Source organism: Streptopelia decaocto (genome assembly GCF_964273445.1).
Source record: "Streptopelia decaocto genome assembly, chromosome: 3".
Classification (NCBI taxonomy): Eukaryota; Metazoa; Chordata; class Aves; order Columbiformes; family Columbidae; genus Streptopelia; species Streptopelia decaocto.
The window spans coordinates 63415165-63559343 of record NC_138656.1 but is presented as its reverse complement, the minus strand read 5'-3'; the positions used below and the strand labels follow the sequence as shown (position 1 = coordinate 63559343).

Below are 144179 nucleotides of genomic sequence, written 5' to 3'. Positions count from 1 at the left end.
TCAAGAGGCAACCGAGCCACGCAGGGGAAGACCTGACTGTGCCCTAGAGAAGGTAGCAATGAGAGACGTGGGTTTAGCAGGGGGGTTGCTGAGAGGGACAGAGACATCAGCTTACAGGTGATAGGAACAACCTTCCTAGGGACCAGAGAGGACTGTATAGAGTTTGCTCCAATCAGAAATACACCGAGCTGGCTGAAATTAAAGCAGAAAGCTTCAGTCCTGCAGAGGGCAAGGACAGAGTGGCTTATAAACCTTTTATTTCTCTTATCTCTTCCCTAACCAGTCTGGAGTTTTCTCTAAACAAAATATTAATGATCATGGTTTGTTTTCTAATAGCACCTGGCTTGTTAAAATTTGAAGCCTTTTTGGTCTTTTAGGGACACTCACAGCACAGGGAGGTGCAAGCAGTTCCAGTGCAAGGTACTGGCCAGCTCCTCCCAGATCTGCTAAAAATTCCACTCTTTCAAGTGAATTACACCAGCAATATATACTGAATACTGTCTTCACAACACTCAGCAGGTATTTTCACTTAAGTACCTCAGTAAGGCAAAGCTGGTTACCCTCTCAGCCTCCTGTTTCTCTGGGTGGATGCTGTGGGTGTCTACGGACACTTCATGGGATGGTACCCCAGCAGCAGGTCCTCATTACAACAATGGTGTACAGCCTTGCAGAGGTCCAGGCCCACTTGTGCTTAGTGTGCACCAAAGTGGGGTCCAGTCCTGCTGCACAGTTACTGATTTGGCCCACAGACCAAGTCTCTGTCAACTGGCTGTATTTTAGTATGAGACCTGCTATAGTTTTACACCATATTAGAAAAAAAATAATAATAATAATAAAGCACCCGTATCTCTTAAAGATCTCCAAAATTCGCAGCTTCTGAAGAGCTACTATAACAATTACTTCAAGTCCAAAGTCAGTAAAACGTTTCTTCATTTGCTGATTTGTTTGTTTGTTTCTTTCTTTCTTTCTAAAACTGTTGCTGTAAGGGCAATGAACATGATTGTTTTCTGTAGGGTTTTTTGTTTCTTCAAGGAAGAAATAGCAAAACAGATCAAAAGTATTTCAGAAACGATAACAAAATGTATTTCGGAAAACACATTCACATTTTAAGGCACCACTTTGCAGAGAAAATGTTCCCCTGAGATTTCCAAATCAGAGGCTATATAAGTTTGATAACAACAAGCAATCAAAGTGCAAGCCACAGGTATGATTAACATTTTCTGTGTCATTTCTGAGACAGCTTTGAAGACTGGCTATTCTTTTATTTGGATTCCTCAAAATAGCTTCAGGCAGTTGTAAATGTAAATTGAACTCTGACTTCCAAGAAAACTAGTTGAAATCAGTAACTTAAAATATTACTGTTGCTTCAAGCAAGAGTGGATTGCAAGGAAATGTTGTGCCATATATGCTGTGTTCATTCTCTACATCTATTGTCTTCTGACGATTTTTAAAGATTATATTAACCAGAAATACACCCCTGGAAAGCATTTATCTTTTAATAAACACTGTGATGTCTGAGCAATGTTCATTTTCCCTTTTTTTTCCCTCCTAAGTATCCAGATGCTTTTGTATATAAGAGTCCTAGAAATAATTTAATTTCAAAAGTGCCTTTTTGTGCTCTGACTGCCAGATACCACAGGGAAAACTAGATTACAAACAGACTAAACAGCTGTGTGTACTTAATCCAAGAGCAGCTTTTTTTAGCTCTGAGATTTATGCTAATTTAATAATTTATTTTTAAAACTTGTTTAGAAGGTTGGCATCTTAGGTTCGTCAAGTAGCTGTGGTTGCACTATGTTATCTTGAAAATAAGTCTTGAAAAGAAGAAAAGCAGTTTGAGACACAGAGTTGTACCGTAACTGTGCCTGACATTGTTCCACCAAGAGGAGCAGTGACCATAAAGGAGCTGAACCAGCCTGATGTGGGCAGCCCCCTTAGACTCTTTAATGGCAACAGGAGCTTCTCTGCCCCTGCACATGTTTGTACCTTCACCCAAATTTGGGGGCCACTGCTAGGGAATGTACATTCAAACAGTTTATTCAGTCCTTCTTGTTGAGCCAGCACACAAGACACGTGGTTCACAATGGTTTTTGTAATAGAGAGCCCTGCCAGAGAGGCCATCTGTGGAAATGTCTTCTTCTAGATATCAATACTATCATCTCCTGATCCAAGAACAGGTTTTGCATTACTTCGTGACTGCATTTGATCAGATACGTATGCATGGTAAATTTCCAACTCACCTCAGCACAGAGACATCAATGTGCTAATGCTGCTCCGAGACTTAATTTAAAGTATAAGAACAACTATTAAAGCTTTCTGAATTGCTCTAGACATTATGACTTATTTATCCAGAAGTACTAAAAGAAAATTTGCAATGTGATCATTGCAAGGAAACTATAACACTATTTAATCCTTTTAGTATTCCTTATACTCCTTAACATTGACAAATCACTTAAACCCTGAAGCCATCATAGCCAACAGCGTGCCTGGAAGATATTACATGAACTCTTTTACGAGGCAAAACTTGGCAAGTCAGAGCACAAACATGCTGAAAACACACAACAGCTTTTTAAAGACAGGGCCCTACATTCTCTTTTGGAAAAAGTTATAGTTATTCTCATCAGTTCAAGTGTCCATTGCTATTTTTGGCACTCACTAGTGACAGCAGCAGAATAAATTCCCCTTCCTCAATTTTCAGAGCCCAGCATGAGACTCATCTCTTCACTAAGACAATATCCTAATGGATTTGTAAGGTCACTCAAACTCCTCTCAGGGTCTGATCCTTCTGCGAAAGAGCTTCTGAAAGAGAGCAGAGAGTTATTGCTCACATATTGCCACACACATACATTGCACCGTGCAGGATGTCTGGTTCATAAAGACACCACAGGGACCGAAGAGATGAGCTGCCCCCTTTTTTGTGGCAGTAAATGTGTCAAGTTCTCCTGTCCTCACGCACACAGCACAACTACCTGTTGTACAGAAATGTATCTTGAAAGCTGAGAGATGCTGGAGTAACTGAAACGAAACACAAGGGTAAATAAAGAGCAACTTTTCCTCCAGGCAAATAAGATGCCAAGAGGAGGAGAGCACCAAGGACAGGGACACAAGAGAATCTCCAGGAGCACAGCTGCCACTGAAATGCCAAGGGATAGGTTCATTTGTACGATATGGTGTGGGACATGTTGACTTTGCTCTCAGCTTTGGGTTTGGGTGTGGGAATGGCCAAGGAAAACACCTTCTCAGGGATCTCCCTGTGAGAAGAGCAGGTATGAAATGAGGGCAGGGTGAGAGAGAAGCTTTGCCAGTAGAGCCATAGGTTTGGAGCCAGTCAAGTGTGAGAGGTAGAGGACTCTCTTTTCACCCAGCTCCCAGGCACTGCCTTCTCCAGCTGAAAATATTTCCCCCAACAACTCTAAAGGGCTGAGCTCCAAGGTCCTATGCCACGTTTCCCCTGCATGCTGTCGTACTAAGATGTAGACTGGGTGGGCAGTGGCACAAAGAGGGTACGTAAAGCAAGGAAGGTCTTAGATGATAACAGGTAAAGTGGAATTAGCACATAGGGAATCACATTTCCTGTGCAACAAAACCACCTCACTTCAGCTCTGTATCTCAGTACATTTAGCAGGCTAAAAACCTTCAGCACCATTTTGAGTTTTGATTGGTATCTGAAACACATTCAAAGGATAACACAAATATATTTCATTACCATGGTTCCAATATGGAATTCTGTGCTTCATTCCTAGCTGATAAATTGTTCAAGAAACTTGCTCTACAGTAGTATTTCAATGGTTCATTAAGCTGGAATTGTCTTTCACGTAATTATCCTCCCTTCTTGTCAGCCTGCACTTCTAATACCGATGCAAATCCCCCAAAATTAAATAGAAGCTGGAGCAACATTTAATGAGAATTTTTTTCTGCAGATATGAATGTAATAAACTACTCACTAGCAATAAATATGGTTTCAAGGGCTTTATCGTACAGTTTTGACAAGGCATGTGATTTCAAAGACTAACTTTCCAAGTAGTTCAGCTGACAACTATTTGATCAGAGGAGGGAGGAAGGAGATTCCCTCTTGGATAGGGAGACACATAGCTGTGGGCAGAGCTCCTCCTAGGAAGCTGGCACTCTAATTGCAGACTTTTTAGGGTAGCAGATCTCTGCAGGCCTGCGATTTATCTAGGGCTGATGAGCTTCAGCTTTCACTGCAGTCATGACAGAATCAAAGGGATTATTCACTGATTCAAGAAGCATCTGTCTAATAGCAACTTATTAACGAAAATAAATCTCTTTTATAAGGCAAACTCTAGTCCTTGACTACTTAATCATCTGTGAATAACCTTGCTTGCTCTTCAGGACATACACCAGAAGAATGAGATATGCTACCGGTGTAAATGGCTAATGCATGCTTGAGGCAAAGAGTATTTATTAAGCATAGAAAATACTATTTTTTTCTTTACATGTTAAAAATTGAGAGGTGATAGAGGTGAGAAGGGTTCTGTAGCAGTTACACTACCGCTAAAGAGGGTTGTATTTCCCTTTAAACACTCATAAATAATTATACAGTGTCAGAGGCAGGAATTTATGGTTTTATTCATTTACATGTACTTGTATTTCAGTAAGCCATGGGGCCTGGACCATAGACCAAGAGCATTTAATACCCCACAAATCTGTACACAGAAGTATGTATGTGAAGAAAAGATAAGATATTTCAGAAACAATGAAAGGAGATTTTAGCATTCAAAGGACAGAAAAGCTAAGGAAGTTGTAGAAAACATAATAAGGATGAAGGTATAAGTCACTTTTCAAACAAGTCTTGATATTAGTATTAGGACAAATGCCCAACATTGATAGTAAAGACAAAGTGACCATGAGAGCACATCCCAATTCTAGATCCTCAAAGGTTTTGTGGAGGAAGGTTCTTGTTTCTGCACATATAAAACCCATATCTGACCCAGGCACCTTCCCTAAGATAGGCCTGCAGACAACAAAACCTCAGAGTCTCATCCCTGCCCAGGAAACCACACAGCCTTCTAGTAGCCATCACAAAATACGAGGCAAAACCGAGGAGTGGTTGAAGAGGAAGAGATCTGTAAAAATTGGACCAAACATGGATGAAGGCAGGAAAATTTCAGGGCTAATGCTACCCAAAATCACAGAGGGGTATCCAGTTCTTCTTGAAGTTTGGCTGTGAAAGAAGGGATGCAATGCTGTCACGCTGTATCCCTTAGGGAAGTCCTGCCCGGAACAGCTCAGCTGAAAAGGACCAACAGGAGTGGAAAATGAATGGCTAACACTGGGCAGCAGCCTTTCACAGCAGCTGCTGCTCTCAAACATACCAACTCATCTGTACAGCTTTCTCATAATTGGCTTTTTGCCCTTTATCTTGTCCCTCTGGAAAAGCAGTCTGCCTTGGAATTACTTTCCAGAACTTGCTATGGCATTTCTGACACCTAACAGAAGGGTAAGGGTGGTTTGAGATAAGGTAGGAAAGCTGACCTGAAGCTGCCAAGGAGCTGGGAGCTTTTGCTTTGTCCTGGAATAGCACAAAACAGGTTCAGCAAATAATGGTCTCCAGAGGCTGCATCCTGCAGCAGGATCTGCTTGCTAGCTCATGCTGGCCTGAAACTTCATTGTGGTGAAATAACTTCTCCCTCAAACCATCAGGACATCTTGAACAACAGCAGTCATCACTTCTTCGCAAGCTAAGGAGGGCAACAGCTCACCAAAGAGGTTCTGTGCTAGGGGAAATGCTCAAGATTTTGGCTGGGATGTCATCGCCTTTGGGAAAATGGCTTGGATGGAAGGGTCACACAGCCCGTGGTTTGACTGTAGTTAAAGACCGGAAAGGTTTCAAGAGGCAAAGCAGAGTCCCAGTTTTTCTGTGCAGTGTCCTTTTTCTCTGCCACTGCTTTGTGGGTACACGTAGGGGAGAACCTGAGCACACACATCATACAACAGAGAAACCAAAGCTCACTTAAAGGATTTGCCTGGCCAGGGCAAATTTGCTGGTGCACCAGCCTCTGTAGCATAAAAAATATTTTCCAGATGAACTTGAACTGGCATAAGATCTTCCTCTAATATATGCATTCCTTTTCTGTGTGTGATGTGAAGATGTATCCTTTGAAGCCCCAACAGTTCTTGCAGTTATCCGAACTGTTTCATGTCAAAGCTCAAGAAATATTTAAAAGCTTCCAGCTGCTCTAACTTCTGAAGAAGAAAGCCTAATTAAATCTCATCGGGGCTCTCACTCATTCTTCTTATGTTGCCAAAACTCCAGTCCTTGGAGGCCAAGGGTGAGAATGGGGAGAGTTAGTAGCACAGAAACTCAGAGATGCCTAACATTTTAGTCTTTTCAAAAATTTCAAAAATACTATAATCATCAAAAGTATTACAACATAGAATAGATTTTCTACAGAGGTTACACAAATTTCTCCTCCCTTTTCATAAAGTCTCTGATGTTGTTCTCTGACAGTGAATTAATAAATCTAAGTTAACAACAAATTTTTGTCACCATTTAGAAATCTGCAGTCACTATTTAATCACACAGAAGTACCCAAGACCCCCAGCAACAGCTTTTCCTTCAGTATGTGATGACTATGATAAATCTTTCATGCCATTTGACAAATAATCTCAACACCTTTTTTTCACTGAGGCACATTGGCCAATTCATTGCCTTAGATAAGTAAAATGGTAATTTTCCTTAAAATGTCAGTGAATTTTATAGGTACAGGGAAATTGCACATACAAATTTGCAACAAGAGGTTGAAGCTACGACTGGGATCAAACCAGCTTATATTAAAGTTGGACCACAGTAGATGTCAGCACCCAACAATAATTCTATATATCCATGCATAATACACACACACACGGAACTGGGAAGTTGTCAAAACTAAAAAGATAATCTGGATCTGCTCAAATTATTGATTTATGTTCTTCTCAGAATTGTTCTTTAATAATTCTAGATTTACTCCATCTGAATAAATGGGACTATTTTGGATTCCCATGTACTTAATCAGGAGCCAAAAGGTGAAATTATTTTATCTGTATTGACTTTCCAGGGATGAGAAGTTCTTAAACTCTGTCTTATTACAGGAAATAGCATTTTTGGTTAACAGGAGCAGTATAACAAACGATTTTGGGGGGAGTGAACGTAGTGATGAAACAGAAGCAGACAACTAACACTAAATTAAAAGCACTGAGGATTAAATTCTTGGCATGGCCTGAATTGTGGATTACTTGCAGCTCTAGTAAGAAAGTAGCAGCAAGGGCCCTTGTGAATGTAATCACTAAATCTTAGTTTGATAATCAAATATTCTGCATAAACTTTCTTAAAAGTAAAAATATTTTTAAAAACACAAAAACTTTTGTATCTGTAAAAATACTGCTTCAAAGTCTGACAGTTTCATGAGTTAAACTATTAAGGTGCATTTATATACTATATGCAGTACAAGAGAATAATTTTATGACATGCTTGGACAGAGTAAAACAATTATTAAAGTGGAAAGAATGCCTGAACTGGTTCACAGTAATAAAAGATGCCAGGAGCCTTGAAACCACCTTAGAAGCCCAGCTAATTCCCCCCAAAGTCTGTTTGGTTCAGAAATTAGGTTGGTCTGCTGTATGGTCTAATTTACTAGTAAACAACATTTTATGTCAAATGTTTTCAATATTTTTTCCACAACGTTAAAAAAATTATGTAGATGTCCTTAGGCTCGGCTATGGTGCAATTTGCATCGAGGTATTGTATGCATAGGCTTGGCACATGAACATACATTCAAAAAACAATTTGTGTATATTGCTTTTGTCTTCAAACTCTCAAGCACAACATATTTGTCTCAAGTGAAATTCTAAGATCAGAAAGTACCTTTGCTCTGTTTTTACCAAGGAAGAGTCAGAATTGCAGTGATTAAAGACTGTCATAATGGGCACACAGGGTTCAATTAAAATTCCATGTACATCTTCATCCTTGCACATTGGATTTCATAACTTTTATATTCTATGTACAAGTTGTGCATTCATGTGGGGCAGCCAGATGTTATCCCCAATTTCAGGAAATGAGCTGAATTGCAGACCTGCAACCTAACTTCCAAATGGTCATCTGTGGGCAGGTTACCATATGCAGAACCCTTTCTGCTACTTGAACTAATGGAGAGTCTGATGAGACTAGAGGTGTAGCCTCTCAGAGGGATGGATACTAAGTCAGGTCATGGCTCAAATAGCTGCAGACTGGGAACCTCAGGTTTCAGGCCAGCTGTGGAAGAGGACAGCTCAAGTGGGAAGAGATTCTTCCACTTGTTCTTCTGAAGTCCATCTCTTGCCAGCTGACCCTCTCCAGACTTCTTGAAAACTTTTATTCTCTCCATGTGCTATTCCATCTGAGACTAACATCTACAGCCCAAACCATTCCAGTTTTGTGAGGTTTAAGCAAGTGAAAACAGGGTCTGTGTAACGGGAAGTTCTCAGTGACATTAACATTGAACAGTAGCACCAGTCTCTTACAACTTAACATGGAGAAAGATTGCAAATACTTACACTGGACCTCTAAGCACATCCAATATAAGATAAGTCTTTCCAGAAGCCAGAGCCAAATAAGTCTGAACTAAGTATCTGTGCTGCTAACAAAAGTGCTGTGTCTTTTCTACTGCCAAACACAACATCACTTATTAAACATTACACAAGATTTACTATATCTATTGTCATAAACATACAATTTTAAATGTTTTTATAACAAATTCACAAACAAGCATTTCAGTCACTTCAGTGATTATGGGGAATGGAGTTCTTTGCCAGCAGTTTCTTGGTCACAGAGTCCACATAAAATATCTTATTTCTGATTGTTTTAATTCTAGTACACATTAAAGTAATTGAATTTGGGATTTTTCCAATGCCAGAGGGAGTGAAAAAGATGAACCAGAATGACTGTCACCAAATCCAGCCAGATCAATCATATTGGGATTTGCAAGTTAATTTATTCTCTTTGTGTTATCTTTCATTTTCATCCCCCTTAGTGCTTGCTTCCAACTGGAATTTAAAGTAGAGAAAATTATTTTTTAAAAGTTCTTGTAAGACATCCATTTTGCAGGCTCAGAGGAGTCAGAGAGTTTGAGTTAGGCTAAGATAAGCACTCAGAAGAATTAATGCTTATCGGAACCAAACTTTCTGAGGCTTTTCATATTATAAACAAGCATCTTAACTGCAATCAGAGATGTAAGAGAGTGGGGCTGGTCTTGGGACTAAGTGCTTCAGCCATCATGCTTCTATTTCTGACTCTAACAAAGTCTATCCAGCTGACCTTTGGCCAGTTATTTAGCTTCCCTCCAGTAGCTCACTGTGTGTGAAACTGAGATAGCAATTCTTCCTTTTCCTTAGAATATTGGTCTCTGCTCTCTGTTCCTAATGCAGCCAGAATAGGAACAGCAGTTAACAGCTTAATATGGAGAATTCCTTGATTCTGTTGGACTCCAAGACATTGCTTGAACATTAAAAATATAATTAGTTAGTAATGCTCGATATTACAAACCCATTCCATCCCTTGGGAATTTCCTTCTTTTCCTTCCCAAGTTTGTTTACAAAATACTTTTAATTGACAAAACTTATGTAATTAAGCCATTCAGTAGAGACTTTAGAAAGATGTATTTAGTTAGAAAGCTTTGGTGGAAATAAATAATTGACAATTTTAAGCACTGATGTTTTGAAAAGGAAACACCAAATATGCTAAGGAAAATGGTACTAGATTGTATAGTATATTTTCCATTAACCTGATCATTTCATAAATGCAAGCTCATATGTAAATAAAAGTGGTGGATGCCAAAAATTTAGAGAAGTCCAGTGACTAGCCTGAATGCCTGACTGCTGAGAACATCAATTAGAAGACATCTGTACTGAACTTCCTTCACTCAATGATTTACTACCAAGGTTTACTGAAACTATTTTGTTCTAAAGATTTCAAGTGCTTTGGAAACCAATGCAAAGGAACTATCAGTTTAAGCTAAATTGATCTTAACAGCAAGTTTTCACACTGCCTCTTGATTTGACAGATGTTACAATACTCATTAGAGGAGGGATTGATATTAAGTCCTTTAAGACTGATGTCGCAATGATGGGTGTAGTTGCTGTTTCAATCCATGTATTCAGGATTTGGTGTAGGATTACCATGAAGTAAAGTCATGAATTTCAGCTCCTAACACCTGTTTTATACTGTATCCAGGTCAATAATCTGAGACAGAATATGTATCCATTCAAAAATGCATAGCTAGAAAAATTAAGTCAATGCAGATCTTCAGAGACATGTTCATTTTGAAGCCAAGACCTTAAAAACCCCAAAATAATCAGAAAAAAAGCCCTGCCCCCCCCCAATCTAAACCAAACCAACAACAAACACAAAACAAAAAAAACCTCCACCACAATAAAAAAAACCCCAGCTCATTACCAGATACTTGCACCAAGTTGAATTTCTGTATTAACTGTGGTGCATTTTCCACTCAGAGTTAATGAAGTAGGCTGATGTCACCGGAATAAAGAAAAAAAGCATGTTGCCAGAGACCTATCATTTATTGCCAGCTTTTTTACGTGGCAATGGAAAGCTCTGTTGGTAGTTGAAAGCAATATGCACATCATGTGGGAGCTGACAAAATTACCCAAATAAAAACAAGAAAACAATAATTTAAATAGAAGTTCTATTTAACATCAAGTTTCCTCTCATTTTCAAGTTTTCATTCCCAAAGGATTTTAAAGAGAGGTTTTGTTTTAACAGACTAGGCAGCTTCAATGAGCAGCAGAGAGTGAGTGCTATGTTATGTCCTACCACACAGCATCGTAGTTGGCAAATTTTCACAGGACAAGTGCAATTAGGAATTAACCCTTCTTACTCCCAAGGGGGCACAAACCCCATCTGGTCACCAGACTTCATCCAGAGTACTTTGTACCTTCTGGGAAAAACTGAGAGTGTAACACAGAAAGCTAGAGTAAACTTTGCCATTTGTTTTGCAGAACAATTTAGAAATTGCACATAATTTAGATTTTTCAAGAAATTTTCTTCATGAACCTCTTTGAATTGAGGGTAAAGTCTAAAATATGCTACTATAAAATCTCAACTTGTGTATGACTTAACAGTAAAATGTAAACCTAACACTGCGAGCTCATCTTGGCCTTAATGGTCTCTGCAGTGACAGTGGTTTAATCCATGCAAAATTATTGTGACAGGTGAAGTCTGCACTTTATGTCATGGAAACCTAACAAGGCAGTTGTGAGTGTGTGTGCAGGACTGGAGTGTGAGGTTTCCATCTCCATGCAGCTGCTTGTGCGACATCCTCCTTTCTGGCTCACACAGGCGTAACTGTGCCCTCTCCCCTGTCTGCTCTCACCCATCCAGAGCATACTTCCAAAAAATGCTTTTCCAGATCATTGATTTGTTGTCTCATCTTGCAATCCACCCATGCTGCTTCTTCCTACAGAGCATCCAGACTCAGGTACTACTTTTCTCTTCCAGGTGTCCCATATTCTGTCCCAACTCATTGACCTGTTTTTCTGAACCATACCAAGAGACTGATAGGCTCATGGTGCCTGTTTGAACCACATACACACAGAATTTCAAGTTACTACACTTTTATGTATGGAAAGTGAACCAGAAGGTAGTGCCTTATAAATTACCTCAGTAACTGCATTCAGATTCTTAAAAATTTCTCTGCTGTGACAACCACCAAAAGCCATGGTTACTGTGAAAATCTGTTGGTTATTACTTTGACCACTGTGGTCTTCTGTTCCCTTGTCTGTACCTGTTGGTCGTCTTGCTGTGTACGTGGGTTATACAGTCTCTGAGGCAGGCTTTTCTATTTAGCTCTATTTAAAGCTTCCAGAACAATGTATTTATACTCCATGATGGGCAGTAGATTAGTATAACACCACAAAATGTTTTCAACTAACATTTCATGCTGTGTTATAGCTGTTGGTGTAAAAAAGCAGCATGACCCACCTATGAAGATTTCGAACAGTAAAGCTTTGCTATATTTTGGTAATACTTCTCTTCGTCATACTATACAGCAAAACTAAACCAGTTCATTTTCCACAGCAGGTATTTCAAGAAGAAATGAAAACAAAAATTGAGAAGGGAATCACTTCATGCACAGAAAACAACCCAATAAAGAAAATTAAATGATAAAAAAATGACTACATTACTGCTCACAGTTTTACTAGATGTTGGATATCATGGTCATGATTCGGCTCACAACTGTCTCATACTTGGTTTTTAGTAGCAGGTGACCATCTGTCTATATGAAAGTACCTAATTGTTCGGGGTGTTTTTAATTTACGAGGAAAGGTGGGTTTCCACTCCGAGATTCAAATTCACTGAGCTTTGCAAGCTGCACCATGTAGTTTCATTATTACACTTTCAGGTTCCATTTTTTATCCCTAGTATATTAGAAAAAAAAAAAAAAGCCTTCCAACTTTCTGATGATGGATTTAACTGAATAAAGGGGGGCATGAGGGATAGCTGGGAGCCTAAAAACTAGAGCACACTCTATGCTTTCGTGAATACTTACATTTAATTAAAGAGCACCATATGCCATCAAAAGTATTGTTGGCTGGGTAACGTCCCTTTTAACAGATGTGATTACAGACAAAGGGTAAATATTATGCAGGAAGACATAATAGTAGCACAGCCCATTGGGAAAGGAGAAACCTAGTAATATGAAAGCTAGTCTAAGCAGCAGTGTGCTATTTGGCAAGCATATAGGCTTGCTCTGGAAAATACCTGCATTTCAGCCTTGCATAGAAAAGCTCATGGGCTACCCAAGCTTTGTCCTTTAGACTTATATTGAAAATACACATTGTTGCCCTTTAAAGCACACAAACACACTGTGGGTTTTGTATTTAATGTCGGAATGAGATTGGGCAGAAATACAATTGATTCGTAGCGTAAAACAATCTGTATCAGATCCTTCCAGTCCACTGACTCACTCTTCCAACACAAAGCCCTGCCCAGTTGGCTCCTGTGCACACCAGCAATGAGAAAGTCCCTGCCAGGAGCCAGCTCCTCCACCAGGAACAGGCAGAAGAAGTTGCACCAGGCAGACAACACCTCCTTGAAAGCAGGCTGCTAGCAGCATACAAGAGGGCACTGGGGCTTTTCCATCCTCCACGGGGTGTACTATAAAACTCTGTACCTCACCACCAAGCAAGCCATTCCTCCAGCTCCTATTAATTCCTTCTTTCCACGGTGCCAGACTGGGAATGGACCACAGCCAAACTATTTAATTGTGAAACAAGAGGATGAGAACATAGCAGAAGGAAAGTGAAACAAAATTATTAAATAATTTTTTTTTTTAGAAAAAGTAGTGAATGGAAAAAAATGAGAATGAAAGCATATTGGGAAATTATTTAGAAGCTGCATGAACTTTCACATAACATCTTGCCAAGTGAACTGGACAGTGAGTACTGTTGTGTGTAAGTGCTAATGGAAAACAGTAAAGGCATGAAAAGATTCTTTAATTTCTTGCTTATTTGTTTTTATTGCTTGAATATCACTGGCACAGGCTCCCCAGGGAGGTGTCACACCCCCAAGCCTGACAGTGTTCAAGAAGAGATTGGACAATGCCCTCAGACACATGGTGTGAACTGTGGGGTTGTCCTGTACAGGGACAGGAGCTGGACTCCATGATCCTTGTGGCTCCCTTCCAATTCAGGACATTCTATGATCCAGGCTCATTTGTATTACTTACACAGCTTAATATCAAAAACAAAATAGGTTTATAGCCACCTCAGTTACTGTAAAATAAAATAACTGTTAAGTGAATCAATATAGGCTAAAATAGGCTTGAGCTGCAGGATTCAGAGATTGTCATCTGCAAATGCCAGTATATAATATTGCTGAGCAAATTATTTCCTGCTGTCATGGAAACATGCTTTCAGCTGCTTGTGGCTGCAGTCAGGGTCCTCACCAATTAAGGCAATAGAAAATCCCCCATTAATGTCACTGGGGTAGCTAACATATTCAGAAAATGGTTGTAGTTCAATCAGTATACATATTTGAGTAGAAATTTGTCTGAAAGGGGGTGTCAAAACCACATATGTCCAAAGATACAAATGGAAAAATGCTACTAACATTTTACCAAGAAAACTGATGCTCCACCGTTTTGACTGATGCCATTGCACAGTTTCCAACCCTGAAGGCAGGTCCTTCCTCAGCAACACTGTATTTGTCAGGAACAAGCTGTAAGAAATCTTTTCATCTCTTTCTCTGAAAACATGACTAGTCTCATGTAGAGGAAGAAACTACTGATGCAGCACGTCTTGATGTTACTAAGCCTTTGATACAGTCCCATTTCTGTTCTCAGAAAAGAGCTTGAAAGAAAGCCTATAAGGTAAATACACATCAACATGTCAGCCTATCTGCTTCAAATGAGAAGGTCATTCAAGTAAGGTCACAGTCTGTCCCAAGACCAAGTTATTTCATATTTTTATCAGTGACCTGGGTGATGGGTTAGCATATAGGTCATGCAAAATGAGAAGATTAGCATTTAAAATTAATTTGAAAAATGGGAGGAATAGTCTGAATATGATAAAACTCAAAGGCCTATACAAGAAGCAAAACTCAAAGGCACACAAACAAAATGCAGAACAGCCAAGAGATGTTCCAGTATTGGGGGGCTTTTGTTGCTCAAAAACTGCAAGGGAAAGGAAGAGATACTGTTGAAAAAAAAAAAACAATTGGGCTCAATTCTCTGAATTCTCCCCCAGACAACAATTCTCCAATTGTTCCTCTCCATGTGAACCTTTCAGTGGGAGGTTCTTCTTCAAGGTTTGTGGAGAAACATACCAATCCCCACAAGACTCGTCCCAGGAATTTATACAAGTCTGGCTTTGTGTAAGGCTCCCACCAATTCCTTAGGCTGTCTCTTATTTGACCTTTTATTGAAGATGATGTCTTTCTTCCACTTTGCATGGGATGATCCCAGTTACAAAGACATATCCTCTTTCTGAAGCCTTCAAGATCGATCCCCTTTTCTGAAGACAGAGCCACCCTCTTTTGTTGCCTCATGATTTCCCAGACAGTTTAAGTCCCTCTAGCAATTCCTTAGTATTCAGGTCACTTCCCTCTTGCAGGGTTCCTCTTGATCCCCCTTGTGGGATCAACCTAAATGTTCTCCTTCTTAGCCAGTTTTCTACTACCAGTCTTGTTTTGAAGGCCACCAACTTGCCAGATGTGGTAGGCACACCTAAATGAATAGTTCTGGCCAGGCTGAGGCCTATATGAGCAAAAAACATTGTAAGACAGATAAAATTATTATACTCTTGAGAGTACTTGAGGCCTCCAGTTAGAGTTTGAGCAGCTTATTCTCAGAAAGGCAAAGAAAGGCTGGGCATAATTCACAGAAGAATAGTCACCATTATAAAGTTGTCCAAAATGAGGTATATAAATAGTTTTTAAAAAATAAAACTTTTTTTTTTCTACAACTGGAATGAAAGGACACATAAAGTAGATTGCAAAGTTATGGAGTGTGTCAAAAAAGGATGGCTACCAACTGTTGTTGAAAGATAGATAGAACAATAATTCACTTAATCTGCAGAACAGACAGGCTAGATAGTAGGGAAGTCTCAGCATACCACTCATGACATGGTACCTCAGGGAGGCAATACCTCAGGAGGTTACTGGAATGTTGGTCTCAGAGGGTTTTAATGATAGGTTATTTTGACATGTTCAAGAAAACCAGGTGCTCCTGACCCTGTCTTAGAGGAGGTGTACTGGTTAGATAGCTTCCTGAAAACTTTTCCAGTGCCGTTTCTTTGATTTCTTAATATAACTCTCAAATACTGGCAACAGTACTTAGCGTGAGAATTACAGCTGTCCGGGGATTATACCTAAATGGTCATCAAAGCACAGTGACAGTGAGTGGCAAAGGCCAAAAGGCCTGGGGTGGGGAGCTAAAGGAAAAAATGTTTTTAGGCAGAGAAAAATAATAATTCACCAAGTAAAAAGAGCACAACTCCAAATGGTTACCAGAGAAACTGAGTGTCTGTTTCAGCCTCCTTCAGGAGTTACCTGCATAAAATGGTTGATGCAATAGGGGAAGGAACCCTTCCTCTTCATTTCAGCACAAACAATGAATTTATAAATAGAAAAGGGCATTTCATATTCACCAAGATGACAAGCCAGCAACAAGGTAACAGTATCACCTTTTAAGAGTGTTTGAATGAGCCTAACTTTTCTGAGTAGGATTTTCCTATAAGGTACATTTCTAGCCTGAAAGCTTAATAGACTGTGAACTTTTTTTAAAGGTACAGCAAATTACTTCAGTTAAGTCTATTTTTAGCCTGATAATGCTAACTTGGTTTCATTAAACACTGTCAACAGTGACAGAGGACTCGGTATTGAGGCAAATTTCCTTAAACTATGCTGAATACTGCTAATATCTAAAATAGAGTAGTCCATCCGCATTATTTTAAACAGTACTTCTCCCAATAATGTCAAATTATGTCTAGAGCAGCAAGGTGAGCATTTAAGATTTGCTTTCACAATTAACTCCTTGTAATTTTGGCTACTGGTGTTCAAACTTGATTTTCCTACTTCCAGCAAGCAGAGAGTTAGCCATTCTTTTGTCCCCTCTGCTCTTCAGCTGGTAGTGAACACATCCAGTGCACACTGTTGTTTAGAGAACTGAATTAAGGAAAGGAGTGTCTATTTATTTCCAAGAATCATGACTGTTTAGTTATCAAACAATAGGAGGACATTTCAGTGCTTTTCCAACATTTCAACAGCCAACACTGCCGTTAACAGAATTTCTCTCAGGCCTGAGCAACTGAATCTTCTTCTACTCCATCTCTCTGGATTGTCTTCTGCTTTTGTTTCTTCCTCGACAGGCCCATCAAACCACAGCCACTGCCTTCACTTGTGTTCAAAGCTCAGAGGAAGCCCCTGTTATCTTCTATGCCAACCCACCTTTTCCACATCAATTTGTGACAGGGGAGGTGTTTCTTAGTTCTTCGGGTATGATCAAATACACTGAGTTACTATCCCTCTTTGGTTAAATGAGATTCATCTCTGCCTCCAACCAGCTCCAGGGAAATCTGCCAGCTGCAGGTGTCCTCTGCATCCTCCACCAAGGGAACCTCAGGAAATGCTTAGAAGATACAGAATCTGCTTTCTTACTATGAATTTGTTAAGAGAAGGTAAAATCTTCATTTTGTGGCTGTAAAATAGGAATTGCTAATCCCATCATTCCCAGGAGGCACTGAAGTCCCCAGCACATCTAATAGAGTGAATCTCTTGGGGCTTTGCACAGTGCTTTGGGACCCTTTAGATAGAAAGCCCTATTACAACTTCAAATGTTGGTATTTGTTAAATGCACAAATAAGCACTACAAAAAGATAGGAGAACACATCTCTGTAATGTCACCGATTGTGACCCATTATCTGAGTATACCCAAGTGCACTGTGCTTCTGCGATCCACTGATTGAAGAAGAGTGCTAGATAATAAATGCTGCTGGAAGCCATTGAAAAATCAGCAGGTTGCTGTCACACAACTAACTATAAGTGAAATCTGATAATGCTACCAAGATAAAACCACCAGGAATGGAAGAAACAGTGTGTGGGAGAGAGATCTGTATAGGTGATAGGGGAAGAAAATGTATCAGAAAACTTAATTTCTCTCTAGCCTTTCAATCTATCAGAAAAGACACATGCTGCAATAATAATTATAGATGATTGTAGCTCTACAGTTGCCATGTTGTTTCTGTTGTTGTAAACAATAAAACTGCCCAGACACTCAGAACTGATGAATCATAATCTTCAGATCCATGCATGCATGCATACAAACACAAGAATATATCACCAGTTAGACTGGGCTGCTCTCTGATTATGACCCAGGCATATGCTCACCAGGAAAGAGATTAGCCACCACAAACAGACAGGGCAGGTAAAAATCTGCCTGGGGGCACATACCCACCAAGTAGCCAGAGTGCTACTCTGCTTTCATACCCTCTTCAGTTCATATGAACTAAAGTTTCATTGATAGCAGACTGTCAGAGTCCTCAGTGCACTTAGTACATTAAACATATCCACAGCTCTTCCTGTCCATCCTTTTTGTTTGATCTTCTTGACATTTGTGACTTCTATTCCTCTGAGGAGTCAAAATACTTAAGGTACTTTTTGAATAAAGATCAGACATCACCATGAGGGTAGCCCCTGGTCAAGCCACAGCTGGGAAGCTAAAAGAATTATTTTTGTGAGTATCCACTCTGTAAGAAACTGTGGAAATTCCAATGCAAACTCCTTAATGGAGAATAAGAGGGCAGCTGTTATCTGAAATTTTAAGTGGCTGTGGGTTGGACTAGAGGATCTCCAGAGGTCCCTTCCAAGCCCAACCATTCTGTGATTCTTCTATGAAGAAGTTAATGAACAAACTGCAAAAATAAACACTAACATATCCCCTCCATTCCCTAAGAGGTTCTAAGAAAAATAAACGATTAAATATCTCACATACCAGCAGTGTTGGGTAACTTTTTAAAACTGCCTTGGTATCTCAGGGCTTGATGGCACAAAAAAGACACCGAGTTTAAGAGAAACCTTGGGAAGTCCTAGGTAAAAGAACTGGTAGAGTTGATGCCTGTATTAGGCAAAAAAGTAGAAAAACTAACAAAGTAATAAAAGGATAGGACTACTCAATCCCTGGATAAATAGAACCTGATTTGGAAGAGCCAGCATGGTTTCTGCAAAGGGACATATTCTCTTACAAACATCTGAAGTGGCCAAACAAAGATCATAAGAACAGTTTTCCCAGTTTCTGCTTGACCTCCAAGTCAGTGGCTCTAAGCATCTGGCTTAGCAACAGTAGGAAGCCATGAAAGGAATGAAGGAAGACCAAAATAGGGGTGAACTGCAGATTTTTAGTTAAAACATTATTTAATAGAAAATGTCAATTTGCCAAAGCCAATAGCAATTCAAGAGGTTTTTATTATACGGTCTGAAGCCCTATAGGTTGAGTTTCTGGTCAACTCAGACTGCCTCAGCATTTTATCACAAATGAATCTTCACATCACTATTAGGCCATTGCTTAGTTCTAGTTTAAAATTAACATTAAAATGAGAGGGAAAAAGAGCATTTATGAGCTTTTATGAGCATTTATGAGATTCAATGAGCTAAGAAAACTATGTCCTCATCATCCCCTCGTCCTGAGTCATTGAGCATTTTCTTGTGATTTAAAGCAAAGGAGATCTCATTTCCCCTCACTCTTACCCTTTGGGATCAACTAATTAATGTCTTGAAGCACCTGTACAAATCAGATAAATAGTCTTGCCTCCACTACAGATACATTTGCTATTATATCAATCAGGACATAGAGGGCCTATCAGCATTTTCCATATAAATTGGGCTTGCAATCTGAAAAGGTAGCAAATTGGGGCAAGAGATCCTCAAAGCAGCTGCACCTTTTCCAGACAGGAAACATTTGTCTCTATTATTTCCCTTTCTTTCTATTTTATCAGCTTGCAGATCCTTTATCCTACTGCCACAGGTCTATGTGGTTTAACACTCATGCTAGAGAAACTGCTGCCTGTTGCACAGTCGTATGATGAGGATGGAACGTATTTACCTTATCACTCTAACGAGTAAAAGACCTTACAGTGCATTCCCCATTCAGGAAAAAATCTAGATATTGCTTTCTTAAAACACTACATGAAGCTCCTCGAGGCAAAACATTCACAGTAACTATTTTAAATCATCGAGCAATGCAGGGTTAAAAAACTCTTTCCTTGGTCTTACATAGTTGCATGTGTAAATTAGCATTTGTTGATGCCAGTGTCAGGGTTAAGCATAAGGTTTTCTGGATATGTTACAGTATAAGGAAAAACATGAAGGGCTGTCTGCCTTTCTCCTTTCTGGGGAGAGAAAAAAAATCATTTCATGTCAGCAGATGGCTACAACTCATTACTGTGTAAATGTACAGCATGGAAAGTGGAATGACAAATTAATTAGCATTTCTCAGGAATGCATAACAGAAAATGATATGTGCTCATGCCATTTTATTTCATGTCACATTAACTGAGTACTGCATAACTGACTAAATGCATTAAACTAACCATAACTCTTGCAAGTAGTAGCAGACAACTGAAAATTTCTCTCACACAGAGATGTTATTTCCTTTCAGTGTGACAAAGGAGGTAGCTGTGCACACACACGCACCTCTCCGGCATTACTTACTAACTTACTGTTCATTTCACTGTAAGTTATTTTCACCCAAGGCTATACATTAGGCCTTAGCCTAATAAGTTTCTGATGAAACCACTCCTATTTAACCAGCAGCTCCTCTGCCTGGTGTTGGCTGCACAGAGGAGCCCTCTTTCTCCAGGGAGCAGTAAGGGGGTCATGATTTGCCTTGCTATGAGGGAATCTCACAGGGAAGTGTCTGCCACATCATAGTGAATAACTTTAAATTATGTAGGTTACTAGCGAAAGCAACGTGGCCCCTTTTCATGTGGATCGGAGTCTTTTACAGCTCTATCAACTCTATGAAAACCTGGGGTTTTTTCAAGTGTGTCCAATAAGGACCTTGAAACTGAGATACTGCAAAATCCTTAAATATCCTGAAAAGCAACTAAGGCATCATGGCTCAAGTCATTTTTATGGGACACAAGCAAGCACAAAGAGGTAACATGTCTTAAAAAGCACTTTGATTTGGAAGACACCACTTTCTTTAATTTCCATAGCTATGTCTCAAACCTAATACAGCCACATACCTGTGCACATTTAGCCACCGATCATAATGTGGCTTTTGCAGTCGTGTCAGCCAGCACAGCTTACGCACAGAGGTAAGACAAACCTGTGGTGCCAGGCAGCCTTCCTCACCATCCCTGCTGTGGCTGCCCCACTCAGATGTCACCACACCAGCTCAGCCCCAGGCTGGGTTAACTCAGGTTGGGATGAGGCTTCCCAGGGGGGGGTGCTGGCATCATATCAGACCTTCATGGCCAGGGCATATCCAGTTCAGCCTCTTGAGCTAGCAGGGCACAGCTGTACATCTTGCCCCTGTAGTCTGCGCTCCATCCTCAATTACTGCAGCAAAGCGCGAAGAAAAAAGCTGTGTTGCACTACAGCTACACGGTGACTCAAAACTGTCTGAGGTACAGTAGGGTAGCAATATAAGAGTAGCAGCGATGTTGCAAAGTAATGTCAAGAAGTATTAGCTAACCAAGAGGCAGTAAATGGCATCATACATTTGAAATTGGGCCAGCTAAAAAAAAAATCAGGTTAGTTTTTACTATTGCTCTGATCACTCTGTGGACCTTTACGCAGCAGTCTGAGGATCAGTTACAAATTGAGGCACCAGATGAACATCGAGTCTGCCCCAGTTTCTCAAAGCACATCTTGTTGCTTTGTTTGCTGCTAGGTGAAAAATGACCTGTCAGCAAGCAAACACTAATACAGCAAACTCCCATCACAGCTGGGACCGTATGTCACAGGTAAGACAGAAAGCCAGCACTGTGCTACCACCACACAACTATTCCCAGTGCAACCTTGCTATGCTTTTCTGGGATATCAGAGCAGCATCATTTTTCACCACTCACTTATCTACACTGTCTAAATGCTACATTGATTTGCACTTTACTAATCAAGGAGACAAGCACACCAGGAGGCAGCTGTGAGCCGTCCAAGAGATGAGATGGAAAGAGATCAGGTTTGTTTTGCAGTGTTGATTTAAAAAGATAAAGACACCTTTCCATTTCATACACTGCTGCTTGAAGTCTCATGCAGAGAGCGTTCATCAGATGGTTTCTAGAGACCTATGCTCTTCTAACAGACCTATGCTCTTCTTCGTGTAGGGGAGGACCCTAGAGGACTGGGTTATGCCAGGTAAAGGTGAAACAACCCATGCACTGGGACCAGTGGAGAGCAGCTGTTTACAGAGCAGTCACTGGAAACTGGTCTTATTAGACACAGGTGAAGAGTGGGCAACTCTAACAAGAAACTATGCACACACACTGGAATGGGTAATAGAAATCAGCCTCTTTCCAAATTTTTTAGCAAAATTGCTTAATGGAAAAGAACATTTATTAATTTAATAAAACATCCAACATAATTTCATAATAAATTTCTGTTTAACAGAAATCCAAATAAGAACTCTTAAAGAAACATTTACTGGTTCTCCATAAGGTCGTATGTCCAGTCAAGGGCAAGCATAACTTTGACTAGAACTCCCTGTTGGTTAAATGGGAAATGGCTAGAAATATTCATCCCCCACAAGTAGCTGAGCCTTGTTCTCTATGAGCTTGTACCCTTTTCTGCTGGACCCCTTGCCACTGTAACAGCTTCACCCTTGGACACACATCCCTTGTGGTGCCCTTATGGGGCGAGTGGCTACGTGTGCTGGGGTGGTGTGGCTGGCGGGCACCAGGGCCAAGGTTGGTGACCGAACATGTGGGACCTGAACTCTGCTCTCCTGTCCCTCCATTTGGGCTCTGACTGCAGTTCTGCTAAGTTCACAGTACTGGTAAGTATCTTGCTTTGAGTTTTCTCTTAACTGTGCTTGAAGTTGGCTAAGAGTTTTTAGGGAGGTTGAACACTGTAATTCCATGAACTCGTTTTATTGGGAAAGGGGAAAAAAAAATAGAATTGTAAGCAGCACATCTAAAGCCATGAATACAGAATATGGACACTATCAGTTCCTTTCACCATAGAAAAAGCTGTGGTTAAAGGACGAGGAACAATTGGATTTTTTGGTCATTCTTTTAAAATCATACTGGAAGCAAGAGATCTCTTCATAGCAGCCCATACGTAGATGGTTTAAATAATATTGTATAAGAAGTGTTACTGCTCAATAAATATTTTTGTTTGTACTCAGAAAGAAGGCTCATCCACTGGTACCACCAACAGATGCTTCTGCACAGGTATATTATTACTCACCTGTACAGGTGATTAACAACAAAACAAAAATTTAAATAACTTTTACTGGACAGAAACACTTTGAAAATGAAGCAGTATTGAAGAGGGCTAGAAGCTGGCCAACCAGCATTTTATTTCACTGATGCTAATTTTTCTTAAATCTTAAGCATAATATCCACGGGACTAGAAACCCATTGTATTCACAACAAAGCTCAACTAGTCAGGCCTAGTTATAGGTAAGAAAAATAAATGCAAGGTGATAAGAATGCAAAGATTGTTCAAACAGATAGAGAATTGGAATACAAATAAGCTATTTACCATGGTTTATGCAAAATAGCTGTTACTTTGTTAATGAGATTACGAGTTTGTTTGATAAAGCAACCACAGCTTCAATACACTTAGATGTCCTAAGGCACCTGAATTAGTAACACACAATGTGCTCATTAAAAAGTAATCACTTTTCTATATCAATAAAGCACACGAGTAATGCATTAGGAATTGCTGCAGGGATCTTAAAAGTCATATCCACAGGGGAGTCGCTGCCTGCAGTGCTGCTGGTGAGGGAAAGGACATTCGGCAGCAGAACCTCTTCTATCTGCAGCCCCACTTCGGGGAAGGGGCTCCATCCTGAAGGGCTGCTCATCACCACCTCTGTACGACTTACAGGCTGTGCCTCGACCCCCGGTGGATGCCCACACAATAAATTCAATCAGAAAACAGATCTGGGTTAAAAATAGTCTAGCTAATACTTTTCCCTCAAAGCCCAGAAACAGCTTATGCAGCTTTTCAGAAGGATCAATAATTTTAACCTATTTACCACATGAAGACACAAATACTTATACTAGAAAAGCAACAAAGTAGAAAACAGACAAAGTAGGAGTGAGAATAAAAAAAAAAAAAAACCACACAAAGGAGAAATTTATATAAAGTCACTACTTGTAAAATGTGCAGATGATCAAAGGCTTGATTCTAAGTAATAAGCAGAAAACAGCAGTTAGGCTGTAAGACCTGGATCATTTGTGAGAAGCTGGGTTTATTACAAGAAAAAGCACTGCAGCATTTCCAAAGCAACGTTCTACATCTGGGAACAAGATTAACAGGTCATCCCTAAAGACAGTCCTAGGAATCCACAGTCCTGAAGATGACTGAGACCCAGAGCAGGTACAAAACACAGCAAGCGCCTCTGAACGCAATCACAGATTACAAGCCCGTAATTACTAAGTAAACAGCAGAACAGCAAGCAGGGGAAAAAAGACACATTACCTCTAGGAATTTCACAGGTGACACTTATGAGATTCAGCCTCTAGTATGCCCACATTCCAAAATCTTTAAAAACTGGAGAACAAGGAGAAATCCTGCAAGGTTGTTTCAAGGATGGGCCAAAAAATTTCTTACTATAAGGAATTTATAAGACCAGAGTGTGTAGTTTAACAAAAAAGAGACTGAGAAATGGCATTGCAAGGCATAAGTATTTTGATTGGGAAAAAAATACCAAGTGCCCACTGAGGAAAGGGCAAGCAGAACAAGTGGCTAGAAGAAGTGTGGCAAGTCCTAAACCAGACACAAGGTGAGTGCTTTACATCATGAAAAGCTGTAGAAAGGGACAATTCTCCATCTCTTCATGTTTTCAAAACAAGGCTAGATGCTTTTTGGGAAAACAAGCCTTAAAAAAAAAAAATATATCATAGAATGGTTGGGGTTGGAAGGGACCTAAAAAGTCATCTAGTTCCCCCTGCCATGGGACACCTTCCACTAGACCAGGTTGCTCAGAGCCCCGTCCAATCTGGCCTTGAACACTTCCAGGGATGGGGCACCCACAGCTCCTCTGGGCAGCCTGTTCCAGTGCCTCACCACCCTCATAGTGAAGAATTTCTTCCTTATAGCTAATCCAAATATACCCTCTTTCAGATTAAAGCCATCAACCCATGTCCTATTGTGATATGCCTTCGTAAAAAGACCCTCTCCAGCTTTCTTGTAGCCCCCTTTAGGTACTGGAAGGTGGCAATAAGGTCTCCCCGGAGCCTTCTCCAGGCTGAACAACCCCAAATCTCTCAGCCTGTCTTCATAGGAGAAGTGCTCCAGCCAATTAAATCAATCCAATCAATTTATTGGATTCTGCAAAGGACATGGAAGGAAATTAAATTGCCTGTAATAAAGATATCGAACTACCTGATCTAATGACCTTTATTGAATTTACATTGAACAGGAAAATAAAGGATTTTGGTGTTCCAGCAAGAAGGTCCAGGAGAAAGATGAGATCTAAATGCTCATTTATCATTTACATTTAATAAAATTATTACACTTTTCAGGAAGCCTTTTAGTTTGATCGCTCAGGAAAACAAAGCACTTTTTCCATTCAAAATGCGTCTTCTGAACAGTGGACCCAGATTACCAACACCCCTCCTGTGCTAGGGGATGCCTGTGGGAATATCCATCCCTGTGGGGACAAGTTTTGACCTTGGCTCAGTGAGAAACATGAGTCTGCTCCTGACCTGCTGGTCTGTGCTGGAAGGCTCTGTCCTTACTGAGCCCAGACTTAACCACCTCCTGCTTTCCAGCATAATTACAGAAATATTGTTTTGTTTGTTTGTTTGTTTTATTTTAAGTTCAGTCTTACAGCAACCTTTTCAGTGTTTTCCCTGAGAAAACTCACCTCTGCCAGTTCTGCTGCCAGGCACACTGGTGATTCACCTGTACAGAATGTGTACATCTGGGTTACTGCCCCAAAGGCTCTCAAACACCTGCAATAACGGAGGTGTTTTTTTGTTTACTGTAGTTTAGTCTTCACAGGCGCATCTTACTTCTTCCCCTCACCTCCAATAAGTCTTCTTTTTATATTCCTTAGTAAAGCCATCTAGAAATTTTAAGAGAAAGTTTTCCTTTGGAAACTCTGACTGAATCAAAATATTCAACAAGAATGTGTTGCTTAACACACACACAAAAAATCAGAAGCAATTCTTTCCAACAAAGTAGGCGTGATATTCACCATTTCTAATGTTAGTTGGCAGGTTTTGGAAATAGAAGTAATTTGAATTTTGAATGAACTCATTTGTGTTCATATTTTATGTAAATAATCAAAATGATATAGCTGAAATAAGAGCTTTAGTGGCTTTAAAATTAATGTTCCTTAAATTCTATTTCACAGGAAATTAAGTTTCTGATTCAAGCCAACAGGGAGATTTTGAAACAGCCTGATTTCCCATGAGCCAGCAAGGGAGCTTTTGGCAGGTCCAACCTGTGCCACAGGGCTGGCAGCACTGGGGGGTGCTGAGGAATTGGTTTCTTCTTTCTGAATCATGAGAAGTCAGTGACATTTTTGCGAAGCTTGTGAATCCATCTATTTTCCCAAATACACCCGAGCTTCATGGATCATCCGGGAAACAATATGTTCCTGCATTACTAATCCATGCTTTGCCCAAATTTCCCGTTTTTCTTTTGGCTGTGGTGGAAGCAATTGCTCAGCAGAGACAGGCAGGGCATTGCCACTGCAGACTGGAGCTTGCCAGGGGACAGAAACCCGGCTTCCCTTAGTTTTACTCACACCCACCGCCATCCCAGACAACCCAGGTAGAGTATGAACTGCCCTCAGTGCGAATATATGTTTAACCTTGTTTCCACCTGCATTCTTCCTGCTTCAATATGGAAACCTGCTTCACATGCCTGCCGCACTGAACAGCCATCAGCCAAGTTTTGTTCCTCGTGTACCTGCCTGTGCTCAGAGCTGACACCTGCCATTTCACAAGGAGATTGTACAAATGTGGAGGTTGAAGAGTTTTCTTATTCTTCCTGGCCAGAAGTGAACCACGTTCAATCTGTCTGCCTGACGTCCATCAGCTGTCTGGCCGCACGACAGCCAGGTGTGACAAGCAAGGCAGCGACACACTTCATCCTCTCCCCTGACTCGCACTTGACAGCAAGAACTAATATCTCAAGTGCGCAAGGAAAACCAATTAAAAAATCCAAGTGACTGTTTTGCCCTTGTATGCAGGTATTTAGTTCCCATTAACATCACTGTGAGGCATGCACACGTCTCAAAGAGAAATACTCCCCTGGCTCATTTTGTAATGTCACAGTGCTTGGAATCTGGTCACAGACTTTACTCTTGCAGATCGAGTATCCAATTGTTTGAGATTTTTTTTTAAGAACACCAGTTGTGAAGGAATTATTAAAAACCTTTAGAAGACGGTGCATCAAAACATTGCACCTGTTCTGCAGACTGGAACACTGACATTCATGATAGCATAAAAAAAAAAAATAATCTGAACTAACTTTTTATGTGCAAAAAAAGAAGTTTAAGGAATTTATTGATCACAGCTGACAGGTATCTATGCAAGGAAAGAATTATCTGGCAACAGATGGGCCTATAATAATATTAATAACCTCACCACCTGGGTTTTAATCCATGCTTTCAATCAGTAGATCATAAAGCACTTTGTGAATGAGGTCAAATATCTAGTGGGATAAGGCAGAATGAGATGTAATGGCAAGAAGCTGAAGCCAAATGAATACAAGCAAGAAATAAGGTACACTCCATTTGTTCTTTTATCAATCACAACAGCAGATGATTAACAAAACGAGGAATTTGCCTGCAAACATGATTTTCTCCATCACTTCTTGTCACAAAGGGAGGATCTCATGCCAAATATGTTACAGTTCAAACAAAATTACAAACTTAAAATAATTAGATGAGGTTGTTTACCTTTCAAACACAGAAGGTAAAGAAAACAAGTTGAAGATAGAAATACCTCTTTCCCCTGAAAATCTACAAATCCACCACATGTCCCATTAGCTCCAGCCTACCCACCTACCCAATTAGTCAAACAAATCCTGAAGTATGTACTTTCTGGATGCCCAGAGAGAACTGCAGTCAAAATACTAGTTTTCACTCATGGTCCCATTTTAGGTCTGGCAGATATTTAACAAATAAAATCCTTACTATCTTGCAAACGCACATAGAATGAGTCAGATTTTTTTCGTCCAAGTCATAATGAGCTACTGAATCCACAAAACCACAATGCTTAATGTTACCCGATGCCTTCATTAGGCATCAGATTTGATAAGCCAAAGACTTAACGTTCAGGTAGACTAACCTGACCTCCAGCAACCTGAAGCATGTCTTTGCTAGAATAAAAGCACACAGGCAGGTCAAACAGCAAGATTCTGCATTGGCCCCAAGTGAAGTTAATGCAACCTGCATGCAGTAACACTCCCAAGATGTCAAGTCTACTCACCAGATGTTTTTAGAAACCTGAAGGTGTAGGGAAGGGCTATATAATGCCTAATCTTACTTTTAAACCATCCAATCAATGTATCCTAGACACAGTTGTGCCACAGGCTGGTGACCAGATCGGAAAACACACCAGACAGAATATACTCGCTTGAACGTTTTAAAGGTTCTTCAATTCTTCAGCACATCTGGCCAACAAAATCACATATTTTCAACCTCACTAAAAAAATAAACCTTCCTAAATTTCACTGTTGTGCTGCTGCTCTTTGGGAAAAAATGCCATTGGTACAGCATCCACTGCTTGCCTCAATGGTCTGATCTGAAAAGTCTTCAGAGCAGAGACCACACGTATGCTTGTGTGCTCAACTTGATTGTATAACAGGGTCTTCACCCTGCGTGAACATTTTACATCTATTGTGAAATTAGTAATATAACTAGAAAGAAGGTGCTTATTATTCAGAATGCCCTGTACAACATTAGCAGATGACAGAACCCATGTTGCTCAAAAGGCAGCAGCCTTACATATTGAGCCCTGCCCAGCCAAACATATCCAAAGGTTTCGAAGCCCTACATTCCGCTTTTAAACTTCGTGGTTGAATAACTTTGCAAGTGAACTCCAGTCCTACTAGGAATCACAGGCCTACACAAACAAAACAAAGTCCAAAAAGAGATAACAGCCTGAGCAAAGGGCAGGATGTGAATGCAGGGGAAAAAAAGCAAGAAACCAGGATAAATAAGGTCCACACTTAGAGATCTGAAGGATCTTGTTCAGCACAGTCAGGAAAATGAGCATGCATTACCATTTTTTGGTGTTTATGAATGAGTTGCCTGGATTTGTTCTCTTTGCTTGGATCTTTATGCCTGTGACTTTACTCCTGCTGCTACTAATTGCCTACTTCAGGATCAAACTGTCGGAAGGTGAGTGAGGACTCGGGGGAAACAAGTGGGTAGGCAGACAAAACTTCTCGTTCAACAGTCTACCATCAGGCTTGGACCATTAACTAAACTGAAGAGAACAATGATCATAAACAATTTGCTAAAGCTGTACTGCATTTTAGACCATTTTCTATTTGAAAAATGTTACAAGAATTTGTTTAGAATTTGGATTGAACTCCGTAGTTTTACATGCCACACTACAGAAGAGGAAGCCAAAATGGACAAAGAGAGTAGGTTGGCTAATATGCAAGTCATTTTCCTCTGTCCTTTCACCTTGCAAGTCTTCACTGAAACAAGTTACAGCAGTTACACCCTATAACTCGTTGATGATTGAGTATGTGTCTGTGTTCTTTCAAAGATACGTATTTGCTTTTACTTTGTACCTAAAAGCACATTTGTCATGTTACCTTTTCAATTTAAAAATCAGTATTTATTTCAAAAATCTGTCTTCAGAGTAAAACCAAAACGAGAACAGCCCCACCCAAATAAATGCAGAATCAGTGCAATGTACCTGAGTACTGCAACATGAAGCTGCTGACAGAGCCTGATGGGTCCTAGAGAGAAGACACTGGGCTACAACCATAGCAGACAGAGTTTCTCATAGAAGTGAAACCCCTGTATGTCAGACCATCCAGTTTTATAGGGATCATTTCGTACCTTGCAGGTCTGGGTCCCAGCCGCAGGCTGAATATGAGGTGCAGCAGATGTGCTGCTCCTGTCTCAGTCCTCCAGCTGCCAAGCCCAGCCTGGCGCACGTTCAGATCAGAGTCCTCAATTTTTCTTTCCTTCAGCCCTTCCAATATATGCTTTTGTAGACGCTGGACTAAGCTTGTTCCTCAAATCAGCTGCCTTTTGAACCTTTTCTCCATAGGGACTGTTGGGGGAGCTAAAACAATATCCTATATTTCCTCCGTAAACTTCAGACGCTTCTTGGTACAGCTTAGTGTGAACCCCCTGCCTGGGACAACAGGTCACAATGCACATGCTACAGGTTTTGGCTCTAGCAGACCACCCATGGTCTCAAAAGCAGAGTCTTGGGCAGGGCAGGCAGGACAATTGCAACTACAGGCCTTATCAGCAGATAAGCAGAGACATTAACCCAGAGCTGGCCCAAGGTGCATCAGCCCAACAGGAGAAGCCAAGATTTAACCACCAGTGCAAGGCGGTGGAAGAACCCTTACCTAGATGCTGGTTCATCTGTAATTTGTACATTCATCGAGCTTGCTCTGCCCTGCAGCCTTCTGAAATCTTGAACAACAGGTAATTTAACACAATTCTAAAAGTAAAAAAGGTCACACATACTCAGAAATGTAGAATGAATTCACCTCTACTTTGTATAACATCTCCAGACATTTAGACCCAAGGCTTTGAATGAGGGGAAGGGTGTTTGTTTGCATACAAACGTACACCACAAGATGCCTTTAGGCTGCTAAAACTCAAACATTTCCTGTTCAAGATGTGCTTTTCAGATGCTGAATTAATCAACTAGGGAAGCCTGTTCCACATGCCAAACCCTTCGGTTATAAATTAACCTTAGATCAAATTGCTGACAGTTTCTCACACACTAGAAAACAACCACCAAAAAATTGTGTGGTGCCAGAACATTACACAATTCAATATCTATGAGGGAATAGGAAGGTTAAGTATTGAGTTCTTTCTTAAAAAAAGGTTGAAATGAAAGTTAACAGAATTATTGCTTTGGAGTTTGGATAAAAGTGAGGATTCTCCCTTCGAGCAATAGTCATCTCTGTGTCCATCTGTGGTAGTTAGACATTATTATTATGAAATAATACTGAAATACTACTGACTCATTCTTACGTGGTGATGCTCTGGCTTTCCTATTCCAGCTTCCCTTAAGCCAAAAGAGCCCATCTGAAAAACCCTACAGATGTTCACATTCATGCTGCATGAACAACTGCTGAACCCAAGTGGCCTGACCTATTTCCCTGTACCCATATCTTTCTTTGTTGCACTTTCTGCAGGTCTGAAAATAATATGCAGAACCAGACATTAAACTCTGCTTCTCTTAAAGCACAGAATTTTTAACTTTGGATTTGTAGTGAGCTTAAGTAATGATTTCCTAAATTTTCTGAGATTAGCAATCAAGGCTTTAAGAGAGAGGGAAATGAAGTAGTTGGCAGACCAATTTGCCAAAAGAATATTGCTTCTGTACCTGTGCCTTTCATAACTGAGAAGGATGCTTGAAAGGAATCACCTGGCTGTTCAGTGCCCCAGGGAAAGAGATTCTCAATTTGCAGCTCACAGGTGTTCTGGCTGGGATTCTCAAGACCATGTGAGACGAATTCCTGTCTGCTTAATATTTTGGGCATTGCAGTTCCAGCTCTACCTCCAAGCACTTCTTTTGCTTGATCTGAGACTGCCAGAGTCCAAACTATCACTTAGGGCTCCAGTCAACTCACACAAATCACTAGGAGCAGCTCTCTGCACAGGCAAGAGGGGCCAGCTTCAGCTTGTGACCATCAGGTGAGCAAAACAACTAACCATAGATAAGTCTGAGAACAGACTCATTTAAATGTGCACGCTTCCTCTCTGACAAAACCTCAGAAATTCAGCAGGCTTTAGGTGCCAGTGACAATTTCTTTGGATCGCTTTAAAACAAACAAACAAATTTGCATTACTAAAAGCAAATCTGCCTTGTTTCATTGTCAAATAAGCATTACATTTTTTCTCTGTGCAGCAAGAGAGAGGCTCCATGTAAATATACTAAACTCCACCTTAGTATCATCCCTTCAGATTCCTTAAAAATAAAACTAAACCCATCAAACAAAACAGCATACCTTTCTCGTTAACAACTAGCAATGACAAGGGAAGCAAATATCCTGTGACAAAGTGTTTTATACTAACGGAGCTTTTTTATTTTCTTTTGCCCTTTTTTTTTTTTCCTTCTCTCTTCTCCCATCACACTCCAAATATTGTCCAGGCCTCTGACAACACTATCCTGTTCTGAAGATGACAGGCTACAGTGGCAGAGAGAGTTTTTCTGTTCTGTTAGTACCACAGGTGGCATTGGGATCAGGACAATCTGAGACTCTCATGGCGCTGCCACAGTAAAGGAGAAGGCAAACTGCCACTACAAGCTAACTGCTCTTCTTGCTGTTGTTTAAGGATTTTATTCTGATTGAAAGCTGGTGGAGGCAAATGAGAATAGAGTATTTCTGTTGCTGTCAATAGTTTGTGTCAGTGCTTCACTGGGCACAGGCCCAGTCCTTTTCTCACACTCAGAAGACTTTCTTCCAGGAGCATGGGCAAACTGGTACTTATGTGCCACCTCCTTTTATTTATAAAAATTCACCATGGGAAATGAGTGCATTCTTATGCAATTTTGTGGGTTTTGTTTTATTTTTCAGTTGATGAGGAACTGGCCATGGCAGAAGACACCGAAGAGGTCATCCTGAATTACTATAGCCAGTGGCAGAAACCCAGGAGATCTGGGAAGAAAGAGAACAAATGCAAGAACTCAAGACATTCAAGGGAGTCTCACATCTCAGGAAACAAACTTAAACTTGTATTAAGTGCTCAGCTCTGCAGGTTTAAAAATAACTAGCTGTAGATAAATACCACAGAGGAAAACAAAATGGAGAGAAGAATCAGTGCTGTGTCATACAAAGGAAACAGCTGCTGCCATTCAAAAAGGTCTTGTAATAGTTTTGCTTTCTCACATGAGGCCAAGTAAGAAGTACTTCATGCGACATACTGGACACCAGAGACCACCTGCAATGTCCTGTATCAGTTCCCTTACATGACACAGAATTTGGGGGGGGAGGGAAAACACCTCGCTCACTAGCCCTTCCTTAGCCCACTGAGAAGAAAGCCCTGTAACAAGCTCCTGAGAGAGCTGAGCTGGCATATACAGGGAAGGCAGCCTCATTAAATTGAAGATACATAAATAGAAAGTTCATATCAAGCACCAGTATCTAGGAAAATGAGAAAGGTGATGAAGAAGAACTGACTTTTTTTATTAGTTTGTACACTTTGGGAAAGATGGTACGTTTTGTGAAGTATGGTTTCCATAGAATCTGGAAGCAAAACATAACAGCGCTAGGAAACAAAAGGATTTCTGTCTGCGGACTCACCGTGTCGAATTTTGAAACCATAAAACCACTAGATCAGTACTCTGTAAAGCAATTATTATTCTAGTTTAAGGACAAACAGATGGTTTTTCAAATTAAAAAAAATGTAAGCATGAAATCTTTGTGTGTGTCATGTTACACACAAAAAACCCTGTTTTTTTCCCCCTATTATTTAATGCATCTCAGATCAGCTGTGGCAGATGGCCCACAAAAACGCAACTCACACTGTTTGAAAGCACTATTGCCTTTTGGCTTCTGTGTTTCTGATGCTCAAGTTTAAACCCAAGCTGATGAAGAATGACAAGTCACTATCATTAGTGTCCCTGATATCTACTGTCCCTATCTGCTAGCAACTGCTGTCTGCAATTACCTTTCATTACAGCTGTTTGTCATTACCCACCCTGCAAGAACGGAGTGGATAATGCCTTGTCTGAGATTATGTGTGGCTTTGCACAATTTCAGTTCTCATAAACTTTTAATAACTCCTTTGATTCATTTTATGAGAACACTAATGAGGCCATGACCACAGGTTTAAGAATCCCTGTAATTTATCAAAGTCTAGGAGAAGATAACAGGAGTCAAACATCAAGTACCTTTAATATATAACAGTCCTCTAACATACTTTAATATCATCCTATTTTTAAAAACATATAATTCATCACACTGGTTTGCATCTGTATAGACATAGACAGGGGGATCCTCAGTAAGTCTGCAGGTGACACCAAGCTGAGTGGTGCAGTTGACATGCCTGAGGGATGGGATGCCATCCAGAGGGACCTGGACAAGCTTGAGAAGTGGGCCCATGCAAACCTCATGGGGTTCAACAAGGCCAAGTGCAAGGTCCCGCACCTGAGTCAGGGCAACCCCCAGTATCAATACAGGCTGGGGCATGAAGGGATTGAGAGCAGCCCTGTGGGGAAGGACTTTGGGGTACTGGTGGATGAAATATTGGACATGACCTTGCAATGTGTGCCCTCAGCCCAGAGAGCCAACTGTATCCTGGGCTGCATCACATGACTAGCAGGTCAAGGGAGGTGATTCTGGCCCTCTGTTCTGCTCTGGTGAGACCCCACCTGGAGTACTGTGTCTAGCTCCAGGGCCTCCAACATAAGAAGGACCTGTTGGGGAAAGTCCAGAGAGGGCCCCAAAAATGATCAGAAGGCTGGAACAGCTCTCCTATGAGAAAAGGCTGAGAGAGTTGGGGTTGTTCAGCCCGGAGAAGGCTTCACAGACACCTTATTGCGGCCTTTCAGTGCTTAAAAGGGGTCTATAAGAAAGAGGGGGATAAACTTTTTAGCAGTGCCTGTTCTGACAGAACAATAGGTAATGGTTTTAAACTAAAGGAGGAGAGATTCAGGCTAGACATGAGCAAGACATTTTTATAATGAGGGTGGTAAAATTCTGTCACAGGTTGCTCAGAGAGGTGGTAGATACCCCATCTCTGGAGACATTCAAGGCCAGGCTGGATGGGGCTCTGAGCAACCTGATCCAGTTGAAGATGTCCCTGTTCATTGTGGGCAGGTTGGACTTGAGGACCTTTCTAGTCCCTTCCAAACCATTCCATGATGCTATGACTCTGTGCAAGTAACATAGGACACATTGCACTGAACAGACGAAGAGCCAATTATTTATTATATGGAAAGAGTCAGCTGTACATTTGTATAGAAAGAGTAAATATGTTCCACCTGTGATCATGCCAAAGTACTTTCCAAGTATCTTGCAAACAAAAGGAAAAAGATATTTTTCTTCTGATTTTGCTCTTTGCATAAACTTGTTCTTCCCAGTAAGAGCAAAGTGTACACTCCTTTTGTCCTTAAACCTCACACCACAAGTATCATTTGACTAGAAACAAACATGATGCATTTCAGAAAGCAAAAGGAAAGTAGTACTTCAAAGGCAGCTTTCAAATGGGAAATTATGATAGGTCCTTATCACCCAGCTCTTGAGAAGACCTTACATTCATGGTTACTCGGGACACTGGGGAGCCCCAGCTCCCTTACTCCCTCTCATACCTGGACTTTCACATTGCCTGGCATTGCCTTGCCAAAGTAGCATGCAGTTTCTTTGTACTTTGTGCATCCAGAGGGAGTCTCAAAAGTTCTTAGTATTGGCCTACTCCTACCTCAAGTGAACTCCACTCTGACACTAAACAAACAAAATAATACTGTTGTCATCAAAAGATCCATCATGATACCAGGAAAGGAGTGATGATGGAAAAGAATGTGATGCTTTGTTTCATTTTTAATGCTTCTAAGCTTAGATTTATGTCATTATGTAAAGTATTTAAAGTTCACCAAAAAAGTAACAAGACACATATTACGCAGTGTCAGAAGTGTATTTATGAATACTTATGTGACACCGATGAAGAAACTAGAAGTAATAGATAAAGATTGTTAAGAAAAAGGGTCTTAAGTCATACGGAGATAAAAAGGTTTATTCTCCTGATTACACAAATAATGTGGGTTTTTTGAGTGCCAGTGTTCCCATAGGATGTAATGTTGAAGATCAAACACACCACAAATAGAAAAGATCTAAAAGTTGGAGTAAAGTATAAGGTGGTGTCTAAGGAGAGAGATCTGAAAGTTTGATTCTAATGATCCCACTCTGCTTACAGCTGTGTCACCTAGAAAAAAACATGATCTGTAATCGATGAGTTTATCTGTAATCAATAAACCTACTGGCCTCCTGCCATGACCCTGCTCTGTCCCGCTCCAGAGGTGTGATTTCATCATTTGGTATTTAAGTGTCCAAGAATTTCCTCAGAAGCAGCTGGTAGAGATCCTTGCAACACACAGGACATACTGCCGAGTGATACAATATCCTGAAGTACAGAACACTTCCTCTTTCCCTACATAATCCTTAAATAACAATTTTTTGATTTCTAAGAGGACCAGCAGCTTTGAAGTAAAAAGAGACTATTTTTCAGCCACACCAGTGGAACTATTGTTTACCTGAGTAAACTTCTGTGACATTAGTATCTTTCAATAAAACCCTTAAATACCCTCTAGAATAAATATTTTTCTCTTATTAACTACAGTCTACACAATCCTTTGCAGGGAAGTTGAGACAGCTGCTGCAAATAATTGACTTTTTACATGTAAGAAAGATGCTGCCAATAGAAAAGCAGTGATTGTGGATACTGATCAGAGGTTACAGGAATTGTAACACACCCTCCCCCCCAATTCCAAACACCACTTCCCCCACCACATGTAAAGACACAGAACTGAAGTTTAGCAAGCCTTAACACAACATGACATTTTGTTGATTTCACAAACTAAGAATAGAGAGATTTAAAGGGCTGAAAAATGAGATAATTTTTAAACAGCACTTCACTGTAAAATGGTGGTATGGCTATTGAAGAGAATGCTATATAGATACTAGATAAAAATTATAACAGATAAACACTGGATGCCTTTGACACAACTGCTTATTGAGCTGTAACTGCTAACATGTACGAGTATCTGATATTCGAGACTCTAACATCATCTTCACTTCCCAACACAGAATTTAAAGTCTCAAACATTTAAGTTGGAAAGGCACAGAGAAAGGTGATAATAATAAAGAATTGTGGAAGAGCTTTTGGCTGGGGGATGACTGAAGAGAAGGAATGCCTGTTAGGGGTCTCTTGTATCTGCAGTGGTGCTACCACAAGAAGCTGGCAGAAGCAGGTTCAAAAGAAATTAAAGGAGGTGTTGAAAATGCCTGCCAGGGGAATTTTTTAGAAAGCAATTAGCAAATGTATAGAACAAGGATCCACTGAGGCAGATAAATATGAAAGACTGACAGACCAGTAAGTCTTTGAAAATTGCTGAAAGCTGGAAGAATGTTTGGGAAAGTACTGCTTTCTAGTACAGCACTTACTCTTACACACATCCCAAGCAGCCATCAGTAGCCTCAGCCAGAGACAGGATTCAGGCAGTGTCAGTCATTTAGCCTGGCCCAGTCCAGCCACTTGCATACACTTACCTCCAAACACTCTTGTAAGATTTCCTTCATGCAGTACATTAACACTACAGGCATTAGCAGCATTACTAACACTTCTAACTTGTAACTTGTATTAATATTACTAATCCAAGTATCTTTTTCAAGTGCAGTACAAAAAAAAAAACCCCAAACAACTGAGCAGCCTGAAAATCAAAACAGTTTCACACTGTCAGGCCAATAGCGTGGAACATCAGCTGCTCCCAGTAGCCCACTTCCACAGCTGGCTAGAAAATGAGACGCTCCCACTGCACCCTGGCCAAAGGTACAGTTAGTTGTTGTTGGGATCACTATCAAATCTCACAAACTCTGACTTCTGTTACAGTATTTCTTTTATTCCATCTATTGATCTATTCTGTGGCCAAACTGAAAGTTTCTATTCAGCTCAAGTTGTCAAACAGGAGAATACTTCAAGAAACACCTTGTATTGTAGTTCCTTATCGCTTTGGGCAATCCTTTTTTTATTTTCTTTTAAAAACAGTCTGTCACAATAGCTGTTTGCTTGTCCTCTATGAAACCTTCATCTAGGAAACAAACTGTAAAACAATTCCAACATTATGAACCCTTAGATGATCATGATTACAAAAAAAAGCTCTGTAAAATATTTTTGTGCAGGATCTACAACTCACTTTTCCCCATACTTAAGCAGAATCAGGTACTGAAATACCTTCTTATTAAATAGGCCCATAATTGCATTTGAAATTACCTATGTATTACAAAACCAGCTCGTGAAGTGCCTCAAGAACAATTTCTTTTGTTGCATGTTACAGTTTTTGCTACAGATGTACTAAAAAAGTAACAATGAAGACTCAGACTTGCACAATATTCTAGAATCACACTCAGGGCTGAAGTTTTTCTGCATGTTTAATTAGTACATGTTTAATTAACAGAGGGGATAGCACAAGCTATGCTGACCTGACCTGAAAGCACTATTAACTTTTCCTTGACAACATGTTCTGATCACTATTTGAAGAAATACAGCTATTGAGGAAAGTAATATTGTTTTCAAGAATATTACATTTGTTGCGCTAAGGATTAAATACAATTGCAATAGAAAACAATATTGATCTAGTGTCTAACAGATCAGAAAGATCCAAGTCAATAAGGAATTGAGTAATATGCTTTCCACCCACCAAACAAGTTCTGCAACTAATAAGTTCTACAACTAATAATACACATCAAAAAAACCTCAATGATTTTATAAAACTTTTTCTTATACACTTTGGTAAGAAAAATCCATTAAGACATTCCCTTAAATGCATACATCTCCATTTTGACCTCCACTTACATATGCCAAACCTGCCAGTTCCTTGACAACCTCCCTCCCCCTGCACAGAGCTGTGGTAGTGTCCTTATGTTATGAGGCCAGGTGGGTTTCTCTTCCCTTTCAGAAAGGCAGAATGCCTCTGTTTTTGAAGAAAAGCAGGTCAGAATTTTATCTGCTATTTTTCAGAGTAAGGTGGGATGTAACTGAAAAAACCTATATGCATATATGAATCAACATCTTGGTTACTGTTACGTTATCCAAAGTGGATGAAGCCAACACTAACAGTTAAGCAAGCATGCAGACAGATGGCAGCAATCTAAACTGAGAATAGCACCAAAAATATATTGCTCAGAAGTGAAAAGAATGTACTGAGAAATGTTACAGATTGTTTTGTTACTTGAAGATCATAGTGCATCCCAACTCAATGAACTCTGTAGAACCACTTGCAGGCTGAGTGGCATTTTATCTTGTGCTGTGCTGTCCAAATCTCATCTTTTTTTTGGCATCTGAAGATCTCTCCTCTGAACAACACAAACCAGTATGCTTATCAGAAGAGGTCTAAAAAACACTGATACTTTAGTAACAGTATTAGGATCCAGGCAATTCTGCCACTGTTCTGGAAAAATGGGGACTACTTGTACTAATCCCTACTTTTCAAAGTTCCATGGCCTCTAGAATCGCAGGTCTCATAACTGACTTGCTCACTTTAAATATCTTCCAAGTTCATGTCTGAGTGTCAAAAGTCATACAGAGAATAAACAACTTTATTTTATAGCAGAATTACAGAAAGCAAAATATCACTTAATACAACTTCAAGCTGCTATAGATCTAATTTGGCATTTTAACTATACACAGAGTCAACAGCAAAAAAACCCAAAACAAAACAACAAAAAACCCCAAACAACCCCCCTGCAAGAACAAAATAAAAATAAAATTCAAAATAATTAACAGGTTTTCTCAATGGCAGTCTCAAATAATGGTACTGTCTTGCTACTTTATGAACAAAGTCCATTGTACGCTTTTACTCACTATGCTAAAAACCTGCGTTAACCATTAGATGAAGCATCTTAAACGTATACCCTCTCAAGAAATGTCAGTTCTAACATGGAGACAGTGAGGTTTAATAGAAAGCACGCATTCTACACATGTATTCAAATAATGGAAGTGTTGAAGTTTGGACACAGTAAGAAAAAAAGCACTAAGGTTTTAAGCTGCCTAGATCACCTCTTGTTGGAAGAAGGGAAAGATACTTTGTTCTTCCTTCTTTCCTTATCTGGAATGCTGCAGACAGCAAAACGTCTGCAAAAAATTGTGTTGGCACCAAAGTGCAAAAAGAACACAGTGCTCAGTCAGAACAAATGTGTCTGCAACTCCTTCTCCTCTATAGATGCCACACCATCTCTGCTCCACAGAGAGGAGAACCTTAGAGCAGAAAGAGTTACAGAGATAGCAGTATAAAATTTATTCAAAGAAATATAGTTTTTCAAATTTTAGGAAATGCTGTATTTTTATAAAAATCTTTGTTATGTGATACATATATTTACCTGAATAATCTGGAAAAAAAAAATCTGTAAATTACTCCAGTAAGATATTTCACTTGAAATATTTGGAAAAACTATATCTAAATTAGTTAAGATCCCCCTTCCTGCACAATTACTACCTGCTCCAGTGAACAATGCTTTCCAGACTTTTTGGTTCACTGTCATATAATTAAGAATCAGCTTCAAAAATGCAAGTATGTGTGCGAAAGAAGATCATACCCTCTAAAACTTCATTTTAAAAAAATTTAAGACTGTTAAGAAGTGGTTATAAAAAATAAACAAGAAAGATTGTAAGGGAATATAGACCAAAGGTGTTAAAATGGAGTTTGGTATTGGCATTTAAGTCTTGAACATATGGTCATCATCGCTAGGCTCGGTGAATTCGGTAGAGTAGTGATGACTTGGAATGATTACAGTTCTTCATGATCACGGTATCATTTTTACTTCTGGAAGAAAAAGGTGAAGATTTTATGAGCATTCATAACGGATACTGTGTGAACATCACAAAGTCAAAATGCCATTTTTCCTATATAGGTTATTTTGGGGGAAGGCTATTTCATTTAAAAATGTTGCATTAATTATAGCATCCCTTCAATCATGAGGCAAACAGTAATGAATTTTCTATCAATGTTTTTCTTGCCTTTGTGTATTTCTTCCCCTTCCCAAAATTCTCATGGTATTTTAAAAGTCACCTCTTGCACATTTACTGAAAATTTTAATCCACGATCTAGTGCATAAATAAAAAACAAAGATACCTGTTCAATTAACAATCCCTTAGAATCAGAGTGTAATCTCTCTCACTTTTATTAGAGTAAGCAAGTCTACACAAATAACACTGCTGAAGTCACCAGGGCAGAGTTTTCATCGCCTTAGAAACACCTCAGCAAGATTTGTGGCACGATTCCGTTGCCTAAACACAAGTGTCCAGAGCTGTTCCTGCCGTCCCACCTGCCCCTCAGTTTCGGCTACAGGAGGGCACAGGTCTCTTGATGGTCCAAGCTGCAAACATATTCAAGGCACTTCAGATGGCCCGTGTTTAGACAACTAAATTTTTTCCTTAATGTTTAACTGAAAGGCATCATCAGTCAAACAAACAAGTCACCAGGCCTCACATACAAGAGCAACACGGTGAAATGTCTTCATATTAGTCCTCTCTTACTTTCACAAACATTTCAGACCAAGAGCTGTACAGCAAATACCATTCCACAATGTATGTCTTTCTCAAAAAAAAAGCAAAAAGCTCCCACCCTTAGCAGATGGAAGGAATTATTTGATTTTTTTTTTTTAATACATTTTTTACCAAGTGGTTAAATATTTGATAAAGGAACAGAACCATCTTCGTAGTTAGTCACTAATGTAGAAATGTGGTTCAAACCTGCCAAAATTGTTTCTTTCTCCCATGACACAGTCCCTTCTAGAGAGATGTTGTAATTACTTATACAGGATAGATTATGTTGAACACTCATCTGAACGATACTTTTCTGGATTAAGGTAGCATGAAGAAACCAGCACATTCTGTACAAATGTAAAAGAAGAGGCAGTATCCCTGCTCCCAAGACCTTTAAATTCACACTGATTAATAATAAATGGAATATGTGGATGGCAACACATATTATAATAGTAACTCCTTGCAAATCAAAATGATCTGTTCTGTGGTCTCAGTGTATCTTCCTACCTTAGATCCTGCTATGTAAATGCTGAAAATACAAGAAGGATGCTTTAAGCATGCATGTTTAATGTTGCTGTGTACCAAGGGACCAGTGAAATTACTTAAACCGCAGGCATTCTCCTTGCTACAAACCAACAGCTCTCTCAAAAGTGATGTGGATTTTTCTGAGCCCTTCTGAAGCGTTTATGCGATGTGAGGACTCATTCACACATCCCTATCTCACAGTTCAGTGCAGTTCCATGTCCTCTGCTGTGCTTTCAAAATAAAGCTGGAGCACTCATGCTGTACCCATCTTCAGCGTCACTAAGCAACAAAGCTACAAAGCAAATCCAATTGAACACTGAAACAAAGTTGCAGCAAAAAACCACAGAGATTTGCTCAGAGTTCCTAAGTTTTGGTGACTTTTCTCAAGCCCTCCCTCACAAGTAACATTTGTTTGTTTTCACAGTTTATAACATTCTACAATGTTATAGCAATTTAAAAAGTATTAATGTTACAACATTAATATCCAGGTGAGTGTTGACCTAGCACTTCCAAACTCAATCCATGTAGCTTTCCTGGTTTGTCATGTTATGAGCAAAAACTATCCATTCTTTTTTCAAACACACAATAACCTGACCAAAACTGAAGAAACTTGCAGGGGGCAGCTCCAACTTAGCTCCACTCTGATGTAAAACCTCCAGGTTCTCAGCAAGCTCAGACAAAAACTGGCCAAAAGGTCATTTATGAACTCAGCTAATAAAAAAAAAAAAACCAAAACCCAATATTGTAGCTCTAGCACAAACTGTATGAGGTCAGGAGAAGCAACTGGAACCACCTGGATGGATAAGGGGGATAAATTTTGTATCTTCAGGTAGAGGGCAGACATCCTACTCTTCTCCTCACAGACTTCTCCACAGCATCCAACACCATTGCTCTATACAGTGCTGCAGGTGGCAGGAGTTCAGGATAAACTCCCAGAAGAGCTGATGTTTGAAGTGATGGGAACCAACAATTCTCCCAACAGATACCTCATAATAGAAAAAACCTCACAATGTGCAGCCTTGAACTGATCACATACACATCAACAGCTGGCAACATATACTAGCTCTCTCTTTCCTCACTGATATAGGCGCTTCCACTGCCACCCAGATGCTAGACACTTGCAGGTAGACGAAATAAGCTAAGGCTCTAGCCTCTGTCTTTCAGCTGAAAATATGCATCTGTGATCAGTGACTAGTTCAGGAAGACTCAGATTCCTTGACGATTGTCATCTTTCATAAAGCAGCATCAAGCAGCGGCACTTCATATCCTCTCAAACTGACGCCTGAATCTTTTCTCCTCTGGATCACAGAAGCGATACTTAACAGTGAAATCTTCAGCTCTTAGGACACTTGGGCACAGTAATAAAACATCTTCTCAACATGAAAAAATATCAGCATTATGTGAAATACATCATCCTTATGTGACAACATCCTCCTTATGTGAATGCATACTCCTACAGTAGCTTACATCAATTCTCTTATCAAGTCAGCATCTCATTTTTTATATAGTCCTGGCACTTCACGAATAGTGCTCATGGTATGTAGAAGTCTCCTGAAGCTAGAGTTTCTGACAGGTAATTTCCTTGGTAAAACTCCATTCGATACTACGGAAAAGCACGCCTGTGCAGGACCTAGAGCTCTCTTTTCCACAGGCCACAACACCATTGTATAAATTACTGAGCCAGGAAATAAGAATCATGACAACCCTCCTATCTTAAAAAAAAATACAGAATGTATTTTTTTTACCTTGCCTCCCTCTACATTAACATTAGTCAAAATGGACATTAAAAGCTTCCAGTTGTTGAAACCCCTGCTCTTCCAGCTAAATACAGACTCATCAGCAGAAACGAAGATGTCTCCCAACAAAGGTGTAAAACACTGCTTTTAAAAATTTATTTATTTTTAAATCTCTCCCATTGTTATTTAACCATTCCCAAATGAAACCTTTTCCTCGAATCTACAGTTAACAAAACCATCGAGTTTGAAAAATCTGAAGCTTCAGTTTCATGACATCAACCAAAGGAAATGCGAAGCTTTATGCACTTGAATGGTTACCGAGCTGTAAGACACTGGCCTACAACCAGTGCAACAGCACATTTATTCTACATTTATCCTGATCTTTCTATTGAAAATGTGCAATTTTTGTTTGCCCCCCCCCTTTTTTTTTACCATCCAAAAATGAGGGCTAATAAACTGACATTCCTTTAAATATGTTTCTCAACTGCTACGAGGCTTTAAAACTTGAGTTTGCAATGCATTTAACTCCTTGCCTGGGAAAATAATAACAAGTTAAATGTTCCAGTGTTCTTAGGATTAAGAATTAGCTGACTAAATTAAAATATCCAAGTGTGCCCTTTCACTATGGACAACTGCACACAGTGTTCTGACTAAACAAGCAAGTTGTAAGGCAAGGACTGTAATTGTACACATAAACAGAAAAATGTCCTTCATGTTTTGCAGAAATAGCCCAAACTTGCTTCAATATAAACTAAAACAACTTGACCAAACATCATAGGAAATGCCATGAGAATACTGTGACAAAACTGGGAGACATATATAGGAAAATTTGCAATGAAAAGTAATGTCAGATTTGACTTAAAAATTCTTAGACTAACAGTCTACTATCAGCACCTCTTTCAACTCACCATTTTGTGACAGCATATATCAAAGATGTCCCATATTTTTCAAGCCTTTTTTTACAGAACTCAACAGGAAACGGATGCTACATTTCTCTATGTTAATTATATACATCGGCTTACCTGAAGTATTTGCTCAAGGGCTTTTATGACTTTATTCCTCATCTTCCTCAGCAAGTTCAGTTTCTTTGTGCACCACCACTTTTGTGACAGACATGTCAGGGTGCTGTTCTTTGGCTTCTTTGATTGCCTGTGCCAGGGCCTGCAAATGTATTCAAAATAAGTAATTTAACAACAGCAAAAGGACATTCACGTGGGACCAGAGAATGGGAGACTAGCATCGGAAATTTTGGTTATAATTTTTCAAAACTCTAAATTCCTGAACTTAAGAGGGCTCAGGGGTGGGAAAACAAACAAACAAACACACACCTCAAAAAAAAAAAAAAAAAACCTACAAACCCCAAACAAAACAAAAAACCCAAAACCCAAACCAACTGAAACACAAATCCAATCAACCCTCAAACAATAAAACTCAACCAAAAATAACACTAAGCCCCACTATGCTAAAAGTTTACTGCAAATTCTGAGCAGTAACAAATAACCATAAGTCATCCTGTAACTTTTCTAGCTCATTCCAGGAGACAAAAATATTCTTATACCACAGAAGTTTTTGAACTTCTGCAACAGGTCTAGCAAGTAAAGACTTCACAAGAATGTAGACAGTAAAGAAACATAAGAGTTCCCTTTAGTTTCCTGAACAAAATGGACAGATCCTTTTGAATGTGTACTAACATGGTACTGGAACTCTGGAAGATAATCGTCAGAAATTTCTCAGCACAAGAATCTCCTTTTTCTCCTTTTACTAGTTTAAGAGAACTTTCTCTAGTTCAACTCAGGAACATATAGATATTACTCCGTTTCTTGTAATCCCTCCTCCACATTTTAGGAAATTTTATCTTCTTGAGAAATATACCAATATATAAAACTGCCAGTTGGACTAGAAGATCATTTTATAGGTCCCTACCAACCGAAATTATTCTAGGCTATTCTACGCAAGGCTTTACAGTCAGCCACATAAGAGCACCCTCTGAGGCAGAAAAGGAGAAAGAGCACCTGGGACCTTCTATTCCTTCCTCTGATCTGAATCTCATTTCAGTGGAGCTGTGTCCTGGTTTTGTTAAAAACAAGACCAGTTTCTCTTTTAGTGAATTTTCAGCTAAGTTCTTTGCAAGTGCCTTCTAAGGAACTGCACTTCTCTGAATTTTTGCCTGCATGTTTTTTCAACCACGTGCTCGAAACTGATAAGAGCGACCAATGGAATGCTGAGGAAGCTCATGTTAGATTTATTGCTTTGACAGCTAAGGATTCTGATAACATCCCATAATTGAGGGGGATGTGTTTGCAAGGAGGGACGGACAGAACAGGTGACTAAAACTGAGTATTCCATCCCATAATCGTCATATCCCCTATATAAAAGGGTGCTCACGAGGGTCTTGTCCCTCTTCGACCATGGCCAGCACTTAGAGAGGACTCTGTCTGCCTGCAATCTATATGCCCCAGGCCCTGCATTCCTGAAATCCAGTTTCTGGTTTGCTGTGAAGTGTTGCCCATGACTTTGGGGTGCCAGCCCTGCAGCTGCTGCAGCCACATCAGCTCCCAGCTCCGCCGCTGGAGTGACGCCAACTCCACATCGGGCATTCAGGATTTGGTTTTGTGTATTTCGTATCATTTTCTCTCTTTATTAGTAGCATTAGTAAAGCCTTTAAAACTCTTCCAGTTTGCAAGACTCTTTCTAACTTGAAGTCCATCTTCCTTATCTTCTATCACCTTTTATGGTGGGAGGGGATTAACAGAGGGCATCTGCCATGGTTTATTGCCACCTTGCTTTAAACCTTGACAAGCTGTACTACTGCTGGAACCCAATGCAAGAAAGAAGAAACTGGAAGGCATTCTGAGGCAACAGTAAGCTCACTGCTCACCTTAGTATTAACCACAACTGAAAAAAAAACCCAACCAAACCAAAACACAAAACCAAACCAAACAAATCTGAAACAACAAACACACCAAAAAAATCCAAAACAAAACTAAAAACCAACCAAAACAAAAAACCCAAATATACTAGAAGAAGCAAGAAAAATATAAACTTTTTTTCGCATTATCTTCATTTATAAAAGTGACATTTTCCTGAGCCACAGGTGGTAAATGGGAGAAGAAATAACTAACTCTGAAGAAAGATTGGAAACAACAACAGTAGCCACCTTAACTATTATGTGATAATGAATTTGAAGTCCTATTAAGGAAATACATACAGAAGAACACACAGTGTGCATTGGAACACACTGATGTTTGCTGATGTATTAATCCTAACAACTTTTTTTTAGTTTGTCCTTTACAATACACCAAGTGTAATCTCTGTAGTACAAATGAGGATTTAAAAGTAGCTGTTGAGATTTAAGAATCAGCGTTCATAACCAAACCTTAAACAACAAAAAAAACTTAAGTCTCTAACTGTTTAATTACAACAGCTAATACAACCATTTGTATTCTGAGACTCAAAATATCTTTTTTTCCTACTGAAAACTGTTCTAGTGATGTAGAGAGCTAAAAGACTAAAGAAAAAACAGCTAGCATGTAGTTTGTGCACCTAAAAAGCTCCATATCCACTGAAGAAAAAGTGGTAGATATTTCTTAAATCCGTTAAAGGCTGCTTACTGCTGCTTTAAAATTCAGCAATTTAAATTGTATTTTGTACTTCCTTTTTTATATTTGCATTTTTTACTTCATTACCCACTTATCTGAAAAACAAAGAAGAGCTTAGAGAACCATTTTACTAAAGCATTGTCTGGTACGCTAAACATATTGTGTGACCTTTCCAGACATCTGAAGTGCACTGAACATGTGTCAGGGTAAACAAGAGCGATGCTTGATGCTGAACAGCCATCTCAATTTAATTACGAGCTCAAGAAGAGATTCAACTTGTCACGAGCCACTTTCTGAAGGCAGATCAAAATGTGAAATTAAATTTCCCAAAAGCACTTCACATTAAATCCTGTTACGTTGATTTGTATAGCTTTCATAAAGTTAGAACTGGATTCACTTGCAACTTTATGTACAAGGTAGGCTTTTCCATTTGTACTATCCAGTAACTGTTGATCGACTTTGTTACTGTATTTTCTTAGGTGAAAAACAATAAAAATTGTGTAATCAACACTTGAAAGAAAAGATAATTACACTTTCTCAATTATTTTTTCTGTCTACTGCATAAATTCAGCCTTCTTAATTGGGCAGGTAGAAGTGATTTTAACCTTAATTTCTAGGACATCTTAAAATACTGCTTTGGTACTGATAGAGATGAAAGCTACTTACATAAGATACCAGCAGGTCATCAATTACTTTTATTATACAGAATTCTATAAATACAAGTCAAAACCTATTTTTTAAATTTGAGCAGTTTATGCTTTAATGTATTTCAAATCTTTCAATGAAAATGACTGCTGCATTCAGATGTTGCTGACACAATGCGGTAGAGACTCCCATCTATTCGGGCGAATGCATCAAAATAAGATTACTTTAGTAATGCCTTTCCTCTAAAATGGCAAAACCAGCACTAAACAAATCTGGTCTCTTCCAAAAAAAGCAATCCCTTTAAAAATAGTAAGAAATCCATTCACATGATCTATGACACAAAGTTACAAGTGCTGTTTTTCTTTCAGTTATATTCTAAAGGCTCCTTATTCATAAAACACAATCACTTAACAACTTTGTCACAATTAACAGTCTCAAGGTCTATGTCCTCTTATTCAATTTCTCTATCTTTCTCTGATTTCAGGTTTCTGAAATATTGTCTAGATCGCACTGGACTACAAAAAGCACATGGTGAATGTTAACAGCTTACATACCTCATCGTGGTCAATATCTGCATCTCCAGTAATGACAATACGCTTCTCAATTCTTGTTTCTGACACCCCACCTTTTACCATCTACAGGCAGCACAAAACAAGAAGAAAACATCCTTGTGATTATTCCATATTGCTACGAAGCACTCCTTTCTGTCACACTGAAGCGAATACATTTTTGTGATTGAGTTGCAATTAATAGTAAATATTCACGGTACTAAATCATCCTGTCCTTTTTCAGCTATGCAGTTAGTCACACTCTAGCAACTGCTAAGCCTGTTAAAAAACAACTAGAGAATTCCTCCTCTTACCGGAGCCCAAGTTTGAACACATCTAGATATGCAGACAAGCTGGAATTCCAGCTTCTTCCACCATATAAATCTGGCACCAAGAAAATTCCAGGAGTCTTTTCTTTGATTTCAACCCATCTATCATGGGCCTCTTCGCAGACTCTGAAGAATCCCAAGCCATTAAATACAAAGATAATCTGGTTTTTGCATTTTTTTTTTTTCATGGACCTTAGTGAGATATTTTTGACATATTTCACATTGCTGATGGAAACAACTTTGTGCTTTGTTTCTTAATTTCTTACTCTAATGATGAAACACCAAGTTTCCCTTTCCTTTTCAAGCACGGAATGCAGAGCACATAATTCAGCACAAAAAGATGATTGAAAAGTATTCTAGTGGTAGGGTCTGTTTATAAACATGTTCTAAACCTAGAAGCATAAGGATCATCAACACTAAGACTGAGAAAACACTGTTGCAGTTCATCCTTAGATGCCATTGGCAGAGCTACTGCAGACCACAGACAAATCATTTACCTCAATAAAGATATCAGTGAGTCATGACAGGGCTGAAACCGTAAAAATTTAGGTATACACTTATTTGTCAAACAGAACTAAGACCTATATGAAGTACTAAAAAAGCTAATCATATATTTCACCCTTTCCCTGCACTGCTCCCAGATATTACTGCTTATTCATTAGGGTTTCCCTGTTCATCATCTGATTACAGAAAGATTAACTCTCACACATGCCTGGAATGAACCCAATCCATTTTAAGTCAGCTTGCTTAAATAAATTGTATGAGAAAATTCATGTAGGACTTCATTTTGAGGGTTCTTTTCAAATTTTTATTTAGTTCGGAGAGACATTATTATTTTTTACCTTTGTGATGTGTGTAGTTGTGGTAGTAGAAATTGACTCTGATGTAATTGTCTGTGCACTCAGCAGCACACCAGCATTGCCACCAGCACTGCTATCAAGCTGTAAGGAAAAAAGAATGGTATTTTTGTATTTTGGTCTTTAAAAGCTTTGTTTTCACAGGAAAAAGGGATGATTTTCTTACCAAATACATTGTCTAGTTCAGTTAGAACTGTTATCTAAACAGAAGCCATCCGAGTTTACCCAGTCATGTAAGACTGTTGTTATGGTTCATTCTTGGGGAAAATTTATGATCAAAGCCACTTGTTCCTTTCAGGAGCAATGAGACATTTGAATCAAGTTTTCAAAACTAAAAATGAGTTGTACATTTGCAGACAGCAACTAAGTTCTTACATTAAAAACAACCAAACACCACTTAGACTTCAGGAGTAACACGGCTTTGTCTACACACATTTCACTTAATTAATAGGCAAAGTGTAAGTTTAGCTGCTTAGAAAAAAGGACAGGTTTTTGAAAAGCATTTTTTGGACATTATCAATTTTGATATACAAGTAACTGGAATAGAAAATAGCTTGCAAACAATACAGTAACCCAGCTGCCATACCTGTGGCGATTCATAGGTGATAGTTTTAGTTTCTGTTTGAACAATTGGAACTTCTTTAGTGGAGATTTCAGTTCTCTGTGTGGCATCTGAAATGGTTATCATCTCTGTTTTCACTACTGGAGGCTGTGGTGCAAGAAATAACCAATCAATTCAGAAGACAGAAGCTGGTTTGTAAAGTAGACCAAGAAAACATACCCATAAACTCAAGAAAATCTTAACAGTAAGATAAGTATTTGACTGTCTTCCCAATCAGAAAGGATGCAATAAATAAGCAAAGTGAAATGAAGTCTAACACACCAGCCCTCTAGTATCTGCATAACATGGTAGGAAAATTTACTCTCCACTATTAATAACCTTGCCAAAGTTCTGTGTTTCAGCCAACACTACGTATCAGAGAAGGCAACTGCTAAAACAAAGCTTCAAGACTCATATTGAAAATGTGTAAGAGAGCATGTAGGAAAAAAAAAAAAATCTTAACTTGCATAAAGAAGATGATGGCTAACTCAGATGGAGGAACTTCATATGAGAAATAATCTGGGAAAATACTGAGCAAATACTGCTCAGTCAAACTGCACATGAGGACTAGAAATTCCAAGGAAATTATGTAAAAGTTTAACTTTTTAGTTTGTACTAATTTGGAATAGAAAAACAACTTTGATAACTGGATTTTAAGCAATCTGCATTTAAGGTAATGATCGTGGTAATCAACAGCTTCTTTTGACAAGAAGCTAATAAGACATTTCAACTGTTTAGCGTTTGCTAGTGGTGTTTTCTGCAATATCACAAAGAAAGCAATTAAACAGGGGTCCATAAGCCAGTGAACTTATGACTTCCCTTATTGGAGCAGATTTTCAGTATATTTACGAACTTTAAAAAAAAGTATAGTAAAGCCTTTTGATCTTTTTCTAGCTGCATCAGTTGCTATCTCCTGTTGATTTTGGATGCACATGGGGGAAAATCCCAGAGAAGAAAAAAAAAGCTTTCTTTTCGTCACACACACTCACACACTTGCACAAACAGCAGCCCTTCTACTCTTCCTCCAAACCAGGCACGTTTTTAAGAAGTGTGGGTGCCTGCAACTTGTAAAAATCTTATAAACTAATTCTTTCACATCATGAATCTGAATAGATGCGTATGCAAAAGAACAAAAAAACTCCAAGGTAAGCTGTTTGAATTTAAGTGCAAAGAAAAGAAACTATCACCATTAAAAGAACAAGCAGGTAGACAACTAGAAAAAAAACCCACCTAATAGTTTAAAAGCTCAGCAGAAGATCATGCCAGCTTTACAAAGAGATGCATCCCTGTGCTTCACTCTTCCCCTTTCTGCTTCTTTATAAAGTTTGCCCAGTAATGAACCTTTCAACCCTCTTTGGCTTAAAATAACTGATTGTGACTGGAACTCATGTGTGCTTCCCTAAGTATCTACTGCACAAGATTTCCTAGTAAGATGATGGTGTCAGTCTCATCGCTTCACAATGCTGTGGTCTCACCTACACGATTTCCAGCCATACTTATTCTAGTCTATAGATTCATAACTTTTTTTTTTTTTTTTTAAAGGGAAAAAAAAGGCAAGAAAAGCAGTGAGTAATGAGGGGAAAAAAATGAACAAAAATTTGTGATGGGTGTTTTCTAATTTCAACTGCCAATAGTTTTCCAATCACAATTACACATCATGGACGTGTCAAAAACAACTGACAAATAGACAAGACAAGACTTAAAACATTGGAAATGTAAATAATAAATATAGGTTATGTATATGCATATAAAATAAGGGAGAGATAAAAGGGAGACGGCAGTCTTCGGAAGGTTTGCCTTACTGGTGATTCTCACTCAGTTCTAGCAAAAAGTCAGAAACCATAACTGAATTCACTGCTCATCAATGGTTTCACCTTCCAAATGATCTGTATCCTGTTGGATGCCTGAAGAGCTGGAGGAATAGGAGAAGAAGAAAGGCAGGTATATTTTCCACCCCAAGAAATATCTCTGCTTAATCTAGTTGTCAAACTGTTCTACCATTTACCTCGGAACAACAAATTATTTGTGGTGCAACATCAATGTCAACATGAGACACATCTCCATTGAGTCTGAGCTGTTCTTCCTCTTTCTCTTCACCTAAATCTTGCTTAATCTCCTCTGACAAATTCTTCTCGTCTGTAGCTATGGTAACTGCATTTTCCTGGACCAAATCTTCAGCTTTAACTTGTGTGTGCTCAACTGGTACATTTAGTTTACTGCCTTCTGGTGTGGCTTCCACATGCTGTATTTTTTCTTCATGTTCTTTCTTTTTCATGTCTTCCTCTTCTTCCTGTTCTTCCCTGATGACTTCCTCAGTTGCCCTATGATGTGGCTGGTATTCTCCCACCTCTTCATCCTCACTCTCACTACTACTGCTGCTGCTGCTACTATCTGAAGGCAATGATGAAGAGTCTTTTTTTGACAGATGCTCCTCCACCTTACATGTTTCCCCAGCACCAGTGGCAACTTGCATTTTCCCTTTGTTGGTTTCGTCTACGACTAGTGTTTCTTCTATCCCAACCTCTGCCTGCTTCTTCTCCTCCACTATGTCCAGAGTCTCATGTGAACTCTGCACAAAAAACATGGATGAGGAAAAATAAAAGTAGAGTATATGAATAAATTAAAATAATGGAAGCCAATTAGCTGATGGCTGGTTCATGTCATGTAGAAGACAAAAGATGGTTGTGATGGTTAACTGAAAAACGAAGGAAAGAAAGAATGAAGATGGATTGGAAGAGTTACAGCTGAATTTAACTATGGAAAAAATCAGTAGAACCTTATCAGCATCGCTGACTCCAGTACAAGGCACTTCTGCTCTGGAAGCATGTCTCTGTGAAACAAAAAGCAATCAGAGGACAAAAATCAATGCATAACCCTTTTCAACAGCGTAACACCCTCCAAGCAAGCTTTAAGAATATACATGATACTAGACAGACACTGTGTATTCACTGCCAGACTCACAAAGAACTATGCTCCCTTCCTTCCACTTCATTGAAATCATTCAAAACTACATTAAAAATATGGACATTATTAGTTGGAATAAGATTTTAATTATGAAAGGCTGAAAATAAAAGCATGAATGCACTGACCAGTGATGTTACTGAGGCAGTTACTTCTCTCAGTTAAATCAGAAATTACAATAATGTTAAGGGAAAGTTAAACACACACACACACACACACACACACACACACACAAAACAACCCAAAACCTACTTAGCATTCTACTATGAGATTACTAGCATAAAAATAATTTTAAAAAAACTTTATTGCAAGATTTTCTTGGCTGTTCATCCTTGGTCTGTCACTTTATGAAACTTAATAGGTAACAAGATGGGGGACACTGTTTAGGGTGGTATGTTGTCAGAACAGCAATACATGGTTACCAAGATGATCCCATTAGGATTCTTTTTGGAGCCAAAATGATGAGATTAAAGCGGTTATATTAGTATTTGTTCCATAACAAAATGATCTGGGATGGATATGACAGAAAGCCCATCGCAAATTATGTATTAGGTAGTTTTTTTGTTCTAATGTATTTTTAGTGAATGGTTTGCAGCAAAATTAGAGTTCAAGCTAAAACAGTACACAAAAAAAAAAAAAAAAACCCAACAAAAAAACCCAACAAAACAACCAAGCAAAACAACCAAAACACATCATCTGTGACTTAATCCTAGCTATTACTGCTGTTTACCAAGCAAAGCGCCTACGCAGAGTAAGCCGGCATTCCCAGTGAAGCTTAAACAAGCACTAATTAGTATTTCCTGAGTGCTGCCAACAGAGAACTAAGCCGTGTGGCGGGATGTCCCCGGCTCCGGCACTCGGGCAGCGGCGTATTTAAGGCCGCGGGGTACGTGCCGGACCCCAGCGCGGTGCCGCGCGGCGGGCGGGTGGGGGATGGGGCAGCACCTGGGGCGGCGGCGCGGCCGCGCTCTGTTCCCCCGCAGCGCCCTCTGCTGGCCGCGAGCTGGCGGCGGCGGCGAAAGGCCCTCTGGTGCCAGCGCCAAAGCCCTCCTTACTAAATAAAATGGACGTTATCTCCTCTTCTAGGCTCTAGACGAGTTAGAAAAGGGAGAGGAAAGAATTAAACAGCGGCGGACGAGGCGGCAGAGACCTACAAAGGAAAGGTTTGACAAGAGAGACAGCTAACGCAGAAAGGGGTTCGGCTGGGAGGAGGCTGCAGGCACACGGCGGGGGTGGGCACAGGCTCCCCCCGCAGGGTGAAACGAGGACAGAGGGGACGCAAACCTGCTGTGACAACACACAGTCGTACTCAGCTCTTCACCATGCACACCTTCGCTCCTTATTTTGCACGAGAAAAATTAAAAACTTTAACATTTCCATGGATTTTTGCAAATAGAACAGCTTACTTAGACAGTAATTCCTTAATTACTATTGGGAGTTTTCCCCTTTAAAAATCCATTTTTAACACCCTCTAATTCCGAATTTGCTCAGAGCTTCAGGGCAGGCAGATGCATTTGCTTTGAACAATATATACCCACAATACTAAAAATAGTTTGTTATTCTTTATATATGTATTTTATATTATTTATTATATATGTTTTTCAAATGCTTAAGAGCTTAGTAAATTCATATTTATTAAAAAGCCTTTTTTTCAAAAAGGCTTTCCCAGTCTGTAGAAAAAAAAACAAACTTGTTTTGTTCAAACATTCATAAAAGCATGTGCTGCTTTAAAGCATAAATTACATTCATAGTCTGGTCTATTTTCTGTAGTTCTATAAATCTGTATGGTAAAGCAAACACTTAAAATTCACGTGGGTAGAGGCCTCTGAAAAGGCTATAATTCTTTGTTTCAGTTTTCCTTCCACAAGCTCTTGTATTAAGTAAGAAATAAAAACAGTTAAGCAGCCAATAATGTAACATGTACCTAACATGGACACAACACACGTTTTGACAACATTCAATAAGATGCATTTCTGCCTCAGGAGGGCACTACAGAGGATCGCAGCAGAAGCACACGCCAGAGGAAAGCCAAGGTCCATGCAGACAACTGCAGTCCATGCGAACTCACCGAGTGAGCAGTGATGTAGAATCTGAACTGATATAAGTTACACCATGCTACTGAGCATATACTACAACACGCATGCCATGCAGAAGAACAGAGAAAGAAAAGATAAAGAATCCCTATATTTTTTCCCTACAATAAAATTTAGAGTACATCTCAAAGGTGGCTAAGAAAAACTAATATGAATGGAAGTTATTAAATGTGCCCTCATGCAACATTCAGTATGCATCATGGCAACGTGTTCCTCACTCCCACTTCTTTCCCTAGTTCACCATGCCCAATAAATGTTCATCTATTAATAGATTACATCAAAAGACAAATGTGTTCATGATACCCCTTCTACCATACTCTAGTACCACATGTGTTCTAACCAGTCAAAGCAGTAAATAGAAAAAAAAACAGGGTAAAAAAAATAAAATCTATGTGGTCAGACTGTGTGCATCTCTTCCCACATATGTTGTATATAATTAAAGACAGGCATATACCACCCATCTTTTTGCATGTTAGCACCTTCAAATTTTTAGGTCTTGCAATCTTTTAAAATGAAAACCCCAATTTGTTTGATAATGTAACTCCTGTTCGCTGAGGTGGCATTTAGTGAAAATGATTACATATATAGACAGAATTGGCACTTTTCATCAAATCTCTGTAGTTACCATAATGTATCAGCCTGGGAAGATGTTTAAATTCCTGGCAAATCCCTTCTGGTACATAGTCATGTAGAGTAATATGAAATACTGTTTGCAAGCGGGGGGGGGGGGAATGGATTAGAAAAATAATACTGCAGGTGTTGATAGCATAACAACATTTCACATGTTGACTTGTGACATACATATCAACGTGTCACAATTTCTGTTAGTATTAAGTCACAGATGCTGTGTGTTTGTGGGAGTACAGTGATATAGAAGTACAGAAGTATAGTGGCACAAACGAGATGTACCCAAAATAACATTTCTCATACACAGAAAATTACTTATTTGAAAATATTTTAACTGGAGCAAAAGAAGGAGGAAAAGAAAGAGTATTAGGAGTGGTATCCCTGCTTTATTTTTGTCTATTGCCCAACTAACCTGGAAGATAGGCAAGCACATACAGTCCAGAAATAGGACTGAGCAATGTATTAATCTACTAATACCAGCAAGTTTATAAACTGTGGTTAATGGAACACTTGAACTTCTCTACATCCCTCAACAAATAAATTGGGATGGAAATATACTGTTTCATAAACCTCATATTAATATATGTTAATGAAATAAGACTGACAGCTTTACATTAACCTACTTTTGTCCCAGTTACTAGGTGGTAGGAAATAGTCCAAAAGTGATGTAAAAAAACAACATCATGATTGCTACCCATGATCACAATTACACTGCCAGTAGTCCCACAGGTTATATAGTGTTTTTCACTGCATAGGTGTTAAACCAGCTTATGGGGGGGAAAACTTCCCTCTTTTCCTGGATGAAAAGAGAGGTACAGAAGCATGGAGGTTACTCAGAACCAGGCTGTCAGTGAAATGAAGCTGCTTCTACAGCATTATGGACTTCAATAATGATTACATGGTGAAAAAGTAAAGCAAAAGTTTTGTGTGAAGTGTCAAATAACTGCAGACAATTATTTCCATATAGAATGGAAATACATGTTTTGCTGTAATCCTAATCCCATAAAACATAGTAATTTTCCCCCAAAAATCGGGTTTTCTTTTCAAACAGTAGCCATTCAGAACTTCACAGCTAGTTTGGTGTTTAAGCAGAATGTTGTTGGCATTCATGTATGTGTAGATACATACATATACACACACAGAGATCCTGGGTTTACAACTCAAACTTCGCCTTCCAGTACTGGCTTCTCCATCAGGACAAGAAAAAGAAGAAGAAAGAAGCGCCCAAGCTAGCCCACAGCAGATACAGCAAAAAGGCAGTAGGTTTCAGGGCAGCCACCTTATCGGTTTCCTCTGGTTTTGCTCCAGCAATCCATGATATTGCAGTCCATTGCTTCTCCTTCCCAGTCAGAGGTTTCACTTGGAAAATGTGGTCTCCTTTTTTCTATTTGGTTTTCATTTTATAAAACCATATAAATCAACAAGCAATGAGACAGACACACACTACACATTAACATAAACCCAAACCATCTGAAAGTGACACAACATACTTGATGAGGGGAAAAAAAATACAGAGATAAAAGAACTTGGAGTATCCTCAAATTCAATACAAATAAATCAACACAGAAAACACACACAACCACATAAAAATTAAATTACACTTTTACATAAATGTCTATTTTAACCAAAAATACCTTTATAGCTATTAAATGAACCAATGTGTCATGGATATTTGAAAATTTGATCAGCATTTGTACGTATGCATACACCACTATGCGTAGAAATATTCAGGTACTACTCAGAAATTTGAGGAATAATATCCTGTCAGTAACCGTAAATTAACAAAATAGTCAGTAAAGAAGTGATCCATACAGTCAGTGACTGTATACTCTGTATGCACATATAGTTCAGATTGCTAAGTATCTTATTGAAATAAAGTCTTATCAAAAACCATTAGGCAGCATCAAGCAAACTTAATTGAAAGTTCACCTCTCTGGGGACTGAAGAGAATACTGAAGAGTTTAATGGGATAGGACAATACATTCAGGAGGGAAGGGTAGGAACACTGGTGGAAGAAAAGGATAATAACAGAAGAAAAACTGATTGCTTTCAAAGACTGACTTCCTCTTCTACTCTAAGAAAGATACAGCATTAACTCTTCATAAAACTAAAAGTTTCACAAGAGCAAGATAAATGTAATTGGGTAGTTTACTTGCCACAGACATCCAGAATATTTATACAAAACTGTTTTACAAATTGCTCTTTTAAAGTTCAGTTCAGGAAGGAGGTATCGAGAAACAGTAGGTCAATTCATTTTGCAGACTTTTAGAGATTAATCTGAGTAAATTTTAACAACCATATTAAATATGTCCTGAAGAAGTCACCGCTGTAAATTAACTGATCATGTAAGGTCCTTCTAAAACAACACACAGGCTGTGTGTGTCTATGTACCAGCTGTCTATGAAGAGTTACAGAGATGGAAACTGAGGGAAAAGTTCTACTCTTGCCAAAAATTTAACTCCAATCTGCATAAGTCAGAGTGAAATTTAAGCTGCCAACGCACAGGAAAATACTGCCATCACCTCCTTTTTGTTTGTTTTTTTTTTTACTGATTCCTCATTCAGTTGCTCTTGTAGAATAAAATTCCAAACATTAAAGTCAGATCCAATGGTAAGTGGTAAAAAGTTAATGTATATTTAGTATAAACAAATATTACATTAGCCAAATAAAGTGTTAATTTAAAGGACAAACTGCATTTACTACATCACATACAGGGCTGTATGGAAATGCATGCGGAGAAGTGTCTGCAGTGACATACCCCTTGTGTCTGTAGGGACAGAGGTGTGATACGCCGCTTTTCCCACTCATTTGGGCGTGGTTCAGGTGTGGATTCCATGAAATTGCGCTTGAGCTCACTAATGCTAGCCTGGTGTTTCAGTAAGTCGTCCTGGGTCTTATCCAGGTCCTAGCAACCCGCAACGTAAAACAAAGTAGGACAAAACACGACAACAAAAGCAAACTTAACTATAAAAAAAAAAAAAAAGAAAAAAGAAAAAAGAAACCAAACCAAGGAAAGTGCCTTATGTCTGAAAAGCTATTCTTCTTTGGAGTGCCTTCAAATAAAAAAGTTTAAGGCTATAAGGGAACTAAGATTTTTTTTGCTTTTGTTTTTGTAATGAAAGGCCCCTCATAGACTGTTCTTTCCATATTTTAAGGCAAAGGAAAAATAATGCTGTGCATTATTATTTAACAGGAGGTTATTTTCATCCATAAACCTACTAGCCCTATGAAACAATAATAATTTCCAGTAGCTGTTTGATTTCATCTAAAATTTGTAAGCACAGGATCAAGCATTTTGGGATATTATAGCTGCCTTAAGTGGTTAATTGTGCAAGAAACAATAGTCTAACCCAAGAAGCATTATAAAAAGGCATCTTTCTCAATATTACAAGCTCCATGAAAAATACTGCTTCTGTGAAGACAATACTACAGGGCCAAATGCGCAAACAACTAATGCTTAACTTTGGAAAACTACTCATTGTGGCTGTCATGTAGGCTTAAACTCACTGGAAGAATCAGATTTAAAGACTTAAAGCCTGGTATCTGCCAATTCCATATTTAAGAATCTGACAGCTGACACAGCAGCCAAGTAGGGATAGTTCTTGTGCACACCAATACCAAAGTTCTCCCTAAATTGCACCAACACAGGCAAGTGCCAAAGGGGACACCACAATGTGAATATGGAATTAGATTTTGTGATGACCCATGGAAGCAAAGATGCAGCATCTTGGATCAAATAACTACAAGTCGGTCTTTCACTTTATACCAGATGCAGGAGCAGATATAACTATCAGGAGCTATGCAGAAACATAACTGTTCTGGTCAGTAGGCTAAAATCTATCTGCTTGGCTCTCTTGGAAATTCATTATCCTTTAAATACAATGCTGGGCTTTGATGGGAAGAACAGATTTCACTCTGCTTTCATAATCTGTCCTCCTCCCAGCACGCCAGCTCTTGAGAGAAACTATGTTGGTTACACAAACTCTAATACAAGAATATTTTTCAGTATTCTGTGGTGAAATTCAAGTTTAAGCCTCAGATCCATTTTTAGGAAAGAATTAAAAGACTGAAGATTGAATAGTATCAATGTAGACATAATTATTAATGATGTTTTATAGAAATAATGTAATCAAAGGCAATAATTTAGGTAAAGCATCTGTGTTTTCTACAAAGATTTTTGAAATTTTACTTTAACATTTTTGTTAGGATTTTTACCGTGACTGTTCACAATGCAAAAACATTACATCTTTAGTCACAAAAAACCCAAACCCAATACAAACTCACTAGTTTCTCATTTCTTTTCACTTGCACATACAGCACTAGTAACAGTTCGGTGCTGCACATCTATTTCCTAATTCTGCAAATATTCACACATGCACATTGAACACTAAGAACCTCTCCATCCCCCTCTGGCAACTCAGTAGGTCCATATTGTCACAGGACCAAAGCTTCACTTTTAATCTAGGACTAACTAACGAGACATTAAATATGTCCCCCTAAGGTATGTATTTATTGAGTGAAGTAAAACCTTATGCCGAAGGCATTCTATTACCCAACTGAAGCTTGTTAACAATCATGTCATAATTTTAAAACCTGTCTTGGCTTGACACAAGGCACGTTTCTTGGACTTGATCAAAGCACAGTTACGCAATGCACACTTTCAATGCTTTAGTAAGTTACATACAAGCAAAGTTTCAATAGTGATCAAAAGCTGCTAAAAGCCAAAAAAATTGTATTAGTTGGGTTACTGCGATCCATACATCTCCTTATTACTGAACAAGACCAATGATTTTTAAAGGACAGTTTTTGTGACAAAGGGAATTATTTATAGCCCCATCTGGATGTATAAAATAAATAAAAAATGGCAGCAGGACTTCCTAAAATTTCTTCAGTTACTAGTTAATATTATTAACCATAAATTAAATTACACTGATTGCAACTAAAACCATCTTGGATAAAGTAACCCAGATTAACAGACTATATAGGAATTCTTATAATAAAAATCCCTACTTCTGTGACAAAGCACTAGGTATTAACATACTGTTCAAAGCTCTTTATAGATGCTCATCTTCAATGAAAAACAACCCTTAGGAAGCAAGAATTACTTCCATGTAAGAACTGAAAAAGTAAGGCAAAGATTTCAGAAGCATATCTAAACATTCCCTTTAAGAACATAGTGCCACATTTCTCAAGGTTCCTAAAAATCGTTAAGTGTCAGAACCAGAATTAATTTATCCATCCTTCTATCACTGCTTGTGTCTTACTAACTACATTATTTCAGATAATGAATTTGATAAAGGATGATCAAAAACTGGTGAAAACTAGAAACCTGCCCAACAGAAGATGCACACATTGAGGTGCAATATAGAAATCCCACCTAGGATTATGAATTGGCCTCATGTATTTACTTTATCTAAACAGGGCTATTATTCCCAGTTGCCACCTTGAAAACATGTATCAAAAAATACACAAAATGTACATTTAACATTCAAGCTGAGGGGTTTTTTTTTGGTTTATTGGATTTTTTTGTTGTTGGTTGGAAATTTTTTTGTGTTTTTTAAAATTTAAACTCAGAATCTAGAACAATAACATGCAGAACTTCCAAGCTGTTTCTCCCCCATGCACTTCATGCACTGTGACCATAACAGCCTGCAAGTGACCTCCCATCCCATGCAGCCTGGCAGCCCGTGAGAAGGGAAAGTGTTTCTTATATTATATACAAACCTCCAACATTAAATTGCTATGTCTGACATAAATATTTTCCCCGTCTACTCTCAAGGAATTGCTCTGTGAAATTAAGCCACACAGAGAGAAGGGAAAAAAAAAAAAAGAACATAAAATGTACCACCAATTAAATAAAAAAAGACCCTTAGAATCAGACAGTAAAATAAAGGAAATAAAATGGCAAGGTGAAAAGGCACTATTTCAGACTAAATCCACAAAAGTTTAGGGTGCTAACAAGGCAAGCCACTACAGCCAGATTTAATTGTAAAGAAACAACCATGCACCTTCTGCTGTGCTTCCTCCTCTTCAGAGTCCACCTATGTGAGCACGTGGCAAATTATCAAGAAAAGGAACCGTTAACATATGCTTACAGACTAAAACAGAGGCTTAAGCTCTTTGTAAATGCTGCAAAGCGTGCTATATTTACAGACCTTTACTGTTTCGGCCCCAGATGTTGTTGAAATCATTAAGCGACTTTTGTCTTCCTTCACCTACATTGTTGTAGAATGGCTGAAGGAATATTTGGTGTAAGTGGCATGAAAAATGGAAGTTTTTCACTGTGTCCCTTTATTGCTGGACTTTCCAATGTTTTCCCAGATGGAAATTTAAGAATGAGTAACGAAAAAGCAATGATACATATGATTTCTGTGTTAAGCACCTTAAACTCTGCCACAAGTTGATGGGAAAATGGAATCTAGTGTGTGAGTTCTTTTGGGAAGAGAGTCTCAGTTTCAAGGCAAACACCTGAATACTGTATTTACAGACTGTCTTAATTATTTTAAGAATGTTGCTGTCCCAGACTGAGTTATTTGCACCCCACCCCCTTTTTAGGTGAATATAGTCTTCCTCCAACTGCAATGCACTCTGTTGGAAATGGTAGCTAATCTTCATTTCTTACCTACTAGTATTCTGAATTTCTTAAATAACGGCAATCAAACCACTTGCCAGTCTTTCCACAGGCATAAATACCAACTGCTAATCTTAGGAAAAGATGCATTATAGAAGTCAACACTGTGTGAGTACATAAATTTGAAGAGGGTTTTACTTATTGCACATACTGTTGTTTTTTCAATTCTATGTGAATGCACACATAATGTGTTACATATCGCATTTTTATTCATTTCTCGCTTATCTGGGGTTCTATTTTCTGCAACTTTGTTAGAAATGATGGGTTGAATCAGGTTACAGAAAAATTGAGAAAGTCTTTGAAGTCATTTTTTAATTATTTTAAACTTCTGTATAGCAATTTTAACAGTATATTTCAAAGAAGGTTCAGAATCCAGTGATACAAGTTTGATACAACCTGCAATCCCAGCTAATGAACAAAAATCCCAGCTAATGAACAAAATCAATCTCCACCTTAACTGCTGCTAGAGATTAATCACAGCACTTGAAAATAAACCCAAAAAACACACAGCACACAGTGCCTTGGACAGACTCAACTTTGCACACACCCTTGTAGAGCAGAAACATCTGAAATCTGGAACAACAAAAATCGCTGGTTTTAAAGCATCCAGAGTTTTCTGAAATCAGCTTTTAGGAATTTTACTTTTCGGATCTCAACAGAACTTTGGAGTGGTGCATTCCAGTCAATGCACACAGGAGATGTGCATTTTAACACAAACCCATGCTGCAAGTCACACAACTTGCAAATAGTATACAGTAATAATATATCTGTTATTACACAGCACTTTCAGTATTCAGACTTCTGTGCTTACAAACATTTTGAAGTAGAAAGCGACTCTACCTGCAGCTCTCTATCTGTGATTCTGTAATGAAATTGTGCATGCTGTAGGAATTCAAGCAGAAAAACCATCAGCTATTTACTGACTAAAAATCCCACAATGGCAATTTTTCAGAAATGACAAAAGTTAGAAAGATTCAGCTATACATGTGTGTGTATTTATAAATATACAGGCACGTATGTAGACATATTCCTATACTAGCAAGTGCGCAAAACTGAGCAAGCCTCTGGGAGAACAGGCACAAAAGCTATGTGCAAGTGTCAACATTTAAGCAACAAAATTACAGACCTCCTCTTCCTCTGCTTTGTCATTCAGGCCATTGTCATTAGAGGCACTAAAGGAAGTCACCTTAGGCTCCAGGTAGCAGAGGGACAGAGCAAGAGGAAGGGAAAACATGAGTGAAAAAGGAATAGACTGGAAAGCAGATAGAAGCAGGACAAAGATAAGAAGGAAAGAGGGGATGAAGGAAGGAGAGGTAATGGGAATATAGTGCTGAAGGCCAGGCGGGAGGAAAGAGCTACAAACATCAGGAAGGCTAGGAAATGTAATATAACCATCCTCATCAAGCAGCGAACGGAAACTAAAAGAAAAGCCTCTGATAAAGCTGAATGAGACACACAGCTCGGTGCTTTTGTAGTCATTTTTATGGATATTTCCCTCCACGGCAGGGGAGCCTCGACTAGGTAGGGGTCTCATAGATTCAAAGATATTATTTGGTAAAACTACTTCAGTTTTATTATGGTTTAGTGTTTCGTTCATGGAACTGCACTCTGAGATGTCTGGGATGGTAAGAAGGGGCTCCCCAAAGGTATCTTCCTCTGAAATATCTGAAAGCATGTCCATCTCGGGGACAGGTGACAGGTCTGTGAGATGGGATGATACAAAATGGATGGGTAGTGATGATGGGTGTACGTGAGTGAGCTGAAGAAAAAAACTCTGTGCACAGTGGAAAATGAAAACAGACAAGTTTGAAGGCACAAGAAGAGGGGAAAAAAATAGAAATTAGTTAGTTAAATTTTTTACTTAGAAGCAGGGATAGCTCTACTAATGCAATAGAAATGGCAAATAAAAATAGAAATCCCTTTGTGTTTTACAAGCAGCCAACTTGTTTACTTTTGTGGATTACGAAAGGAACCCATTACGAATGTTTTGTTCTGAGGCTGTAAAGAACTGTGCACTTTTGAACTGTAACAGTCACAACAGATGGAAGCGGACAGACATTCAAAGCTTTTGCAGAAAGGTCAAGGGACAGTGCAGTACACGAAAGACAAGCTGGCACTTTGATTCTTGGGTTTATAACCATTTCCTCTAGGACTTAAAGAGAGCCAAAAAGAAAAAGTAGTATCTGCACTAGAGGGGAAAGCAAGCTGTTACAGAATTGGCCTGTGTAACAAAACCTTACTGAACAGCTTCCTGGAACAACTTCTATTTTTTTTTTTTTTTTTTTCCTTTTGGTTAAAATATTGACAGATACTGCCACTTTGAAAACAAGGGAGTATCACCATTTTACCAAGCCCACAGTCAAAACATAGTAATGTATTTTACCATTTTTCTCCCATAAAGAAACACTCTGTGTGCCTTTTTCCTAGGCGAATTCAAAATTATTTCAACTTGCCAGCAAACGAAACAAACAAAAAAAAGCAACTCTTGGTATTTGTTCCCTTCCTACAGTTGAATGCACTGGGAACCTGTGAACTGCACAGAGAAAATCAGCAGTCCTCCTAGGAATCAAATGGGTAGCTAACTTGCAAAAATGTTTGAAAACAAAATTACTCTTCAAATACGGAAAAAGATTCTAGAGAACTGCCAAAAAAAGAAATGATCTCCAAGAGAGAAGAGCAGCAGATTTCAGCTGACACTTCAGAAGGAAATTTTTACATCAACTCATACAAGATATAAATTTAATTTTTTGACCTTTTCCCCCAGTAGCTCAAACAAACAAGACAAGCGAATGATTGTTTGCAACAGGAACAGACCAAAGTACTCGACTTCTCACAGAAATCTATGCCTCAGTCAACACACAAGTTTTTAAAGGATGAAGTAATTCTGCAATGGTTACTAAAACAATACTGTTACCTATGGTAATTAAACACAGTCATAACATACTCTATTTTATAGAATGTACACAACTGTGGATATACTAACAATTTCTTTTTAAGTCTAAACAAACTAAGGAAATGAATAAAACATTATTACCCTTTGAAACTTTTTTTTTTCAAGAACTCCTGCAAGCAAAGTAAATTTATAGCAATAAAAGAAACCCTAGGTCAATAGCATTAAGAAGTTTGTATTTTCTTTTGCTTACACTCATATTAAATTAAACCGACAGCAAGCACTTGACAATTTTCCTTTAATATTTTAATATGGTGTTCTGTATGATGCTTAGAAGTGATAGGCACTAAATAACCACAAATGGACACACAACACATGAACAAGTAATTTTGGTGTAGAAGTCAGCCATACCTTTCCGTCCTGAGTCAATTCTAATTGTGGAGTTTTGACTGGGCTTCCATCTTCTTCTCTGCCACCTTCTTTTAATTTGGCCTGACCAGCAGCGTCAAGGTCAAGTATTTTATCTCCAGCAGCCTGCCTTGCAGTAGCAGGGAAGTCTCTTAGCAGACTTTGATCTGAGATACCCATGGGAGCTATTAGGGAACAAAATAATTTTGGTTAATCGGGTAAGTTGGAACATTTTGGTTTTAAGACATCTTAACAAAATTATTTTATTGTGATGTAATCAATGAGCAATACAGGCTAGTTATCAAGTGATAAAATATTTTTAAGCTTCTTGACTTCGCAAAAAGGTCTATGGTTCTCCTTGCACTGACAGAAACAGCAATGTACCCTTGTCATATAGTGTGCACTTCGCAAGGGAAAAATACCCACAGTATCAAGTAGTTATTTAATTATCAACTTTCTGATTCCTCTTGGAAGGCAAATTGAAGGTACTGTTCTTGTGACTGTGTAAATCACAATAGCAAAAGAGAAATACGCAACAGTGTTCTGTGGAAATTCGCTATTTTGAGAGGACTGTTTAAATGCAATATGGAAATAGCTACATATCTGTCACAGTATTTTTATTCTGGAACCTTAGCAAATCTGAAGAAACAATAGCTCAGTGCAAGTAAGACTTTCTCCCTACGTTCTTGCAAAAAAATGGAAGGGGGATATACTGAATATATATACTTGAATACAGTCAAAGCACAAAAGAGTGAAAGGCCTTAAATTAGTTTTTCCTCTTATTTGATTCAGCATAATAGGATTAATGAGGAGGATGGCTTCTTTTTTTCATCAGGATGACTGGCTCAGTCAAAACAGTAGTACTGAAATACAGGAGAATTTTAATTAGGCAGCTTTAATAAACACAACTTTGATATAAGCTTAGCAATCTTCTGTAATACCTCCATATGCCTTGAATTTACAAAGCCAAGGTGCAGAAAGTTGAGAGGAAGAGGCGTTTCTTGGAGTATCTTCAAGGGCTGTCCTCTTTTGAGAACAGTCTGAGCTCCACATCAGAGACGCCCTTAAGCTGCTGAGAAGCCAAGGCCAGCTAATGGCAAATGTGAGATTTGGGATGTTGGGCTTTCAGGGCCTAAATAGTAAGTTCTCCAACTTAAGCTTCCGATCCTTTCTTGGGTGTCAAATAGCGTATTTCTTGGGTGGAAGGAGTATTTCTTGGATATATGTCCCTCAAGTTCCACAAGCAACTTCTGACAAATCACAGCATAATTTCAGTTGGAAGGGACATCTGGAGATCAGCTAGTCCAAGCCCCGGCTCAGAGCAAGTCCAATTAGACCAGGTTGCTCAGGGACTTGTCCAGTTGAATTTTGAGCATATCCAATGTATTTTTAAACAACAAGAAAATTCTTATTTCTAACTGAAATTTGCTGTATCTCAACTTGCAGGCACTCCCCATTGCCTTATCCCTGGAAACCTCTGAGAAAAGCATGGCTCCATCTTTTCTATATCTTCCCCATAGGTAGCTGTAGACAGTAACATCTCACTACAGTGTTCTCTTCTTAAAGCTAAAGAACCACAGTTCCCTTAGCCTCTCCTCATATACCATGGGCCCCAGTCCCCTGGCCAGCTTGGTGGTCCTTACTGCACTCATTGCAATATGTCAGTGCCCATCTAATACTGTGAAGCCTAAAGATGCACACAAGTACTTCAGATATGGTCTTCACAAAGTACGGAATAGAGATGAATAATAATTTCTCCTAATGTGCTGGCTCTGCTCTTGCTAATACAGCCCAGCATACAGTTGGCTGCTTCTGCTGTAAGGGCACACTGTTGACTCATGTTCGACTTGTCCAGCAGGAGTCCCCAGAACCTTTTCTGCAAAGCCGCTTTCAGTGCAGTTGGTCCCCCAGTGTCTACCGGTGCATAATGCTGCTCCTTCTCAGATGTGGGACTTGGCATTTATTTTTGTTGAATTTCACAAGGTTCCTTTCAGCCCATTCTGCAGCCCCTCTAGTGAGGGTGAGATGGGAACAGAACAAGAGTAACCCCTACAAAGATGAATACGCAGCTCTAGGTATTGAAGAGGAACAGTGACACTGGACTGGTTGCTCACAAAGGAGAGTTAGTAACGCCCTACAGGATTTCTCATTTCAGCTGTTCACTCACGGTATGAACCTGTAACTGGACTACTGCCTGATGAAAGAACAATATTTAAGTTTGACTTTGAATGAACACAGTTTAAAACTATTATAGGCTGCAGATAGCAACACCAGCAAGCTGCCTTAAATGCTGCCAGGAATAGCTGGTTTGTTTGAGATGAAATCCAAGATGATTAAGAGGGGAAAAAAGGAAAACCAAGAACAATGTTTCATAATGCTCAAAATTTTGATTGTGATAGCTCTGTACAAGTGAAAGTTTGGCCCTGACCACACATACATACACCTCTGTATTCTTCAGATGACACACAAGGGGTCTCAGAAAGGCTTCCTGATACAATCTCCAAGAACTGGGCAGAAAGCAAATTGTTTCTAACAAGTAGAAGCACAGACATTAAAACCAACTCAGATGTAAAAGTCTTCTACATAAAAAAAAGTTTTGGAGAAAAAAGGTAAAGGCTGAATTGTAACTAACGTCATATATCATTGTCACAGTTCACTTAGATTAAGGCACACGCAACTTCACTAGAATAAAAGACAAGCTTCACATCGTTTTTGTGAAGGATTTCTCTACCTTATATTTATTTCAAAAGTGATCTAGTGTAAAACATGTGCTTCTACATCTCTCACACATACTGCTGCTATACCTACCTTTCAAAAGCATGCCTGTTTCCAACAAAGGGAACCAGAAGGTATTTCTGCTCAGACACCAAACACCAGTAACGACACAAAAATTGTATCTGTTCAAACAACCTCAACATAAAACACATTAACTAAACACAGAAGTAACTAATAAATATACTAGGAGAACAATAAACTGAACAAATAGATACAAAACTAGAACTTGTTTTGCCTTTTCTGCTTGGTGTAGAATAGCACCCAGGCCAACACAGAGCCCAAAAGCTGCCACTAGCCAAACAATTTTAATCAACGCATATAGTGCATGCCTAACCCGTAAAAACAAAATACAAGTAGTGAACACTGTATGTCCAATATAGAATCCTCCATATATTTGCAGCACTGCCACACAATTTAGACAGTGCCTTAACTTACTGCTTAGGTCACCTAAAATTGACAGGTAACAAAACCAGCTGCTCCTCACATCAACCATTATAAATTTGTCAACTGACATTCTGGGCATCCGTAATGCCAACATTTTGGAATACTGGTCAGATCAGAATGACAACACATAATGTAATCATCACACCAAAGAAATAAGTCAAATTTCATACCTCCGTCAAGGCTCCTGGAAACACGTTTACTTGAAGTGCGCTCAAAGTATGGAGCTGGTCTGTCTATGAGGTTGCTGGCCTGTCGTGTCTGTGCTTGTGTACGTCCACTGTAGCGGAACTTGGAACCCAACGTTAGAAACTTGGCTTTTGGAGGTTGTTCTGGTGACAAAAGTCTAAAAAGAAAATATGAGAAAGTCAGTTAAACAGGCTTTATTTTATGTATTTAATGAGGTACTTTAAAGCTACTTATTATGTTTCAGCTTTAGTTCATCGTGCATGATTTACGCACTCCAAGACAAGACTCTACCATAAGCTCTGTGAAAAACTTCTAAAACAATGCATGTTACTTATTATTTACAGTTGGAATTGAAGTGATGTTGATAACCACCACATTTTCCACAGTATTATTAAGCATCTTGGATCCTTATCTTTTGGTGTTATCTTGGTCAAATGGTATCTTTTCTAGAAAGCTGAGGCCATTATGGGTGCATATAGAATACCTCTCAGCTCTCTCTCCTTAGAAAGTTACTTATTACTAAAGTATAAATTTCACTTCCACTGTCTTTGCTGTATCCTGAGATAGCAATACAGTGGCTGCTCTTCCTCAAAGTAAGGGAATGGCACCTCAAACAGCTAGAGAGTTGTGACCCAATAGTAAGAAGTTTAACAAGCTAGATTCAGACTCCTGTTTCTTTACAATGTCATTTATAGATTTGTATAAATTGATGCTTGCTGGATATACAGAGGGGATGAAAAAAAGCATATTATGTGAAAAGGGTGAAAAAGGGATTCAGTTACAAGTACTATTAATGAAGGGTATGTATGTTTGTACCTAAGTGTTTGAGCTAATGTCAGAAAGTTCAGTAACAATTTGCTATGAGGGACACCGTTTTGTTCCATGTGTTTTTGACACCATATGAATTGGAAGAGACAGGTCCTCTGCACCTCTCTGACTTTCTTTCAGTATCAGGACTTAACACTCTTATTCATCTAATGTTCATTGCTTGTACTTAGTTTTTGAATTCTACGCCATCAGATTCAACACTGAGGGTACTGTTTGTTCCAGTGCCATCCTTTTTGACAGGATAAACAATCATCACTGCAGGAACTCTTCCCAGTCTCAGCTTCTCTAGAAAGGTCTTCGATGTTGTTCCTTGGATCAACATAGTGCTGCAAATATGTGCTCAGCCAGCATGGCAGTCTCCATGCCCTGTTCTCCCTCTGCATAGAACCATCAGAATACTGCAGATAGATCTTTTTGATCTGAGGATCTACAAAGGATGAGAAGCTCACTGAACATCAGGTTCTTTCAAGCAGAACCAGCAACTACTGTACCCTTTGTACTTAGGGTGGCACAGACAGGCAAGCTAGACTTAAAAGTACGCTGACTTCATTCTCCTTTTCTGAAGCGTTTGCCTAGGGAATATCTGTGTCAGTAGAATCCAATCCAACACACATTAAGACAGTATCCAGTGGTAGGTTCTGAGAACTGACAGTCATTCTAAAGATATTTCAGCAAAACTGAAGAGTTTTCAGATGCTTAGCAAAAATAATGGTGAGCAAGACAGAAAGTTACCACTTTCTCTAAGGGAGGATGTTGATGGCTTTGCCAGAGCACTAGCCAGGAGGATCCAATCCTGCACGCATACAACGCAGATGCATGCACCTGAATCCTTATCTGTTTCAAGATATTTTTTAAGAAAACAGAATTCAAGACTAATCCACCTCTCCGCACTAAGGCTGCCTATTATATTAAATTACAAGTAACTGGAGCTTCATTTTCATTTCTTCTATAAAACAGCCTTATGCAATCTTTGTGACAATTTATTTTTCCACATTATTTCCAAGAGGGAGTGCATTATGCTCTAAGAGGAAGAAGGCCAAGAGGGTTTTTCCAAGGTTCTTTCTGTTCTTTTCCAGTCTTGGCAAGGCTACAGCATTAACTGCCATTTTTATCTTTCACCCTGCTGAGATAAACTTTTAATCTTTTAATGTGGGAAAAAAAAACAAGAGAACTAATTACTTCCTGATTAAGGGTATTTGAGTAGATTTTTTGTATTACAAGCTTAAATACATGAAATATCTGAAAACTATGCTTTTACTGTTTTAAGACATTCTGGGGAAACACAAACAATCATGAAAATTTCAGATAAAACATCATAAAACAGAATTATGAGCAGGTTTCTGCAGCCATTGGTTAAGATCCAGAGTTGCACACTAAGCTTACCTCAAAAGAATTATGTCAATACATAGGCTGTATTTCTTAAAGCAGATTGTTGATCTTTGAAAATGTTAATGGAAACCTATAATGTTGAGTGAATCCAATACCTTTTTGTTGTCATTTTCAATAAAGTTCATTACAGATTTTTACAAATAACTTCATATTCTGGCTGCATTTCTCATACATTATAAGAAGATGAATCTTAATGTAATTATTTGAGAAAAAGCAAAGCATTGCAAAAGAAAACACAAGGAATAGGACACGTTAAGAGATCTGGAAGCTAAAAATGTACATCTAGATTGAGCACAATTTTCTGTTGTATCACACATGCTTTACACATGCTCTGAAAGAGCATCGGTCTCTTGGACTGTAGCAATTACGTTCTGCTTTTTATCTTTGGAGAAAAACAGAGCTGGATTTATTTCAGTGTTTTTAAAACAGGATGAGAGGTTCTAAGGATTTTCTGATGACATCAGTAGGGTATATGTAGTTTACAGAATAGTTCAAGTATTTGTTGCATAATTCTCATTATAATGTCATTCCTGTTTAGGAAAAGCCACTTCTGATTGGAATAAAATCCAATTATTATTTTTATTATTTCTGTAGGAAGATTATCTAATATGTGTTAATGCCCCTGGAAACTTGTATTTGCAAATGCTAGTGCTCAGTTTAGTATTTTTAACTTCCATCAGATTTTGGTTTTCTCCCTATTCAGGTCCATTTTATTACTATAAAACCAAGAAGTATAGTTTCCCAGCAAAGCAAACCACTGCATGAGTTTTTTGAAGGGTGTTGATAAACTTTTAATTGCAGACAGAACTGCATGCTAATTGTGGTAACAGATGTCATCAGCCAAAACAGACTTCAAATTTTAAAGAATAGAATGGTGGAGTAGGCTTCTCAATAAATCTAACCAATGAATTATATCAAACATGAGAAAAAAATCTTTGATCAGGATTTCAAAAAGAAGTGCTTCTAAATTAATCATTTTGAGACTGCCAATCTCAGCACAAATTCTAATATTGCATTCAAGAATATTCTACATTCAATGAAAATCTAAATCCTGAAAACCATCCAGTGAGAGAGTTCCAGTAATGAACTGCTTAGGTCTCATGTTCCCCAAGTTCTTTCAAGGTCTCAGTCTAGCAAGTATATTCGGCTTACACTAGTATGCAGAGACAGGATTGCATCTACCTTCAAATACAGTTGCTTTTTCTAAAACAAAACAAACAAGCTGCTGAAGGAGAAAGCTTACCTTTTACATGCCCTAGTTATTGTGCTCATTTCTAAAGCAAGAAACTCAGATTCAATGCCTATTCAGTGCATAACAGATTCAACCTAAACCTGTGACTGCAAGGCTGCAAGGGGCACATGCACTCACTGATGGAGTTTGTGCTATTAAAAAAAAAAAAAAATCAAATGAAGATGTTTTCAAATTCCTTTTCAATGGAGAAAGTAGAAACAGAAAAATCTCTGTGGCCTATTGTTAAAGTGCTCATTTACAAATAGGCCACAATTTCAGTGACCAATTCAGAATTTTATGTTTATTGGTTACTGGGGGAAAAATGCTGAGAAAGTTATGGATTCCAATAAAAACAAATAGTAGTGTGTTTTAAAGTGATTCTCTATTTAAAAAATGACTGTGGACTCAGTCCACTTTATAAATAAGCAAAAATTCAGCTGTAAGCATTTACAGTCAGCAGAATATGAAGTGAATAAAAATTACTGCCAAGCCCTAAGAGCTTCTTTGAAGGAATACAGTGGATTTTTAGATGGTCTGTCTCTCAGCAGGTCTTACCTCTGATCACTAGTTTAGTTCCATACTGTTAGCACTCAAAGTTTAACTACTTAATTGTACTTGCGACCTTCAGAATTGATAATTTGGGGTCAATGATTGGTAAAGTGTCTTCTGTCTGTGTTACTGGACTGAGAAATAAGTGGCGAAGAGGGGGGAAATCTTCTCTACTTTCTTCATTCTTTCAAGGAGAGATTTGAGCATACCTGCTGAAGTGGGGGAAACAGAGAATTACCATTTACCTGAAGAAAGTATGGTGCTCCACACAAACCTTCCATAACCTCTTAGCAGCTCGATGGTTTGGCAGTTTGAACCCAATAGTGCTCTCAAACTGTTCCAGCTGGAAAGAATCCACAAATCAATTAACCCATTTCCTTAAGCTGGCTATTAACTAGCAGGCAGAATTCAGATAGTTCCATTACTCTAACAAGCTGTAACTCTCCTCTCATAAGACTTCATAAGATTAAAAAAAAAGAAAATCAGAATTTCCAGCCTTTTAATAAAATTATACTTGGCAGGCTAGATATGACAGGTAATAATCACATTATCACTTCCTAGCTGTACTAATGACTCTTGAGGAATCCAATAATACTTTAGTGTTCCTTGCTAATTTTCTGACTACCTGCCCAATGTATTTATGAAGTAATTGCACTGCAGGTTGTGCTGAATACTTTCCTTGGATTTAATAAAAAATCTGAAATCCATACTGCAGTGTTAAGCTTACCTGATGCATTTTGCTATATAATAAATTCTTTGTAAAAATATAACTATGCACCATCAGTGAGTGCAAGAACAATACATCTGTGTTCCAAAATTTACAAAACTACAATGTTTGTATTGTGCTGTTGGTATTTAGACTTCTCCTTTGTTTTATTTATTCACACCGTAAAAGCTACCTTAAACATTTTAGAGTGTAATTTTAAAAAGCATGATAGTGTTCGAATTTTTTTTGTGTGTGTGAAATTCATAGTTACAATGTGTATGAAACAACCCCCCAGTCTTCTTTAGAAACTCGCACAAACTTACAGTGATATCTGAAAAGAAAGCTGAATTCACTATTTCCACAGCAGCAAACAAAGAACTATAATGTCCTACAGGACAACTCACAAGCTTTTGGTTATACCCATACAACCAGTTACATTGACACTTACTGAAGAATTATACCCAAGGAGGAAGAGCGGCTGGCTCTCTCCCAGGACTGCAAGTTTGTCTAGACAGTAAGATCATGGCCTGTGTAACTAGCTTTTCTTACAACAAAAAGTTACAGGATGGCATCTATTAACAAAAGAAAATATATTTTTTTTTTAGTTTGCATTTACTAATCAAGAAAAATGTTTAAAACCACCAGTAGAATTTTGAGAGGAAAATAAAACCCTCTTAAGTTTTGCTCAAATCTAATATAAGCCTGTGAGGACATCTGGGGAAAAAAAATGAGGATGTTATCTTGCTGCTGGATATAAATAATCTAACGAAAGAAAGAAAGGTACTACTTACTTCTGCTGGCCTGACTTTGATGTAGAAATTACTTCGCTTATAGGAAATTTTCAGAATTTTTGGCCATGCAAAGCGGTTGATCCGGAGTCTATCTTTGTAAATGAGCAGTCCATTAGCACATACGCCCAGCATGATATCCACACCTTCAGAATCCTAGCACGTATGAGAGAATTTCACAAACATCAGTTCAATATTCCAAAGAAGTAGCTATTGCTGGCATACCTTGAGAGAATAATGCAACTGAGACTTGTTTCATATTCAAACCTGAAAGACCCTGACAATGAGATTCTTAAAGCAGAAATAACCAAGTATATTAATTTTATAGGAAAGGCTATGGAAAGGTAATGGATTGGGCACTCATATGCCATTGCATATACCACAGTTCTGGGGAATTCTTTAACATTCTGGCAAGCAGGACTAAGTCAACAACTGATAAGCAAGGAAAGAAACGGTGTGTATACTACCAATAATTTCAACAAATATTAAAATAAGAAAAATTAAAAACAAGCCTTTCCAACTTAAAACAGTCAGTGAAAAGTCTGACTTGGTGATCATGGTGATCTTTTACAGTCACCTACTATTCCAGCAAAGACATAGGTAGTAATGGGTAGTTGGCTGAAAATGTCAACATCATGATTTCAAAGTGCTGGCAGGCTGGGTTTCTGAGCACTCTGTTCCACTGATGGAATTTGGTGCAATTTTTACAGGTTACAAAACTGATCAGTTACTGATAAGGCTTCAATATGCTGTAGCACTACACAGTACAACAGAATCTCGTGTCTGCCCCAGCAACGAATCAACTATACCAAATGTCAACACTGTCATTAAAAAGTTGCTTCACTGGCATAACTAACAGCTGCAAGTGGATCCTGGCAAACAGGTCTAGCACTTGCTTTTACTCTACTACAGCAAAAGAAAGCTCCAATCTAAGTTCCTTCAAACACTACAGACCAGTTGAAAAGCTAAACTGCACTTGTATTAAAAAATGAATTTCACAGACATGGTTAATGTATGCGAATAAAAATTGAAGTATATTACTTTCAAGTGCTTCTAACAGAACACAGGAAATAGTCTATGGAAAATCAGAAAAGACAAGTGCACATTGTTTCCATATGAAACAGAATTAAATGTTTCTTCAGTACTTAAAGGTCTTTTCTTTTTTTAAATATAGGTCTGATATGCTTACAATGAATTAATCTTCCTAATGATTTGAGATTCTGGATTTGTGTAAGGGAATGGAAGGGGGTTGGTTAGTTGGGCTTTTAACTAAAAAAATCCTACTGTAAATGCAAATTTGATTTGAGTTACTCAGAGGAATAGAAAGAGCACCAAAAAAACACCCTCCCCCAAAACCTCCCCCCACCTCTGCACTTAACTCTCATGGTATTACAAAAACAATTGTGTTGGTTTAGGTTTTACTTTACAGCCCCATGTCTCCTTGGCATCAAAAATCTGACATATAAAATGTATTCTGCTGCTCTTATGAGTAAAGTATTATTTCCAAGTTTCACACACATCTAGGCACTAAATAAACTTAGATTTAAAATAAATTTTAAGGATATTAGAGCTGTGAACAGAATAATTATTGTGACCAAGAGATAAAAGGCTTATGCCTAAGAACTGAGTGTATGAAAATGTTTAAATTATCTATATATACTATGTCCTTTAATACTGAACACATCTATCTTAAAATAAAACGAAACCAATCCCCAATACCTTGGCATGATGTAAATCCACTCCATACATGGAGAGTCTCTTAGCATTTTCTAGGAACTGGGAATCCGCCTGTGCTGGAGTCAAGCCCCTAAAACCATTGAATAAGGCTTGAGTTTATTGACAAAAAAAAATGAGAATCAAAACTGAGTGGAATCCTGGAATTCAGACAAACAGAAAAAGCTCAGTTTCGTAAGGTATCAATAGCATTTTAGGCCTGAAGGAAAATTGTTATTTCAGAGCATATTTATATTCCTTTAGTAGAGATTTCCACCTTCACTCTTTCAAAATATTTTAGTTGTATGTTGCTTAAACTCATATGCTCAGATAAAAAATATTTTCTCCAAAAGTTCTCTTCTGAGATTTTAGTGAAGCTACTATTTTCAAACTAAAATTTTTAAACATACAAAAAGTAAGAGGTTCTAGCTACACAGCAAAAGATTTCCAAAGTGACAATAATGTCAGCTTAGCAATTTCACATACACTCCTAAGAGAATTGACATAAATATGACAAAGCGTGATGATTTCATTTAATCCCCCTGTATCTGACAGACCTGTGTGTTTTGTGTAGCTCAGCTACTTTCTCTTCCATTTCTTGGGTTTGATTGGGCGCAAATTGGAATTCACTGATATAGTCACTGCGATGCTCCTCTGGGTCATGGTCACCCAGCTCAGCCTGCAGGGTATAGGAACCAAGGAGGGCGTGAGTCACAAAAGAACACGGCAGTCGACCAGATGCAATGTCCTGACGAAGCTGTAAGCACAAGAAATATCTGCAGGACAAAGGAATGTAGAAAAAGAAAAAAGTATTACCAGCAGCAAATTCATGAGAGATATGGCAGAATTTATCAAGATGAATGTGATCACATATGCATATATTAAAATAAGTCACTGCATTAATAATTTGTTAGACTTTACATTGTTTGAGCATTATAGACACAGTGAATTTCACTAACATTTCTAAGAGTCAATATTAATTTCATAACTAATTTGAAAAGCAGGAAAAATTCTTATTTCCAATATAAATGAATGAAAAACTGTATCTAGTTTGTAACAAAAGCCGACTTAGGAACTACTTCATTTTGCATTCTAGCCTGCAGGTATCTAAAGGTTTACAAGTAAACCCCCATGCATTTCCTTTGAAATTTCCCTTTGGCTTTAAAATTCTAACTTTTCTATCCCTTGCAGTTCCTCAGATAATCAAGTCATGTAATACACAAAAGAAATCCAGCTTAGTACCAAACTTGTAATTGCCTTCTTTAAACCATCTTTGTATTAGAATTTAATATTTCAGGTACTGCATACAGTCTTCTACCCCATTTAACAAGTTAACAATCCATAGACATCTTACCCTTGCACAGATTTTTCATGTAAACTAAAAAAGGTTAAAGTTTTACAAGTGAAGCTCACATTTTAAGGAATTTAGCTTTAAGCTAAAACCATCAAAATGCTTTTATCAGTTGAACACACAACTGAAAATTCAACCAACTCGCTAGAAACTTTCAAAGTAAACACAGACAGCTTCTTTCAAACATACTGCATACTAAATGTCTTAGACTATTTGTAGTCTATCAGCTACAGACTTGCGTAGCTATCTTACTTTGTGCAGAAGACTGCTATGATGTGATGTATAGTAACATATTCTGCCTCAGCACAGTCAGCTAATTCCAAATCAAAACTGTTCAGGTTTTCCATCACTCCCAAAAAAATGAGCATCAGTTCCTTGCACTCACTGGTTATGTTAAGTCTTGCAATGCTACTTATTAGGTGTCTAGTATCCACTGCATTCTAAGTACTTTCTATCTAAGAAATCTGGAAGAGAATTATTTTCAGGTTTTATTATGTTTTATTTAATGCATATGTACAAAACTATGTTTTTATCAACCTAGCCTAGATAGTTACTGAAGTGTCTTGGATCCTGTGAGCCTCACTCTTAATATCAATACGCTCACACCCTCATTTGCTATATAATAATGCAGCAGTCTGACAAACCTTCTTTCAAACATGATCCTTCTCAACCCCTGCCCAAATCATACCCCCAATTCATCATTAAATTGATTTTCTCAGGTTTCTTCCTGAAGTTTTCACTTTACCTTTTCAACCTCGTTCCAAAATGCAGTTGATATAAGAACATCTATAGTGTTCTAGAGTAACAGCCAAACCTGTTACAGCATCCAGAAACTGAAGAAGAAATTTTATATGCCCTTCAAATTACACTAATAGTACTTTTAAAGTTTAAAAATAGGAACTATGCATACCTAGTGATATCTTCAGTCAACTGTGAAGGATCTGGAGGATAAAACTTCACATTAAAGGTGAATATCCAAGGTAAACCTAAACAAGGGAAATGTCTGATTGTTAATCTCAAACAAGGTGAAGCGAGCAAAGAAAGAACCCACTGAAAAATGTTAGGTAGCCATATCAATCTTGTATCACTGAAATATTGAAGAAAGTTTTTTTTTCCCCTCTTTTTACAGTACGTTAGTAAGAAGCATAGATTATTTCCATTACCAGGTAGTAACTCATATACACATACAGTGAAAGAATAGCATGTCAAAAACTATTTTCAAAACATGTTTTACAGTAAATTATAAAAATATCAGCATAAGTTTTTAATTTGAAAACTACTGTGATATATTAATGCTTTTAAGATATTCTGTCTTCAAAGACACTTGCAATGACTTTGTATTTATTTCCAACTCGTCCAAAGATAACAGTCTCCCCATTTAAACTGACTGTTGATTTGAGAGACCCTACAGTAGCTGTGAACATGAGATGTCAAAATGAGGCCTGTGCTGTATATAACAGAAAGATAATGTGTAAATTACTCATATTCCTACAAAATGCATGGAAGACAAAATATTAACCATTCCTCCTTCAAAATATATTTTATGAAACAACACCTTTAGCAACTATAATAGCAATGACATTTTAAGTTTACTTTCTCTTGTGTTAGAATTGTTAACACCACCTGCATTTTTTAAGCAAAAGCATGCTTAAAACTAGATTAATTGACAAAGTATAATTGTTGCCTTTCTCCATAGCTCTAATTTTAAATAAATCTTTAAGATTTAAAAGCTGAAGTCACTTATCAATAAGTAAAATACAGTCTCAGAATGTTATTCTACTAGTATTGTAACACTGTGCAAGAATACATTAAGTGGAAAGTACTAATAACTTGACAAGACATAGAACTTCCCTAATTTGAACAGATTTTATTAAGTACAATACAGGACATGTAACAGAAAATCCCCAAATAAGAGCCTAGAAAAGAATTTAATAGTTTGGCTTTGCATACTGCTTGAAAGCAAATGTAGCTGAGCTTTACCATATCTTGCCAAACATATTGAAAGTAACACTACAACGTGGATCTGATCAAAATTAAGAAAATCAGAAAATAAATCAAACTATTATCAACACAATTAAGCAGCCTTTTTGCCTTCCTGTTGCCCTTTTTCTCCCAATACAAAAAAATATTATGGTGAAAGACCTAGCATAAATAATCTTCGGTAAAACATGGTAATCATGGTAATCATTTTATAAAGCTTGTTAATGATGAATTTTGGACAGTAAATTATTTTAAAAATCTGTCCTACGGAAATAAATCAGGCTTTGAAAAAATATGTATTTTAATAACAAGACTGAAATGCCATTTCCAACATTATGCTAGAAAAGAGTGCTGACATTTTGTTTAAGGTTATTTTCTTTTTTAAAAAAAAGGGGGGAAAAATACCCCACACAACATATTTTAAAATTTCACAGCTGTTAAAGGTGAAGAGGTGCTTTGTGTCAACATTTCTGATGTCTTTCAACATTTCAAAAATTATTTCAGTTTTTCAGACATGACTTCATTGGAGCACTCCAATTTCTGCTTAAATGTGAACATCATTCTCCACCTGGCACGTAAGTCACTATTTCCTTTTGAGAGTTTAGGGTTTTAACATATCTTAATCTTCCCAGTGATTATTTATTTGTTAGAACAATGATACCTTTGCTTACAAAACTCCTTAAAAGAGAAAGCCTAATTTATCAGCAGTACACAGACTACTGAATCAGGTAAAATATGCCCCACTGCATCATCTACTGCAATCCAGTGCAAGACAGAATTAAGACAAAAACACCTTTAAAAATGTCTAACACTAATTAATACATATAGCATAAACAAACGGAATTAAAGCTGGAATAGCCTGCCTCCATCATTTATCTCCCAGGAAATTAGCAGTATCATTTAATGAAGAGCCACTGATTTTGAGTAGGCCAAACTGATGAAAAGAAGCAATTGGGCCAAAACGCCTATGAAAAAAGTGTTTAGGCAGAGGTGTCATGTTAACAGGGCTTTGAGATGGGGAGGGATGGACGAAGGATGTGTCCTTCCAACACAAATACTAACCAGTTTTCCTGGAATGAAGCAATGTCTCCTGGTCTGAAGAATTTTTTCCTGGTCTAAAATTGCTGTTAAACTAGTCACAGATGAAGTCCTGCTTAACCTATTTCTCTTTTTGTTAGCATTTCTAAGTTAGCTTTCAGAAAGCACTGTAGTCAGGAGACCTAGACACCATTTGAAGAAAAAGAAAAAAAACCACTCCTTTCCATAAAGTCTAAAAAGAGCATAAATCCTGTGAATGTATAGACTATGTGAAAAAGGTCAGTGTCTGCTCATACTAATTCACATAAATAAATCATAGAAAAAATGTTTTTGTTGACTTTCTACTGAATATATTCTGGACAGCTGGTGACATTATATTTTGCCCGATGACTTTTCAGCAAATCTATCCCCTGAATAAAGACTAGCAAGTATATTACAATGTGCACAGTCTATATTTGTACTTCTCACTAGAGCATACTGTTTAGAGCCATATAATGGATGTATACAAATATAATTGTCTTCACACAATAATGCACACTATACCAGGCATCTGGAATTGGTGGCCAAGACAAAAAGAATAAACAACTCTGATATTTAAAATGATCTTCAGCATTCTGTCCCTGATAAGGCTCTCTGTTTCGATGTTTAATAATACAGGATATAGAAATGTCAAAAATTTTTCTAGCCAGCTTGTTACCTCAAAAATGCTTTTGTGGCAACTTTAGGCACATTCTTAGAGAAAAAGAATGCAAAGTAACCAATTAGCTAGCAGCATACAATCAACATGATTCATCCCATTCAAACTTGGAAATCAGTGAATTGTGGGTTTTTTTTCTCCAGTAAAGGCTTTTTCTGATGATACCTCTGTGTCTCAGCTAACATTTTTTCGAGTACTGTGAGATTAGGACAGATACACTGCTCACAGACAGATGTAAAAAAGCCCCATAAAATTAAGAAAATTGTAGCAATTTTCACTTAAGCTACTTTTAAGGAAACTGAACACACAAGATCTATATCCAGTCCATATTTTCAAAAATACATTTTAAAAAATCAAGAAAAAAACCCCACACAACACACAAACCCCCACAAACCAGAGTCCAGCCACCCCTAGTTGGACTAACAAGATTCAGCTCACAAACTCAGACATCTCCAAACAGCAAAATCATTCTTTATAATTAGTAGACACAGAGGAGCACTTCTTGCAGGACAACCCTTCCCTGGCACAGGTACTTACTTCTCTTCATGACTTATAAGATGGACTCTACGGTAATTAGCTTAGACTGAAATTAGCCACAACTTTTACAGATATATGGTTATTTACATAAAAGAGATGGATATAAAATAAAGTGACCCCAATGTTTTGATGCCTGAGCTTAACCATGCTTTGTTAGCACTAAAATCAAACCAGAGACATACATTTAAAAGGCAAGCCTATACCTTAACTACATTTTACTTTTCTTAGCACTTAAAATACAAATTTTTAATTTCTTAAATATTTTAGTACAGTTTTGTGAAATTCTAAACTCATGCTATATTACTCTCAGACAATCATATTTATGAATTTATCACCATTTGCTCTACTGTATAATTTTAAAATATACCTATTTAACCATATCATTACCCTTCCATATCACCCTCTCTTCTGAGCAGTCAAGATGCTTAGGCTGTATTACAGAATATACCATAGAACGAATGTCAAAAATCAAGATGATAGAGACAAATATAATTACCTCACCTTTCACCTGATTGAATTAGTTAGAGGTTTTAACACATGCCAGTGGGTATCCATTTACATGAGATTAAAAAAAGGTCAAGAACTAATTTTCCTGAAGAGACCAGGCTAGCCAAAAGCAAACAAGCATTTTACCACCTTCACAGCTGTGCTAACAGAGCCAGTAATTTGTGGATCAAGTTCATTAGCCAAAATAACAGTGATAATTGCTGAGAAACAACATAATTGCCCAGCCAAGGGCCAACCTGAACAAATGAGAGATCATATAGAAGGCCTACAGACCCTGACTTTGCAAGAGCCAGCCTGATGCAGAACATGATTTGGGGGAGGCTACAAGATTCTCTTTCTGTTGTCCCCAGTCACAGATAGTACATACATGCCCAAAGTGCAGAGTATTTGTTATTGTTCACATGTTAGACAGTGACAGAGTTTGTTATAAATATTAAGTTGCAAACTGGTATGCTGAACTCAATTTCCAAATTTGCCATCTTTGTGTGTTCAGATCAATGTGTTTGTCCAGATCCACTTACCTAGCATGCCAGTGCTTCAGTTTGTGCTCTACATGAGAAAAAGAAATGTGTTTCTTCATCTCAAATGTTCAAATGGAGTAGTAGGTTTTAAAGGTACCTTAAATTTACTATAATTGAGTATTTTTGTACATAAGATTTCCATTCTTGATTCAAAGATAAGTATATTTAGAACTAAGACTGAAACAAAGAAAAGCCTCATTACTTGATAATCATGGTGCTAGGGGATAAAATTTATTTTTGCAGTACATCCCAATATCTAGAATCTCTAATATACTAATTACAAGGAACACAACTGACAGTACGCTGATTACTTGCAAATTGGTGTAATCAAGTTTCATTCTAAAAATCCTTAAAATGGCTCACTTGGTGGTTTGCCTTATACACGATGCTTATCAACTCTGAAATGTTACAGAGCAGAGAAAAAGTTCCAGTCATGATGTTTAATTCAAGAAACTGGACTTGATCTCCAATATAGAATGTAGGTCTTCATGATTTACAAAAATCACATCCCTTTAAAATATTTTCGTAGGATGTATTACATGTTATTAAAAAAATGTTGTGTAATGGATCCAAATAATTCTCAGGTCATTTCCTACACTTCAGACTAATGACACTTGTAGCCTATATAGCATGCAGATCACTACAGGAGACAATATAAAAAGTATCAATGTCCTCAGTCTTCTGTCAGATATTCAAACCAAACAAAATGGCCTTTAGCCCACATGTTTGGACAACTAACAGGTTTTTACTGAGGACGTGCAGAATGAGAAGTTACAAAACCAGCAACTTTTCCTTCATTAAAAGGATGGCCTTTACTTGCTCAAGTATATTAGTACATTCACTATTTTAATAGGTCTAGTTTGCTTATACAAGAACACATTAGCTTAAAAAAAAAGTTTCCAAGGAAGCTTCTGTAACTGTCATTTCTTTATTGAAAACATAAACCACACCTTCCTAGTAAGGGATTTCATCAATTGGTAAAGGCTTAAGGAAAGCAAAATGAACACCACTACGATTTCTGGAAAAATGTGTTGCCTTAAAACAGGAAGTTAACAAAAGTAAAGAAACCACCTGCTTATCATTGTAAACAACACACTGCTGTTCTTAATTGCAAGTGTTCCCACTGGATCACATTCCTCAAAAGAGTTCAGAGTCAGTTTCTTGTATTGCTTAAATTTTTGTTGTTTTGGAACTATAGACATGTACATCTTACTATCATCATAATCTCCTCCCACTTACATTTCCTGACAGGCACCCACGAAATAAGATTTCCATCAGAAACCAAACAAAAAACCCCCTGCATTGGCCACAAATTAGTAAACCAATGAGAAGAATTTCAGTAAGGGTTGTCTAGCCCTTCTTAGTGGCTACTTATTTTGAGAGATGTGTACTCACAAAGAGTAATTCCTGCATTTACTCTCCATTCACTCCCCTATCTACTACAAAAGCTACCTGGCTAATGAAAAGTTTTGACAGTTTTATGCAAACAGGGTAAAATAAATTACTCATTGTGTATGGAGTATAGGAAGCAGAAACACTTCTCACACGGATTCAGTCTGAAAAGCACTGTAGCAAGACATTCAAAGATTATGCTCTCTATTCCGTTTCCATTCTGCAAATGATGGACACATCAAAAAATCCTGATCAGGACTGAAAAATATACATTTTCTGTGAGACATGTTGATTCTCTTTTTATAGTTTCATATTTTTCATATTTCATGTTTTTGAGTCTTCAGAGTTAGAAGTCCTATAGCAACAACCATGACCATCTTTGCAAGATGACATTCTCCATCCTATAACCCAAATATCAGCACAAAGCAGAAAAACACCTGCTGTTTCAGGATGCAAAAAAATCAACTGTTAGTCACACACAACACAGGAAAATTTTTGGGCAGCAGCCAGTACAATGATTAACTTCTACAGACAACGCTCAGTGATTCTTTGTTTACTTTGTGGACATGGGACAGAAATAGAAGCTTTGCTTTCTGTTCTAAGGTTGAATATATAATTATCAGATAAAAAAATCTTTTAATGCTATAAGTACACAATTTAGTTGACATCCAGGCTACTAAGCTTATGAAGAATATTTCTGTGAGGAAATAAAAGTAGTATAGCATCAGAATACAGAAGTACTTACTTCGAATTTGTCTCTTAATTTCCTTTGAAGAATCTAGCCAGTTCTGAAAAAAAAAAAACAAACAAACAAACCAGCATTTAAAATCATTTGAAACTAAAGATGGTGAAGTAACTTCATACAGTGCAGTTAAAGTTTATATTGTTCAGACATGTGTTCTATTTTAAAGTAATTCAGAATTCTAAAATTGAACTTGTGATTTGCTAGCAAGTCTCACCACCCATGCACATCAATGAAACTGTGTAATGCCACTGCCTTCACTGTTGCTTTTAGACTATTTATGCCCTGTAATTTTAAAAAGTAGATAATCTCATGGTGGAGGTGGTCTAGTTAATTACATTTGACAAATGCAATTTTCTCTCATGCTCCTTTTATTGACATAAGCAGACTTTTCAGGAACAGCTATGTAATCGCTCCATGTCTGTGCTGCACAGCCAGAGTTACTTAAGATGGTATTTCTCTTCAACTCTAGAGACTTATTATTCTCAAGGCATATACATTTTAGTGCTGATGATGCTCAAAGATGCTTGGAAAAACCTTATGAAATTTCATGCCTTTTTCCTGACCTCCCCCAAAGCGAATTTCTCTATAAGCATGTATTATGTTAACACTGATACACTGGCAAGGTTCAAATCTAGATACTCAGCTCTATTTCAGACAATGCAAATAAAGGCAGTTTTTCATATTTAGATGCCTCACTATCAAATGTGTTCTATCCTCAATGCAAAAAAAAAATATATTTTTATATAATCTGTGCAACCAGTTAAAGATTTCATAGCATTTCAGTTACTATTGATATGTGCAAAAGAGACAATTGTGACCAGATCATCCAAGAATAGAACTTTGGGAAGTAAGACTAACAAGTCAGTAGTGTACATTCATCAGTAACTTAGACAATCCTGTTTACCAATTTTACTCAGTTAGAAAATACATTGAGAGACTAGAAACAAACCTTTTAAATGCAGTTACCAAGAATTTGTGTTATACAATGTTTAAACCTTTATTTCCCATGGCCAGATGCACATACACAAGCACATACATGGACACAGGCACACATGCAGACAAACAGCCTGCCAGCAAGATTCAGCACATTTCAAAGGCAGAGGTGTGCAAAGTAGGGCAGAATTAGCAACTAACTTGTAAGGTCAAGGACAAAACCTACATTTCCACAAATCACTGCACATATTAGCAGCTTTAAGGTCAGAAGGGACCCTCAATTCCAGCACAGAAGTTGCTAAAGACATCTCTACCAATGCCGCTTGCCTAACCTAGCCAAATAGCAGATACTGGGTATAATGTGACTCAGCTTTCAGTTTATGGTACCAAACTCCAGATGCAACAATTGTTTTCCAATACTACATCCCTCAGTCTTTATTACAGGCTTTTCCATCTAAGGTTGAATTTCCTTCTAGGAGACAAAACATGCTAGGCTATAGTGTTTTGGGTCTGTATGGATTAGGCAAATGTGGAACTACATGTTTTCGCACTAGTGCAAATCTTTAACATAGATCACCTCTGCTGATAGAGGATGTGGCTTCTAGGACTATGACCCAAAATACTAAGTTCTCTGTTTTAAATGACCTTGATCCAAGTTGATTTCAACAGACATGCAGCATGTATATATTAGACAAATACTATTTACAAATTAAATGCATTATCATTTTGATAGATGTAATTAAAAACACCACATTTCTTACTTTAAGAAGTCTGTGACCTCTGCATTTCATAGCTACTATAATTCTTCCAGAGATGCACGGTCCATAACATCATTACAAAGGAAGAAACAAAAAACAATCCTCCAAAAGATCTGGATACTATTTATACTGTTTAAGTCAGAAAAACTGCTAGTTGCTGGATGAGCCTTGATGTAGAAATGCCTTGGAGGACAACATTTTGGCATTAATTCCATTCTGAAATCATACACAGCCATATTCTTCCAGTTACAGATAACCAGAAGTAGCTTAAACTCTTAAATTTTACATGCAGTACAGTATAAAGTAAATAAATAAGTATAGAATATCACATGGCATAACTACAGCAGAAAACTAGGATTCATAAGTGTATATTACTTTCAGTGCTTTATCTTTTACCATTATAAAATAGGAGAAAATAATACACAATATCTTGCAAGATGAGAAGAATAATCCTTTCTTTACAGGAGTTATACAGTTCATTTTCTGATTTTCCAAACTTGGACTAAGCTTATGTGAAACAGATTTTGCCACCAACTTTCATTATTCTTCTGTCAAAAAAAATCAGACACTTATATTCTATTTAAATGCATAGTGATAGGGGTGGGGGTTTTTGCATCTGTACTTTTTGTTACGGATAAAACAAATACTACTGAAAGAATCTACCCTGAAATAGACCTCTTAATGCAGAATAGACAGGTCTGTCTTTCAAAACAGAAGTGTATATACACAACTTTGTTCCAGTAGGCAAAAATCTATTCCTTTAATTTGTGAATGGTAAGGTTACAGATAAGACAAAGTAATGAATTGTCAAAGAACAACAAAATGTTCTCTAACAGTACAAAAGTATTTTGTGCAAATCCAGAAAAGCAGCATTTCCAAGCTGGCGCCCAGAATGTGAGAGCAGAACTTTTCTAACACTTCTGCAGACCAATTACATTGTGAATGGAGCATTCATGGACTTCTGAGGGTGTAATGCAATGAAATCACTAACTATACTCTAGACCAATAAATTCCACATTTGCAAAACCACAAAAGAAATAATTAATGAGTAATTAGACCCAAATAGTTTTTAAATGTGTATTAAAGCTAACAAAAAAAATCAGTCTGATTTGAAGACAACATCTCTTACAGCTGCACAGAACACCCATAGAGAAAAGTTAATGGGACTCCTCCTCCAATGGTACCCCAATGGTGCATTAGGGATCAGCTCTAATTCAAAAATGTGCCTGGCATTCAGTTTCCACACCCCACAGCTGCCGTCAAGTTCAACAGCTGGCTTATAAATGGGTGGCTGTGATGAGTGCACAAGAATGAGAAAAACACATCATTCAGCATTTAGAACTGACTGGCCTGGAGGTCAGAGATTTGTGGAATTTTAATCTGAAGAGTCAACAGTCATAACAGGAGAAAAAAAAGTGCATCAGAAAAAACTGGTACTGAGATGGAAGAAGAATTCAAACTTACTGCAGAGGTGAATAAAAAAGAAGGCCCTAAAACCACCAAAAGTTCCAAGTCCCCAGACTTTCTTTGGCAGCTATTGCTGAAAACAACTGATCAGTCCAATACACCTCTATCTATTAAATCAAAACATAAAATGTTGATTTTTTTAAGAAGAATGAAAAAAGGTTGAAACACTTAAAAGTCTTAAGACAGAAGCACAGAATTTGTTAAAAACATACCACAAATCACACTAAAAACAACTTCAGTGTTCTTCATCTGTGTATTAAAATAAATCTCGTCAGTAAGAAAGATGAGCACTCCGGTCTTACTGACCACATCTTGCGTAGCTACACAATTTCAAACTCACCAGCACAAAAGCACGGCAGCTGGGGAAGTGGAACCTCCTCAGCGCACAACCAGTCATTTTGCTGTATTAAGACACTGCAGCAGCTACACTTCACACTATCAATTTATACCACAACTGGTGCAAGAACTTCCAAACGTGGTGGTGTAAAAAAGCAATAGCTCTAAAATATGTAACTTGAGTGATAATAGCAATAAAAATAAACATGCCCATACAAATGTGCACATCACAGACTTGACAACTCATACAAGTCTGTAAGCACTTAGGCCAAGTGAGTAGTTCGTGCTAAAGCCCATATTTTCAAATTCTTATTTAAAAACCTGGCAATTCCCCCTCATCTGGTCATCACAGCTCACAGATGCAGGAGAGGCATAGAACCATCTATATAATGGCACTTCCGGTACAATGTAGAGCATACGGCTTATACAGCCAGGAAATATCTAAAATAAACCCCTCCTTCACTGTTAATCACTGACATTTAAAATTGTGTAGCTTCTGCCTTTCACCATACTCTGCACCAACCCAGACTTCCATCTTTACAAATGCCAAAATTTTATTTAAGCTTAATTCTTAATTTTCATTAAGAATTTATGAAAAAGGAACTCTGAAACCTAATAGTTACTTAAGGGCAAGATTTCCTTCATGGTCCTTTTCAAATACAAAAGAAAAGGCAGTACTACTTACTGGAAAGTCAGGTAGAAGGTTATCTTTTTTATTATTATTTACCATCCAAAGTTTGTTTTGTTTGTTTCTTTAAAAAAATGTAAAAAATTAAAGCACCCAGAACTTTGGGGAGTTGTCAGACATTTAAGGCAAAGAAATTAGTTAATTTCCTGTCTTCACTTGCAGGGATGTTTACTGTTTTACCATAAAGCCTAGCAAACCCTCAAATAACTTTCTCAAAAAGGTAGGTATTTTAAATACTCCCCTACTCTAAATAAGAAGTGAACACTTTATTAGGTATCTGAACATACACATCAGTATCTTGCACTTATTGTTAGTTTACAGCAGACTAGAATTGATATTTTGCAATGTTTACCCAAATGTTTCTAATGGTACACATTTAATACAATATGCCTCACTAAACTATTCAACTCACCCCCCCTCACACACAGGCTTACCTTCTGTTCTGAATTCTCGTAAAACGAGAGCCCAAAATAGTCCTTCTCCAGTAAATTGAGATGTTCACACACTTTGTCAAACAGCACTTGGCCTTTTGCTCTTTTCTGGGAAAAAAAAAAAATTACAGCGTTATCAGTAAATCCTTAACTACAGGTACTGTAATTAGATGGTATTAGTCAGGAAAACAACAAAAAAAAATTGTAGCTTTCTTACAATACACTGTTCACCATATTTTAAAAGCTCTGCATATCACTGACAAAAATAAAGACATTTCCATTTTTGTCAATTCATCAAAAAAATTGACTTGAATGCACAAGGAAAATTCAGTACCTAAACTGATTGAAATATTTTGCACCATTAATTGCCATTAATAGTTCTTATTTTTTTCTGCATCTTTATTTTTGAAATAACGAAGAGTTCTTCATGTCAGCCAACTTTTTATATATTATTATCTTCTAAAATCTTATTTATTTCCTACAGTGTTAATTTCTGTTAACTTTTGCATTTCTAGCATTTTGGCATACATCTGACTTTTATGAATCATGTGATATGAAACTCCCAAGAAAAATAAAGCATGTTATCATCTTCAAGAGACAAAAAGAACAAGCAGACCACTTAAAGTTGGTGATCAGACCAGCAGAAGTAGCATGACAGTGTAAGCAGAGCACAAGCAACAAGCACAAGCAACAAGCTGTCTATACTGCACAAGTTTTGAGGGGCAGAAAATAAGAGAGCTGCCTTCTATTTGTAGATTTATGAACACTTTCAAATACTCAAAAATTAAAACCCGCCTTAAAGAAGTTTAGTTTTCCTCAAAATAATATTTGTGGAAGTCAGTAATCAAAGAAAGATCACATTTTAATTTAAGGTTAGTTTCAATATTGCAGTCTGCTAGTTTATAGTAGTAATTGAAGATACTACTAAAAAGGCTGATTGCAGTAGCTCAGTATTACTGCAGCTGAAGCAAACGGCAATTAGTCCTGAATTTTTATCTGTGTTTCTTGTACCTGGAACTGGGAACATAAACAAGGGCATCCTGTATCTTCCTATTGCTGGTAATGAAATGCAGGCCAAGGCCCTACTTCCAAGCACAAGGTTTGAGGGAAAAGATTTATTGTACTGGAGATGGTAGCTGACAAGAGACAAAGTTTTAGAGCAGACTGCTCACGACACATACACAAGCATGTGGAAGATGAGAATTTCTTTCCACAGCCAAAATTTGAACATGAATGGCATGCAGTCTCCTAGTTCGAACCAACCTCTTCACAACTGTTCTGCTATTTGTGGCATTTATCAATGAGGCCACAACATGGCATTTTCAGAGGCCTGGCAGCGTAAAGGAATTTTTGCATTTGCTTATCCTACAGATTTCAGTAGATGACCAACACCACTGCAATTCCACAGAAAGGCCATCGCGACACTGCAGCCATTGTCCCCACAGACAGCACAGGGTGCTCGCAACGTGCCCCAGCTCAGCGCTCGCCTGCAGCTCGGCCCCACAGCACAGAACATTAAGGCCGGGGGGGAGAGGGGTGAAAAGGAGGTATGCACTGAGCAAATAGTAAAGGCATTGTTGTTTTATTCCCCAAGAATCCAAAGCTTTATTTGTTCAAGATCGCATTGTTCAGCAGCCGTTACAGTCCCAAAGATCAGAAAATTTTCAAAGCAACACTGATAAAAATGAGCCTATTTTACAGCACGAGCATCACAGTGAGACAGTGGAAATTGGAAGTCAGTCACTTTTGAAAGGGGGCGCTGGGAATCTTAAGTCTGTTTGGTACTTTCAGAAATTTTACTCTGCCGAAAGACAGATAACTATTTCCCCCAAGAGTCTGAAGTAGCCACTTATTATTCTTGACAGCCTCACTTTCAGCTTAATTTAAAAAATCAGCAATATAGAGAAGAGCTAAACTGAAAGCAAAAGTATAAGCAAAAGAGGGTTTGAAGAGCCTTGGACTGCTGACATGCACACAATAGATCTAATTTTTCTCCCTAAATCAGGGATCACACCTTGCAAAGGCAAGTTCCAGGTATACATTTCAGTAAAGGAAACTACATAGTACTACAGAAATAATATATGCTATCATTAAGGCCATATCTGGAGTCAGTACTAATTATGTAGCTTTTCATGAAGTTCATAAACTAAAAACTACAGTTAATATCAAGTCTTTGACATACAGAAAGATAATGCAGCCAAATCTGCAGGAAATATCTTCCAAATATAACAGTAAAATATTGCACATTTTCTTCTTAGGAACTCATAGTCTACACAGAATTTGGATATACTGGCAACATCCACTGTATCTTTAAAGATGTTTTGGTAAGTTTATAACTCTTCCACATATGGAAAAACACCACTGTGCCACAAAGGCCAAGTTACAATAGTTACATTCTAGGCAGCAGAACAATACAAAGAAGTTACAGCATGTTTTATCATATAATATAAACCGAATAGTAATCCCTGTCCCCAAAGGGATTACAAAGAAATTGCACTTGAGAAGTTTGTTTTTGCAAATTAAACACTTTTACACTTATAGACCTCTGTCACGGATTCGAAAGCAAAAGAAGCCTCTCGGTATCAGCAACACTTCGCGTTATAAAATCCTACTTGTAAAATTAAAAGATTCCTAATTTTTCATTATTTTTTAATATTGTGATATAGTTTTAAAAATCTGCAAAAGTATTTAACCTTTCTGAGAGTTATTTGCCTACTTCAATTTTTGGGAAAATGTTCAGATCAGAACGCTGGCAAATCTCTTTTTCCTTCAGGATTTAGTATTTTGTGTACTGAAAGAAAAAGGAAGGTACTATTCTTGTCATTTTGTATGCTGGTGCCAAAATTGGTATGTACATTCAGACTATGTTAATAAGGGCATTTATACCATATACATTTAGTTGTGGTGATGCCAGAGGTGAAAGAAAGGGGTTTGATTCCCTCTACGTGAACTTTGCAGAGATGCAGAGACCATCTTTTGGCTTTGACAGGACTTCACACATAAACATTAATTTCAGTGGTGTATGTTCAGTCTGCACCAATATTTTTTCAATGTGTCTAATTTAATGTCATACTTATTTTTCTTCTTCTAAATAAAGTATGCCATACTTTAAACAGACCACTTAGCTTTATTCAAACATTAGTCTACACAACTGAGCAATCAGAAATAAAGACTTGCAAATCAAAACCCAACTACGATTAAACATCTGTTCTGTATCAAGTTCATTCAGATTTTTCTTAATTAAGTGTTAAAAACTAATCTTAATTGTACATTAAGCAAACATTTTTACTTTGTGTTAGCAAACTGTAAATAACCACAGAACCTAAGTCAACTCCAATATATTTCACTTGTTCATACGTGCATAAAATACAGTCAATGCTGGCATCCTTTAAATGCCTTTTGTTATAAATATTTAATTAGACCACTGACTGAATGCAGTAAACAAACCCAACAGGATCTTCATTTGCTTCTAACTAGTAATCATTATGCAGTTAGCACTTTTTTGTTTGTTTAAACTGTGTTTATCCTCTACTAAAACCCAGATTATATTTAAAGCAGAAAATCTGAACAAGTCTTTATTGCAGATCCCAAATGTAATGACATTTCCTCTCAACTACTTAAGAAACCACAGAACCAAGTGAGAAAAAAAAGCAAGTTGATTCCCTTTCATGAAAGAGGCACATGTAGATCACCCTAGAAGATTAATAACTTACACCTGCTCCCACAGGTGTCAATTACAAGGAAAGGAGTAGGTCAAAATTACATGATATGCACTGTGCTAAAAAAACTGAAAAAATATTCTAGAAATTAAATCTCAAACATTCCAACAGTCAGCTCATTCAGGCTATTAAAACTCCACTCCCATTACATCTCACAAATATTACACTATTGAATCATGAACCTAAGTTATTTTATCCTTTAACATGGTTCTGTCATTTCAAGTAAGAACAAAGATCCAGCTGGTTACAATTTTTGGCAAATACCACTCAACATCTTTCATCCTCACATATTTTGACAAGTCTCTCTGATACACTTACATGTTGTTATCCCTATAAGTGACTTGAACTCTCTTTAAAGTAAGCAATAAAATGTAACTGAAAGTTCCTAACAGTTCATAGCCTGTGAAAGTTGTTTTATGTCACACTTCTCCAGAACTATTAAAACAGTAGTTTCTTCCTCTTCAGGCATTCACACATTACTCTGGAGAGTATGAGCCTACATGGACTTTAAGGATTACAACAGTTTTAAGGTTAAAATTAATTAATTGAATTAACTGCTCATGTTGCCTATGTATGCACATACAGTGTACACATGACTCACCTTTAGTATAATCCATAAAATATTATGTCATCATGTATTTCAGAAGTTTCCTAGAGATAAAGAGCTTTGGATGTTTTTACTTCAAAACTACAGAACACAGAAAACTGTTTTGTTAATATGGAACCTGTGGACTTACGGAACTTTATACATTTTAGATTAAAAGTTAAAGGGCTTAAATATGACATTTCACTGGAGGTTAGTCTTCTTCCTTATGAAACTTTCCAGGTTCCCTCAAACCAAAATAAAGTAAGTTTGAATAGTGCCTGGTATCAAAGTGCGTAACACTACTAGCACAAAGTTCTTAATTCCTCAGAGCAATTACCCAAGATACAGAGGAATCACAGACAACAAATACATATTTTATCAACTATCCAAGATACCAATGCAGAGATGCTGATGGCAGAATCGACTACAGTTCATTTAAGAGGAAAGAAAACAACAACAACCCAAAACAAAAAAACAACCAAACAAAAAACCTACCAAAAAAACAAACAAACAATCCCCCATGAAACACTACAGTAAGAATTTCAAGTTACAATGAACTGAGGAATAGGCTTCACTGAGTACAAGGCTTAGCTTCATTCTGCTGACAGGTCATGGACTTCTCTGCGCAACAGAGTACCTTAAATGTTGCGTTTACATCAGTATTCAGAGCAAGCATATTTGGAAGAAGCTATGCTCACGAAAAGGACAATAAACCAAGCCCTTCAAATTTGCATTTACAAAAGCAAAGCAATAAAGGTACAAAGACAGATGAGAAAAAAACCTGAAGGGAATAATCACAAGAAAATGACATATCTGTTGAAACAGTCCTGTAGAAAAAGAATTATTGACTTAAAGTTCAAACTGGCAAGCTGACACCAGTCAGGTGACCTATTAAGGCAAAATAAAAGAGTTCTAAGGGCAAAAAGAACAAACAGATTACTTTCAGAGGTGATAAATTAATTTACAAAGAAACTCTCAAAAAAGAGAAATATCTGAGATGTGCTTTATGTTGGAAGCCAAACATCAGCCATGGCAGGCATGCCTGGGGCAATGGGAAAGACATGTGAAAACAAGCCCGAGAAATAATTCCATTGCCAAACAACACTAGGTGGCTGCAACAAAAACCCAGAACTTAAAGTAATTATATACAAAATATATAAATGGCAAAAAAAAAAAGGAGGGTACAAATGTACCTGTAATCCTACAGCAACATTTGATTACAAATTTTGAACTATAAAAGAACAGCATTCAATTATATTTGTTTGCAAAGATGCCTCTATATTACAATAAAAACATGATTCCCATGAGTGATTCTGCTCCCCCCCCCAATAATTTCATATATAAACTTGCTATCTCAATATATTAAAGGTATTTTTTTTCTCTGAGAATTTCTTATCAGTTTCCGTTCTGTGGCACTCATCAACAAATGACAACACGTTAAAGAGAAGACACACACAGGAATTAGCTTTCAGAAATACTTTGTCACGGAAACAAACTCTTCTTTACTCTGAAATATCTCTGTGCATTCTGCAAGTCATATATAAATATATAGATTCTGAGAATGTTATGCAGAAGTTATGTCAATTTAATGTTAATTAGACTTTAAATTGTAAAAAAAAAATCCCAATTTTATTAGTATAATACAGGCTAAATTTGCACATGTACTTAATCCACTCAAACCAAATTAATTCCAGTTAGAACAAAGTGCACATCAATGCAAATTTTGTACTATCACCAAGTTTACAATTGCATTGCAATTTTTGCTGGTTTTTTGTTTGTTTCTTTGTTGTTGTTGTGTTTTTTGTTTGTTTTTTAACCACTGCAGGGTTCCTTATAAATATTTGCTCCTAACATTCAACTCCTTTCTGAATATTCCATAAAGGAAAAAAAAAAAAAGTAGAGTGACATTATATACAATTCCCTTATGCAAAACCTACTTCTACCCCCACCCTTTTAAGTCGATGATAATGTAGTATTAACCCTTGCTTACAGGGGACAGGGATAAGAAGCCCTAGAGCACTCTCATTTTTCCTATGTAAACAGGAATAAGTTTTACATTGGAGTTCACAATGTATTTGTGAAACTCCATGATGAAACCAAATTCCAGAACATCTTTGCAATTTGCTGCTGCAAAAACAAAACAAAAACAAATCAACCAAAGAACAGAAGAGCTCACAAGACAACCACAATATACTTACTGTCTCTGCCTACCAGTTACTGTCACAGACTTACTGCATTTTCACCTCAGCAAATTGTACTACTCTTATTGCAGCGCTTGAAGGTCAACCTGACTAATTGTGCTGGGGTCTGGGAGGAAGAGGCTTGGGAAAAAAATGTTCATGTGAATCATGTGCAGGCAAACCTCTATTCTATCCCCAAATTTAACACTACTGTGTGTTAAAAGATGATTTTGTCTTTTAATATTAAAGTGCAGACCTCTTACTTTAAAGCAGCTATATAGACAGGTCTTTACTAGAGACTTGATGCCTTACCTCTAGGTCACAGCTGAATTCTGTGCCATCCAGAAGCACCACTTTACACTGCACAGTTTTAATTTTCTTGGGAGACTTCTGAGGAATGTTTTCTGTTTTAATTTCAGCTGTCTGCACTTCTTTTGCCTCCCTTTTTTCTTTTTCTTCTTGTTTCTCCTCCTTTCCCTCTGGAACTTTCTCTACTTCTGTTTCTTTACCATCTTCTTTGGCAGGCTGTATAAAATACAGTTAATGATTGAAGTTCAGGAAGGTAGATATTTTTGACTTGTTAATTTCTTTTATAACACTCTAATAAATACAACATTAAGCTTTCATTAAAGGTATTCAGATATTGGAATCATAATAAACAGTGTAAGCATTAAGGTCTTCCTCTGAGGACCAGATATTCTTGCTCTCAAACCATGGAAGGTGTCTTTTCTTTCCTTAAATTGAGCTAATTTTTATAATGTTTTATTGGCTCCCACCCCCCCCGAACAGAAACACATTTAACAAGAAGCTCCATGATTTATACAAAACTAAAAAACAGTGTTTATGAAAGTCAAGCCATACAGAATGACTGAGGTTGGATGGGAAAACTTGAGATCATGTAGTGCAATGATGTGAGGGCCCCTCTGGGGCCACCCTAGAGCAGTTTGCCTATGACCACATCTAGTTGGGTTTTGAGTATCTTCACAGATGGAGACTCCACAATGTCTCTGGATAACCTGTTCCTCCACCACAGTAAAAAAGATTTTTTTTTGTGATTTGAGATGGAATTTCATGTTTTTAATTTGTGCCTGTTCCCTTTTGTCTTTTAGCTACATATCACTGAGAAGAGTCTGGCTCCTCATGCCCTCCCTTCAGGTATTTATAAATATTGATTATTTCCCTTGACCCTTCTCTTCTCCAGACAGAACAGTACCAATTCTCTCAGCCCCTCCTCATATGAAAGATTCTCTATTGCTTCAATCATCTGCATCAGCCTAGAACGTTGAGGTCTGAGTGTTAAGAACTGGTGTGCAACTTTTCAAAAACCAAGACTCTGGAGCACTGCAGTAGGTGGTGTTCACCTTGCAACTTGGCACCAAACTCCTAAAATCAATCAATAAGGACAGTGACCACAAGCATGGTTTCTAGGTAAAGGATAACAAAAGTGAGTACTGAAGGACTTGAGATAATCCTTTTGTTATTTGTTGTGGTTAAGTCACTAAAGAGGTATTCCAATACCTTCAAATCTAACTTAAGCAGCTTCTCTTACCCCTGCTCATTTCTACAACAATACAGTTTTACATTCCTTTGAGCTATGCCACAGTGTGAGGTTACACTAAAATTAGACATCTAGAATGAATGGAGTGAAAAATGGTCTGTCACAGAGCAGGAACTTTGAAAACCAGCTATGCTACTCATAACTACATCAACCCAACTGCACAAAAGGCCAGACAGTAGCAGTCATATTTTCCCTGATATGATCCTACCTAAGTTTTACATTAATTACATAAATCATAAATCAGGTCTCATTAAAATCACTCCAAAGCATTTATTAGCCTTCCCACACATACCTGTGTTTCAGCAACACTAACAGAGTGTTTTTCTTCTTTGTCATCTGCTTTAGCATTATGCTGATTTTCAGCTGCTGCTTCTTTTAAGCTCTTTTTTGGCTGAGCCACCCCCTCTGGTGTCTGGCATTCACTTTCTTGAACTGCTTGTTCTTCCCCTGTGGTCCTTTTCTTGGTCTCATCTTTGGGCTCTGCCAAGGTGTATGATTTTTGTTTCTTAAGCCAGGGGGGAAGGAAGCGAGAAATACCCTTGCTTTCAGGTGAAGATTTTTCCTTCTTCTGGCTACTTAGACTACTTTGGCTAGTTGGTGCTGGGACAGAGGAAGAATCTTCAGCTTCTTCAGAGAATGTTTCCCTAGACTTTTGATTTTCTGGAGTCTCTGATGCTTCCTCAGGCTTGTCCTTGGCTTTGTCTGGTCCCAGCTGCTCAGAATCTTTCTTTACTTCAGTCTCTGATCCAACTTCAGTTGTCATTGTCCCAGCTTACACTAAAAGAAACAACAATGAAAATAATTTTATTATGTAGCATCACTAGTTTTACTGACTCATACATTTTTGCAGTAATTTGTAGTAATAATCTACAAGAGTTTCTAAATTAAACTTACTGGGGTTAAAGAAATACTGGTTTAAAATGGCTAGATACCATTAGAAGTCAGTGGTAATTATTTACAACCTTCTTAAAATAATTAGTTTTAAACTGATGATCTGTTTGTCTGGCCTGAACAAGAGCAGGTTAGTTACAATCACATTTCTAAGTAAAACACTGGGCCCTCTCCATTAAAATGCCATTAATGCCTGCCATTAGAGTCAGGAGGTTATCAGCAGTTCAGGACTCCTGCTGAACTCCACTACTGCTGTCCACACCCCTGCTCAAAAAAAGAGAGTCAAGGAGAAGGTCATCTAGTTCAGGCTTGATGCACTGAACTCCCACAACACTTCAAAATGCAATTGAACTCAACCAGAAACTAGTTTACATCACAAGGCAGCAGCAACACGTTGCCCCTAGTCAGAAAAAGCTAAACTAAGCCATTCCCAAGGACAAAAAGACGAAAAAGAGGAAACTAATAAATGCCTAAGAGAGAAGCCTCTCTGGCAAAAGAGGCGGGCAATATAGAGCAAAGGAGACAAACTTGACAGTTATCTTAGTAAGAAGCTTTGACATAGACTAGAACTATCTACAAGCAAATTCATATTAAGATTAAAAGTAACTACACGTTGTGTGTGTAAATTGTTCTTTATTTTAAACTTCAGTATCTAAACCAAAACATTCACCAATGGGGAAATTAAAAGTTAGTTTCTTTGCTGCTATACAAGAGACTTTTGAATACATTTCAAGTTCAAATACTACAGTTATGCAGCTACTTCCTTCACTTTTCATAAAACTTTCAAGTTTTGAATTGTTAATAAAATTTGTTGTGATAGAGTATTAATGTTTATGTATGTATTATTTAATCTTAGAAGTAAAAGGCCTCTGAAAGGCAGGTTTCCGTTTGACTGACTGTTGAGATTAAATAATTTGCTATTTCAAACCTTATATTAGCATGTTTGTTTTAAAGCTGCTATTAGCCAAATTACATTTTGCTACCACCTTATCTTATTGCTGCTATTCTTTCCTAATGGTAGGTATGAATCCTAGTAATAATGTAAAAGTTTATTGTCAAAATCAACACTATATAGAAAACCAAAATCAACTTTCTGCAAGAGAAAAATCCACAAACTTCTGCTGATCAGAGAATAGCAATCCACACTGCTTAATAAAGTCAAAATGGAGGTTTCATTATTAACAGAGATGGTGGTTATAATCTTCAAAGAAGCTATAGGAACAGAAAATCACTGTATTTCCTGCATGTGCCTTTTACTTTTCAAAATCTACAGAAATGCATGAAATACATGTACATACTAATAAAAATTATATACCGTTCTTAAAATTAAGATCATATTTTGCTTATACAGTCAAATAGCAGGCATCTCCAGAAAATTCCTTAGTACTGAGCGAAATAAATGGCCCTGTAAACGTGTTCCTATTATATTGTTCTAACAATAAAAAGAACTGAGGACACCAAGTTATACATCTTAACTGATTAAATTAAGACAGGATAGCAGTGGGTGGTACAAACTCGCTCAGTGTGAAACAAAAAAGGATCTGCACCACCAAGTGTCCAGGTTTTTCACAACTTAAGTTATATTTAAAAGGACAGCTTGGCTTTATATTGCCAAAGCAAGGGAAACTTGTAACAGACCCTGTCTGAATAGGTCTGTGCACGTTCATTTAATGCCTTCATTTGATGCCCACAGCAGGAGGTGATTTCTTTCATAAGCTCCATTTCCCACAAGCTTGTAACTTCAGTGCTTTTCCATGGAAAAAGAATGAGGGAGGAAAAACCTACAAAACAAAACACAGGTTTTCCCTAAGCCTGTAGATTGCTTTGTACTCCCAGCCACCTCTGAATGAGTTGTTAGACATAGATGAATTTACTGAACAAGGGCACTGACCAAGAGCATAAGTGATAGTCTTCCCAAAGTATCTACTTTCTCTAGCACGAGCTTGATATATTTCTGTTTTCTAGAGTTTCATTTTAGCACAAGAATCAGGCATTCCTGAAGAAACAGACAATCAGGTCTACCTGCCCTTTCCTGCACTCACCTCCCTTGTACTCACTGATTCAAGGCTCTGAGTATTTAAAAGTCAGAAAAGGCAATCCTGAACTTTTTTCTTTTTCAGTTTGTCACTGAAATTCATAGCAAACTCAAGAAATCAAAATTGCGTTGATATTTAGATCTCCATCACCCTACTAGAATTCACAAAGGAACCACCATGTCATAGAAGAAAAAAAATAAATTCATCCTACTTCTGTTGAAATAAATTACAACTCAGTGCACTAAAGGCAACATGAGTGTCTGCACAAGTCATGCAATTTTCTGGATCACCATGTTAATAATTTATTTAAATCGTTAGCTTCTTAAAAATTAAACAATTATACACTTGTACTTCCAAATATTAAAATTCACATGAAGTACACATAAAAAAAAAAAAAAAAAAGGGAGCAAAGAACTTAAAAATATACATGAAAACATAAAATGAGGTCACGTACTTCAACAACTTATTTGGGAGTTGTTTTATTTCTTGATGTATTATTGATTTAAAGCACAAAAGACTGCTCTGAATTTCAGAGTTGGTTAGAACAGCTCATTTACAAACAATACGCTTGCTGGTTTCAACACATAACATTTGTTGACATGAAAGCCATAAAGAAGTAAACTCCTAGCTGGAACAGCCATCCAAATTTTAGAGTGTAAAAGGGTCTGGTTTAACCATCAGGTAATACCTGAAGAACATGGTACTACCCCCAGAAGATTTTTCAAAAGCATAAATCAATTCTGTAGAGTACAGTAATTTATACTCCAAATCATGCTAGATGTACCTACAAAAAAGAACTTTCTTTTACATTTCCATTAAATTTTAAAAACTTGTATTTTATCATCAGTGTGTAAACAACAAAACTCATGGCATCACATAGTTCTGTGCTGCATCATTTTGCTGAAGGTGCCAATATAACCTGCACGCATTCTATTAGCAGACAAAAATAATGTAAACCAAAATTCACCTTTTAGTCATTATTTAGGTCGATTACTACAACCGCAATGACATGAAGCTCTCTAAACACAAAGGAATAAATTAATAACTAAAGAATATAGTTTTCAACTTCGAGATCCTTAAAGAAAAAAAATCATCCCTAAAATTGTCCTCGTCTCATCAATCCACAATGTTTACATTCTATAGCTTGTAATAAAACTCATCTGCAGTCAAACATCAACTCAAGAAGGCCCTAGTTCTCCCATTGGAACTTGCACCCTTCTATGTATTTATACATCCACAGGACTGTATATAAAACCAGGTATACATTGAGTATTGAATCTAATAATTTGGATTAAGTTCATTTTTAAGCACACTCCTGAAAAAACAGATGAGACTCACGTCAATGCGGACTCTGCTTTTTTGTGATTCTCAACCGCAGCCACAGGGCAGAGGCCTGTCAGAGCTCGTCAGTTCCCCACACTGTGACAAGGCCACCACAGCCAGGGCCTAAACTGATCTCATGCTGTCACAGCTCTTCTTTGTAAGCTTAGAAGGTAACACATCGATAAACAAAATACCAAGAACAATCCTATGCCACATATAGGAAAAAAAAAAATAAAGCTTCACAGTTTGTGGAAGAGCCTTATGCAATAAATCCAGGTAACTAGACAACTAAAGCTGTGCTACAATGCAGACTTTTGCCAATGTAATAGTGTCCCTGCTAAAAATATTTATTGCAAACACAACAAACACAATCCAACTAAAAATCACCTTTTCTCCTTAGGATTCTGTCCCAAGGGCCTCCTAAACTGGAAGGTCATTTGAAAGGAGGTAACCAGGTGAGCAAACTGTCATTGCCAGTCTGTACATTGGTCAGCAGATGGTGCCATAATAGTTCTAAAAATCAGTAGCACTTTTCAAAGGTCAGACTTTAAACTGCAACAATATTCCAATTTGAAGTGTAATTCCCAAGTTACACCAAGTAATTGAATGTTTTCACAGAAGTATTACCATAACAATTTTATAAATATAACTTCCAAGCCAGACAGTGAATTACTACTCCATGACAATACAAATTAGTTACATGTATACATGAACATGTTTGTATCTAAGTATATACACATATTTACATAGCATCTAAGCTTATTTCCAAGAGCAGAAATGGCACAAAATGGTTCAAATCCAGTTTCCAGAGAATTCCAGGGACATAATGGTGGCTAGCAAACTCTCAGCGAATGGCAACTATACCCATAAGCACCCTTTTACCTAGATAGTGAAGTCACTATTCAAAATAACAGGTATTTTGTTAGGCTTCATGTTTAGATCCATGTTGTCACACAGCTGAATATTTACAAGCATAGAATGCCTCCCTCCCAAATGCAGTACCCAACCTGCATTATTAGGAAAACATTTTTGTCCTTATACAAATACCAAAATATCAAGTCTCTAGAACTATCTTATGTGGTGCTACAAAATCGTGTCATCAGTCCCTGCAATACACAGACTATACAGGACTCACTGGAAAAAACACTGACAAATCCCTACATAAGATGGTGCGAACTTAAAAGATACTTCTGAAACAAAAATATAAGACAAATACTAGAGTAATTCTGAAGATCACTTTGAAGATAAAAAAAACAAAATGAAGGATTTAGACAACAAATGAAATGAGACCAAGAAATCTATTTGTCTAGAACTGCAAAGTGAGCATGCAGTCTAGATAGAATATTTTCACCATGAAACTATTATGCGGACAAATTTCTGTAAAGCAACTCCAGGGAAGTTGCCTCAACTCTTTGTAAAGTCAAAACAGAATCCAGAAATATGACTGTTTCCCAAAAATCTTTATCCTGTTAAAGCAGCGCAACACCATATATCTATTCCCTGTGACTCAAGTGCTCCCAGCTTTTCATGAAACACCTGCTGCAGGCAATCTCTAATTTGTCTGGTGAATAACTTTAAATACATAAGCAATTTAAAAGGATTAGTGCTAAAGGCTAATTCAGTTGAAGGGATACAACTCTCCAGAAAGGAAATAAAATACTACTAGACATGAAAACAAGTGAGAATTCTTTCAACACTATTTTGTTAAAATTTCTCTCCTGACACTAGGTAGCAGCCTAAAAACATATAGTAAAATATAGAAATAATATTAGCAAGTGCTGTTTTGCAAACTAAATGGAACACATTAAGGACTGTATCATTTGTGTAATAGCATACAAAAGAAAAAAAAAAAAAAAAAGAAAAAACAAACCCCAAACCCACACACACCAAACAACAACCCCCAAAATTTCAACAAAATCAGAACACAAATACCTTTCAGGTGCTACACATAGCCAAGGTGCAATGCCCACATCAACATTTCTTTAAGATTACATTTAAGTACATATACATCCTGCAGCTCTCTCAATGCTATCTATACCATATCCAGAGATGACAGGAATCTGCTCCTTCTGTATTTTCAATCTACAAATACTCTGATATATACAGGCAAAAAAAAAAAAAGAAGAATCTCAAAGAACAACTTAATTCAAATAGAGAAAACACTTTGCCAGAGTACATATGCACACATATAATCTTTTTATGAAGGTAGTTTTTTTCTGTTCCTCAGCACTCAAAAAATGTTGTAAGCCGATGAGAATCCAAGCGCCTTTTTGAAAAGCTGTATTGAAGAAGAGTGACCCCACCCAAGCCCTGACACTGCTAGAGAAGGGCATGCTCAGTGGAAAACCGGGATTTGGTGCCAAATTCATTCCAGCAGTCAGAAAATGAACATGGGTCAAGAGACAGCTCTGTTTTCCTGTTGTCTGTCCAACAAACTAAGAACAACACAGTTTGAGAAAAATCTCTGCCCTATCTTTAAAATCAACATTGCAAGTTTACAGAGGGTTTCAACTGTTCATATTAAACCCTCAAAATAACCACAATTGTAGAGATTAAAAACAGCAGTGACCAACCATTTGCTATGGGAAACACTGCCCCTCCAATCTCCATTCCCTTCCTTACGCCCCATCCCACACATCACCAAATCACTGTTTCTGTAACAGTGCCACAATTCCACTGAAGCACAGGCAAACATTTCGTTTTTTTCGGCTAGGAAAGGGAAATCTGTTTGGGTTCTGTAAAGTATTCAGCTTCTTCTGATTTGCAGGTTTTTGATTTCTAGCTGCCACAATAAATTTTTCATTTCCAACTTTCATTCTGCCTATTTATAATGTATTGACAAGATTAAAACCAGTTTCTCTTTATACTTTGAACATTAAGTTGACTCTTGCATAAAGTACACTTCCAAGGCACTCAGAATAACATGGTTAATCAAAGCTAGTACACGACAATTTTTTTTACTGCAAACTGAGAGTCCGCAGTGTAATAAAGCTCCTGGATGCTGGAATCGCAGACACACATCATTGTTCTGACAAGTATTAATTTCCTCTTCAGTGGAAGTCATATACAGAATTATTACCATCTTGCATGTTTAGGAAATGTATAACAGCATGCAAAAGAAGGAAATAACCACAATACCAGCATTCTATGTCAGGAAAAAGAAATAAGAGGCAACTGACTTGTGCTTTTGGTAGAGTACTACTCACAGACCACTAGAAACGGAACAAATCTGCAAATAATCTTCATAAGCAGATATAACCATTACATTTATTTCACCACTATGTCATGGCTGACTGTCATAAAGGTGCAGGCACTACTGAGATCACATTGACAATACTCGTTAGCTTTTTATTTTAGCTAATCCTACTTAGGAACAATGGCCAGAAACCATTAAGACAGTTTGCTCTGTTATATACAAGAACAGAGTTCAATAGATAAACATTGTTTACAAAGCTTCAGGCTGTAAACACAGCCACACAAGTGCCTTTTCTGGCAGCAACAAGAGTTCTGTATTTCAACTATAAAGTGCACTTCATCATTTTTACTATTGTTAAATACATGCACTATAAAGAGAACAGTTCTCTTTGGTGAACCAGTTTAACAATAATGGTTGATGTTTGCACATTACTGAGGGAAACAAAAACTTGGAAAAAAGTGACATTAAAATTAAAAATTATTTTATACAGGTGACAGGTGTAGAATCTTTTATTATTTTTTTACGTCAATTTTCCTGAATCAGGGTGCAAGCTGAAATACAAAAATTGATACTGCCACTACTTCCTGCTGATAATGAAGCCAGTTTCAAATACATGGTTAAATGGCATCCCTGGCAATTAACCTTAAGCTTAATCCGAATTCCAAGTAAGTATGAAGTTTCAAACTATACAGTGAAGTATTGCTGGATATCTGCAGGTCAACTGCAGTAGTCTCTTTACTGCGTGCATTGCTAGCAGCTAATCAACTGCTGAAGGAACAGCAGAAACCTCGATGCACATGTAAGTAAATAAATCCTGGCTATTAATTGTATAGTATGTTTTATGAAAAATAGACAAAAAAAGAATAGTTAAAACCATGATAATTCACAACCGCTTCTGCAATGAACAAATGCTGCCCCATTTTCCCTGCCAGCTATCCCCACATTCCACAGGCCTCAGAAGTTAGCCGCTCAAGATTTCTTGTGTTGGTGTTTCAATTTTTATGTTTCCAGATAGCACAAGCTAGCTGTGTCTTTTGTATGCTACTGGAACAGAAGTATTCTCTTGAAAGAGCAGAACCAATTTGCTCAGTGTTTCCCCCCTCCAACTAATTATAATGCACCTAAAATGATTCATGTAAAGCAGGACACTGCAAACATTTTCCTACATACTTATGTTTAGTTAAATATATAACAATGTACTGAAACTACAGATAATACTGCTCATCGGGGGAAAGTATGCATCTACTGCTCCTGTGGGAGAATAACATTGCCAATCCTGAAGAAAAAAAAGTAGTGAAAGAGAGATGCCTGTTAGCTGAGCAAATAAAATTGGCAGCCAAAACTTCATCACTCCCATAGGTTCTTCTGAATGCTGCTATTTGATCAGAGGAGTGAAAATATCAGCAACTTTCTAAAAGTTTCCTGCTTTTTGTGGCAATGGTTTCAACATTAACACTGTTTCAACCTCTGCAACATCTCTGGGCTACACAAAGTGAAATGATGCCCTAGAACGCAGAAACAAGTCCAAAAATATAATAGGGGGGAACAAAACAGCAAAATAATTTTATGCTAATAATGCTGGGTTTGTGCCTGGACTTCAGCACTCAACATGTTTGTTAGTCATCTAAGTGCCTTAGCTGTTTTGTGCTTTTTGGAGGGACATTCCCAGCATGAAAGTTTGTAATATAAAACAGATAACAGGATATGCAAGAAAGTCCCAAGGGAGAAACTATTTAAACAGTTTTCTTTGGAGAGTTAGGGAAAGATGACAGATAAGAAAGATTTAAAAGAATAATTCATTTGTGAAGACCAAGAATGAGGTGAGGAGGAGTATTTCGAACTGTCCTGTAGACAAGGAAAAACAGACAATGATTTGCCAAACCACAACTGCAATGTCATTCCCATATAAACATACATCACAAACTGCAGTTTACCAAAGCAGCCTCACCCATTGCAGAAAAGCCTTTTAACCACCACATACAAATGGGGAGGGTGTGTTATTACAGTAAGCTTTCAAGCCAAATCAAGTAGAGGCTTTATTCTGTGTTCTTGGGCCACATTTTCATTCTCATCCTATATATCCAGAGAAGTTTGAAAGCTTTGAAACAGTCATAGGAAAACACAAATCCAAGCTGACAGCAATTTATCACCTCATAGCTTTATTACACAAACACATAGAGCACAATATTATAAACTCCATGCCAAAAACTTATTTGTTTGAATGAAACTCCCAATCTGCATAGGTGTGCAGGTTTCTTTGCCTCGTTTTGGGCTCATCAGTTTAGGTGCTGACAGAACAAATGCTTGAAAGCATATTTATCCTCAAGTGTACTGCTGTTCTCTATGGTTATGCTTCTTTTGCTTTTAAACTTAAATCCAAGACCATGTTTGAGCTCACAGTTGCGGACTCCTCCATACCATCTAAATTTTCCTTAACTCTGGATTCACCTCTGAAATACTTAGAAATATAAAGCAATGAGAAAGATTAAGACAAAATTGGCATAAGCATATAAACAGACCAAACTTACTTTTCTTGACCACACTGTAATGGTTAACAACTGTATTTTTTTTTTTTTTTGCAAGAGCATATTCCTGTGTGGAAACCATACAAAGCACAGAGAAACAAAAAACTCAGACTCTTGTTTAAAACTACATCATGTTCTCTCAGAAATCAAGATCATTTGGACAATAGTTCCCAAAGTGAGATGTCAGAGACCAAGAACTGGAGCTCTGGTCCATATAAAGTCTGGGATGTTCTACTCTGAGAAATCTGCCTAAACAAATGATCCTCAAAAATTGAAAACTCCTAGCACTGAGAAAATGTGTACGTTTGTGTCACTGTGTTAGGAGGGCAGAAACACATCCATACGATAGACTTGTTTTGAGGTACAGTATGAACAACATGCAATTGATATTCAATAAATTCATTAACAAGGGTGGATGCAGAAACACATTAAAGGGAAGGACTGATGTTATAGCTCTCAATTCTCTCTTCCTTTTATTATGAACAAAAAACTTAGGAAGAACAAATAACAGTAAAATAAAGACACCACTGGAGAGAAAGTCAGGAGTAAAAAAATGGTGTGGGGGAGGGAAGGAGAAAACAGGAAACAGAGCTGAAGACAAAACAGGAAAAAAAAGGTCATGATTTGTGTAACAGCTAAAAAACTGCAGTGAGGAGAGACGGGGGAAGGGTGGGAAGACACCAGAATTGTGGTGCAGGCTAAGTTCTATTGTAGAGGCCACCAGACAGAACACAAGATCTCCAGGTGTTGATCCTTCAAAAGTGCAAGGCCGCAGGAGATCCAGCAACTACCATTTCTCCCTCACATATAAAATCCTGCTCAGTAAAGTTATTAAACTACGAAAGAATTTGTGCAAGAAAGGGCACACAAACACCTGTAAGACTGGGAAAAACAAAGCCCTTGAACCCACTGCCCTTATGACATACTATTTACGCAGAAGAATTTCTTTTCAAGAGCCTAAAATCTCTTTCTTGTGCAATCAAGTGTCTCACAAGACTTTTCCAGTAGCTTATTCATTTTTGTACATTAATTTCATGACATGTTCCTCTACTATAAGATTTAAACAAAGTGCTTCTTCCTTTGCACTTGTAATTATGTCTGTATTTATTTTTAAGCAGCAAATGCTTGGGGTTTATTGTCTAATGGATTAACTGAAAAATTGGAGTGTCAGATCTGGGTTACATGGGAGTTACAAAAACTACAAAAAGTTACTAAATAAGCTTTTTTGCTTTTAAAATCATAACCTGGAACAGAAGTAGCCCCAGCTCAATTTCCACTGAAATAACTATTATACAAGCTAAAATTTATTCTTGTCAAGTGATGTAACATTTTCCTGTTGAACAATCCAAGCTAATTCATGATTGTACAACATCACTAAAATCTGAGATCAAGTCTGAGTCTGAAGGAGACAGACACCACTAACTATACGTTCCAGTTCAACAGAATTAGAATTCACCACAGTTATGCACAAATCAACCAAATTCTTATCCACATCAGGTGAAGAAGGAATTCCGTGTTGGCAGATTCCTTTTATGAGGTACTGCTGTCATCAAGTGATTCTCTGCAACTTCATTAATCACTATGAACACATTTACACAGAAACAATTCAATATTTGAAGCAAAATGAATATGCAATCTTTGCCAAGAAAAATTCCAGCATTTCTCATACATTTCTTATGCCAACTGAAGCAATGTTTCATTGTCTTCTTTAACAAAGGAGAATGGATTTTAGACTGCACATATCTACCAAGTACACTGCAACACTTAAGATAAAAACTGTGAAGATTAAAGTAAGTTTACCTGAAAAGTAAATCGGAGAAATGTAGCTTAAGGCATTCCTTTTAATAATATACAGATACGTAATACAGCATGTTTGGTGTGACTTTCAAATAAGAGTTTCAAATTGTTGAAGAGAAAATTTTTCATCCCACAAAGCTTATATGAATGAAAATATTGTACCATACTTCAGATAAAATGTAAAGTATGCTGAGCTATCAAAAAAGACTTCAAAAATTCTTCAAAAAAGTTGAAAAGTTATTTATGGAATTCTTATTCTGAAAATGTATTACCAGCTTGTGTTACCCCATGCTAAGATATACAGATAAGCCTTTTAAATATATATAGAGAGAGCCATATGCTAAAGAGACATTTAGATGGAAATTGTGAAAAGAGAATTATGTTGAGCACAATGTTCCATAATCCTGTAATGGGAAACAGATTCCCTAAAACTCCTGAGACATAACAACAAAGCTGTTTTAAGCTGTGATGTGTGGGCTTCACTATTGGCAACACACAGATACCCTTCTCACTTCATACTAGTTTCATGTATAAACATCTCTTTCATCCTCTTCTCCCTCCCCTCTTGTACCTCCACTTAATCTTATTTACTTTTTTTAGAATCTTCCTGATTATCAATTAAGTCCTATGCCTTCCATTCTTAATTCCATCACCATTGCTAGAAAGCCAGGGTGCCAAACTGTGTCAAAAGCCTGGCTTACATCCAGATGGTTTAGCATCTCACCTGAACAACAAAGAACATAAACAATTCAATATGCAAGCTGGATTTTTCTTTCAAATCACATCCACACGAGGACAAAATAAGCTGTTTACAAATTTATGTGAATATCTTTATCTGCTGATGAAAACAAACAAAAAACTCAAAGGTAGTACTTAAAAGCTGTTCAACTTGTCACAAATTACGCCATAGTCAAATAATTAATATTAATTCAACAGCTTCAGAAATAGAGAATGCATTTCTGCAGCTAAATTTTTTAAGTAGAACTATACAACTAGCTAGTATTGTGAATTTGTTTCTGCCCAAAGCAGCTGGAAAACTACGTAGTCAGTACATCACAAAGATGTGCTAGGAGGCTGAAATATAGGGAATTCAGGTCTTTTTCTGTGCCTCGCAGCATATGCCCCAGTTAGTGTTCTCAACATACCCAGTAACTGAGGAAATGACAGAAATCTTTTTAAAACTAAGAGATAATCAAATCTGAAAAAGGCATAACCCACAAGATTTTTCTGCTCTAATCTCCCAAAGCATCATCTTCTGAAAAACACTGATTGATTACACTAGTGATCCATAGTCTATGAAGAGCTCCACATTCCCTAACTGAAGAGATTACAGGCAAAAACCAACACTAGAGCTCCTTTCATAGGGAATCTCTTCCAGAACAGCCCCTGATTAATGGAGATGAAAGTGGAACGCCTTAATACTTCTGAAAGAATCTGCCTGACAAAAAACCCAAGGCAAAGCCTATCTCGAAGAAAAGGATTGTACGCTCTGTTGACGTTGTCAGTGACCTCCTTTAAACTGTCATGGCTGGGATGAATAGCCTAAGTCACCAATCCATTTTATGACTGCTCAATCTGAGCCAGGGTTTAAAGCAGCATGCTGTGCTGCATGGGCTACATTAATCTGTCTACAGGTCAAGATACGTGGAAAGCTGCAATCTGCTCATGCCCAGCAGGGAAAGAATATCCCTCATCTTCACTCTAATTGAGGACTGTGTTTATTTAAGGAGTAAATTTTCCAATTCAAAGAATGAATATAAAGGTTTCAGGAAATAAATATATATTCTGCATTACTCAACTCAGAGCAGGTTTTACTGTTTACAAACCTCATGCAGAGATGGTAGAATTACTACACGCTTTTTCTTCTCAATTTTGACCGTGACACTATCTCAAGAATTGGCTCTAACTAATCCTTAGTATGTACTTCAGTAAATGAAATTAAACCCAGCAGAAACAAAAAACAATTAAAATGAAAAAAAAACCAACCCTGTAAGAAGGAGAGACACCATTTGTCTTTTCACTAATTCCTAGCATTACAGGCCTGTGGAAAAAGAAAGAATACTGAAGTCTCTTGTAAGCTCTGCAATATTTCTTCCACTTAGTGTTTAATCCCTTCATGAAACACAGCAAGAATAAGAGGAATGCAAACAAATTTTAAGAGGCTGTGCTGGAGCAAGCTTTTCTTCTTGTTCTGAAGTTCTGAGCACTATGTTGACAGTGATCCAAGAAAAGCCCTTAAAATTTAAAAATTAAATCGATAGAAAAAAGCTAATATTTATGAACACTGTTTAGAATTTAAAAAAAAATATATTTTTTTTAAGAAATAGCTCTTTGTATCTGTGTTTTTAAAATTCTTTTAGGTTGCTTCAGTCACAGGTGCTCAAATGGATCTGACAGCTGGTTTTAAAATATTAAAATCTCCAAGTTCATTAATGGAGTGACCATAAGATTCTGGAAAGCCACTTTCTAAAAACATTCAATCTGTCATTTGAGACATCTATGAAGCCCTTCTAAAGTATTCAGTCTAATCTTTGAAGAATACAGTTATTGTAGTGGTGTGCTTTTTTGTTTTGTTGTTGTTTGTTTTTCTGAAAAGGATAACCAGGAACCATAAAGTTCTATGCATGGCAAAGCAAGAAAAACATCAAGGTTAGATGTCAACTTTGAGTTATGTTCTAATTAGAGCTAGAACTGACTACTTTATGGACTGAAACAGAATTTATTTTTTATTTCTTAAACAACTAGAACAAGTATCCCAATATATTATACAGCCTACTTTTAAATCAATTTCCCTGGAGCCATTATTCATTGCTCAAGTCCATCAATAAGGGGATGAAAAACTTGTTATCTCCAAGGTCAACACGGCCTGTGGAACGGCATTATTTCTTAGGATTGACTAAACACACAAGTTTTACTAATTTCAATATAAAACTACCTTAAAAGAATATATCTGATTTCAATTGATTGTCAGTAATGCTCTATTCAACAGTGTGCATATGCCTGCCCACAGATGTTTTCGTGATTTTTCTCAAGAAACAGCCATTTATTTTTGTTCAGTACTTGTTAAAATGGATTTATTTCAGCAGAATCCAAGGCTAATATTACCTTTGGCATTGCTGTTGTGATAATCAAGCAATTACCCACACATTCGAGTTATTATTAATCTTACTATATACTTATTTTTATTCTTCACTTTATGACGTTGAGTGGCAATAATTATTTTTGTGATTAATGCCTCACACTATTTAGAATGAAGTTAAAATTTTTTTCAAAACATGGCACAGAACACTAAAACTACATCAGTGAGATAAAAATTTTGCAAAGATACTAAAGTTTGATTAGGGACTTTGTGTGTAAAAATGCATTGCTATCTTCAAATCTGATTTCAAAACCAATCATGCTTGCTAAAATCCAGTGACCAGCTTTTTAATTTAAGTGTGTCAGACACAGCTTCTAACCAGACTCTGAAGACAATGTTCCTTTTCGGGAATTATGCAGCCCATAGGTCCTCACTTTTTTCCCTTGTTAACATACTTCTATATTAAATCATGTCACCTCAATCTCTTGTTGATAAACTCAACAGGTCAAATCCTTGAGAACCATTATGTAAGAGCTTTTAAATTAGTTTTCTTCTCTGAACTCTTCAGCATGTTTTTAAAAAGTGGCAACACTGGAAGTGCCGATTGTGTTTTAATATACAATTACTTACAGCATACAAAGCAGCAAGGTCTTTTCCCCACTCCTACTTTCCAAGTCTCTTGCACACCTATCAGGTAATTCCATTGCTCCTTTACAGCTCTGGCACTGCACTAACAGCCTGTCACCCTATTTTGAAGGGTAAAAAGATGGGCTATTATAGATTCTACCAGTTTTGGTAGAAGCTTGACATGGGTTGGCTTATTGATACAGATGTATCCAAAAGGAGTTTGAGCTATCCCTCTTCTGAATTTAAGTTTTGTGCCCAAATAGCTATATTCGTGTCAATAATTTACAACAACCACTTAGTTCCCAAACTAAACTACATACAGCTTCAGACAGAAGATGCTATATCACAATTCTGAACACACTTGTATTTAGATTAGCACATAATAAATAGCACCAATGCTCTACACACTTTTTGTTGACCTCAACATATCTCAAAAAAAGGTACACTGCTAAACCAAAGATTTCTTATCCAAAATTTCCCTTTTTAAAATCATACATCTCTAGAAAATATATATTCTCATAGCTGCTTTTCTCCAGTGTCTCAAAGCAGCAAGTATGTGCTTGTATACACCCAAACTACTTCAGAAGCTAACAATGGTTATAAAGGAAGAACTGTAAAACTCTGATACAACTGCTACATTTTGGGGCCAGTAGCCTGAGTTGTAGCATTTTTGGTGTTTCAGCCAATTCACCTAACTACATCAATAGCAGCTGCAGTCAGAGTTTTGACTGTAAACACATTCTAAAAACATCCAAAAATAGTGTATACATGGCCACTGGAAAGAAGCTCTGTCAAACATATTTCCCCTTACATAACTTACATAATATTCTTTGACCTTGTGAAATTACGAATATGTAATCAGCAAACGGGCAATGAGATTAACTCTAGGCAGAAATAAGATTATTGTGACTCACATCTTGAGTGAAAGATGTCCTTAGTGAGCCAGCAGATCTGTTCCAGTAGGAACAAAAAGCATGACTGCTATACAGATAACACACCCTCCCTAGCTCTAGCCTAGATATCACGAGTAGGAAATTACGTATGCCAAAAAAGATACAGTGAGTCCTGATCCCTACAGGATACATTATCAAATCTCCGTATTCTTCTACGCTAAACTTTCAGGAAAAGTCTGTGGTAGATTTATTTTCATACTTGAAATCAGGTATGCACTCTTAGCAAGCAAATTGTGAAAGGAAACAGAATTACTAGACCATTACTGAACCAGATTCTCCATTCTGAAAGTGTCTCAATACGTAGGTTGGAGTTTCAGTAAAACTTCTAACTTATAGATATTTCAGGATCATAAACCCTCTAAGTAAACTTTTTATACAAATTGTGCAGCTGAATAGCATAGGGGTAAAACAGCAGCAATTCTGTCCACCAGCAGGTGTGTGGTATTTCCATCTTGCCAGAACACTTCATAAACAAGTGACTCCCTTTCTATTGGAGCCACATAACTACAGTATGAACTAAGCCTAAACGGCAGCAACCCTTTATTTTAAGCTGGTATTTTCTCAGTTCTCACTACCATTAAGATGTATTGGGGTTTTTTGCAGATCAAATAGTCACAGATAAAAGAGTCAGCAACCTCGCTGTTCTAGTGCTCTGCACAGTGCAAAAAAACACAAAGATTAGTCCCCTGTTTACTAACAATTGCAATAAAATTTAAGTCTTTCCTGACAGTTGCATCAAAATATATTTCAAAAACATAAGAACTAGCAATAACAAACATTTTAGACAAAAAACTCTTTAAGGTGAGTGTTCCTTTCTCCTTCCTATATTCTCCTCCTCCATTCACATCACCTCAGTATCCTGAGATACTGACTCCAACACAACCCTTCCCAAGGCTGCAGCCACTCTCTGCACTGCAGAGCTCTGCCCCTGCACTTCATCGGCTGCCACAGCCACACGCTACTGCTGAGGAACATGACAAAGGGGAAAGGCAAGGGGTAGGGCAACATAGCCCACTTCTTGCTTCATCATTTTTGCTGCAGGAGCTGAAAAGTCAGGTGTTGGGGAGAGCAGAGACTGACCCACAGCACAAGGCAACACATGGAGTGCTGAGCCAGGCCTGGCAGGCTCACCCCAAACAGCAAACGGCACTTTGCTTTCGTACTGCATACTTTCCTGACCCACATTGTTTGGTCAAGTCTGAACTGAATATATACCCATAAATTGGAATAGTTATTTTAGAAGGGACATCTTGTGTCAGTCTACACAAGATCCAGTACAGGAAAAAAGTAATATATTATGTTCACTAAACACATTAAGCCTGATACTTAAGCAGCATCTATAAAATAGCAGATAAAGACCTGTGAGAAAGTGAACTGTACATAACACATGCTAATTCACTCTGACAGAAAATGCACTGGAGAAGCAATTCCCCATGAAGAAAGTTCTTTTCATGTTTTAGTCAATACCTCAATTTTTGCATAGAAACGCATGCAAGCACTGTTCAGTTTCTCCCCATCTTCTAGGTTACTGGATATAGTACTAGAGGAAAAGGATTTTATAAATGCTTACTGAGAAGACAAACTACGTTACATCTGTGCCAATATGATTACTCTGGGTAAACCTTTACCAACCAACTTAGACATCTACTCCCTAGCCCATGTAATACTCTACAAAGTAAAAATACTAACAGGCTACGATGTTTTCCCACTTTGTGCAGAACTCCATTTGCCCTGTTTCCATAAGTTTCATGGGAAAAGAGAATAAGAACCTATTAATAAAGAATGAATGGTAACTGCCATGTTATTTTTCCACTAATCACCACAACAATCAGTCCTAATTAGCAGATCATATATTGTAGTACCCAAAATAAACTGCAAATTCTATTTATGCAAACAAGAGGGAAAAATATCAAAATACCTCAAGATGTTTAAAGCAACTAATGTTAATTCTTAATGAAGTCTCTAAATATGTTTGACTAACAGAATATTCCGTATCACATTACTTCCGAATAAAAGTGATATTACCATAAAAGAAAAGCACATTATAAACACAGATGCATTACAATTGTTTCTTTGTTGTAATGCAAAAGCTACAACAGCTTTCAGAGCTCCACTACCACTGAATGAGGAAACCTGAACTATATAACATTACAGTGAAAAGAAATAGTAAACAATTTAATTGAAAAATTCTGATACAAAAAATTAAAGGGTAAAAATTTCTGAACTATATTAAAAGTTAATTGTTTTTTCATACAACAAATGGATGAGATTTTGGGGCCACTTTCCCTAAAAAGTAGTGAAGTGAACAAACCACCCTTTCAATGGCACTTGCAAAGGTATTGAAACAGTTGATGTGTTGACTTTCAATTCGATGACCCAGGGAACCTATTCCAAGTCTTTAACAACTAAAAATTCAAACATCCTAACACTCACCAAAACTGAAACTAGGACTTTGACAACTTATATTGCTGTCACAGTGCTCGGCATCTTCTTTATACACAATTTTACTCTTTCAGAACAGGAACACAGAAACGCAATGTACTTTCTCTGCTGCTTTGAACAGACAACTCTCTTTGTAGCCACCCAAAGAATGTGTTCTGCAATCTCTCATAATTTAATCACTGTCAGTCATAACAGCCTATTGTGAAAAATAATCCACTCATTTCTTTTATCATCAGTGCACTCAAGCATGGTCAATTTATGAGCAACAGTCACATGTATCAGCCACGGGAGATCCATTACACAGCTGCTGGAAAGTTTGTGAACAAACAAGTTGCTTTGCTCTGATTATCCATAGGCTAAATCTAGAAGTCTCACAGTCTTTCATATTATCTTCACAGGAGAAACAAAGGAAAGCCTTCAAGTGATAGTTCTAGGGTTTACTTCAACACATGCTTACACTGACAATAAGCTAGTTACAACTCCAAATTCTAACATTAAATTGCAGTAATAATATCTCATTCAAATCAGGTGCTCATGGAAGGAAATGTCATATTGATATCCTAATAGAAGTTGAGAGGTTCTCTGATATAATCAGTATAGCTGTTTGTGCTGAGAGACCAAAAGCATAGCTGCCAGTGTAAGTGGAAGAGCTCTTTGGAGCTGCCACAGGCACGCTCAGGGGCTACAAGGCTGAGCAACAATCAGGAGTTGCAAAATAGCAGCCAGACCAATACACCTGCACACATTTAACAAGCCCAACTCACACAGGTTAATGAAGTAATGCAAGTAAAATAAGTAATAGCTATGACATGGTGCTAAGAGATCCAAACTAACAGACTGAGGAGTTTCACAGAAGCTACATGCACAAGAAACACATGCTTACACACTTTATTTTAATGTTTGCAGACACATGTATGTGTACTATAGTCTTATCTCTCTCAACCAGCAAAGGATTCATCAGGAAATATCCTCCTACATGAGACACCAAACAGATTGCTATAATAATAGAGATTGGTCAGAAAATCATTCAGATTATTACAAACCATAAAGCTTTGCACAGATTTTCAACTGATAATTGTTGAAATTGACTGGTTAAAAATAATTTCACACAAAGTAACTAATTGAATCCTGGCTGGTTCGGTGCCATATGAAGAACACCTGCACAATACTCTGTTCCTTGAAGTTCTCTTATGTCTACCATTTTAAAAAGAGCATATAATTAAAAACATACTGGTAAAAAAAAAAAAAAAGAAGAAGAAAAAAAAACCCCAAATTTCCAGTGTTAACATTTTCAGTCAGGATATGCAGATAAATCTGGAAGTGGTCTACCACTTTAAAAAGAAACCCAACTAAAGAAGGCACCACTGTGAGCACTCAGCCACTGAAGGTCCCTGGCAAACTACGGAAGCCTCACCCACCAATCCCTTTGGCAGCTCTATGATGCTATGGCGTAACCTACATGAGAGACATGGCAGATGTCACTGCACATCCTGCCAAAGCCCCACATACTGAACTGGAGAAAATTTGCAGAACTCTAGATGCTGACCATGTGGAATTCTCACTGGTTTGTATAATGCTGTCTTCCACAACGTACCTGATCAAAACAAAAATGCAATTCTTACCATGTTCAGACACCAGGTATTTCTCTAACTTTGCCAGAAAAGATTCCCAGACAAATCATGGGAAGTTTCTTGTTTATAGCATTAAGATTTGTCTATGAGCCAGAGTATAATTAATCTTCACACAGACACTCAATCACTTAATACAATGCACTCCAGTTAATTAATAGAGTCGATGTATTAGGCAAATGCTTAGGTATTTCTTGTCTTGAAGTGAATTTTTGGCTGTTAGAAGAAAACCTGCTTTGACTGCAACCGCTTTCACAGTGAAAGTTAATAAGTGACTTCCATAAGAAATCCACAGTGTGTCAGAGATATCTAAGCAAGTGTATACACACATCAAAACTGGTATCAAGAGCATCATGCCTGTTCCTCCATTTAAAGAGTTTTAATTTAACCTCTAGAAGTGTTTGATATCATGAAATTACTTTCTCCAGTTGACTGAAAATTATACACTTTATTTCTTTATAAGCAAAAAAAGACCGATACAGCAAAACTCCTGCTTACTTTCTCACTAAGCTAACAAATCACTATACCACTCAACTTCTAGGTTTTAAAACTGTAAAGCAATAGAGCAACTACCTGAAGGAAGTGAGGTAACTTGAATTCAAGACAATATTTTACAGGAAACCTTTCAGGCTCCAAAGGTTACTATTGTTGAATTTTCCAAAGGAGTCAATAAGAAACTATTTTTCATGCAGTGTTCAGTTTTAAAATCTGCTGAACACTCAGAAAAGGCTGAGAACTAAAGCTCAAATTTACTACCCAATTAAGTCAGACACACTAGCACCTCAATAAGTAAACACACCAAGTCTTTACCGTGGTTAGAATCTCTAATTCAGAAACGCATTTGGGACTCATGCACTGAAAATACAATTCTGCCACCTGTCAATTAATAGATATAAATTCTGAACAAAACAAAGCAACACAAAAATCCACCCAAGGACTCTCATACACAAAATTGGGCTATCAGGCTTCTCTTCAAAAAAGGAGGGGTTTCGTTGTTTGTTAACTTTAACTTTGTGTCCATGCTACCTCCTTGATCTAAAAGTCGTTTCCTTTCAGAAAGCACCTGATGGCAGCCAGACTGTGTATCTTGCTATATACACCTTAACACAGTATTTAGTATAGTTTATCTCTAAACTCTCAGAAACCGCCAGCTGTCACTTCTACAGAAGTCTTGAATTTCAGAATTATATCTGAATTGTAATGTGGCTTTTCAGAAATGTCTCTGGACTTAAGCATAAGGCAATCATATTTAGGTATGACACCACTTGTGATTGGCCTCCAACTGGATTTAACCCTGTTTACCACAACAGGCACAACAAATTGTGTTTTAAAGCTGAACAATCCAGAACTATTAAGCAGCAGCAAATTTGACAAGTGAAATTTTTAGTATTAAACTAGTTACTCTGCATTGACTTCTTTTCTTCCAAGAAACTAAAGACTTTCACACTACTTAACACATTTATTTGATTTGCAAAGTATTTGTTGAAGGTGGTCTTTTTCCAGAATACTGTTTTCTACACAGTGGATTTACTGGTTTGGCTAGTTCATCTGATTCCAACAGCAAGCTAAAGCAGTATCATAGGTCAAGCACCACATTTCTCAGATTACCTTAGCTTTAAGTTTGGTACACATTATTGAAACTGAGGCTTTTCAAGATTCCTTCCACCTTTTCTCTTATTTCTAGCATCTTGATACGCCAAAGAATTAAAGGGAAACATTTTAAAGAAAAGTGAAACTATTAGTGGAGGTGCATGTTATCACTTCTTATGAGCACATTTTCGAAAGCAAATCACAAAGACATTTTTAAACATAGCTGATATTTAGTTTTTCAAGATTTGTCTATTCTGGTAAAAGGCACCAGTCATGCCATTGAGTAAGCCCATTAACCATTTAATTCATTTGAAAGTTTAGGGACAGAGCAGTGCTAATTCAAGGCTTCTCAGCAGTACTGAGAAGACTAACTTTTTCCAGTCCAATTCATGTTTGCTGCAGAAGCAATAGTAGCTCCCATTTCCACCTTCTTCCCATATTTTAGGAGCCCCAGTGACCACCCCCACCTCAGCTCACTGCACATTGACTCCAGTCCCGCTGCCCTCATACAGGGCTCCTGGCTCCTCTGTCCAAATTTCCAACCTTTGACAGCTTTCCAGGTATCTGCCCAGTTCAGCTCTCACAGGGAGTGAATTTAAATTCAGCATTTCAGCTGAACTACATTTGTCAGGGGACAAGGGTAGGTAGAGAAAGAAATCAGGCTAACAATACTACTGAAGCAAAAAGAAATTAGTTTGTTCCCAGTTACAGCTAAATTATTACAGTGAATTATTTCACTGGAACCTCCTGAAGTGCCTCAGGAGACATTCTTCTGCATTAAGTTTGCAATTAACTCTACAAAGCTATACTATAAATTCTTCACCCCTTTACAGCTGTCCCTCTGTTTACAGCTACACCTAACTGAACTGCTGCCATCAGCTACCTACGTTTTACACAAAATGAAGCTATATATTTTATGACATTTGCATTTTCCATTCAATACTGCTCTTAGTATCAGCAATATCTGTAACTTGCTAGGACTTCTCAGCCATAGGCTCATTCTTAAGTGTTTAAAAAACTATTCTCCACAATGTCAGTCATTAAGAGCTTTGTAGGTTAGTCAGCATTATGCCATAAGTATTTGGAATAGTAATTTCAAAGAGATATTTTTGCGTCTTAGTAAAATAACAAGCATTGTTACTTTCATTAAGGAATACCAAACAGGTGTATCATTGCACTGATAAGTAAGAAAGCACCATTTTTTAAACTATGATACTCATCCAGTTAAATCTTACACCATCTGGTACACCTAAAAAAAATTGCAATGCTCTTTCATTCAGCTTTTCATTGCAGTGCACAGCATGCATCAAGTGTGCCCATTCCTAACCAAGTTAAATGTTAACAAATTGAATGAACACCAGTTCCATGCCTGGAAGAAGGATGTTAGGTACCACCTAGTAAGGCTACAACTACTCATTATGATTTTGGTTTCAGATGCACCTCTCCAGCTGATGTCTAAAATGAACAATGTCATATACCTAATTTAGAGAGAAGCCCCCTATACAGCTAACTAAAATAAACAAGGGACAATGTCTGTCTTCATAGGATATGTGGAGAAAGTTGAAGCAGCACTTGCTTATGTGGTACCGGAAAAGGGTAATACAGGAAGAGTGTGTACAGTGGCAGAAGTTTCCTTAATAAGAATTGCTGCCAAAGGAATTATAACAAGTAATCAAACCTTTCTGTTTGTTTTTATGCTATGAAGATAACACAGACCTTATCTGCAAAAATCAATAATAACACTTTTCTGTCAATTAATACCAATTTAATGAATTAATTATATGATGTGGTTAACACAAGTACTAATAGTAATGTATTTTTTGTCTTGTCTATGGCTATGATCTCTTGTGAAACACCAAGTCCTCAGAACTGAGATTCAGGACCCTTGACTCAGGAGAGGTATCAAAAGATAAGGCTTCACAATCTGTGGTCCCGGCTTTGGAATCAACTTTTTCAATCTCTGTACAAAGCAATCTGGTCTTATGAATATCTTCAGGAAACAGATACACTAGTGATGTTATGAACTCAACTTTCACACTTCACACCAGATAAAAACAACCCCTCCTTTATCTATTTTTATAATACTAAGTAGCATTTAGTACCTTGATTATAATAAGATACAAAACACTTTGCATGTGGTAGATATAATTGAAAATATGGAAGACTCTACAGTTATTTCAACAGTCCTTTTATTGGCAGCACTTCAGTGCTCCCTTGAAGAAAAATAAATGTATTGTTGTGCTAATCCAATTCCTTTGAATTATGGAGTAGCTTCTGTACACAATAACCAAAGTTTTACTCTCCATAGCTTCAGCTTTCCTTGTTGCACACTTAAAAAGCTACGTTTGAGATCAAACCACAGACTAATAGATATATGATAAAATTGAGCTAAGAGCACCAACAATTTATTATTGTCAGACATTTCACACAACCACATACGTAGATAGAGAATTAACATGCCATAAAAATGTACCACATTGCATAACTTATATGAATTTTAAAAGTAAGTCAGTAGAAAAGTTTCCATTTTAAGTTCAGATACTGTTCAAAACCTAAATACCTTCTTAGTATTTGAGAAAATTCACTGGCTTTAAAAATCTTCCTTAAGAAATGCAAAGCAAAAAACCACATTTTAACCAAAATCAGAAAATGTTTTTAACTGCTCCCTAAAAGCAGTTTACAGTCAAACAAGTTATTCAAAATACTCCTTGTACATTTGTCTCCAGTCCCCCAAAGAATTAGCTTTAATATTAAAGGGAATATCCTAGATTTTAAGATGTAAGTTTTACATATTTTAAAGCAAGTCAAATAAAATACAATTTGCTTGAAGATATAAAGTTAGAAAGACATATGCCATTCCATTGTTTGGTGCTCTTCATATTCATTCCACAGAAGGATGATAAAAATTTACATAAAATACTCAAATTGTGTTAACATAACACTTTAGCTACCTTGTTAAGCCTTATTAAACATATTTATATTAATAAATTGAAGTTTCTAAAAAAAAAAACCAAAAAAACAAAAACCTCCATGCTTTAAAACAGGTACTAAACTCCTCTTGAAAAACAAAGGATACTGGACATCAAGCCTTTCCCTCAGAATCTTTCCCATACAAGTGCATCTACTCTCTTCATTTTGCTCTCTCTTCACACTTCAGAAGTTTTACTTCATTAAATGTCTAGCTATTTTAATAGCATCATCATAACTATCACAAAATCTTAACAGAAAACATAACTATGCTCCACTATTTTTGCTCCTGTTCTTGTGCAAATGGGGAAGCCACTGTCCCATCTAACAGCACCATTATCAATACACACCTGATCACTGATTGCAGACTAAAGTTAAGGACACTATGATTGGCACCAGAGGGACTTTACCAAAGATGTAGCCACATTCTTAAAAATTGGAAATAATGACCAACTTGACATTCTATAAGCAAGAAAAAACTGCTTACAAAATTTCTGGAATGCCTGTGTAGGCAATGGCATTTGTAATTCTGGGGGTTGGTGCACTCAAACAATGGTTTATAGAAGATCTTTCAGATACCATTAGATTGCAGACCATTGGTTCCATCACAACAAGCCTGAAACATCCTCAAATTTAGGCAATATTCCCAGGATATTTAACTGGGATGCAGAGAGGGTTACTACCAGCATGACTATCTTCTTGCCTTCTCCAGCTATTCCTTACCTTCTCTTTCCCCATGCACTAGGGAAGGAAAAGGAGCTAAGGAGATCAAATAGTACCCATCCCCATGGAACTTTCTACCCTGCTGCAGGCACTGGGATTTGTAATCAAAACTGTCTGGGACACAGACTGCTGCTAGATTTCCCTGCAATGCTGGCAGGCTGTTAAAGTTACAAAGAGAGATCTATGTGCCAAAATATGTACTCTTGCTTGCCAAGCATATAATCCTGATGCATACTTCCTGATAGGAAAAGGATTTAATAAATATGAGACAATTTCCTTTTCCCTTTGCTTAGAATCTTCTTTCCCACGTGCTTAAGGTCAGAGAACAAGAAGCAGCATAGCTTCCACATTTTAAAGAAGCTCAGTTAATTCTCTGCATGGAATACTCACTTCATTTGATCAAGCTTATTCTATATTTTCTTAACTCAGATGACAACCACCAGGACAAGTTTTGGAATCTAACACAGAGTCTCTGTCTCCAATCACTCATGAAACATTTGACAACATGTTGCAGGGTTATAATTATTTGGTGAATATGGCCCCATTTGTTGTCAGGCCTACTCTACTGAGTGGTCTACTAGTAGGTTCTCTCCTGGTCTGAAACAGCAAAGGAATACCTGTGAAGGACTATGGGTTTTACACTCGAGTCATGGGAAAAGGAAGTTTGCTACAATTTTTCCATGTCACACGTTTTAATTAAACAACAGGATACATATGGGTTGATGGATATCTTGCAATGCTTAAAAAAGCAACAGAAAGATAGTAAGTAGAAAGGCAAAATACATGTGTCACGGAATCAAATAACAGACAGCATTACAGTGCCTAGGCACTCAGTTTGCTTCATTATTACAGCATAGCAATGTTCTAGTAATTAATTTAGTATATGAGTAATACAAATAAAGCACTAGACAAACCAAAGCTAGGATTTCAAGAGTCCTCATTAAGGAAAAATTAAGGATAGCTAACAAATTCAAAGGATCTTGTTGAAGAACAAACATGAAAAAGGTATTAATAACCATGTGAAAACCCTGTGTCAAAAGTAATCTCAATGTATTTAAGAAAATTCTTACGTTCATAATAAGGCTTCCAAAGAAGAAGGATCAATTGCCATTTAGTTCTAACAGACAAGAGTCATCCATGTACAGAAAGATGCCAAGCAAATGACTTAAGTGTTACTAAGGTAGAGATCATGACAGTATTTTCCCCAATTTGCAACATCCTTCTGCTAGTTAACATCTTTTCCTATTTGCACAAAAAGGAGGAAATAAGACCTTTTACTCCTGACAAGCTGTCAGAGGTTTCAGTTGCTAAGTACGATCTATGCAGCTGAGTGCTCTTAAAAGTCTACAGAGGATATCGCAAAAAAGTTGACATGGCTTTTGGAACAAAAGTCAACAACACATAGATTAAGTTTGTCCAGTAGCAAGATTCGCCCAACACCAAAAGGCAGTCTACAAATACTCAGTTTTACAAGTAGTATTAACCATTATTGAAGTAAAAAGCAGGCAAAAGTGTAAAAGATTTCAGAGGGGGGAAAGCCTGCTAAAGTAAATCAGAATTCTCAACTGAAATTGGAAACTAACTTCTGTCTCCCAGTCATAACATTTCCATGGCTGCCCTAAGTCTAACTGCTGTGCCTCACGTACAGAATTTAAGCCCCATCCAACATCTCCTCAATGCATATCTGTACAAATAAATAATGATCAAAATCAAACAGAAGAAATCTCTTGCCTTTGCTTTATAAGCTAAATCATGTAACTTTTAATTTTTAACCATTAGTTTACTAAATAACAAGCTAGGCAAACTTCATATGTACATACATATGCATACATATTTAAAAGTTAAAACCCATTCTGTATATTTAGCCTCTTTTGACTAATTCTCTCCTACCCTATTACTACCATCCGAAATACCTTATACAAGCCTGGAAGATGGTCTCCAGAACCAAATACGAACCTCATGTTCTTATAAGGCATGCCAAGGTAATCTTTGGCAAAATGTACACACACCACATGTGAGAGAACATTACAGGACAGCCTGGTAGGACCCTCTCCCATATCTAACAGATGCCTATGGATTCCTGGTAGAATGGCACCATGTCCCTGCTGCGCATTATGGTTGGCAGGTTCATGCAGTTTTAGGTTCCCCAGTACAAGAGAGGTGAGGATGTGCTGGAGCACGTCTAGCAAAGATGGTTAGAGGCTTACAGCATCTGGCGTATGAGGAGATGCTGAGAAAGATGGAATTGTTTAGCTTGGGAAAGAGAAGACCTGGGGTCAGGGGATCTTATCACAGTGTATAAAGACTTGATGGAGGGTAGTAAACAGAACCAGGCTCTCCACAGTGGTACCTAATCAAATGATATGAAGCAATAGGGACGAATCAAATCAAAGGAAATTCTACTTAAACATAAGAGGGGGAAAAAATATCCTTTACTCTGACTATCATCAAACACAAGAACAGGTTGCCCAAAGAAGTTGTGGAGTCTGCATCCTTCGAAGTATTTAAACCTGACTGGACAAGGTTCTGTGACCCCACATTGTGCAGAAGGGATTGGACCAGGCCATCTCCATCTTCCAACCTCAACAATTCCATAACTCCTACCACAAATAAAATGACTAATCATGCTCTCCAAGGGAAGCAGGAAAAAAAGAAATGTTAAGAATGTCTTTATGTTCTCCTATGACAGATGCCAAGTATTTCACAAAAATAAAGCTAGTATCCCTACCTCAAACCAGCTAATAATCTAGCCAAACTGAGACCGTGAGATACTAACCATCATCAGATGTGCTAGGAACAGGATGACAAAGACTATTTTGAACTCCAACAAGAACACTGAAACATTACAATTGTTGGCCTGGTTTCCTAAAGAAATAAGACCTGTGCAGTCATACTGCCTGTTAATCTGTTATCCTTCGCTAGTAACTTTCAGGTTCAATCATGTCCCTATACTCTTCCCAGAATACCTGTCCCTTCTTCCACTGCCGTGCATTTCCTTCTTGCCCTTTAGTTTGACCAGCAGGTTTCAACTCAGCCATGCTGGCCTCTTGCCCTCACCCAGTTTCTTACACCTGGGGACTGTGAGCTCTTGTGCTCTATGGAAAGTGTCCTTAAAGATCTGACAGCTCTATTCTGCTCCCTTGTTCCTGAGGGCACTTCCCCAGAGGATCCTGTTGACTAACTCTGTAAAGATCTGGAACTTGGCTTTCCTAAAATTCAGGCTCCTGACTTTACTCTTTAGCATGCCTCATGAGTTCTTCCATTAGAACTTAGTTTCAAATATCTGAAGTCCTGATGCTTTCAGATAAACTTGAAATTAATTCTGAGGAGGATTACAAGAAGATCAACAACATAAATATTATCACCACTAGCTAAAAGAGACTAGTATTTCAGTACTCCCATATTACTAACTTCAGCTACTACTGAATATTCTATAGTGGAGCATCAGAGCAGGGAGGAAAAAGGAGAAAGAACATGAGGGGAACAATATTTCAAATCCATGAAAAACTGATTACACAGAAATTCTACTGCTTATGTCCTACATTAACCATACTACACTCATTAAAAAGTTTTTGAAATAAGTTAGCAAAAGGAAATCCAGCAACATAAGCCAATTTCAGCTGATATTAGATAGAGGAAGTCTCTAAATCCAGTTTATTCAGCTTGCAGGACTCTCATCATGAGTTCCTGGGTTTCTTCCATCCCTTCCCTATCCACCACTACACTCAGAATACAAACTAATTTATGCCTTTAACCCAAAGAAACTGCACTCAGGAACACCTGGACAGTTAACTAATGATAAAAGCACAAAGAGAGCTAGAATCTCTGCCTGCTGCAGGTATTTGAACTGATCATGCAGAAAGGATGATGTAGATTAAAAAGTACCTGTCTCCTGAATTGCTAGTTCAATAATTTTGGCCATAGATCCATTATGGTTTTGCAAGTATTCAAACTGAGTTCATGCTGATTATCAACATATCTCAACAGTTACAGCTGACAAATCTGACAAAACTTTTTACATTCATCCAGGAATTTTGGCAGCGGCCGTCCCTCAGACTACAAATAACTCACCAGCATCATTTCTGTACCCCTGTCACAAGGGCACAGAATTTGTTGCAGTTTACTGTACTGGGCGTGGTGACCTCTTGGACTGGAAGCTGAGAGCACAGCCACCATGTATGGAAACAGAAGCGTCAAGTCCCAAAACAAAAGGTTACTTTTACTCACAGCTGGGTAGTCTGCCTACTTCTGATCTGAGCACTAATGGACAGGTTCAAAGCTGCAATGACAGTTTAGACACAGACACATCTTCACATATAGCCAATACAGAAAGCACTTCAGTCTCACCCAGGGAACTGACTCTACCAACTTCCATATATTTTTCTTTTGAAGGATAACCAAGTTCAGTAGGGTATGTTAGAGATATTTATCATAAAATACATCAGAAATTCATGTGCAGCCTGTGTAGAGCTTAAGCTGCTTAATTAAGTTTCTTAACTTGGAAGAAGAGAAAACAAAAGCATATATAGAGTTAAAATATACTTGAGATTCTATGGGGAAGAGAAAAAAAGTGAAGGGTCTTTGGCATCTTATTACAAGAACTCAGCAGATCTGATTTAGAACTCTCATAACAGCATCTCAACCTTTTCCAAAAGGTCAGGAGATACCTCATATTTAATAACACTCTCAACTTCCAATGATTATGTAAGCTACAGAATACCACAGATACAATAATCATAAGATCACTAAAAAATAAAATCATTGGAAAACATTCAGAAATCTCTTAATACATCTGTCTTTACTTTCTCAAGACGCAAAAGAATCATAATTTTCACTACAATAAATCCCTCCCTAAAAGGTATTTTCTGCCTAAGAATTGCTATATTTCAACACCCTCTCTTATGCAAACTGCTGGTAGTGATTTTAGAAAGTCACCGTAACTAACCATTTTGATGCAAGAAGTTTTTTAACTGAAAAGTCACACATCTTAAAAATATGATATTACTGTTGGCAATGACAGTCTATCATAACCAGAAGAGATTAGTTCTGTAAATTAATGTTCCTGTATTTATTATACATCCTTTAAGTCCACAGCAACAACAGCCAGTGAAGATGTTTTAGCTTTATAGATTGAATTAAATGTTTAAGTCAAAATTCCCTACATAAGAGGAAATAAAACCACTCACAGGAAACACAGCAGCATCTTACTGATCATCCTTTTCTATGCTGACTCAAATATCTTATGAACACAAAACCACAATAATGCAGAGTCACTGCATTACATCAGACTGCAAGTCTCTTCACTTTTTCTACTTTACGCTGTTTAAGAATTAGCTGCTAGTCAGACCTCTGAATATCACTATTTGCATTACGATGCTAGACTAACAGCCACAAAGCCCATTATCTGTAAGAAGGAAAATAGTAGCCACATTAACCCGTGGGGTGGAACAAATACATCTTATTCTTACAGAGTAGAAAAGATGGAGAAAAAAAATAGGTGACTTTTGAACTTAAAAAAACAAAACAAAACAAAAAACAAACCACACCACCAACCACAAACACACACACAACAAAACAGAAGAAAAAAAATGCATTTTTGGATTCCTCCTTTTCTCTTACTTCTTACCCCAAACGGTTATGCCTTCCTTAGCACAACAATAAGAAACTGAAAACTAGCAGAAGTCAAAGCCAGGAGCTTGTATCTATGCACTCCACATGCATTAGTGACTTTCTCTTGCTATCACTTCTCCCTATGCAGCAACAAGCCAAAAATTTAAAGAAGAGCTTGATCTTACTGTTCTGTTCCTCCAGACTTCTACAGTAAAATCTGCAGGTGTGCTTTGAACAATAGCAGCAAAACAACAAAACATGGAAATGGTTCAAAAAAGTAACTACAACCAAATCAGTTGATCAGACTGGAAAACTGAATGTAGTATACCTGCTCTCTTGACTGAAAAGCACCGAATTGCTGGCAAAACTCTTGCAGAACCGTTTAGCCCTTTGCAGAATTACCAGCCCTTCAGGGTATCAGCATCAAAGACAGATTTATCATGTGAATGACTGCATACTCTTGAAAAGTAAGTGCAACCTATGGCAGTGCTTTTTGAGCGTAGAGACACCTGAGTAAATTGAAAGGTTTTTCAGGCAAAGGGAGACATACCTTAAAAGATAAGGCATATCCCTTTGCCTAGCAGCGTGAAAGGAGGAACAACTCTTTTCAACACAAAAGGTTAGAAGCACTGCATGAGAGCATATTCAGCTTAGTTTGATTTTGCAGAATAGTCTTTATACTGTCATCATATTGATGTAAGATCTATATAAGACTACCTCATTTGCAGTAATAGCTACATTGCCTATTTTAAACACAGAATTTTGAGGTGGCTGCTTCAATTTCTGCTAAAACCGTGAATGTGATCACCTTCATATAAAGCAACAAGTAGCCTTCCATGTTGAAGTAGTGTAGCATTTAAAAATTCCAGCTGTGGCTCAGGTAACATTTTCCTTCTTACAGCAGAGACAAAAAGTTTTGCATACCTTTGCAGTGTATCACCATCAGACCACTTTCAACTCACTACAAATGTTTCTTTAGTGATGACTAGCTGTCTTCAATTCTTCAGTAGTACGGGACTTTGTAAACAATTGTAGTGATTAGACTTAATTCAAGGGGAGATCAAAAAAGACAAGAGAACAGAAGAAAATGAAGTGGGGAGGAGAAGTTACAAAGGGCTTGCTTGGAGCTGAAAGGATGAAGAGGAGAAAAAAAACGCAGGAACCACACCTTCAGAGGATAAACTGAAATGTAGTGGAAGGAAAAGAAATCATACTCAAAACATCTGCTGAAAATGGAAGCCCGACTTCAGTTGCTTAATGTAACCTCCATACAGACTACAGATACTCAGCCTCCTACTTTAAAGGCATTGCTGTAAGTACATTCTTGGTTTAAAGGTCCCACAATAGGAGCAATTGTTCAAGAGTAGTGTCCTTGAATGATCCACAGAGTTGCCCACTGATATCATTACTTTAATTAGCTCAAATTTTGTATTGAAGAAAAAAAAACAAAACAAAACAGCAACCTAGTTAGTGGCCAAATTTGCCGTTCAAAGGTTTGCACATACAAGACACATATGATCAAAGGTACAAAAGTCACACTCTACTCTCTAAGCTCACCAAACCAGACAAAGAAATAATGAATCATAGTCAGAAATGTCTCAAGTATCTCCAGATCTAATGCACTCCTACACAGTGGTACATTTTCCCCTCATGCCATCATAGTTTACATACCATTTCATACTAATAATGCTCCACAAAAATATCTTTAAAGAAAACAAATTTCCTTAATTTTATTTTATGTTATTGAAAAGTAGAAATAATTATAATTTCAAGTCTGCAGAAAATCTAATGGCAAAACATGGTTCATCTTCTATAAAAAGTTAACTGCTAATACCATAACAACAGCAAACAACAATAACGATACAGGTGGAACTCTCATTATACTGGAATCTTGCTGTTCTAATAAAAATATATAATACCCACTAAGTTTTGTTTTGACTCAAAGTTGCTATGCTATGATTGTTTCATTTTTCATTTTATACAGGAAGCACACACTGCAAAACTTTCCAACTTCGTTTCTGTATAGAAATCAAACTAATATTGTTCTGTCATGTAAGAAAGTTACTCAAGCCCCTACAACAAGAAACTTCAGTAAGAGAATTTCCACACAATTATTCAAGTACCAGTTACATTCTTGAACTATCAGGGAATAATACTATACCTAAACACATCTGGGAAAAAAGACTTAACTGCAGAAAATCAGACATTTTGGATCTGTGTAAGAAAATTAGACTCATCTGAGTCATATTTGTTATGAAGCACCGTTGCTTTGCGCAAGAATGTAGGAACCCTCTTCTTCAAATTAGGACAAGATACTTTAAAGAACTGAAGTGTCATCTGACAGCAGACAGATATTATCACAAAACAGCACCGTCCTGCAGACGCTCCCCAGACACACACGGAGCAGCAATAGACTTCCAGGTAACTCACTGGCTCCAGCACACTGGTGGCAGGCAGAACCTGAAGCTAGTCAGCAAAATCTGCGCTTCTCTACAAGAAATTAAAAACTCCACAGCCACAAAAAAAAAAAGCTACCACACACACATAACACACATCCTACACACCATACACACCACCTTTGTTTCCCCAGAAAAAGAGGGATACTTTATTTCATTTTATATTGAAAAAAAAACAAGGGTGAGGGAAGAACTAGCAAGATGTGACAAACAACAGAAACCACTGGCAACATATTAGTACTACCTAAGACAGTGTAATTCAAAAGGATTTCTAAAAAACAGGGTATTATTCTAAAAGATGTTCTAAAAGTGCAGCAGGCCTGCTACACTACTAAGCTTCAGCTCAACTAACTATGTATTAAGAATCACCTAAGTTTACTAAAATAAAAAAAAAGCAACACACAAAAGCAAACACAACACAAACACAAGGAAAAAAAAACAACAAACAAGCACCTTTTCCACTAAAAAGTTTCCTCACAAAGAGAAACTGCAAAACTCAATTAAAAAAGGGACCAAATTTAACAGAAAACAGCATCCAATAAACAAACAGAAGGTAGAAAAAAGAAAACAGCACTCAAGGAAAATACAATTAATTCCCAATGAAAGAAGACATACGTCTTTACTAAGGTCAGAAGCGAACAAATTAAAAAAAACATGACTACATCAATGTATTTTATAACAATGTCTTGCATTAGCTCCTGATGCTTAAAACTTAAAGCACTTTTCCTATCAATCACAAGAACTATGATCACTTTCAGCTCTGAAGTAGCAGTTGATCAAAAGCACAGCCCAATGTCAGAAGAGTATTGTCAGGAAAAAGAATTGACCTCCAACATGACCATGCGAAGTAAAAAAAAAAAAAAACCCACACACACCACAACATAAAGCGAAAAAGAACCCCAATAACAATTTTTTTTTACAAAAAAAGCTTTATGAAGTTTCCTGTATCTTATAGAAGAAGTTTTTATCAACATCATTTTTGTGTCAACCAAACTACCCTTAAGTTCTTAAATAAAAATATTTAACCATCTCTCCTAATGACAACCCACAAAATAGGCAATACAAAAGATTTACAATACCTTAACTTGGTTCTTTTTTTAGGTTTCTGTTCACTCTGAACTGCAGGAAAGTTGTTAACCCTTCACCTACACAACAATTTTTTTCCTCTACAATTTTTCTCATTAAACATTAATGCTTTCTATAAGATAGCCTCAAGAATACCATAAGCAGAGAAACTACACTGTGAAAGTAAGCCCAAATATCCAACAGCTGAAGTGAATTAACATGACATAACTAGAGGTCCAAAATAGGTTTAATACTAAAGTCATGTGCAATTGCAGTTTTTGAAAAAAGGAGTAGTAGCACTGATATATAGCAATCCCAGCCTTGATGTGAGCAGCTGCCTCTGACCATTATGTAGCTAACCTGTCTCTTTGACAAAAGATTACTGCAATACAAAAGCGTTGACCAAAGAGAGGACAAAGCAGCCCTTCAGACCAAACAAGGACTTAAGTACAAAGTTTATGCTACAACATTCTTTGGGTTTTCCCCCGCCTCCTCTTTTTCTCCAGACATTGGATTTGCTTCAGATTCATAGTCCTATAATGCAATATCCTACCAGGAAAAGCACCCAAAAAGCCATATAAGAAAAAAGGATCCGGTCCTCTAAGGGAAGATCAATGATACAGAGGCTTGTTATTTTGCCACGTTTCTTTAATTGATTGATGACAGAGCATTTACAGTATTATTTAAGTAACTCACTTAAGAACAATTTCAAAAGGAGGAAGCCAAATGGGATAAAACAGCTTCTTTCAGCTGAGGAAACAGCAAATAGTTCATTTACAAGCTATGTCTACAAAGGACAAAACAATATATTTGGAAATTGAACAAGAACTTTCAGATCCAAATTTGAATTGTTCAAACTCACAGGACTTTGCAGGACATACTCAGTTATTGAAATTATTTTATTAATGAATCCTTACTTTTGGAAGTAGCTAGAAGCAATAAAAATGTTCCAACAAATGTGAAACCCAAGTGCATATTTTTATAATAAAATTTTAATTTTGGTTTGATTTTCAGAAGGCGGGCAGATACATGCTGAGTCAACCAGAATGTAAAGGTCTGCCTAGTATGAATTCAAAGGCTTGTAATACGAATATATATTTTAAATCCCATATACAGGATAACTGAATATTTCAAATTAGAGAAAGCTGTTCTTATTTTCCATTGCGGTAAGAGAGCACATGATGCATTTTAAAAACATACTGAAGAATGTTATTAAAAATACAAAACCTATGTTCTTAAAACGTTGTAGTCAAATTCTTATCCAGGCCACTAAAAAGAATACCACAGTTATAGTCTATACTTCTCAAGCCACAGTAATGGGATAGCAGTAATTTACAGTAAAATCTGGTGTTACATTTAGCTGTACAACACTGCTAATTACAGAGTAATTTCAACAATAAATATTTGGTTAAACTCTGCTTTGTCATCAGTGCAAGCAATTTAAGATGAAACTGATCTTTCAGAGAGTCCACACTTTTTTTTTAGAGTCTATTTTTATTTTCTGGTAACTGAACATCTTTTCCTACAGAACATTTCTCCAGAACTACTGCTTTGCGAACAGCAAACCACATAGACAATGTCAGAAGCAAAAGGAAAGATTCGAACCTTGAGCACCAAGGCAATCCATAGATTCCTTTAAACTGTCCTTAGCTAACCCTATTTTATAATACAGTGCCAAAGTCTTTTAACAATGACCTTACGGAGTGCACAGGCTGCATCACTTAGTAACAGCAAGGTAAGTTAAAAGACAGGTCACATCACACCCCTCAGCAAGAATCCAGGGAGGACAAAACAAGACAAACACAAGCACCATTGCAGATATAACATCAAGTAAATCATCCAGTTAATGTCCTACACACTGACAAAGAACCCTCCAGCTTTAAAGAGAAGATCCTCCTGGAGTGCTCCTTCATGAGGTCTCTGAGGAGCCAAGCTACTATTAATGAAAGCACTACAAAGAGATGAACAGCAGTAGTACCTTATCTCCGTTAGAAAAAAAAAAAATCACCAGCCAAAAAAACTCCCCAAAAAACACTACTACCTGCTTCTGAGAATATTCAGAGCCAGCTGATCAGTTTTTATACAAGAGGCCAGCTTAACCAAAGTCAGGCCTTCAAAGCATCACATACTTGAGTCCGGTCACAAAACATAATGCCATCAAAGAAAGTTGTGATGTGCAGAGGGGAAAGGGTAGGCATCTGAAAGTCTCCTCTAGGAGACCTCATAAACATTACCTATAATTGAGTCCTCTAGTCTTAAAAGAATGAGAAAAGATCTAGCCTCAGCTTTCCTCCAGAACTAGGAAAAAAAAGGTTTCAGGACTGTAGAGGCAAGAAGGTAAAGAGAAACACTTGAGAAGAGAGACAGGATTTGAGTTTTGTTTTGTTGGAGTTTGAAGTTTTACATATAAAGTCCATAGATTTCTTAAGACTGTTTCTATTTTCAAGGTAGTATGCCAGACGTAGAGAACTACATAAAGAATATAAAACAGAGAAACCAAGCCATGAGTTGTAAACTGAAATTAGAGAAAGCTATCCAGAATTACTGTCAACAATGTCTATAAAGCTTCTTGGGGAGGTAGCAGTACTTACAGAGTTGCTGTAATGCCGTGTTTGTATAGGGCCACTAAAACAGCAGACACTACTGCAACAGAAACAAACTTCTTTTTCCCCAAGTCTGTTAAAATAAACAAGCTGGAATTCTTGCTGAGCTGTCCCACTTGCATTACATGAAAGTCTATAATCTCATACCATACACAGAACATACTTTTCTCATTTCACTAGCCAAACACAATGGCTAATTTCAATTACCCAACAGTAATTAACCCGTATTCTGTTGACATGGCCTTCACCTAGTCTGTAAATGCAAAGCATTCAAAGACAAGGTGAAGTCTATGAAAGAAATGAGTTACTAGTAAAACTACCATCACAGAAGAGTTCGTATCACAAAGTTTTTAATAATTTAAGACTTGCTAAAAGTCAAAATATTTACTGTATCAGTATGTTCTTTCCTGCATAATATTACAAAACTGTAATATAATGCAAATTTATCACATCAACAGCAAAAATATTTTGAGAAGGTGAAACAGAACACAGAACTTCACCTATGTAGTAAATTCCTACAGTGAATTTTCTGATATTAAAAAAAATCACGAGTTACCTTTCACTCAGAGGAAGTCTTGAAGATTAGTAGAATGCAACCAACAACAACTGGATAACAGCACAGTATCTTCTTTACCTATAAGAAAGAGATAAATTTGGAGTCAAATCACACCAAAAATTATCCCACTGAGTAAATTTTAAAAGGTAAGTGAAATTGAACTATGCTTAAACAAGTAATATATTTTTAAATGTGAACACCATTCCAAATAGGAAAAAAAAATGCAATCATTTAAACTACACTTTGATTTTCTCTTTTTAAAAAGTAGAAGTGTTGCTGTTTATAGCAAAGTCTAACACACTTAAAGTCAAGAGGAGTCTTTTCTTCCAATTTAGAAGGCCAGAAATAACCGCTTACAATGCAGTTTGATTTCTCGTATAACCCAGGCTATAACACAATCACACGCTCTCACATCCCCTTTTCTTGCTCCCATCCCTTCTTGTGTCCAACCATTGTGCAAGAATACAATGGAGAGTTTTCCAACACTGCTTTGCTTGCGTTAATTTTGCCTGTGATGAGGAAGCAAGCCCACCTTCTCTCTTCTTGCTCCCTCCAACTTATGATCAGACCCAGAATAAAACCACCATTCGAATTAGTATATCTTAGGAAAGCATTCCATCTTGCTTTAAAAATATATAATGGCAAATAGGCTACACACAACCACCTTTGGTAAAATAATTTTTACCCTCCTGAAATTTACACATAGTAAACTAAAATGTAGAAAACTTGTCCTCTTTCAATAATTAGAGTAATGCTGTATGCTACAGACATAACTATTAACAACGTAAACAATTTAGATCCTTTTCCTGGCACTGAATCCTTTCATAGCCACTATTATCTGCTCTTGTCCACATTACAGGTAAATATGTCACAATTTTTTTTCCCCCCCCTCTCCTTTTAGTCCCTAAATAATCAATCTTTTGTAGTGAAACATGCTTCCCAGTTCTTGTAACATTTTAAATGTTTTCAGTTTATTACTATCGGCTTTATAAAGTTTAACGCCGAAAGTTAACACAGAATTCAAAAAGGAATCCCATAAGCACCAACTACAGAAAGATTTTATTATCTTATATTTTATGTTGTTTATATACCTAGTTTGATTTCTTTGCACAACTTAAAGACAACTTATGTTCAAATTATTATTAACCACAATCCACAATACCTCCTTTAAATGTCTGCCCTTCCCAGAAAATTTTTCCATTCTGCACCTATGACCCACATTCTTCACCCTTAAACGTACGACTTGCGAGTTGCCCAAATGAAAAATGCATATTTTGCCTATGTCCACACTCACTACATGATTCAGATCATATTGAATCCAATAAGTAATACAATTATTCTTCAGGTTGCCCTCCCCGAATGAGAGCTATTCAGTCCATAGTGTTGCCACCTAAAACCCACATAACAGACATCAGTAAGTCTGACCAGCTTCAGAGACCTGCCCTTGTTTGCTCCTACTTTTTAAGTTATATCAAAAAGTGGTAACAAAATTCAAAATTTCTTATTAATTGACTGCACTTGCTGAAGACTTACCAAATTAGAAGTGGAACAAAAGGTAAATTTCCAAAGGAATGAAGCCTGGAAGTCTATTCCATGTGGCCTTGGCTGTTAAGAAGTTTGAACTCTTTTCTCCAACACATGTGCACACAGAATGTGTACATTTTGAAAGCCTTGTCTAGATCATTCTAAATAACATTGTTAAAGTGCAAGCTTGTTTGTCACAGGTACAAACTGCTGATATATAAACTTCAAGATCCATAACCTCTGAAAACACAGAATGGAAGGCCATATTCTAAGCCCAAAGGCTCCTGCATAACCCAGCATGCCACAAAACAGGTTTTGAACTGGATTTGTTCTATAACCAGTTGGCTCTGTAGCTTAGGGACTAAATTTATGTGCTGCTTGAAACTTCAAACTATTACACCAAAGGATCCAGCTTTATTTTTTAGATAGTTCCTGTTTAAAAAGTACTTTGCCATTTTAAACTCTCCAAATCCAGAAATATGCAAGTTTATGAGAATTTGCTGAAGGTTAAGTTTTGCAAAATTACGTCCTTGTTGCATTTCACTAACACTCTGGAAGCACCTATGCTAGCAGACAAGAAAATAAGGCAGTAATGCTAAGCAAAGCACTATATGTCAATGAAAAAAAAAAATCTATAAATTACATGTTTCTAATAAAAAAATGGGTCTTGAGACAGCTTTATAAGAAAAAACATCCTCATTGAACTGCTTGCTAGTCATTGCTGATATCAAAGCACCTTAATCTAAACTTACTCCCTAGCTGGCTATAACTTGTTCTCTGGCACTGATTTATTTCAGAGGCAGTTTCTGGAAATCATAATTATTAAGACTACAAACCCTCAAGCCAGCTCCCTTTATGTCAATCAGCAATCATTCATAACATAGCCTCCTTTAAGTCCATTCTAGCCATACCCATGTATGCACAATACTGTTAACATCAAAAGGGATTACCTTCAACTTAGTGGGATCTTCACCTGTGGAGAGCTGCTGCACTAAAAATGTTACCACAGTGTTAACAGCTCTTCTGAGAGTATTCAGACTTCACAGTACTGTAATCAAAGCTTTAAGAAGAACAATAATAGGAAAAGAACTTTGGGCTTAAAGTTATAAATAACATCTCAAGTTTTTTAAAGACCTCTGTGCACAGTGTTCAGGCAGAGGCCAGATCACCCCATTTCGAAAGGTAGACTATTTTTTATCAAACAGCAGATAAAGAATATACAACAGGGTTCTACAATGATTTTTATTCTAATCCTGAAGAGAAAGGAAATTAGGAATGTACAGTCTTCCTCAGTTTCACCCCCTACCTGATTATTGATAAACAACTTCTGTGCAGGGTCTATTTAAGGATCAAAAAGGGAGGGAACAAAATGAAATGGTGATTGATGTACCTGTAACGTGGACAAGAGCAGGTACTTGGGGCTATGAAAAGATTCAGTGGCAGGAAAAGGATCTAAATTGTTTAGATTGTTAATGGTTATGTCTGTGGCATACAGCATTACACTACTTATTGAAAGAGAACAAGTTGTCTATATTTTAGCTTCCTACGTGCATATTTCAGTAGAGTAAAAATGATTTTTACCTATTTAGCTCACTTTTCTGCCGTTTCTCACTTCCAGCTCTAAGAAAGAAACAGCCGAAGATGCAAACAGATGAAGTTATCAGAAGTGGTGCTTTAAAAAAAAAAAAAAATCACAACAACAACCACCTCTCCTCGCACAGCATCCACAACAACAACCTCTCCTCGCACAGCATCCACACGACGGGTGCGGGAGAGCAACCAACAGAAATCGGGGCAGATTTTCGGAGAAAAGCACTCCTCTCTTTCGCGCCTCAGACCAGGAGGTGGAAGACGCAAAAGCGCCGCAGATGCGGGGCCAGTGGTGACCGCACGTCCAGCCCCGGCCGGGGCGCACCGCCGAGCCGCCCCTCGGCAGGGTGGGCGGACGGAGGCTGCGGGCAGCGCCCGCCGCGCGAGGGACATTTGAAACTGAGCGGCGAGAAGCAGCTCCGGGCGGTTGGCCTCGGCTCGCCGAGACCAGTGCACAAACCCCCGCGGAAAGGAGGAACGAGTCAGCCGCACAGAGACCCCTGCCCACCCCAAGAGAAGGAAAAAGGCCCCACCGCCCCGAGGGGCTCCGGCGGGGAGGGGATCTCCCCCGCCGCGGCCGACGCTCCGGACACGCTTCCTCGGCGCCGCTGCCGCCCCCTGCCGTCCCCGCTCCTCCCGCGGCCAGCCCCGGCTCTGACAGCCCCCAACCGACCTCCCGCCCGCCCAGCAGCCGCTCAGGGCCGGCAGAGAGGCGGCAGCTCCGACCGCAGTTACGACCGCCCGGCCCGGCTCCGCCCGCGGCGCAGAGCGGGAGAAAACGCCGGACGGGTCCGGGGAAAAGTGGCCCCCTCGGCGCACGGCCGCCCCCCCCCCGCAGCGCTGCGGTGGCTCGGACCCCCCCCGCGCCCTCCGTTCCCCACCACCGTCCCCAGCACCCCCGTTCCCCACCGCTTCGCTGCGGGCCACACTCCCCCAGGGACCCGCTTCCCCGCTCCCTCCCGCCCGCTCCTCACCGGTACCTGCCGCCCAGACACCCGCCGCTCGCCCTCACATACGAAATTGCAGCGGCCAAAACGCAGCCCTCCGCCCAGCCCGGGAAAAACCCCGCCGGCCACGCCCCTCAGCCAATCCGCGCCCCGCTCGCCCCCGCGCCCCGCCCCCGTCACCTCCTTAGCCCGGGCCTCCCCGGCGCCGGCCCGTCGGCTGCTCGCTCCGCCCACGCCGTCGCCGCCGACCCCTGCCCCGCTGCCATTGGCTGGAGCAGCCGTCAATGATCAGAGTGGGCGCTTCGCCCCCGCCCCCCCTTCCTGAGCCATCTCCAACCGCCACTACCTTCCCGGGATCGGGGCGCTTGCCCGGCCGGCAGCTGCAGCAAAGTGGCATGTGGGCTGGGGGACACCCGCATTGGAGGGGTGGCTACTTGGGAGCGCCGCTGTGTAGGCAGGGCCCCGGCTGGCCGGGCACGGGGCTGGCCGTGCGGGCGGTGAGATGTCGCTGTCCCTGCAGCGACTGTCGCAGCGGCGTTTCCACGCAGACTCGTGACCCGCTGGTGCTGCGCGGGGGAGCGCTGGCCGGGCTGCGGGGGAGCCCGGTGGCACCGCGACCCTGCGGGCGGGAAGCGCAGCGGTAGCTGCGGGGAGGCCGTTGCCTCTCTCAGCCCAGAGCTCCCCAGACCCCCCCTGTCTCAGCCCAGAGCTCACGCTGCCCCCAGCAGGGCCCCGATCCTCAGGAAGGACACGGACACACCGGAGGGATCTCAGAGGGGTGGCCACCCGTCCTGTGCGGGCCGCTTTGAGGGATAGGGCTGTCTCAGCCTGGGGAAGAGACCACACTGGGGGGGCTAACAGAACCGCCCCAAAGCCCATGGGGAGGTAGCCACGAAGACGCAGCGAGGGTCTTCACTGTGCTGCACAGTGGGAGGCTGACGGACAACAGGTTTGAGTTGAGAGGTTCAGGCTCGGTGGAAGGCAAAGCTTTTTCATGCTGAGGACATTCAGGCGGTGGAGCGGGTTCCTCGGGGGTTTTCCACGTGTGAGGGGGGACAGCCCTGAGCAGCCTGGCCTGACCACGCTGCTGGCCCTGCTGTGGGCAGGAGGTTGGACCAGAGAGTTCTTTACAGCCTGAATTTTCTGACCATCTACACTCTTGATGGGGGTTGTCTTCCACTTGGCTAAAGACTTTCAGGTGCTGTTGCGGATGTTGACTGCTGAAAGGCCTGGATATGAAAAACCTGACAGAGTGTGAGGGCAGTCGCTGTGCTGCATGGGCTGTAGGCCCCGGGAGTGCTGTGGGTAGTCGGCTCTTGACACCTTCCCCACCCAAGGGCAACTGCCTTACCCTAACCCTTCGTGCCCTCCTTTAAACCATGTATTAGCCTTTTCATTCTTTTTGTAACTTTTCTTCCAGCATATGAAAGGTGTATCAAATCTTGGACCACAACGTGATGGTCTGACCTGCAATTTGTGCGTGTATGTACAAGAAGGAAAGAAAAAGCTGGGAGAGAAATGTAGTACTAACAGGTGTAAAAAACAGAACTCAACAATAAAACAACAAAACAACTGCCTAGTTAAGAAAGCAAGGCCTCTTTTAGCTTTGATCTTTTCTCATTAAGAAAATTATTTATATTACATGAAGTCATACTGAATTTGCAAAATCTAGCATGCAGTATATATTGTCTGTATAACTTCATCCCTCTTATGCATTTTAACCTAAAGTTAACTACAGACTTCCATCTCACTGTCATATGCACACTAAGCCATGCCTTTTTAGTGCACAGAATAGATTTTTCTACTTTGGAGCAGAGCTGTGCAGTAAAGTAAGCTATTTTCCATGTAAGCCCTGTGTCATTTCTATGAAAATTAGAAGTGGGGGGGAGGGAGGGAAGGATCATGACTGAGGCTGCTGAGTGTTCTTTGCAGAATTCTAATGAAATTGTAAGAGATGATGTTTTCTTTATTAAAAATGTGTGATGCCATGCGCTACATTACTTGAATCTGATTTTGTGAAGGGGTTGAGTGATGTGTTTTCATAATTCCAGTCTTAAGATGCTGAGGTCTCATTTAGAGTAGCTTACTACTGAAAATGAAGTCAACAGGCAGTATCACATAAATACTCTGGGTATTTCATAATGTGTAAGATAAAGAAATCAAGTCCTGTTTGACACTGATGAATACATCTTCTTTAATCTTGGTGCTTCAGAAGTAAAAACAACCCTGCAGCTCATGGGAGTGCTGTTAAAGGAAATTAATGTAAGCACACAGAGAAGCAATGAGTTGGCAATGAATAGAGAGCAGGCAGTATTAGATATCTGTGCTTAATTCAGCATTGTTCATTCTGCATCCAGTGAAAGAGGCTAGGGACCAATAATTAAAGAAGGAATTATAATGCATGTGCACAAACAATTTTAATTCTGACAAGCTATATTGCTTGATGTTGTAATCTTCACATTTCATTTATTATAGTGTATTATTTAAAGAGAGCTAATGAAGTATTTTCAGTATCTGTTGCTCCACATTCAAAAACAGCATTTTAAAAACCTTCAACTCTTTCACAGAGGAAATGGAGTATCACTTTTCTTTTTCAGGGAAACCAGTCGCTGTGGTTCTTTCTTTTATATAATAGATGCTATAATTACCACAGCACCAACTGGGTTAGGATTTTACCTCTAGATGCTTTTTATATGCAGAATAGTCTCTAAAACTCTATGCATGATATTCCCTGTTTCATTCCTCAGATGCTTTAACATCTCTAGGCATGAAGGAATGACAGCAGAGTATGTGCCAGTTCCTCAAAAAAATAATAGAGCAGCTTCACATGCCTTCCTAAGAACAGTAACTACTACTTTTAAAGGCTTAATATACAGCCACAACAGGAGACACTTGGTGTCTGAAGCTTTCTGAGGATACCTGAGTTTGCACCATCCAAACTGCTTTTTCTTATTGCTAGTACTTGTGTGGCTGCCAGTATTTAATACCATTGGCCTGAGCAAGTTTAATTGGCACAGGACTAAAAACAGCTGCGCTTGCAACAATCTTGTCTTCAATAAGGTTCCCTGTGTTGCTAAAACCAGTGGAAATGCCGATAGTGACATTTTCCTAGATTAGAAAATTCAGGAAGACTTTAAAAGAAACAGCTTGAGACTTGTCTCTTTTTGCTCCTTTCCTAAGACAGGCTCGGACACCTCTGATGAGAATATCCATTTGTAATTATAGACTACTTGATGCTGAAAGAAAACAAGACATAGGGAAAAATACTCATTCTGCCTTCTTGTATGCAAGGATTTCCCCATTTTAGAGATTTTGAATCCAGCCTCAGATGTTGACCCATCAGGTACAGCCCAAACCAAGAGACAATTGATATCGCTGCAGTGTGAAGGCATGAGTTCTCTCACACCCCAGCTGTGGTGCAAATGCAGCAATCCTTCTCTGACAGCTCTTATATGGTGATTATAAGCTGATAAATGTAATTGTGGGGTTTTGGAATTACTAGGATTCCACTCTTGCAGACACTACTGGTTACAGTACTCTTTCTTGTGAGTGCACCGTCTGAATTGCAAAGATTCTTGCTGGTTACTGCTATACTGACTTGAGGATTGTCCTCAAGTTAAGACATGTTGCCTCTAAAGAAGGAGATGTTGTTTGTCAGACCATACCATTAAAGAAAAGAAGCTCGCTTTTATCGCTGGAAGAAAAAGCACACCTTAAGGGCCTATGTGACTTCTATAGCAATAGAAGTTGTAGAGTAAGGAATGCTAAAGGCAAAACACAAAATAACACAAAATCCAGAAGATGAGCACTATGTGATGTAAGGTAAATACAGTGAATTTAAACTCTTTATATTCAGCTGGAGGGGTGGGAGTGGGAAGAAAATTCCATGGGAAATACATGTTGGTCATGAAATTGATACCCATAGGTGTCTTTTATCTTTAGATTCCCCATTTGTTTGATTTTGTAGTGGTTTTGTGTCAAAATCAATGCCACAACATAAATTTCCCCGAACAGCAAAAAACAACTAGTAGTTCAAAGTGACTGTTGATGTGAAAAGCCTGTATTCTCTTGATGTTGCTGCTTGGCATTGCTACAGACTGGGTAGTGAAGCGGATAACAAATATTGGCATGGGTAAGTGGCAAGTGTTGCTGAAGACCTAGATTTTGTTTGTAGAGCAAACACCCACAACAGACGGAAAGATCCAAACTGGCAGGCCAACCAGGGCTCAAATGAGTTATGCCAAAAGAAATGTAGTTGAAACATTATTGTGTGGTAATAAAGTAGAGGATGAAAGCCATTAAGAAAGAAAATAATTTCCTTATTTCACAGCTCCACAGACCAACCCATGGAGATTCCAGAGAAAAAGTAATTTTAAGAAAAGCAAAGTATGTGTGTCTTTGTAACTTAGTAAAAACAAGATTGCTGCGTATCTGGGATTTTGACTGCAAAGCTGTTAACTCTCAGTTCATACACAATCTCTGTT

The 144179-nt window shown here is 37.9% G+C and overlaps 1 protein-coding gene across 11 annotated transcripts; it reads right to left on the bottom strand.

Annotated features, from left to right (window-relative positions):
- Positions 1 to 39121: 39121 nt before the first annotated feature.
- EPB41L2 (erythrocyte membrane protein band 4.1 like 2) lies at positions 39122 to 139794 on the bottom strand. Of its 11 annotated transcripts, none has more exons than XM_082047351.1 (24): positions 139729 to 139791; positions 135635 to 135712; positions 97860 to 98344; positions 96322 to 96534; positions 89528 to 89632; positions 84912 to 84954; positions 78405 to 78480; positions 76701 to 76919; positions 76150 to 76237; positions 74434 to 74586; positions 73182 to 73279; positions 68924 to 69096; positions 65538 to 65719; positions 61330 to 61392; positions 58364 to 58510; positions 56885 to 56989; positions 53831 to 53974; positions 52701 to 52754; positions 51930 to 52493; positions 49910 to 50032; positions 49309 to 49407; positions 48144 to 48224; positions 44368 to 44506; positions 39122 to 40362 (listed from the first exon to the last, which is right to left on the bottom strand). In XM_082047351.1, the coding sequence occupies exons 3-23, from the start codon at positions 98328 to 98330 to the stop codon at positions 44399 to 44401; spliced, it is 3309 nt and encodes a 1102-aa protein (XP_081903477.1). In that variant the 5' UTR covers positions 98331 to 98344; positions 135635 to 135712; positions 139729 to 139791; the 3' UTR covers positions 39122 to 40362; positions 44368 to 44398. The 11 variants fall into 11 exon arrangements, with proteins under 11 accessions (XP_081903477.1, XP_081903480.1, XP_081903481.1 ...); XM_082047354.1 differs by having other exon boundaries at positions 139723 to 139772; XM_082047355.1 differs by lacking the exon at positions 139729 to 139791 and adding an exon at positions 138740 to 138842.
- Between the last annotated feature and the right edge of the window lie 4385 nt (positions 139795 to 144179).

Excerpts from the sequence above, each read along its gene's own strand:
- EPB41L2 (XM_082047351.1), bottom strand. The coding sequence starts at position 98,330 with ATGACAACTGAAGTTGGATCAGAGACTGAAGTAAAGAAAGATTCTGAG. Across the intron at positions 78,481-84,911 it reads AATTAAGAGACAAATTCGAA|GTTTACCTTGGATATTCACC; the intron begins GTAAGTACTTCT and ends TCCCTTGTTTAG. Across the intron at positions 58,511-61,329 it reads ATAGCAATTTAATGTTGGAG|GACCTGGATAAGACCCAGGA; the intron begins GTTTGTATATAA and ends GCGGGTTGCTAG.